The sequence below is a fragment of the Pocillopora damicornis genome, chromosome 14 (genome assembly GCF_964200805.1).
Source record: "Pocillopora damicornis chromosome 14, jaPocDami1.2, whole genome shotgun sequence".
In the NCBI taxonomy this organism is placed as follows: Eukaryota; Metazoa; Cnidaria; class Anthozoa; order Scleractinia; family Pocilloporidae; genus Pocillopora; species Pocillopora damicornis.
In genome coordinates, this window is record NC_142683.1 from 15,110,247 (window position 1) to 15,222,083 (window position 111,837).

A 111,837-nucleotide genomic window follows, 5' to 3' on the forward strand; every position below is an offset into this window, starting at 1 on the left:
TTTAAATACGCTTAAAATTAATATTCAGAGGTATCGATCAGTCTTGCACGTGGAAAGAGCTTACGAACTGCAAGAACATTCAGCTTCGTTTGCGTTATTCCAGGGCCTGAAAACACTTTACTTAAACGTCATTTCCTTCAGATATTGTTTATTCTGTCAAGGCAGGCGTATGTTTCTCCGAGGTTGCTGAATTGAGAGATATTTGTGAGCTCCGCGTTGAGGATTTATAAATGTCACTTTAGGACTGATTTTCTCAAGGTAAATAAACCACGTTTAAAGACATTTTTCACAGAAATGAAGTGTTCGGAGTTTTGTGCTAGTGCACTTAAAACTTAGATGAGTTTGATGCTGAAAAAAAAAATGAAATGTAACGAACAGCGCAACATGAGACAAATCACTAAGAATGACCGCCATGACAGTCCTTCAATCACGTGACGAGGAATTTGTGCTTTATTGACAACATGTAAATCTCTTATTTCTGTACCAATTTATTCATTTATTTACTCATTTTAATATCTGTCCTCTGTTTTATACTGTATGAAGTCGTTTGTTTGTCGAAGGTAAGACACTGGTATCAAAGGAGTACCTTGTCATTGTTCGTATTATAATCACCATCCTTCTATCTCGCAAAATTACCATAGCAACAGTTTAATAAGTGAATTCAGACCCATGGAAAAGTTAAAATGTACTCTCTGTTCGCGTTCATTTGTTTGCAAAATCAAATTGTCTGTAACATTTTTCAATTAAGGAAATTGACATTGTTTTGTTAAATGCGGGGGCTTACATTAATTTTTCGATCGGAATATTGATCTTGCCATTTTAGAAAGTGAAGAACCAACATAAACAAAGGTTGAGGGGCGCGGCCACGACTTTGAAGGAGGGGCCACAATGTGTCACACCCAGGCTACGGTACCTACCCGACTGTGATGTCGACATCCACGTTGTGTTTGACTAAAAGTTACGTTTCATAAGATGAGCAGTGAGTGAGTAACACATACTGTGTAGATTTTCCAGATTCACTCTTTTTAACCGCTTGAATTCTAAGGCTCTCATGTTCCCCAGGTGACTGTAAAAAAAAGCGTCCCTTCAAAAAGAGGTGAGGGGCATTTGAACACACCAAGATCACCCCCGAGCTACATTCCTCTTGTTGACATTTATCCCAAGATTACCCCGAGCCACGCCCCTGTCGTTGGCATGTATTGTTTCGTTTAATAAATAGGCGTTGCCTCGTGTTGACAGATTTATTCGATGACAAGAATCGTGATTGACATTAATTCAATAGATTGATTTAAAAGCGTTAGATTATTATGTTTTAAGTCAGTTTTCCAGCAGAATCGAAGTGAGAAAGAAGTTATTTTGCTATCGTTTTTCTGTCTCTAAATCCGCTTACCTGGAGAATCTGCTAACCCGTAAAGTGAGACTGTTGTAACGACCCGCCACAGAAGTAAGTTTATATTGAAGTTTTTTAATTTAGTTACAAGATAAAGACTTGATTTGCGTTTGTTCTAATTGCGAATTATATATGTATTTCTTTTAGATCGAATAATTATTAAAGCTTGGCTTAATATTATACGGTTTGTGGTGATCATTTGATCTAACCAGTTCCGAGTAAGGAAACATGTATCCCAAGGACACCCCAAGCCACGCTCCTGTTTGTGCCTTGTATTCCGTGAGCCTTCTGAATTACGTCTCTGATGATTGCGTTTGTTTACATTGAATTTCTCTTTTATTTCACATTCCAGAAAGCGTCAGGCAAAGAATGTCTCGAGATCAAGAAATTCAACGAGGGAAAAGACGGATAGCCTCTCAGGAGGTTAGTTATATATCTTTTTTTTTTCAGAAACGAATTAAGTAATTATTTGCGTTTAGAAATCTGGTCTACACTAGATGCTTATACCTGCATTTGAAGAATGTCTGCAATTAAGACCAGACCAGAGTCGACAATGAAGGAAAAAAGCAAGCAAATGAAATTTTCTTTTTAAAAAATTGACACCAATTTCTCTCAATGTTTTAATCTTTCAATCCTTCTCAAACTAAGGTGTTTTTCAACAGTTTCGAGCCCTGTCGTTTTGATTAGTTACTTAGTGTCTGTTAATGTAAACCGCTTTAGTTATTTTTTACGTAGTGCGTGAATCCATCTGCCTATCTAGGTTACCAAAGCAACGATTTAGCCCATCAAGTACTCATCCCATTTCAACATTAAGTGCTAACAGCTCTTACAAAATAATTACAAGTCTTTAATCAATAGATTTCCTTTCTGCCCAGGGAATAACTTAAGACTGACTTATCACTACAACTTATATTCACATTGTTAATCCAAGCTATTATCTGATGACATGGTAGTATTCGTATCAAAAATATTGTCGTAGATAATCGAAAGAGTTTAGGCGTTCATTCGATGGCAAATTTCTGCAATGAGCTCATAGAAGCTTAGCAATAGTAGAAACTTTGGACAGAATTGTCAAACCTGTCCCAACTACTTAGGCTATAATAAATATCCGACGATTCTTATCTATAAATTAGAAATCGTCCCCTTAACTTACTAACAAACTATAAGATTCATTGCTGCGTGTCGTAACTCTTGAGGCTGAACTGAATTCCTTAAAAGCCAGATTTTTTCTTGTCTGATATTTCGGTTTTATTTCATTCACAAAAACGGCTTAGTTTTGGAGCGATGTAGCCCATAAGACTAAAAGCAAACAGTTAAAAGAATACCTCAAAAATAGATTTTCAAATGATTTTTTTAACAAAAATTCATTCCTGAACCTCTTTAATATTGGATTGTCTGGTGGTTTTGTTTTGGAGCCTATTTGCTAAATATTGTAGCTCTTAAGTCTGAGAAAGTAGATATTTCTCTTAAGCTGACTTTTGTTGAAAATCTCGACACTTTTATATTTATTGAAGAAAGAACAGGGAACTTTCTCTACCTTTTGAGAATGAAAACTTTTTTTTAAGCCTGTTTGCGAAATATCGTTGCTCTTAGAACTAAGACCAACTTTTTTAAGAGAATTATCGAAAATACGTAAAAACTGTTTTTCTCGAAACATCCTTGAACTTTTTCTTAGATACCAAATAGACTTTTTTTCAATATTAAATAAAGAACAAGGAACCTACTTTACCTCTGGGAATTAATGAAAAGTTAAATCACATGTCACATGTATCATCATTACTTCTTTTTCTGAGGACAATTTGGTTGAGAATTCATTTGAATTCCGCATGAATTTTTTCAATTTTATCAAACAATTCCTTTTACTCCAAAATTTGATAGTTCGAAAATTTTTTCACGAAAGTCGTTTTTGAGATTTTTATAGAGATTTATGGTCTGGTTTCATTTTCCTTTCATTTGATATATAAAAGAAAAGAAATTTAAAGCGATGTAACCCTCGAAACCGAACGTAACTAACTGAATGAACGACTCAAAAAAAGATTTTCAAGAGTTTTATACTGTGCCAGTTTTTTATGGAGCCTATATCGTAGATCGTAGAGCGTAGACCAACCCTTGAGAGAATTATCGAAAAATTGATAGCTGTTTTCCTTCAAATATTTTGGATTTTATCAAATTCTAAAGATTGTTTTTTAGAATTGAGTAAAGAACAAGGAGCCAACTCAGCCTCCATGAATGGAAATTGTTTTTTGGAGCCATTTGCTAACTATCGCAGCTCTTAAGACTAAGACTAGCTTTTGAAAAAAATTCTGTCGAAAGTCAAAAGCTATCCTCTGCAAAATTTTTGTTAAATCCTGGATGAATTTTTTTCTGTGCTTTTTTTATTTTACTTTTTGGATATACAAGTTAGGACGTTAAAGGAAATTGTCGAATACAATATGATTTTTTTGGTGTACTTTTTTTAACAAAGCACTGACGCTGTAAACAGCATTCAAGTACCTTAATCCATATTTAGGAAAGAAATGTTCCATCGTGTTCTCAAACACCTGCGAATTCTAATCTGTTCTTACAAAAAATGCCCATGATTCAAAGGTGTTTTAAAAAAAAATTTGTCAAAGTTACAGATCACTTGAGTAGATTTTCAGGACTGCTTATTATATTCGAGTTTTCCTGCAAAAACGTCTCAGCTGAAATCTTTTAACAGACATGCTCTTAAAATTTCGATAACGTTGTCATGGGAAAACAAAAACAAAAAAAGATAAAAACCGTAAAAGCCCGATAGAATCGAAATTTATAAGCATATCAAGCTATCTCTGACCACATGTCTGGCAGTAGAACAATTTTCACAGAATTTCCACCGAAAGATTCTCTCCAATTTAATGAGAGGATCAGATGTTGTTTGGAAATTTCAAGCAATTCCCAGCGATTCCAAAAATTAAAAATTAAGAAATTAAATGCTAAGGCCGTATGCCTACTCTTTAATATTAACTTGAAATCTATTTACATTTTCCTGTTAGGTGCATTTTAACTAAAGCTATTTTTCAGACATTTTTTCTAAAAATAGTTGTTTACCGAAAAACAGATTCGTTTCGACGCACAGGGACATAGAAATTGTTATTCAAATATTATCCATTGTTTTCACGCTACCACGCTATCTTTTGCAAGAACAATTGAACTCTGTGAATATTTTGTTTGTTTGCTTTTTTTTCTCGTCATAAATACAAAGACCGCGAATTTTTTTCCCTTCCCTGCAAACGATAAGAAATGCAATTTAAACTAGAAGAAATGTGATTTATACAGTTGCACGAACTCTGTTGTGATCTCAGAGGAATTGCCAGCGAGAATTGAGATTAATTGCATGTGGCTGCGTAGAAGCAAATCATAATTTGTTTCCTTAAAAACATAAATAGCTCGACCCTGAATACCGGGTTTACAAATTTAACTTACGTTCATTTCGACAGCAGAAACACATTTTATGAACTACGACACAATTTATCAGCGGTTGTAATGCATTAATCGGTAAATCCGGGTTGCGTTCATGTTCCTCAACACTTCAGGAATTGAATGTTGATTGAAACTCTTCCAACACTATCACGAATTTTATGGATCATGACAACATTTATTCGCGATTGTAATGAATTCATCGTAAATCCAGGTTTCGTTCATGTTCCTCTTTTTTGCAAGCAAACCGCACGCACAATCAAAATCCTTTCAAACAGTAATTTTCGAGGTGTATTGCATTTATTGATTCATCATTTATTTTCATCTCTTGAGAGATAAATGGTGGATATCTTTTTATATCTGTAATGCTCTAAACACGAATTAAATAGGAAAGCCCATGATCCAAGGGAACATTAGATTTTTCAGAGGTACAAAACAGATGCAGCACACATCCCACCAAGAATACAGCGATTCAGAGCTTGAATGAAGCAACCTTGTTTTGCAGTTTTGTTTAATTCTACCAAAAACCTATGTTAAGAGCTGTTTAACAGTAAAATTTCCCGCCAAAAATACGGGTGCTTATGACACGCATGCGCCGATTTTCTATACTTATTCTGTAAGTAACATCTGTTCAGATGAAGCGAATTTTCCCGCCAAAAGACTTGCTCAAAATACGCATACGCCGATTTTTTAAAAAATTTGTTTATTGATATCATCTACATTGTCAATAAAGGTAATGTTTTCTCCTTTATTGTCTTATCATATTTTTAAGTCAATTAAATTTTGTTTCAACTTGTAGTAAAATCTTTTATTTTCTCTCAATAAACCACAAATATTTGACTGATCAAATTATTTTATTTGTTGTTAGTTCTCTCTACTTGTAAGGTAATAAGATAAGTAATTATTAATTAAATCAATCAAAAGGCGCACAGGGAAAAATTTCGCGTTTTTACTAAGACTTTTGGCGGGAAAATTTGAGTGAATTTGCATAGAGTTCCCCTGGCAACTTTTAGCGTAAAAAATTTTAAGAGGTTTCCATAAAAATTTCTCGCCAAATATTATTGAACATCTTCTCATGCAACTGAAAAGGGAATGGAATCAAAAGTTTATTTCAGTCCTCGACGGCAATAAATTAACAATTTTCCGATGTCAAGTTTTTTAGGTAAAGTTTTTTTGCACAGGATGATGTTCAAGAGTGTTTAACCATGTAGGCATCCTGGCAAGTTCTAGATTCTTCAATCAGAATTTTTCCACCGAAATCTGTTTTTACTTTTATGTCCATTTAACGTTTTCAGGCTACAACTTGCCATGACCCATTCTCAGGATGAAGATCTTTAACGCAGTCAATTCCCGAATGTAACACAGGAAGATTGCAAAACAGAAAAAATATTCAAGATATTGACATGAATTGTAGAAGCAATTTGATGACTACCATGCAACAAAATTTTAGAGTTAACTCTGATTTTCATTTCCACATCTTCAGCGAACAAGTTCCCAATTTCCCATTGAATTTAATTTTTCCAGATTTTTTGTGAAAAAAATTAACGTTTCTGCATAAGTTGAGAGATCGGTCTTTTATTCAATGAAACTAAAAATAAATATATATAGAGAAAAATGAGTAACTTGAAGATTAATTCATCAGATTTTGAAAAAATTTTTTTCTCTATATTCCTGTGTGACATCGAATGACAGCACAAAAGATCTTCACTCTACAATAAGAGTTAATAAACTACACTATAGTTTAAAACAAAATGCCTGGTACAAAGAGTAAAATAATGATATTTCGTGTAGAGTCAGACCTATTTAAAAAATTTTCAAGGAAAACATGAAGGTTCAATTTGACGAGGAAGCGTTTCGCAAACCAGCAAAAAAAATAAACAATTTTGACTCTCTCATTCGCTGCACCCGCTCGTTCGCTGCACCCGCTCGTTCGCTGCACCCGCTCGTTGGCTATTTTGATGCTTCGCAACTCATATATAAAAATCGTTCTTGCGCTTTAACCATGGAATAATCTCTGTTTACTCAATAAAGTTTGAATTACCGAACTGTTATAGTTGGTTTTGAATGTTTTACAACACCAAAGTATTTCTACACAAACTCGTGCACACGGGGCAAGATTATTCCAAAAAGTCTGGGCCTTTTTCGTCACGATTAATAGGCGATGACGGTTAAGAGATAAAGCTGCAGCTAACGAATTTTCTGAACAGATCCAAATTTCGTGCGAACGTGGTGTCAAAATTTTAAAAGCAAAACACTCATTAAAGAATTAACCACCAAATGAATATACCTCTTTAGCTATGTGGTCACATCCGACATGGGTAAGAAACAGTAGCAGCCATAATTACTTTACTGCGAAGCAAGAAGATTTTTCCAAAATTGTTTCGTTCATATCTTCTATGATAATTCTCCAGATTCGGGTTTGTCTTCTCACAAATTCCCTGAGGATCCTAAGCTTCAGAAGTTAAGTATCCATGCTATGATTCTTCAACATTAGTAGCACAATACTGTGGTTTAAATTTACATGAGTAAATACTCAGTTCACTACCTTTGTAACGATATTTCCACTAACGCGAATGAGGAAACTTTTCACTTTTCAATAGAGTTTCGACCTAATCTAACATCACTAAATCACCAAAAATTTTTACGGGAGTGGTAATCTACTCCCGTTTCTGTTTCTTTCATAAATTTTGGTGATCTTTTGAGATCGTTTGTTCACAAGTTTGTTTTTCAATAAAAGCTTTCATTCGATTGGCCACTTAATTAACCTTACTTTGCCACCGATCACTTTTTTACCTTAATGTTTTAAGTGCTGATTTATCTTTGAATATGACAATTTTGGCAAGAAAAGAAAGGATATTTCTTCTGTAAGATGTCGTTAACTACACAAGCTTGAGCATCCATTTTGAATCACTCTTTACCTATTTTAAACCACGTGACCACATAGCTAAAAAGGTGTATTCATACGAAAGATCATAATTTATGCTTCTTCGTCCGGAATCAATTGTAGATGGTTTATGTAACAATACAGTGCAACTTGATCGGGTAAATAATTATTCGTGATCAGGCATTATAGTTTTAAAGATGTAGCTTTGAGAACATTGCAAACGTTTCAGGAACAAAAAAAAAAATCAGAAGATCAATTTTAAAAAAAAAACCAATAAACAAATAGAGAAAATTATATCTGATTTAACACAGTGGAAAATAGTATGAATGGTCTTGAAACGTCAAAGACAATGTTCTCTTGCAAATTGAAACCCACTAGTTGATGGGACAAAATGAAAAATACAAGTTTTAAGATGGCACTGTAGTTATTTTGTTTTCAACTTTTCACAGAAAAAAGGTGGAATGACAAGAAATGAAAAGCCTCTTCGTTGAACCAAATTAACTCATCAATTCAATTCCTGATGATGATGATGAGATATCAACAAATCACCTTGGTTTTCATCTGGTAATTGTTGCTTAAGGCTTTTATTTTTGTATCTAAAATTTATCTTTGAGTGAAAGCGTCGCTCGTGTTTCTGTCGTAGTGAAAATTCGTAAAAACTGGACCAGATATTCTTCCGTGATGTCAATGTACATGTAAGACTAAGAAATCTTTTGGTGTAAATGTCTTAATGACTCTCTTCAGAACCGTTGGTTTGTCAATGTCTAGTCACTCTGTTGTCCCAGTCATTAGCGTGGCTTGTTGGTCAACGGTATGTGTTTTGGTATGTATGCATGTATGTATGCATGTATGTATGTATGTATGTATGTATGCATGTACGTACGGTCAACGGTATGTATTTATAGTATGTATTTTGTTGTAAATCAGTTATGAGATAAATTCTTCTTTTTCTTGATTTGAATAGTTCAATTTCATCTAGTCTTTTTTTTAAAAAAGTTTTAAAGTTACAGTGCCATCCAAAACATGTATCATCTTCTTGCGACATCAACTTGGATTTTACTGTGATACTAACCGTTAAGCAAACAAAATACTAGCGAACAGTCCAAAAACATCAACAATTCAGTTAGTTTCAGCTTTTTTTCTGTTCATTTTTATAGCGATGTTTAGTTTCTATATCTGCCGCTGCAATATCAAAGATAAGGTACATCAAATGAGAGAGCTATCAGTGGGAATATGAGAAAAAAAACACATTATCGCTCAAGGTTTGCAGAACAATCCGTATCACTTTAAAATAACTCCAAAAAATGGTGGCTCAATAAATATTCACTCACCAATTGATTATTTTTAATTCGGAGCACATCTTTAATAACATCAGGCAATTGGTGTGTAGACGTTGAGTCTTCTCACAGAAATACAATAAATTATGGAGCCACCATTTTTGGCTACTGTTACTCAATAACTTCAAAGATCTTATCTTTGCAGTATCCTTTTTTTGTTTAGTGATTCCAATGTCTCCTCTTGGCCATATTCTTTCATACTTCCATTCGTCTGAGAGCAGCACTTCCTGAAAACAAATTATTGAATTGATTAGGGATTGTTTGTTACTCTAACTATACTGGAAGGTTGGATGACAATGCTTACGAACATATACAATCAAGAGAATTTTTAATGACAAAACGGGTATCATTTCTTTGCCCTAAAAAATTCAGTAAGAGGGGGATTTGTGAAATTAAGCCTTCAAAAATACACGTGGACGCGTTCAACTAAAGGTATCTTTTGCGGTCGACTTCCGAGATAATTTTGAATTTTACCCACAATTTATTACAATTATGCGTTCTGTGTCTGCTGAGGCTGACACCCTTGCTCAATCGAACAACGAGTTGAAGAGCTGCTTAACCAAAGAACTGACACGTGTTCAGCTAAGATTTTGCGACTTGTTCAGTTTTGTGAAGGATTTAAGAGTAACATTTTCTCAAGAATACGTACTCACCTTCTTCTAGAGAAACAAGGACAACTATCCGTTGTTTCTCTCTACACTTTTAGCGTCTTCCGTACAATTTACAATTTCATATTCAGCAAAGGAACTGCACGAATTCACTTGCCGGCGGACAGCGTAGTCTGCTGAAAATTCTACAATTTTAGATGAATATGGATTAACAGCTCGATCCAATAATTGGCTGATACGTCACATAGCTGGTGCGGAATTGATAACAAGTCTACTCGCTCATGATCAGTCAGATATGCACGAAACAAAAGGAAAAAAAATCACGTAATGAATTTGCACGTGAAAAGAGAAAAAAATCAACATAAATACATTGTTGACACCATTCTGTGAAAGGAAAGGATCTTGACGCTGAAAAATCCAAAAACTTCGCTGGTAGGCTTTGTAACTAAACGGTGTCTTTTCTTAAAAGAAAATCTAAAATCTGAAAAAAGGCCCAAAGCCTTACTTTCAACATCGCGTTAAAAAATAAATATTAAGGAAAATGAAAAAGACCTATTTTCTTACGGAGGAGTGATAGATATGAGGAACGCAATATTGGTGACGGAGCAAAGTTATTTCCCCTGAAAAGGGACATAACAAATTAGCAAGATCGGAACTCATTCCCAAGGTCTTCCTTGTTTTCAAAATGGCGGCGGGCCACCTCAAAGTCTTGTGAGGATTTGGAGAAGGAAGTATAACTCATAGCACACACCCGAGAATGTATACTGGCATCGGTAACAGGAAAACATGAAAAGGAACGTTTAAAATGATAAAAGGGAATCTTTCACATGTGTTCCTGTGCCCGTCCTCATAGCATAAACCCTAACCCTAACCCTAGGCTTTTTCTCGTGTTCCCCGTTCGTCCTTATACCCTTCTCCTTAATGCGTTTCGTCATGCACTAGTAATCGCATTTTCATAGGCGCTACCATGCTTTCCGCCAAAGCAGGTATTTATTTTACGAAACTCTTTCAAACTCATGATTTCCATTATTTTTCACACGTTTCTTTCTGGGACTTTCCTGTTTCTTGCTTAATGAAGCAACAGACTGTCACGCACTAACGTAGCCACTATCGTTTTCAAATGTTCACTAAAATACAACAAGCGGCGTGTTGATTTGTCGTTGCACTCGGGCGGCGATTATTTCACAGCGTTCAAAGACTAATATTTCGCCGTTTAGAACAGACTGATGGAAATGTAGAATTTCTCCATTAGCAAAGAAATTTTTATTAGAATGCAACCATTCAAATTTCCGTACGTGGGAATTGCTTTAGGAAAACAAACGTCACGACTCGTAGAAATAACAGCGTGATCTAGTCTCCTTCGTAGCACTTCTTAGACTCGTCACGCAACGCTCCTCCTTACTTTAAATTCCTTTCCCGTTGCGTCACGATTCTATATATTAAGGGAACATATAAGAATTAGCTAACAATTTCGCTGGAGACACGAAAACACAGAATATTATGCCATGTGCATTTCTAACCCGATAGATAGGGAATAAACTATTTACAATTCGTTGGAGCAATTTTCTCTGTCGTTCGTATAGAGAGGAAGTTATAGAATTCTTAATAGAGCATTTCGATTGAGTGTCTTGAAACCAATGCCAAAGTTATTACATCGACCAATCAGAGGTAAGAAAATTATCTCAAAGAACCGATAGAAATTCAAAGTAAAACCAAGCAAAAATGCAAAAGTCGCGGAAACACGTGAGGGTACAAGTTGCGATTGGGTTTAGAGTTGCATCTGATTGGTTCTGAAGGGAGTGAGAGTTTCCTGGACCAATCATAGAGCGTGGTGGAACAAATCGAAACAAATCTCCGATTGCTTTCGACACTCAATCGAAAATTGCGCCAAATGGGATAAGAGGCCGTCACTCCCACCAATCTATACACTCTCTGTTTTGCTGCTCTATCATCTATGTTATCACTGCAAAGGTGCTTGGTTAGAGAGAATATTCTTATCATCAATGAAAAGTTTCTGCCAAAAGAAACTCGTCATTTTGAATCTGAAAGTGGTCGTACCAAAGTCACGCAGAAGATCATTTATCATTTCAAAATACTCTGAGTGTTGTGCTCCCATAAACCGATGTACCTTATGAACTTGAGCAGTAAGTTCCAAAATGGTGGCGAACAAGTTCATCAGAGAGATGGCAAATAACACCAGCACGGAAAGCTTTAACAACACAAAGATATAACTGGGATGTTGACGCTTCAGAAAATTCAACTGCGTATAATTCAAGTATCCAACAAATAAAGTTCTTAGAATATAGTTAAAAGCCAAACCCATCAATATCATCCAGGAATTGATGGATTTGGCAGATATAGCGAGCTTGACGTATCTGGTCAAGGATACAAACAAAAGAATCATCAGAGTCCAATAAGGGAAGAAATTTCAGCTGATGTAGGATGGCTTTGTATCCAAGAAAATCTGGAACTTTCTGCAGTGCCAAGATGATGATGATTGTGAAAACAGAGAGTGTAGCAAGCCATGTTATCACCAGTTCTTCGGAATATGGAAACACTGCGCCTTTCTCACAAAAATAGACAGTGGAATTGTCTTTGAAACAATTTACACTGCGAATCATGTACAAATATGTGCCACCAACATTCCATAGTAACAGCAAGGCAAAGCCTATAGCCCACAGTTTGATGTATCTTTTCTTTTGTCTGTCTCCGTCTGGAAGAGGCAGGTAATAGCTTGAGCGGTGCAGGAGTGATGCATGCTCGTATATGTCCACACGGGTTGTCATCATAAAATCTTCCATAAATATTCGTTCAATCACTTCGTTGTTGAAACACAATACACTGAAATCTCTTTAAAAACTGTTGATCCTTTGATCAATACTGAGCGATAAAAAAGAATCAAAGCAGAACTTTTTAGATGTGCGTCGTAAGTCTCGCTTCATAGTAAATGGAAATGTTGTTTTGATGGGCGCGTATTATATTCAGCACACAATTATTAAGAAGCACTAAACAACAATAGTTCAATGCTGTGTACTTTAGGAATTTTTCATAACAGTAAGCCGTGAAGACTACAACACCATCGTACCGGATGTAAAAGTTATGAACTAAGAGGACTCTGAACTTTGAGAAAGCAAGGGTGCTGAAAGTTTATTGTCTAAGAGTTCTCTGTGTTAAACTTAGAAAAAAATAAAAAAGATCAGCTAATGCGAATTCCTACCTGGTCCGGTCAATAGGGCAGTCATAGCTGCCCAGTTATTTTGGTAAAAAAGAAAAAAACTATTCTTAATGTCTCAAACAAACTTATCATTTTTAAGGACGAAGACTGACGAGCAGCGAAACAACACAAGAAGCACAACGTGAGTTCTGTGCGGAAGCTAGAAGTGGTTTTAAATTTTTTAAATGCCGTTTCAGGGTAAACATTACAGAACTGATCACTCAAATCATATGATTGCTTTCTATATTTAGTCATTATTTTAGAGAGCAAAGCCAAGGTTATTTCGTCTTTATTAGGAACATTCAGCTGTCATTGCACTTGCAAGTGTGTTTCAGTAAATTCAAAAGGCTTCATTATAAAATCAAAAATTTTTTTTTTCTTACCTTGATATTACTCCAATGTTGTTTGTTTAAGCAAAAATCTTCAGATCTCTGCAGTTTTGGTGAAACTTTTGCAAGGGTCTGGTTAGGATGATGCTTATGACCACAAGTACTACGTTAGCAATGACCGAAAAATCAGAATGACCGGCACCAGTAGTCGTCCGTTGTACATTTGTGGCAGACACCAGTTATAGCCAAGATTTTTGTTAGAAAATGCGTTCCTGTTTCATGAATCTAATTTCAGTAGCTGACGCAGATATTGAAAAATGAGGAAGTTAAGGGACTAAAATAACGTCCACGTTAATCATCTGACAGCAGACTTGTAGTTCAGTGAGCTGAGCTAAAAGAAAATCAATTTTGATTTCAATGCGTTCATTCGCCGTTAAGCAAATTCATAAATCTATTCAGCTGGTGTCTACAAATCTTCATTTAAGGTTTAACAGTCAAACTGTCGAACTGAACTGTCAAGAAAGTGTTTAAACAGTTAGTGTTTTAAGTACGTGGTATCTCTGGTTTGTTGTGTTTCATTTCATCAAAAAAAATTAATGCAGAGTCTCAAGTTGACATTAGCTTTCTTATGCAAATATGATACCACTATTAGGATTGGAATCGTTTAAAATGAAGAAAAAAAGAAACAGTTTGCTGATCTTAGCTGAACGTCACGTTAAATGTGAAAGTAGGTTACTGGCAAATGTCGTACCAGTAGCACGAATTCCTTGGTATATAGGAAGGTCTTAAGTGCGGTTATTGTTCCGCGATTGTTCCACCTTTGTGATAGCATAGTTCTACTGAGGATGAGGATGGAGATTTACAACTGTGTAGTTGTGTCTTGTTGAAGTTACTGCTTAGTGTATTGATTTCTTTGTATGATTGGCAAAATGGGAGTAAAATTTATTATCTAAAGTAAACGTGAATCGAATTTACATTATTCAGAGTTAATAGTGATGTTCGTGAATGATTTTGTTTCAGAAATATTTCCCGCCTTTAAGAGTTTGAAACTTAAAGCCTCAATTAACTCGTCATCTCTGTGTCTTCACGTCAGATGAGTCATGACTTCGCTGGAAAATGCGGTGTTCTCTTTAAACGACGCAAAGGTTTTCATCGAGTATTCAATAAAACTTGGAGAAAGACACAAAGCATGGCCCGAGAGGCTGGAAAGCTTCGATGTATGTCTTCTGTTATGCCGATCAAGGTTACTTAGGGGTACATATTGTTGTATAGAGCCGTATTGTGATATAAACTGCAGTACCGAGAAGTATAATGCTATCTAGGGGTAGATATTGTTGTATAGCGCTGTATCTTGATGTAGGGCGCAGAAGAGGGAAGTACAGTGGTATCTAGGGGTACCTATTGATGTATAGCGCTGTATAGTGATGTAAATTGCAGAAGAGAGAAGTATAGGATATATGTTGTTTTATAGCGCTGTATTCCGTAAATTGCGGAAGAGGGAAGTAAAGTGCTATCTAGGGGTACATGTTGCTTTTTATGATCCATCAAATATTTTTGCCCGCGAGCAATTGGTGTAAACGCAGCAAGTAACTAAATATCCCACAGCTAATACTGGGTGATATCCGAGAATATAACGCAAGCGATATTCCCCAATTTGTAAACCTTACTTCCACCTCGATAAGTCTTCGTTTAAACTTTAATTCAATTCAGTGAGCTGTTCATAAAGATTTTTTCACGAGCGTTGCAAAATATTTGAAGGATAAAAATCACAATAGCCTCTATTTTGCACGAAAATATGTTCGGATATCTGTCCTTGGACATTGTCTGTCCCTCGAAGCTCACAGTTTTGGCATCTTGGAATAGATAATGTCCACGGACAAATATCCTCAATTATTTTCGCGCCAAATTGGAGCAATAGTTTATATAGCGCTGTATGGTGATATTAAATTCAGTAGAGGGAAGCACAGTTCTATTTAGGGGTTCATATTGTTGTGATGCGCTGCACAGTTACTGCATTTTACAGATTTACAGTGCTACTCAGGCGCATAATGTTGTATTGTGCTGTATTATGATAAAAGTTGCAGTAGAGGGATGTATATTTCTGTTTAAGGGAGGGGAGAAGGGCATATAGACGTACGTATTCGAGGAGTTTATTCTACAACGTAAGGAGACATGGAGTCGAATAACCGACGGAACGTGTTTGCTCATAATGAATCTCTCGGGCTGTTATCGACTACCTCTTAGGAAGCATTACAATAACTTAACCTTTCTTAATTATTGTTTAGTCAAAACTCTTTTTCAAGGTCCTCTCTGCGTCTACATCCAAGATGGCGGCTATCGACTCGGAGAAGTCTGTGGATTGGCCTGCTTCCATCTTGGATTCGCGATGTAGATGGACCCTGGGCGAGAGTTTGATCCATTCCCAATCAGATGATAGAAAGAAGCCTTAATTTAGACATTGAAGGACTCGTTTCCAACAAAATGCATCGATTATGTCGCAAAGACTTGGAGGGAGCTCTTTCGTTTTATAGCTGCTACTGTGATGAGAGGACTGAGGAGAGCAAATACTGGCAAGAGAGACTTAAAAGTGAGACCCCCTGTGGACTGGGAATGAGTCGAAAGGAAAACTGAGATTTTACCAGAAATGATGCTAAGAGGACACTATCCTAAAGTGAACAAAATAAGCATAATAACAACTACTCTGGGGAAGTAAAGAGGTATATGAGTTGTAAGAGACCTGACGTTGCGCGAGGATTGAGACGAATGAAAACTGAAACAGACAAGGAGATAGTCGCGTCTAATGAAGCGCGTAGAAGAATAAAGTTGAGGGCGATGAAAGAAGTGCGCGTAAAAATGGGAATAAAGGAAAAGTACGATGAAAAAAAGGGAAGGAACCAAAGGAAGGAGAAAAAAGAGATGCGCAAATGTGAAAAGGTGTAAAAACTTGTGTGAGGATAAAGGTAAAAAGGGCGCACACAGGTAACAGTATGAACACGTCCGTCGGCATTCAAAGTCGTGTGACAATATGGAGAACGGTAGACAGTAAAAGAGAAACAATCGAAGAGATGGCGAGCGTTTGTTAAGTGGGTGGGGGCTTGAAACATGGAATGTCAGTACACTGTCAGCTGCAAAGATTATCAACTTGACGAGTCAAAATAAGCATTGAAGTCCCCATAGGATCTGTTCTCTCTACATCTCACGTGAATCCCTAGAATATGGAGACAGACAATGAAAATCAACGCAGTTTTTGTATTTTAGACGCTGTATATCTCTCTCACACAAAAAAGTAAAAAAAAGTACAATACAAACTGCATTAAATTGTTCACGGCATTAAGTAAAGTACACGCTAAACAGAGACACTAAAATGAACCCATTTATTCCCAAGACTGATCATAACTTAAATTCTCCTCACAAAATCAATGCACCGACAAACATGGTGTCAATAAGAATTAGAGAAAATCTAAACTGGAGGATTATTTTTCACTAGAAACGTTATGTTTCATCGAATTCCCAGAATGAAGCGACAAAGAAACACATTCTTATCAGTTGGGAGAATTTTTCTTCAGAACTTGGGAGTTAATGAGTTAATGAATAAAAACTAAGGTAAATAGACAAATAGCGTCAACTTTAAATACAAATAGCATCAAAACAATTCACACGAAATACACCGACATTATAAAAAGCATATTTAGTTAAAACTGTCCCAGCTTGTTGTTAAAATCCTACGTTACATCATATTCAACCGTGTTCGAGGTTAACTATTACATTTTATACCAGCATATACCAATGGCAGTTATGAAAACCTGCCAAAAATTAAGATTGATTTTATAAAAATTTCTTTTAAAACAGCCGTGATACATTATACCTTAAACTTTTGACCACATAACGGGTTCTAATCACAAATCGTGCTCGGAATACCTAAGTATAAATTCTTAAATCTAAGAAAGATATCATCCGACATCTTCAAATTATACTAAGGTAAATTTAAAGCCATGAAAAAAATTTGAACTGGAAATTTTCAAAAAAATGCAAGTTTTATCCTGAAGCCGTCAACCTTTTCACTGCGGACTACATTTACATTTATTCAGAAACATTTTCACTTGAATAATTCCCATTGAGGACTACATGGCTTACTTCAACTGTTTCCCTAATTTATTAGCGTAAACATTTTTCTACTAGAAACAACAAATTCCATGTCACATACATTAAAAGTCACAGCTATGGAAACTTCAGTTAAAGTAAACTCTGCTTCGCTATTTCCTTGTTTAGATTACATGGACAATTTGTCTGTCATGGTTTTTTAAAACAAACAGATGAGTGTTTGATAAAACGGACTAAAATACATCAAACTCGTTTGATTGAAAGCAGGCCGTTGTAGTCAGCTCTTTGACTTGTTGTAAGCCTTTTTCCTGGGAAATTTCAATTTTCGTTTCTACATTTGTAAGAGTCATATTAGAAAAGTCAAGTGGGCGGAAAACAATTGTTGGCCGGGCCCACGGGACTAGAGGCTGGCCACACCCCTGAGAGTAGGTCTAATGTCTCTAACATATGGTCAGTAAATTCAACAACATCATCTCTGATGATTACTTCTTCAAATCAAGCTTAGAATGGCAATCTTGGCGCTGATGTAATTAGATTGCATTAAAATGAATTGAAAAAAAGTTGAAAATGATAATCAATTTTTTTGTAAAGATAATTGCAAATTGCAACAAAGTAATTTATGACGTAGAAAAACCATTAAGATCAATTCACATATGGCTGCGAATTTTGCGAATCACATTTTTGAAATTAAAATTTCGCCACCTTTTGCAAATGACAAACTGTTTCTTTGCTTATCAAAAGCTTAGAGTATCAACGTAATTAAAACCCGGTGGACAAGCTCCTGGTTGTGTACAAGAAAAAAACCTTTAAATTATTTTACACAACTGATTACAATAAAGGAATAGATCTGAGTGTCATTTTGGCGAAACGAAAACCTCGTAGTCGCCTTCAACAACTTCAGGCATTAACAACAGAAGCCTTGTTGCATCTTGTTCTCTTCGCAAGCATCTTAATTTGTAAAGGTAAAAAAATAGCAATTCCACTGAACAAAATATACTGAAATAGTCTGTTTTATTTCTTCACCAAAGTAAAGTCACACATCTCAAGTTCCATTTAACAAAAAAGTGAAAAGTAATGAAAAATAGCCAAAAAGCGCCAAAATAGAGAAGGATTTAAACCTTCCGAGTTCCTTCGTCGTTCATTTTGAGATGAAATAAAAAGTTTTCATTTATGTGATTTCATATTCAAATTTTCTCTTTCCTTTGCCATGAAGTCAAGAGTGACGTCATCTCCAATCAGCAAAAAGGGCGCCCAGTGTTTGATGTCGCAGAACTTGTCTGATTCTCTGAGGCTTTTCATGGCCAGGTTCAGTGACTCGCTTACTAGTTTACCTCCTGCAAGTTGTTGATAAAAGTATTTCATGAACTCAAGAGTAGCCTCGTCATCAATCGCCCACAGGGATACGACAACAGACCGAGCACCAGCCCCCATAAAAGCGCGCGCAATGCCAACCACACCTTCAGCCTTGATCTCGCCCCGGCCGCTGTGGCAGCAACTGAGCACAACAAGTTTGGCCCGAAGTTGAACATTCAGCACATCTCCAATTGTTAAAATGTAATCCTCCTCCGTTGGCACAGTAGATATTCGGTCTGGGTCAGGTGTAAGAGCAATTTCGCCAGTTTCCATACATCCGTGTGCCGCAAAGTGAACTAAGGAAACGGAACTGAGTCTTTTCAACACCTCACGTTTCGTGGCCTGACTGCCAGTGATTGGCGTGATATTCAGAATTTTTCCGATCATTTCTACTTCTTCTTTAGCACACGGAAGCTGCTCGAGGACTTTCTCTCCCTCGCTGTTAGTAACCTCGGATACCCACGGATCTCCCACAAGTAACGCATCACTGCTTTTGTGATAATCATCTGGGCAATCGGCAATGAGTCTAAGACTTGCTAACGATGGAGCGACTCGGATTGTGAACGATTCACACAGGTATTTAGAATTACCATCCTTCAATGCAGCGTAAGGAGCGATCCACAGGGGTCCATCAGGAATAATGAGTAGCTCATCCCCTTCAATCAAGTCAGCCACTGGCTTCATAACGATATCATACAAAGTGCTCAAGCATCCGTCTTGTTGGATGTGAGGTTGAGGGTTGGCTTCTTTGGTTTTCTCATCCACTTTTGAACGGCCCTCTCTCAAAGCATCTAAAGATCGATTCTCGCATCTCACATTAGAACGAACACCAAGTCGTCTATAGACACCGAGCATGAACGACTCAAAGGACTGGCTAACTCCACTATTCTCTGAAACAAAACCTTTGAGTTTACTTTGTCTTAACCGAACTTGTTTTCCTTCGGAAACAACCCAAAGATTGACGTTAGCTTCGTCCACTGCCTGAAAGACAGTGTTTGATGGAACGTTTTTTAAAACTGTGAAATCTTCATCTTCTCCCCTGTGGTGACTTGTTCCACCACAAAAACTGGATTCCGTGAGGTCGGTCAGAGCTTGAGCTCGTCCTTTCTCAGCAACAAATAAGGCTTCATCTACATTACCTTGTTCTACGAGAACTCTCCACAAACCCGTATACGCCATTTGATGCTGATTTCGAAAATTAACTTTCCACTCATCTTTAGATTTTAGAAGTACTCTCAAGGAATTGAATAAGTTTATGCTAGCTTGATAATGTTCAACGGCTTTTGGCAGTCCACCTTGCAACTCAAAAACGCATCCTAGTGAAGAGTAGGCCATTGCCTCCAAGGATTTGTCTCCTACTTCTTTAGCTATTTCAAGAGCTAGGTTCTGGTACTCTATGGCTTTTTTGAAATCACCCAGACTAATATAAGCATTGCCAAGATTGCCATAAGAGTTACCCTCCCCATTCTTGTCTCCTACTTCTTTAGCTATTTTAATATGCAGGTTGTAGTACTCTGTGGCTTTTTTGAAATCACCCAGACTGCGATAAGCATTGCCAAGATTGCCATAAGCACCACCCTCCCCATGCTTGTCTCCTACTTCTTTAGCTATTTTAAGATTTAGGTTGTAGTACTCTATGGCTTTTTTTAAATCACCCAGACTAAAATGAGCATTGCCAAGACTGCCATAAGCTTTACCCTCCCCATGCTTGTCTCCTACTTCTTTAGCTATTTTAAGATGTAGGTTGTGGTACTCTATGGCTTTTTTGAAATCACCCAGACTAAAATAAGCATTGCCAAGATTGCCATAAGCACCACCCTCCCCATGCTTGTCTCCTACTTCTTTAGCTATTTTAAGATGTAGGTTGTGGTACTCTGTGGCTTTTTTTAAATCACCCAGATGGCGATAAGCAATGCCAAGATTGCCATAAGCTTTACCCTTCCCATGCTTGTCTCCTACTTCTTTAGCTATTTTAAGATGTAGGTTGTGGTACTCTGTGGCTTTTTTTAAATCACCCAGATGGCGATAAGCAATGCCAAGATTGCCATAAGCACCACCCTCCCCATGCTTGTCTCCTACTTCTTTAGCTATTTGAAGGTATAGGTTCTGGTACTCTATGGCTTTTTTGAAATCACCGAGATGGCGATAAGCAATGCCAAGATTGCCATAAGCACCACCCTCCCCATGCTTGTCTCCTACTTCTTTAGCTATTTTAAGATCTAGGTTGTGGTACTCTATGGCTTTTTTGAAATCACCCAGACTAATATAAGCATTGCCAAGACTGCTATAACCTCTACCCTCTCCATGCTTGTCTCCTACTTCTTTAGCTATTTTAAGATGTAGGTTGTGGTACTCTATGGTTTTTTTGAAATCACCCAGACTAATAAAAGCATTGCCAAGACTACCATAAGCGTTACCCACCCCATGCTTGTCTCCTACTTCTTTAGCTATTTTAAGATGTAGGTTGTGGTACTCTATGGCTTTTTTGAAATCACCCAGACTGAAATAAGCATTGCCAAGACTGCTATAAGCTTGACCCTCCCCATGCTTGTCTCCTACTTCTTTAGCTTTTTTAAGATGTAGGTTGAGGTACTTTATGGCTTCTTCTCCCCGATTATAGAGATCTATGACTTTCTTGACATCACCTGAACTTGCACTACCATGGTCATGACTAATAGGATCTTTTTCCTCCATGGACTTATCTCCCACTTCACTGACAGACTGAAGTCTTAATGACCACAAGATCCTATTGTATTTGTCAATCTTTTTTATGTTAAGGGTAAAAAATGTGGAAAAAACAAAAAAGATTATGTTTCTGATCATATTGATATGTAATAGTCCATTTTTACATTTGCGTGCTTGGTTCCCAAGCCTCTGAACAAGAGGGATGATAAAGGGTGACCTTGTTATGATAAAAACATTGCTGCTTTTTAAATGCAAATACTTTGTTATTATCGTTTCTAGACAAATTTGGTCTGGAAATTAAAGGGTTATTTAAACTAATGTAACAGTTATTGGCATGGATAGTAGAACTAAGTCAAATTGGCTAAAAGGAGTAATTTCATTAATAAGTCATGAGGTAATAACTTCTCCTATATTTTTAATCACACACACTTAAAGTATATGAGCTGACAAGTTCCCATCATAATTAATACCCTTCTTTGTATTTTCTCCCTTGAAACATCAAATTGCGGAAACTTTTTTTTTATACCCACGGTTAAAAATGAACGATTCCTTCAAAGGATACAACTAGTCCCTTATCACACCAACTGATTGCTTCTTCAAATCTCTTCAATTCAAGACAAGCAGCGGCTCCTGTAGGCAACAATACAAAGAAGCATACTATTACTGTAGCTCAATTCTGAGAAAAGAACCTGAAACCATTGCAATCATTACAGACCAGAAGAAAAAAAAAAGACAAAACAAAACAAAACAAAACAAAGAAACTAAACGGAAAAGAATAAACAGGCCCTATTAGGTTTCAGTTAGATTTATTTAGCTTTACAGACAACTGAAACTTCTAAGAACACTTAAATTGGGATCAACAACTCCCACAAAAACACTAAGAGTTAGTTAAGTCCTGATGCTTCTTTTTAAAACAGCCAGATAGTGACTTAAGAGCGTGTCCACTAGAGCACCGGGCGGTCGTGCTACATGCCATCTCACCGATTTCAGTGAAACTTTGTCAGTTTAAAGGCTCTACCCCAAAACTAAAAAGAAAACAGACTGGTTTCTGTTTTGGTTTTTTCCGTGAGGAGATAGACCACCCCCCGGTTTTTCTTGGTTTTCACTAATGAAATTGCTTCAAATAGGTAAAATATATGAAGCTCTCACTGCGATGGTATTTAACTGATTACTTTGAGGATTTGCACACATATTTTTACATCCTTAGTTAATGGCCGCCGCGAGCATCAGTCAGTTTGATTGACGGCTTGTCAAGCTACAACACTAATCTTGATTACCCTTTATAACTTATCGTTTCATCTCTGAAAATCATCAAAAAAATCTTTGCGCACTACTGTATTTTTGTCTTGGATACCTTTTAAAATCTGCGATTGTGACAAGTTTCTCTCAACTACACCTGTCACGCACTTCTTGCTCTAGGCGGTCACTTGATAAAATAAACCTACATTTTTTAGTTCTTTATACAAGATGATTGATCAAGAAAGGTTAAAAATGTTAAAAACGTTCGAGATTTTTTGTAGGAATGAAAAATTTCACGTTTAGAGAGATGCATGTTGACGAAAAATCAATGGGAAAATGGTTGCGTTTCTTTCTTCAGTCGTTTATTACTTTGAAGATTTGCTAAAATCAGGACATAGGGCTCTTGTACAGTACAAAACATTCATTAGCCTATACTTTGATCGTCTATTATCATTATCGCACAGTTTACAATAAGGAAACTGTAACAGGAGAGGAGATTTTAAAGTCACATGTCGCCTGCTTGTTGACGTACAAGTTCCCGAGTGTAACAACTTCGGCTTTTCCATACCGCGCATGACGGGAAACTTTGCTCCCTTATTTGATAGGAAATATCAATAGCCCCATAAATTCATTAACTACGCCACGTTTCCAGAAAATAAGACTGGAAAATGTTTTTTCCACTTTCCACGATCAAGAAATTCCACGTATATAAACAGTATTTGTAGGGTTATTGCGTGACTTTTCATGAGAAGTAAAAATTGTTCATCTTTTTTTTTTCAAGAAGATACTTCTAGAAAGTTCTTAATCCTTCTGTTATCTTATTTTCCTGTTTTTTGACTGCAAATATCATTTGCATTTGCTATTATTTTCGCTGATTGTCATGGCCTTTCCTGCGTGCACGTGCGAGCTAGTTCATATACAGGACTCTTTCGAGTTTCTCTGGGTGGTGTCGGGCTTAGGTGTGTAGGTCTGGCTCGAAAGATATCTGCACGCTGCAACATGGGTTCCTATGTTTTCTCCTTTTTCTTCATTTGGATTTTCATTCTCTTGCTTGCATTATCACACATTTATGTTTTTTTATTCCCTCAGTGCGTTCCCTCAGATTTGGAAGTAGGCCATGAAAAGTCAATATTGACCAGAACTGATATCCTTTTCTATCACTATTTGTTTCAGAGAACCCCCGTCATTTGTGACTTTATTTCTCAAGAAAATGTGTTTTTAATTGCTATTTATTTCCATTAGAACATGAAACTAGGTCCTAATAAGTTTTTTTTGTTTCGTGACTCCCAAAAACTAGGTTTGCGACAACACCAATTAAGAAATCAAAGGCAATTACGCCTGAGAAATTCGCTTGTAGCCTTCTACCCGCAGAAGGCAACTCCATATAATGAAACGTTCTAAGACCTCTATAAACTAGAGACATTGCGTGATGTTGAGGGGTGAAATATTTACCCTAAATCTGTGACCCTCAAACGGATCACGTACTCGTACATGTAACGTCCGGAAAATGTCACGCATGTATAACACCGTAGGCGCACCTGGCCAATTCTATCCATTGGCTTCAATAGCAAAGAGTCAACTTATTTACTATTTGTATATGAGCAAGCTTATTTACCCTACTTGAAAAAATCCTTGATGAAGTCTACTATTGTCAGACGAAACGCGTGGGAGATAAATACAAGTTTTTACTTTCTCAGTTCGTGCAGTGATGCTCACTAGTTTGTTCCGTGAAAAACGCTTTTAATGTGAAGTCACGTCGACCTCGACAGATAAAATTAAGCTCACCCTGTCATAATCAATGGTTTGATACCGTAAGTACCAATTTAGGTACATCATTGGGCTTCGATCACAATGATAAAAAAATGTGCGTTTCCTCACGCTTGCCACGTTTATTCTTTGGAAAATTATTTTACTGGAGGGCGATGTCGCTTACCTTGGCGCGTCTTGACTCTGGCCGACGAAAATGATCGAGGTGAACTCCATGAAATTCTAGTCAAATGTTTTAAAAACTTTGTCTACCCTTGATTTGCACGCAGGAAAAAAAAGGCAAATTCCGAACAGTATTTCAAAACATTTTATTCATTACTCAATTTATGAACTGTTTTATAGGAGCCCGAGGAAAAAGCAAAATTGAAACAACCGGCGTATCGGTCAAATGAATTCCAATTTTTTCAACAAGGAGTTGGTAAGTTCATTTTTCCTAGTAAATTTAAGTGGGGGTCTTTTTTTGTGACAGCCGATCAAAGATAGACATCTCTGAAACGTCTCTGAAACTCTTTTTAAAAAGAGTTTACACTTCCAGTAATATTTTCCTCCTTCTCGCAACAGCGCAACAGACATTTTAATCCTATGTAGTGTAGTTGTATTAGTTGTATTACGTCTTCATAGTGATGCCATATAAGAAATCGAGTGTCTAAAAAGCCCTCAATTCAATCTAACACTCGAATTGATAAAGTCAAGATGGTGCATTTGTCTTGTTCCTTTGCAACTAACTGTAGAACCAAATGTTATTTTTCTCGCGCTGGACAGGGACGGCAACAGCTCATACTTCTAAATTCGTGGGTATACAGCTTAAAAAAAACATTTGAGAGACGTCGGTGTATCCCAAACATGCGTTTCGTCTGAGATGGAGCTTATTCTAGCGCGTATTGGCTTATTTGGAGATTACGAAGACCGCGCGATTTCACGATGTACCTCAAATATCGTGCACCACTTGGTGTGAGATTCAGACCTTCGGGTTCGTAAATGCCAGTATCCTCCTCATAAAAATCGGAGACATAAAGTGAGAGAGAGATGAATCTGCAGATGGCAGAAGAAATCAAAGCTGGTGGCGAGTCTTCCTGGTAGCGGCAAGGTGACTGTAAACCTAAATAGAACGCTTACTGTAGCTGCTATCTTAGAGTCGGCAATGAATAAGGAAGAAGGGCAAGAAGAGCGCTTATCTGAACATCAGTTTTCCTAACTGGTGATTTGTGACTGAGATGAACTTTATATCATATGATTGCTAGGGATACGCAGGTACTGTAGAGGAGCTCACATAGATAGAGGTGGGCGATCCCCCCTCTGACTGAAGAACTGCTACAAGTTTATAGCGCAGACCAACTGGCACGGTTTGAAGCACCTCAGGGTCTCACTCGGCTCATCACATTAGAAACCTCCAGGAAACTAATCTTAGAAGCGGGTGGTTATCAGCAACGTGCACAGATTTCTGAACGTGGGTCATCGCGAGAACTATACCCAATCCGTCATAGACGGAACAAGAAAGCGAGATATTCTTGCTAAAAGAAGGATGTATCAGGACATTCCAGTCATTGGCTGCCATCCAAATGTACCTTGACAAAGACAAACACAGTGAAGCCGACAAATAAATTCCGACTAGGATAAGATCAAGAGGAAATGGACTAAGACCGGCTTGCCATTCTATAGGGGATGGCTACGTTCAAGGTCGGACCTCAGGTAAAAATTCTGACGAACAATCTTTAACTAGCCAAGTGGACTTTGGATGGGCTCTTTGGAAAACACAAAAAACCGCCACCTTTTCTCAGAAAGCAGAGAATTATCTCCTAGACGTGTGCTGTACAAGGGAGGAAACTAGTAAGGCAACCGCCTTTAATGTGATTTCCCAAATATCGAGAGAGTTTAAGAGACGACACCAGTCAGAAATGTTGTCTAAGACTGACCGGTTGATACAGCAGCAAATCGCTCGATACTTTAGCCGGTTATCTGCCGTAACAAAAATTGGTTTATTGATGAGGTCCCCCTCTGTAAATATGAATGAGGACGGAGAGGCCGATGCCAATGATCTAGCTTCAGAATTCGAAACTGACCGAACAAGGCAGAAGATAAGGAGGGACCTTGCAAAATTTAGACAAAAACTGCAGGAGAGGGTACAGCTGCTATTAAGCTTAAAAAAAAAGACATTTGCATCTCACTTTTCTTTCACATTTATTGTTTTTGCTCACGAAAACAACTAATTGTGTCTTGGGATTTCATCAAGGGAGATTTGCAGGAAGCCTACTCGTCAAATTACTGCTGGCTCATTCTTATTTTAAAATTTTACAAGTCACGCAATTAAACCCGGCAACACTCGATGTAGAGAGATGTGGATTTATATGTAGTAATAGAATGCTTGAAAAAAATATGCAGATATTTTACAATCGAAGCAGGCAAATAATCATAGAGATCTGCAGATTATTCTGAAATTGTTATTTAGCAGACAGCATGAACAACGCGCTTGAATAATTCCTACGGAGAGTCTTCGGGTCACACAACAGATGTTAGCTTAGCGGAGTTCTGCATGGAAATGTTCGATGGCGGTAAGTGACAACGACAACACTATTTGAATTTTATTTTCGGGATAGAAGCACAGTTTTTAGTCCGATAGAACTATTGATATTTGCTCTCCAGCGAGAGCGCAGAATTTCTCGTCTGTAAAAGCCGAAGTTGTAGTACACTGGAACATGTATTAATATCAACCAACACGCAGCATGTGACTTTAAAATCTCTTAAAATGAGCAATGATGATGCTAAACAATCAAATTATAGACTAATGAATGTTTTGTGCCCTACAAAAGCCATATCTGCTGATTTTAGCAAATCTTCAAAGTAATAAACGACTGAAGAAAGAAACGCTACGATTTTCCCATTGATTTTTCGTCTACATGCATCTCTCTAAACGTGAAATTTTCCATTCCTACAAAAAATCTCGAACGTTTTTCACATTTTTTACCTTTCTTTAACAACTATCTTGTATAAAGAGCTAAAAAATGTCGGTTTATTTGGTCAAGTGATCGCCGAGAGCAAGAAGTGCGTGACAGGTGTAGTTAAGAGAAACTTGTCAGTCGCAGATTTTAAAAGGCATCCAAGACAAAAATACGGTAGTACCCAAAGATTTTTTGATGATTTTCAGAGATGAAATGATGGGTTATAAAGGGTAATTAAGATTAGTCTTGTAGCTTTCTGGCAACGGGAGATATTTGACCTCAAAGTTGTCAAATATTTGGATGAGTCGAAAAGTCTAAAAACACAGTCGTATATTTGCCTCTGTTGATTGACAAGCCGTCATTCAAACTGACTGATGCTCGCAGCAGACATTAACTAAGGATGTAAAAATATGTGTGCAAATCCTCAAAGTAATTAGTTAAATACCATCGTAGTAAGACCTTCATATATTTTACCTATTTGAAGCGATTTTCTTGGTGAAAACTAAGAAAAAAAAGGGGGGGTTGTCTATCTCCCCCCAGAAAAAAAACAAAACAGAAACCAGTTTGTCTTTTGAGTTTTAGGGTAGACCCTTTAAACTGGCAAAGTTTCATTGAAATCGGTGAGATGGCATGTAGCACGACTCTCCGGTGCTCTCGTGGACACGCTCTTAACATATCTGACACCTGTGACTCATTGAACTTAAGGAACTAAAATATTCATGCTGAAATTTTGCTTTGCATTCCGCATTGAGTTCTTCATCCCGTTCAAAATAATCTTCTCATCATGATTAATTGAAGTAATGGCGTAGCAGTCAAGAGCTGGATTCAAATGTACATCAGGGTCAGGTCTCGATCTCTTAATTAAAGTCAATTGAGACAAGATTGAACTCCATTTAACCTCATTTAACTTTAGAGTGTTGAGTTCTTTTTTCATTACTATTATTATAGCACAGCTAACATATCTAACCTCTCACAATTGCCTTAAGGAAAGTTGGATTTAACTCAATGGCTGCTTCTGCATCCCTTAGTGAATCCTGGTGATTTCCTGTTATTGAAATAAATATCTCTGATTAACCATACACGTTGCAAACCAACTACCATTACTATAATTTTGGGAAAAACTTGTGATGCTCGTTGATATTTGGGGTAAGAGGTTACTTCTTTGTATATTTGAGAGCCCAAGATAAGATGTAAATTTTTTCGGGCATGCATTCAAAATCATCACCTTTTTCAGAAAACTACTTCTGACAACTTAATAGCTTCAAAATAGTTAAAAAAAAATGCATATTAAAGCTCTCATCATCTTACCAAGTTTAGAATGTGCAATTGCCCTGTTGTTGTGCAGTTTGGCCTTCAGTTCTTTCTCGTTGCAGTTCATTTTAATTCCTTTGGTGTAAAAATGAATAGCATTGATGAAATCTCCTTTCTTGAAGGCCTCATTACCCTCATTCCTATAAACATCAGCTGTGGCTGCAAAGAAAAAATAAAATAATTCGAAAAAAAATTTAAAAATGGGTGTCAAAGTCTGTGGTCGTAGTTAATAATTATTCGTGTATAGTCAGAGCTGCCAAGATCTGGAGATTTAAAATCTGCAGATTTTCGATAGTTATGATGATACTAACAATGTAGGTGACAACATGGGTAAGAATAATGATGAGAATTATAAGCATCACTTAATTCGAGGCAAACCCCTGGAGATGAGAGATTTTGGAGATAGGTTTCCTAAAATTCCTATTCCCTGGGCAAAATTAATAAAATGTTCAAATGCCCCACACAATCTTATGTAAAAGGCGAAATAATTAGCAATTTCACTTTCAACTAATTGATCAAGCTTTAAAAACTAATTGAACAAGCTTTAAAACCTAGACCTTGAAGCCTTATTTCTTCTGAGCCATTTGTTAGTGAAAGTGCACTATCTGCCTTAAACACCTCCATATTCAATGATAATTAACACTTGTACTCTACTGGAAATTAGATGTGACAGTTTTTATTCAAATTCCCTAACGCCAGTCAGGCAGGGTTAAACCCCCTCCCCCCCCCCCCCCCACTCTCTTTGGCTTGGATGAAGAGCAAATGCCTGTGGGTTGCTCGAGGAGAAAGGAGGGAATGTTGAAGGTTTCAAAGTAATGTTTCATTAAAATAGAAAGATGATGGTGATGATGATGATGATGGTACCTATGATGCAAACTTACACAATGGATGTTATATGATGATCAAATAAAGTCTTAACTTATTATAACTTTGTGTTATTTCTTTGAACTGTTAGAAAAGAAAATAGCAAAAGTTTCTGTGTCATAGATCTTCTCAATGAACAGCATATTGTAATCATAGAAGAGAGTCATGACTGGCCAAATATCCTTTAAAGTGGTCATACAGTGTATGTATCCTTTTCCACATCTGCTTGCATTCTTGAAACTGATCGAATAGAAATTGCTCTAACAATAACTAAAGCCGAAGTTGATCCTAGCTCACCTCGTAAAGTGTCGTCGTCAAAATCTGGTGCATTTTCTTTGTCAGGTAAGTCTTCATTTTCACATGGAACTTTAATTGAACTTCTTCCTGTAGCCATAGCAACTGTAAGAAGACTGATGCTTCTTAAAAAGTTGTTCTTTTAGGTCATCCTGGCCTGAAAAAAAGGTAATTGAAAATGGTTGTAAACATCAGTTCAACATATTACCTAGTAGCAAAATAAATATTATTTCCCTTCTGAGAATGGGAGGGATACATAGACACAAAACCAGAAGCCAGTTAAGAGCTAATGTCAACATGCATCAGACAAACAGCGGCAAGTCGCCCAAATTCGTTTTCTCTCCTACTTTCATATTTTGTAGCCCAATATGTCCCGATAATTGTGGTGTAGGTTTTTTGTGAAAATATATTTTAGTTTTTGAGAAATGACTTTTTTTCGTTCCACCGCTCAAATATGCAAATTTTCACTCTGAATATTACCCGAGTTGTGTGACCTCATGTAACGAATTTACTGGACCTCCGGTATTTCTGTTGACACAATCCTTTGTCTTATCATCTAAACTTAATCCCCTGACATTATTGAGGCTGGCACAAAAATATTTATTTTTTGGTGAATATTTTTGTCCGACATACTTTTTCTATGTCGAAAAGTAGCATCAAAACAAAGACAGTTTTAACAATGACCAATAAGACAGAATCTACTGAGCTTCTAGCTTTTCAAATAAAAAAGGATGGTTATAAGGTTACTGTAAAAATTTTCTTGTGTAATTGTGTTGTTCGATCGTGAGACGAACTCAAAGTCCGGCAAAATTTATTTGCTAGCGACTATGAAATATACATGGTGTGACTATTTGTCGCCACCTTTTATTGGCATATGGAGGCATAAATCGCTACAATTTGAAAAAAAATCTAACTTAACACTCTTACCTAGTTTATTTATGATTTTATAAGACCAATAAGCTGTTTCGGTCATTATATTACGCTTGGGTATTACTTCTTGCCGGGAGCCCAGGTTTTACGTTGTGTTTTCCCCTATCCCAGCTATATCAGAAGTTAGTCACTCAATAATTGATACCAACAGAAATGAATATTTACCCTGTATGAAGATTTTTGTTTATGTTGAATTGACAATATTACAATATGTTACTTTTGTGGTCACTAATCGTTGTTTCAGTGGCAGCGTAACAGTTCAAAGCGGGTTGTTGCTTCAACGCTATTGAAATTTATAGTGTTCTGGCAGGAAAGCAAAGCATGATGCTCTGGGAATAAAAACTCCTAGGGGCCTTTTATATAATATCGGAATGAGTTTTGTTCAAGAATGAGTTTATCTCGGTTGCCACATGATACCAGAGTAAAATTATTCGAAACGAGTCATTTCTGAATGAGTTAACTGAGGTTTTCATTCCAGAAAGAAACACTTATTCTGGACGACCTTTTGTACCTGTATAATGTAAACGTGGTACGACACTCATATCTGTATGAATCCTCTGTGGGAGCGAGGAAAGCATAGAAAAGGGACGTAAATACTTGTTTTTACTACCTGTTTTTATAATCTAAATTATCTTGCATGTCAACGTGGCATGAAATTCATTTCATTCCGGAATGAAACCCATTTTGGAATAATGTAAAAAGGACCTTATTGACGGACCATTAGATTCTTGATGCGGGGTTGGGGGGGGGGGGGGGTCTTTTGCCAATTGCACGATTTGTTTTCTTCCATTAAGCCCGAGCTCGATTTTTTCGGGGTTATTGCCCAACACCCCAATACCCCCCCCCCCCCCCCGCATCAAAAATCTAATGGTCCGTCCCTAAGATGCTATCAGGTCCTACAACTTTTCCTGTGATGAAAGAATTTGGATATATATGTATTACTCGCGTTGTTGTTGTTGTTTTTTTTACATTACCGAGCGAATTTCAAGTGATACTGCGGAAGGGCCCTTTACCACTGTGTGCTTAATTACACGTCCCACCAGATGGCGGGAAGCTCACAAAGTGCTCAGACATTAGTATAGAAAACTCCGCCTCCGTCTGGATTTTTGAGAATTTTTTTGAAACTCCGCCTCTGTCTGGATTTTTGAAAATTTCAAGATTTACAAAAGACAGCCCTTATTGTCTGAGATAAATTGGGAAAAAATAATCATCTGTATGTTGCAAGTTCATATAATTTGTAACAGCAGCAATTGAAATTATTAAACCAGAGGCTGTAGTAGGTAGTTAGGTAAAGTCTGTATTTAAGAGTGGCCCATCCAGGCCCTGAGCTTATAATCCTGGATTCCTCACATCAAGCGATTAGGTATTACTACTCCTCCCTGGACATGATAACAGTACACCCCATGGTTACCCCCCCCCCCCCCGACTAATTTCTGGTACCCATTTATACTCCTGGGTGGAGAGGGGTACTGTGAGAGTAAATTATTTTGCACAAAAACAAAACACATGACCTAGCCAGGTTACAAATGCAGATCTCTTGACCCTGAATCCACCTCATTAATCATAAGGCCACCATGTCTCCACAAGAGGAGAGAGTTTATGCTGGATCCTTTCTCATAAGAAACAACTTTTACAAAACCAAAGTAAAATTCTCTTATTTGATTTTTAAATGGGGAAGCAAAAGAAAAAGAAATATACGTATCCCAAAAGTCTGCACAGCCCCTCCCCTACTGCTTCCTTCTACTTGCTTTTCTGATGGTAATTTCGTTTCTAAGTATTAATTCACTCTATTTAAGACGACAAGGTAGTTTTCCATTAGAAGAAATCCGAGATATCGATCATACTTGACCTCTCCAGGCCTTGGCCAAGAAACAATTATAAAGAAATGTGTGGGATGAAAAATAAATGTTCAAAATCTTCAAAGATCTTTCATTTTCTTGTCAAGATTTTTAGCGGTCTTTTATTTCCTTTCCAAGATCTTTCATTTTCTTGCCAAGATCTTTACGGATCTTCAAAATTTTCCTGCCAAGATCGTTCAGGATCTTGGCAGGAAAGTAAAAGATCCTTGAAGATCTTGGCAAGAAAATGAGAGATCTTCAAAGATCTTAACAAGAATTTGGAAGATCCTCAAAGAATTTTCAAAGATCTTTAAAGGATGTTTGAAGTTCTTGTCAAGATTTTTGGAGATCCGGACAAGATCTTCGAGGATCTTGACAGGAAAATTAAAGATCCTTAAAGATCTTGGCAAGAAAATGAAAGATCCTTGAAGATCTTGACAAGAACTTTGAAGATCCTTGAAGATCCTGGCAAGAGAATGAAATATCCCTGAAGATCTTAACAAGAATTTTGAAGATCTTTAAAGGTTCTCATAAAGATCTTGTAGGATCGTTAAAGATCCTTCAAAGGTTTTCACCAGGGATGTATCACAACAAGTCAAAAAATATAGAAAGCGCTCGCCGCATCGGCACTTTTTTTCGTTGTTTTGGTAGCCACTTTGGAAATTTAGCCAGGCATTTTAAGGTAGGTAATTTAAATGTGATATATTGTAGTGTACACGTAAATACGCTAGTCATAAAATCAGCAGTCCACTGTTTGCAACTCTGCAAAATTATCATGATAATATGCGAAACTTTGTTCGACCATTTCCGCTTGTCGACCAGTCTTTCCACTTGATACAATTTTACTCCGGGTTTATATTTCCTTTTGCTTTTATAAGCAATAATAATCTACACGATCTTTACTTCTTACCGATCGTGCCATGTTGTTTTTGCAACCACACCTTCGGGCATGCTCCGTAGAACTTTGAGTACACCACAGTCAGGGGGTATGTCACTAACGAAATGACTCGGATTAATTGTAATGCTTTCTTTCTTTCATATTGGACTATTTCCTTCTGTCATTTCAAAATAAACTAATAGATAAATAATCGCCACCCAGAATGCCTTCAATGAAAATCACCAACGGGTAGCACTCATGATTTTATGTAGAACAAACAAATGCAATTAGGCAGTCTCATTTCAAATTTTCGTTAAATTTCCGACTCGAGTTATGACGAACAAGAACGAGGAGCATGTGGTTCACTCGTTAATTTATGTAGGACAAAAAAAAGGGCAAAGACGATCAATTATTCCAAAATCTATGTGCGAGCTGGATTTCAGCTTTTTTTCATTTTCTACAGGTGTGCTGATAAATATTCAGTTACGCTGTGTTCTTAATATAACCTACATTTTTTCAAAAGAAGTCAAATGATGCGTTAAAGAATTCGTTTTTTGATTTGTCGCCTTAAATTTTTCTCTGACTGAAAATACCTTCCAAGTTTTGTATCATTTAATAAGCAAGGAGCGTTTTACATCTCCCCTCGAAACATGTGTTTGTGACAACTGCTTCCTCTTTCAATTTCTATAATGCGAACAGGATATAACACGTTGACGGTAGTTTATAATCAAAATGAAAAGGAAAAAGGCTTCACATTATCTCGTAACACTCAGTTGTCTCGGTTCTCACTAAATATTCTTCTAAGAAAATAGACTAAGCAGGGACACAACACTTTAGATCGATAAGATTTTCATAACTTGCTCTTGTCTGTGATCATATGGTCTAGTGTGTTTCCGGCTCACTTTGCTAAAAGACCTATATGAAACCAAGACCCCACGTCTCATACCGGATTGTCTATATTTTACAATGTAATAAGTTTTTCTTTGTTAATACAAACTGGCAATGTGACTGATGGAACACTGCGAGTGGGTGAGACAAAAATCCACTTGGTCTAATTAATTATTTCAGAGCTTACCTTAAAACGACGTTTCGTCAGCGATGGAGCGTGGAATTCGTCCTTAAGAACCTGTTAAATTTGTAAAATTTTGCAAGACCGCAGATATTTTGATGAGTTCTTCAGAAGGTGACTTATAACACGAACGGTGTCGAGAGGATGCTCTTTTCCTAGTGATCTCACGACGTAGGAATATTTGATTTTATTCCTCTGAAATTTAGCTCGTGATAACTTAGAAGCAACGCTTCGAGCTGGAGATGGCAAGCGTTAAAAATTTCTCACTGCCACCAAAGATGTTTACTTGACCGCTACAGGATGCAAATGACTCACTTTTTGTTTTACGACCATACTGATGTTTTTACCATTGCGTGACATTCTCAGGAAAACCAAAAGTTGATGATACATTGTGAACTTTCCCGAGGAAATGAGTCATGAATAGTGAATAATACCCGGGCGCGCGTAGATGCGAGTTTGGTTGGTGGAATACAATTCAAGCACGTAAAAAATGGACTAATGTTCATGTAGTGCAATGACTGGGTATGTTCTAACGGACTTCGGACGCTGTTTTAATGGTACGTGATGGGATGTGAGTTGTTAGGCATGTAACAAAAAAAGAGCATGACTTTCAGACGGACGAAAATATCGCGTTACTTCACCTTGAGAGAAAAAAAAACTTAACTTATCTGAACTCACACCACAGGCAGCCCAAGCTCCAGGTGTGAGATGATCATCTTGCGAAATAAAATTCAAGGTGATTTTTTCGGATTTTCTTCATCTGGCGGTGACATACCTGAGTATTTTTAGGAGCTGTGCCGTATTTTGACTTCCCCCACAGGCTCGTCAAATTCAAACAAGGAGTGAAAATACTAGGGAACACTACACACCAATGAATAGTCCACTAGGTTATTTATGATCCAACTGCTTTTTTTTTCGCCAAGTCTTTCTGCTCATTTCTCATAAGGCGTGAAAAGCAAAGTGGATAGAGAAGCGCAGCGTGCGCAGCCTACCGGTTAAACAGGTTTTTTTTACAGTACAAAATAACAAACTGTACACATGTGGTATATACATATATTCGCGTTATTTGAACTCTACCTTGTGCAGTTGGATTATTAAATCAAATTGTCTCGTTGTACCCCTCACCGATGCAGCACCACAGTTTCCTTAGAAACTAAACCCATTTATTCATACGTTGTTAATTACAATGCCTGCAGCTGGTGCGAGGCCAAAAGCAACCAAAATATACTTAATAGACTGCGCTTGGAGTAGATATCTCCAAAATACTTTGTATACACATACCTTAACATTACTAAAATACTTCTCGAGCGCTTCACATAACATTATTCTCTCACTTTCATACGATTTAATTAGCTATACTTTATGTAATTACTTTTATTATTTTTACATTTTTTCTCAGTATTTTTACATGTTTCCTTGTTACTCTAAACGCTTAACTTATGAGGTAAGTCTTAGAAACACAATCCACAAGCATTCCTCATGTTCGAAATGAGAGAAAACGAGTAGCTCCGAGGACGAGAGTGGGTACCCTGTGATTTTTCTTTCCTTCCAAAGTAATGCGGTTGCAAAGGATGTCCCTATCGTCGTTGAAAAGCCTTTCCCACAAGAAACTTATTCTCCAACTACGCTCCCTGACACAAATAAAACACAATTCGCTTTTCGGCAAAGAGAGAAATTTATTAAGAATACGAAAGAAAAGTAAACAACAGCCAATGATGTGCTGAGTAAACCTCTCTGCCGCCCTATGACATCACGTAAAATCACCGCGGGTGGGAGGGTAGGTGGGAAGAAAAACAAAACAGTACAATACAAAATATCTGGCGTTCGCTTGAGGTGAAAAATGACGTGAAATGAAACACAAAACTCCCGAAGCCTGATACTAGAGGGCGTGTGTTGCGTGTGAATTGGTTTAGGAAAACAAACGTCACGACTCACAGAAATAACAGCGTTGATCTTGTGTGCCCGAGTGATTAAGGCACTTGGTTCCAGGTTAAAGTCCTTTACCCTGCAACTTACTGGATTTGTTCTCGATTGCTCGAGCTCAACTCCTTGGCTGCACTTTGTCTATAGCCGATTGGTTTGCCTCCGGCCAATTGAGATTTTTAAACTCTACGTTTACCTGCATTGTTTATTGACAATTTGTGTCAGTGGACAAGAAGAGCCACCTCGTAGAATGTTTTACGGATCAGGTAAAATGGACCATGATATCCAAAGTGAAATAATTTCTAGAAACCTCTCCAGTTTTTGGAAGCTACATACTCACTCCCAGCATCTGAAAATGGATGTTCATAACTGGTGCCCTATATATATTTCCATGCTTTTTGATATCGAAAATTTGTTGTGATATCAAAGCTTCAATCCAGTTTAGTCACTTTTTGTCTTTCCATTGCCTGTCCTTCAAACTGTGTGATGAACTTGTGACCAAAAATTACTTAATGGTCACTGCTTGTGGTAAAAAATTTAATATCATCTCTTTTGTATCATTTACAGGTCGGATGAGCGAATCTTACTTTTGGCGAGGAATGTTTGTTAATTTATAGCCAAGTGGTTTTATGCTTCGTACGAAGCAGAACTTAGCACTCATATGTTTCTCTCATTTTCACATGTTCGCAAGCAAACTAAGCATTAACGACAAAACAGCTTGTTTGTAGACTTGGTTTTCTTGCGGGAGGACGCGCTGTTTTCGTCATTTCCTGAAAAGCTCCCGATCTTTCTCATTCTTCCATCCAGAATCCTTTATTTGCGAGAAGTCTGTGCTAAAATTTCGCGGTCAGTGGTCAGCGCATCGTGGTGGCCAAAGCAACCGACAGCCCTACACTGGTTTACCTGCGGAACGACGCACTACTTTATTTTTCCTGATAAGCTCCCGATCTTTCTCAGTCTCGTTTCTTGGACTTGTCCGTTGCTTTTGCAATCGCTTTGAGTAAATTAGAGCCTTAGACAGTCAATGGGCGAACGTTTATTAAAATCTATCAATATCCTCCTATACAGCAGTCTGCGCACTCGGTCAGTTTCCCGCGCTTTCCTAAACCAGTACAAAGGCGCCTGAAAACGAGGCAGAAGTTACGTTTACTTGCTAATCTGTTGATTGGTTTATTATCTCGTCTGTTACGTCATCATAACGCGCGAAAATTACAACCCATCTTTATAACTTTCCGTTGGTTGGAGTTAGGCGCTTTATAAGTCATTCGGAGGAAAATTCAAGAAAGTGATGGAAGCAATCAAAGAGATGAATTCTCTCAACGTGAGTACTATTCATTGTTAATATTTTTGTACTTGGGGTGGTTAAAATGAGCTCCTAGCCATATTTCGTCGAACAAATTCGGAAATTGTCGTGTGCCAGGCCTTTGGGCTCCTGCATACATAAAGTTGAGTTGTATTTAAATGAGAAGAAAAAGAAGAATTCATATGTGTTGGAGGAGAAAGCGAAGAGACAAAGCGTAGGAAGTGAAGGACCAGATGTAAAGGCTAGGAAATTTGACGCCAATAATAAATAACTGAATAATGGGAAAGGGTTAATTAAAAGTAATATTAAAGCAGAAATAATATATAATAATATATAATATATGCAATCAACATTTTGCACGGTGTTTGTAATGTTACTTTTGCATCACGCAAATGTTTTCACTACTGTTTTTCGATTGGACTCATATCCCCAAAACTCAAGTGAAAAGTGACACCGTTTGAAATGAACGCGGAGCATGGAAAAAAAAACGGAGTTGGGAACCAAAACAACTCCAAAGAGCGGATACCAAAGCAAGCGCAAGGAAATCCTATTCTTACTTATTGACAGCTACCGCCAACTAATAAACATAAAAGTCTGCTACATCAAGATGCGCAGGTCTTAGATAATCAAAATTCGTCTATTTTACGAATAAAGCGACAACACAACCATGACAACAACAACAACAACAGTCTTAGAGATCGACGGAATAGCACCGCTCCGGGTGGACTTGTTGGTAGTCCAAATTGGCGCATGGTAAGAAGAAATATGATCAGGTTTCGATCTTTCAGCGTGTCGTGTGGTTAAGAAAAATGAGAATTCGGAAAGATTTTGTCGCGGCAAGTGGATCTTTTCACGCGTGAAATGAGAATAAATGCGCGCGCTTCATTCATGAGCAGAGTTATCAAAAATCTCAGAGTGTAGCAGGTGGAAAGGATACCAGGTAAGTACAGACAGCGGGTAGGCCCAAAACGGAATATTTTCAAGCCAACATAGTACTATGGAAAACATTACAAGATGGAATTTCTGAAAAAGAAGGGTTTTTTTCCTATTCGTGCAATAGTACGGTATTTTTGAGCGCGCTTACAGGTTGGAGAAAGACTTATTTACTAGCGAGGTTTTGTTTATACTGAATTGCTAATCTTATTCGTTATTCTTTTTGTTTGAAATAACTTTTTCAATTTTTGGGGATGATCGCCACACTTTGCTTAAAAGGAATCTTCTAAAGAAAAGTGTCAGGGCACGGCGTGGACCCTGGTTACGAGTCAAAACACTGTCTTTACGGGGGAGGGGCAGGGAATAAATTTAAGGCTAAAACATGGCGAACTTTTCTAACGAGTCACAATCGATCGTCTGGCAGACGTTGTGAAAGGAGGGTATTGGAGAGTATTAGACAGAGTATCTCTGTCCAAAAACGTGAAGGAGAACTCTAACTGATCGATAGAGAGGAAAGCAATCTTCAGCTGCTCGTTCGTTTTCTTCAAACGCTCACTTTGGTATGGCGGCCGTTTCTTTGTCGATTGCTGGACACTCAATTTATATGGTGAGGGTCTCTTTATCGTAGAAATGCGACAATCTACCTTCTTTAACAAATGGCGCACTTTTTAGCTTATTTTCAACATTTCCCAATTGGAAACTAACTAACCTTGTCTAAAGTGCACTAGATTCTCCTTATCTTCAAACCCTGTTTATCAAATCTCTTTGAGTCTACTATGGATGAACCTATAAGGATTTACCAGCTTTTGGTTTACCAGTCTGTATATTGTGACAGAACTCTAAAGAATTAAGATTTAGTGTGTATATCATACATGAACTACTTGAACCTCTAAAGGAATCAAGACCAGGGTAATAGTTTCTACTTTACTTTTCTAAAGTGTCTTTTCTCCTTTTAAATACGTAAAAAACATGTAACTTTTTTCATTTTAAACTTGATGCATTAGCTGCCTTAAAGCTAGGAGCCTATTAAGTACCAGGTTCTTGAGTTTAAATATAGAATTATGTCTACACTGGCTGGCTTCAAATGGGGTTTCAAATAAGTGTAGTGCATGCTGTGCTTCAGGAACAATTTGTATCAAAAGAATCAATCATAACTTTTAAATACCTTTTTAAATTAATCATTGTCAGTAATATTATAACAGCAAATGGGAAGTTTATTTATACTTTTCTCTTTCACAGTTTTTCTGCTAGGAAATAATTATAATGATGTATTACTTTCAGAATGCTACTCCCAGTTCTAGAGAGTCAATAAAAATCAGTGAACAGCAGCTTGACCTTTACATTGGAAGCGTAATAGAAGCAGCCACATCAAGCCTGCGGGACGTTGTTGTAAGGGTATCAAGCAGGGTAAACAGTCAGAGAGAGATTTTGGTAATAGAAGTGCATCATCTTTAAATGTGTTTGGAATCTTGACATCATCCTATAGTGAAGTGACACCAAGTTAGAGTCTTACTGCAGTCTGTGAGCCTGAGGGAGGAACTCCAGTCCATGTCCCCAGTCAAGAAGGTAATTACTGCTGTTTTTTTCTATTGTAATAAGTTCAGCCATGGTTTCCATTAGCCTTTTGTATCCTCAATGGACTATTATCCCAATCTGTTCTTACTTAGGATAGTTAGCTTTTTGTCTTAATGCAGTCTTTGAGCCTGGAGGAGGGACTCCAATTCCAGCTGAGAAATACAAGGCCTCCCCAGCAATTGATGCCCCCAGTCAAGAAGGTAATTACTGCTGTTTAATGAGTATGTTCTATTGCAAGTAGTTCAGCCAAGGGCTGCGGTTAGCCTTTTGTATATTCCAGTTGGAATATTCTCTCAATCTGTTATTACTTAGGATAGTTAACTTTTGTAAAATTTGCCAGTGTTTTAACTCTTTAACTTAAATATCTGAAGGTTAATTCTCCCTATTAGCTGCTACACATTTCCTTGTAAATTAGTTATGAGTATTTGATTAGATCAAGGTAAAAAGTTCTACCAGATAAGTTTGAGAATTCTCACTACCTGTTTGCCAGATGATGTGTGAATATTACAGGAAGAAGGAACATGTTAAATAGGGTTAAGCTGAAGAAAGAGTCATTTGCAATTATTATGCATTTGTAGACTCAGTATAAACCTCGCCATGAGTGAAATATAGTTGATGTTTTATCATGGGGAATAATCAAGGAATTTTCTGTGAATGTTTACATATCTAATAAGCGTAAAAATAAACATTCAAATTGTCAACCATTTGACCTCTTCATATAGTGCTTGTTCAGGAAAGCTCTGACCCCCCTGTTGATCAACCTCCCCAGTCCCCATCATCACCTGAGCCCAGTGGAAAGAAGATTGGAAGTAGAAAGTTCAACTTGCATTTGGTATAAAAGAACCTTTGATTTATTTAATTTTGTATATTCATTCATTAAAATTTATTGATTTTATTTTTACCTTCATTTGCCAAATGATGATGTAGGAGTGTCCTTTGGCAAGTGGTGGCTGTTGATTTTCCTTGGGATAACCTAAATTATCAGTGGGCTCATTAACAGTCATCCTAGACTTATGAGAAGGAAAATGTTTACTATAGAATAAGTAATATAGACAGTTAACCTGTTTAAAAATCAAGACAGTGGACAGTGGTTAAGAAGTTCAATCAACATGGGCTGATCATTGATTAATGATTGAATGATTTTATTCTTGATTAGAAATCCTGATGGTTCAAATGGCCACGAAAGTCTTCAGCGGTTAGGCCAACAACAGAGGACATTGAGAAAGGTAAATTGTAATGTAACTATCTTTGTGGTGAAAAATTTAAGGCCGCAATAACATTCTATCATGCTCAGGGTTTTACTGACAGTAAGCTCTTGTATCTGATGAGTATTTTCCTATGAATGATAGATAAAATACCTAAAGGTGAAAGGTTTTTTTTATGTTAACCATTTTGTATTACATGAGATTTCAACTGCAAGGTGTGTGAAAAGTTGTGTGATTGTCTGGGTTAACTGAGATAATTAATGGATAATTAATTTAAGGATTTCCTCTGATGAATTAACTACAATTGAATTAAAAGGAAATGTCACTATTTAACCAAAATTTTTCAAACCATGCAGACTCACAGGTTGAAGTACATTGCATTGCTTTGGAGCAATCTCATCTTACTTGTGATGAATATGATGTCAGCTCTTTCTTCACAAAAAGTGGTGAGTGATTGAAATCCCAAGGGCTTGAGTGTTTGGTTCATGTAGTTTAAGAAAATAAGTCTTAAAAGTGGTATGATAATCTTTTCTGAAAGGAGTTTTCAATATTTCTTTATTCAGATCACTGTGATGAATCAGGCAATGATGTTTTCCTTTTGAACGGTGGGAAGGTACCTTTGGTATCAAAACTGTTCCGAAGGTCAAAATCAAAGATGCTTACTGACAATCTGCTCCCAAGTGAGAGTATTTCTTTAATTCTATGTTAATGACTAAACTATGTTAATGACTATGTTATCCAAAAGAAAACTTTCTAAGGTGGTAATTAGATGCACGCTCTGCTCAGGATATTTGGGATCCAGTTGAAAGTGCAGTGTAGGTACTCACATGATGGTTATATACAATTCAGTTATTCCCTTTTGTGCAAAATGCATTGAAATTGAGGTAAATTTTTTGTTTCCTGTAATCCAAGATTTTACATCTTGTATTACCAATCATTAACTACATGTGGGTTAATCATCTTTGTTTGATCTCTGAATTCAGAAATGTAGAAGTCAGTGACAAGATTTTTCCTGATGTACTCAGTACATCAAGAAAATCTTGTCACAGACAACTTCACAGTTGTTATTCATGTAAAGGAAGATGGTGCAAAGCTTTATTCATTATAACTATAATGTGGGTTAATCATCTTTGTTTGATCTCTGAATTCAGAATGTAGAAGAGTACATCAAGAAAACTCTTGTCACCGACAAATTCACAGTTGTTATTCATGGAGAGGATGATGGTGCAAACCTTTGTTTGATTCAATTGGCAAAGAAATTTTACAAACTATTAAAGAATAGGTAAGAGAAGTTTGTACTGATGGAAACATACCTACTTCAAATATTAGCAACCAAATCAACAAAGTCAGAAGTCAAATGATAAATTTGGTGAATTATACTGGTACTGGTAAAAAGCATCTTATGATGCTGATAACTATTGCACATCAGTGGATGTATTACAATTATTTTGCTGATAGAGTACACTAATATGGTTTTATCTGACAGATTTTAGTAAATAAATGATATAAATTAAACTGTAATGTCTCTTTCATTGCTTTTTTTCTGCAGGTTCTTTGAAGGATTTAACTTTTGCATCATTTTAAAGGCCAAATTCACCCTGAAAGCTGTTTTCAAGCTTGCCAAACCATTCATCCTGTGAGTAAAAGAAACAAATAGTTTATTTTATAACTGAAAAATATGATAGTGTTTGATTTTTTATATTCTTGTAAAATTAAAACCAAGTGGATTTAATAAACTGCACTTAGTTCGAGTTCATAGAGCTAAAGCCATTGGCATTAAAAAATGCAATCAGAAAAAAAGCAGAGACTGTTAGAAAGAGATTATCTGGTTTCATTAACTGAGTTGATAATGTAAATAGGTCTTGATCTGTAAAGAATTTCTAAAGCTGATGTTTCAAGTGTTGTAGTCCTTTGTAAGAGCAAAAGAAGGAGTCTATTAGAACTGAAAGATAAAGCATGACTGTGAACTGCCTATAGAAGGGTTAAATGAGATTGAACATGTTGTAATAAATTCATGTTATGCATGTGAATGGCTGACAAGCTCAAATTTCCATAGAGTGTATGCTAAGATTTTATGAATGTGAAAATGTTTTTGGTATTAGACAATTGAAGTTTGTGTTTTCAAGTAACAGCAAGATCAATTAAAAAGAAATTTTCATTGAAAAACATCTGTCAAAAATGGGAAGTTATTAAGTTTTACCATAATGCATGTCATTTGCTGACAGTGTTCATCTTTTTCTAGGAACAATGTGAAGTGAAAGATTTCTATGGTAAATGATGTTGGTGAACTTGTTTTGTTCCACAGTAAGTACTTCATGAAAAGCTGTATGAAGTATATGCTAGAAAAGAATATGAATGCCTTTGTTTAGCATTTTCAAATATTGGAATGGCATAGCAATGAAGGTAATAACTTTGATGTTGTGATGTACTGGATTGCATTACATTCCATGACATTTTAGTGGGTACAAATTATGACAAGTGTAATTGAAAGTTAAAGTGAAGAAGAAGTAAAAACAATTTTAGATTTAAAACTCCTTGAAAAGCTTATTGTTATTTTACTAGCATTTAATGTGTTAAATTATGAGTGTTTTTCAGTTGATTTCCTTAGTTTCTGTTTTGTTTTAGGTATTCTGGACACAATCCTGTATTATACATATAATGCAGAATTGTGTCCAGAATACCTAAAGCATGTTAGTTTCTACAGATACCATGTTGGGGTTACAGTACATAATGAATTGTCTACTTGGAAAAATTTGGTGCAATTTGTTCTACTGTATCTCTATCAATTCGTGTAACAGCTGATGTTGTCTTCCCCAGCCATCTTGTTTCCTCTTTGGTTTTTTCTTATTATCTCTTGTATTTGCCTTTCAAAGAATATATTTTGCTGATTATATTTAATGATAAAACTCTGTGACAGTCAAAGTCCATCAAATAATTTGACTTTAGGTATGTCTCTTGAACCCTTTCACTCCCAAGATCTCCTTAGTAATTCTCCTGACTGTCTTCCATACAATTCTTATAATGTTAGTTTGGAGAATATGGTATTGGATCAACTACAGAAGTAATTGCCAATTGATATTTCTCTTTATTCTCATCACTTGTCTGCCAGATATTGTATTGATATTGTAAGGAGAAATTCTGTCTTGGTCACTCATGGCAGTTAAAGGGGTTGAAAGGATGATTTTCTCTCTGTTTCCTTTCAGCTTCCAAAAGCAAATCTAAGAGAAAGTTGTCTACAACTCTGAAACCCTTCAGCATGATGAAGACAAAATCAGAATCCAATCTTGCCCAGCGATTCGACTTTGTGGCTGTGGATATTCCTCTGGATGGTGAGCCAGAGCAGGAGAAGGAGAAGGAAAATGAAACACAGACAACAGAGGATAAGAAAGATGAGCCAGTTAAGCAGGATGAAGCACCTCCTCATTCCGGTCAAAGAGGAAGGCGGCCAAGTGTTTTTGAAGAGGGTCTAAAAGAATTTTATGATTCAACCACGACTGGAGAGAAGGTTGAAGCTAAGGAATCAAAGGCTCCAGAGATCACTCTGGAGGATCTTGATGCTGTTTCAGGACAGACAACAGAGTAAGTACAAAGTAACCTTTTAAAACTCAAGATCTGATTGTTAATTCTCTCCTCCAGCTGCTACACATTTCCCTTTAAATTAGTTACAAGAATTTGGTTATAGATCAAGATACCAACTTCCACCTGATAGGTTTGAGGATTCTCATTACCTGTTTGCTAGACAACATCTTAATATTACAAGGAGAAGTTACATGTTAATCACTTTTGGTAGCTAAAGTGTTGTAAAGAAATGTTGTGTAAAGTTTCTGAAGGCGAGGTTTGCTGCCGAAAAGAAGACAATCCTGAGTGTCAGCTATTGGGGTTTGAAGAAATTGGCATTGGCTGGCTATTACAGTTTTTTATGAAACCCTGAAAAATACAAAAATAGTATTATCCGTAATGTTGTGTCCTAGGAAACTGACATCTTTAGCAGGGGACAGAATGAAGATTAGACCTAAGCATCACCACAGATCAACAGCAAATCCAGTGAAAAACCTACGGCAGAGAAATGATGTGCGAACAGAGACTGAGGTAAAGTACTGGCACATGTATCTGGCCTTGCTCACTTTTGAATTCTCTGTGGTTCAGTAGAACAACAGAGCACAAAATTAATAGTGGTCAATTGTCCACTGTATTATTTATCATTTATAAAAGTTTCAAAGAGTGATCTTTTTAAGAGTGCTGTCAGTGAATGTTGCTGAAGGCTTTTTATTATCTGTGTTTACCAATCAACTTGAAGCTTCAACATCCCCTCCCCCCTCTGGGAAATCCATGGGCATTTTCTGTTTTCCATGCCTGGGGGAAGGGAGTTGGGAAATTTGAACCTTGCCTGGCTGGGGTGAGGAATTTGAACTGAGAGTGTCAAGTTTTTTCAGCAGAATACTGGAGTTGTATCTTGAACTATCTTATGGTAAATAGTTTACTTTTGGGAGCAAATGCTCAGTAGAAACGGTCTACAAGATGTAGGTTGTAAAGTTTGGTCAATATGTAGAAAGTCACAGTGGCTAAAATTGGGGAGGGCATTTGAAGACAGCTTTTTCCCTGGCAAAGGTGGAGGGGGGGGGGGGGGCAGAATTTGAACAAACCAGTCCTCAAAAGTTCAAATGCCCAGGGGGCTGGTGGAGAGGGGGGGGGAATTGAAGCTTCGAATTGATCAACACATGAGAGAAGGTCATTTGATGATGATGATGATAATGATAATAATAATAATAATAATAATAGTTATAATAATCACAATTGTTATAGCACTTGGATAGAATCAGTTCTTTTGACTCTCAGGTTGAGCGACCGAGAATAGAAAAGAAACAGGTCACAAGTGAGCATCCTGTCATCAAGAGAAAGAAGAAGAAATACAAAGATCCTGACAACCTGTGTATGTCCTTTTTTCCTTCCAGCTGTCGAAGCACATTGCAAATTCCCACTTCTGTGTAGCATTTTAGGAAACTTGTCTGCCTTTTATCCTTGTGGATATTCATAGCATAGTAATGTGGAGAATCAATTTGTAAATTTTGTGGAAGTGGAATGGCCTTAGGAGTTTGGGGAAAACTGTATCATGGCACAGATGGCATGACCCGTTGTTGAATATGGCAGATTAATTTTGGAAGGCTTTGTTGGATATAAAGGCCATCTTTGGTGTCAAGTATTATGGTAGTGCTCACTTGTCATTCCATTTCATCTCATTCTATTTCATCTCATCCCATTTCATCTCATCCCATTTCATCTCAACCCATTTCATCTCATCCCATTTCATCTTATCTCATTTCATCTCATCCCATTTCATCTCAACCCATTTCATCTTATCTCATTTCATCTCAACCCATTTCATCTCATCCCATTTCATCTTATCTCATTTCATCTCATCCCATTTCATCTCAACCCATTTCATCTCGTCCCATTTCATCTCATACCATTTCATCTCATCTCATTTCATCTCAACCCATTTCATCTCGTCCCATTTCATCTCATCTCATTTCATCTCATCCCATTTCATCTCAACCCATTTCGTCTCATCCCATTTCATCTCATCCCATTTCATCTCATCCCATTTCATCTCATCCCGTTTCATCTTATCTCATTTCTTCTCTTCTATTTACATCTTATCTCATCTTTTCTCGTGTTATCTTTCTCTTCTCATCGTATCTCATCCCATTTCATCCCATTTTGTCTCGTCTCATTTCTTCTCATAGGTATCCGGTTAGATCGCGCCATGGTTAGATCGCTCCCAGTTAGATCGCTCCAACCAAAAGTTAGATCGCGCCACTCGAAAGTTAGATCGCTCCATCAAATAAGTTACTTTGCTAACAACATAAGGTACTTCGCACCATGTTATAATGTGAAGTATTACTTTCCAATGATCTTTAAAGTTTTATAGGTGATGATGTGTCTTGTGACGATTCGAGTACATCGTCCACACTTTTTCCTTCAGATTAGCCATCAAGCTACCGATGTATGATGTATATCGATGATGGAATAAAAGATCGTGGAATAGATTATAACTTTATAGACTGAAGTGTATTGAAAAAGATCATTCAAATACCAATACTCTCCAGTGTGGTCTTTTTTGCTTTTTGATGTAAGGAAACTGATATCTGCCATCTTTAATTAATAAATTCGATTACACTTCGTGATTCCCTTACATGAGGCTTTATTTGTTTTTTCTGCGTAGCTCGGATTTTTTTCAAGCGCGCGCCAGCGATTTTAATCGATTGTTAGGTAAGATATACTCGTCATTTAATGAATTATCAATTTAGATACCTTAGTTTTGCTACCTTAACCTTAGTTTTCGACATGGAGCGAAGTAAATTATGTAGGAGCGAAGCCACTTACTTGATGGAGCGATCTAACTTGCCAGTAGAGCGATCTAACCATGGTGCGATCTTACCGTAATTCATCACATCCTATCACTACACATAACTCTACTTTCACATTACATTAAAAAACCTTGCACCAACAGTACATGTATATGATGTTCTCTTGTCTACCTACAGGGAGGCGTCACACTCTCGACTTGGCGGCATCAGCATTAGCTGGTCTGGCCAGCACTGAAGATTTCACCAAAGTCAGATTGCGTAAAACTGCTGGGCCTGAAGAGAAGGAAAAGGATGAGTACAGAGGAATAAAACCTATTATGCTGATCCACATAAAAGGTAAATAAAAATCTATTGATTTGGAAAGTCGCAAGAGTTTTTAACCCTTTAATCCCTAAGAGGGATAAGGTTCTAATTTCCTCTTACAATATCACCCCAGAATAAAAGGTTTAAGTCACGAGAATAAAGGAATGATCAGTAAGCAACGAAGCTCTTGATGGTTTTACAAATTCTCCCTGTTAGAACCTAGGAAATGTATAGAGAACAGTATGGAGAATATGCATGGTGATGTTAGGGGTATAGAGGGTTAATTGTGAGGGACTATATGACAGGAGTTACATACATACATGTGGGAGAGACAGTGGCCTGATGGTCAGTGCACTGGACTCCGGGTCGAGAGGTCTGGGTTCAAGACTTGGCCAGGTTACTATGTTGTGTTCTTTGGCAAGACACTTTTACTCTTCCCATGTCTCGCTCCACCCAGGAAGGAGTTTAAATGGGTACTGAAGAATTGTCAGGGAAGCCTGATGAAATACTAGGGGGTAACGTTGTGATAGACTGGCATCCCATCCAGGGGGGAGTAGTTACACTCCTTGTCGCTTGATGCTTTATGGAAACTGGGAAAAGCTCCAGCTACGTGGGCCAGAAGACTGGAGTACAGACTTTATCTTTACCTTTACATACATATATTCATGTTAAGACCTTTGTGTTTTGTTTACAGGACGGCGTCATCTTCAAGTACGTCTCGTTGAGCCAAGTCTAAAGTCCTTAAATTCTGGAGACTGTTTTGCTCTTGTGACAGAAAAGGATCTGTTTTCCTGGATTGGAAGGGAATCCAATCCGTATGAAAAAGCCAAGGTTTGTAAATGCATGTACTTCTGTATGAATTGCTATGTGCCGTTTTTTCTATTTCTACCTTCACCCCTATATCTACCATTGCTGATACAACTAGTGTTACTGATGATACTGCCACCGATATTGCTGTTTCTGCTGCCTTGTTCTGCTAATGCTGTTTCTCTTGCAGCTAATACTGCTACTGATGGTAATTCTTCCTGTTTTTTTGTTCTTTTGCTTCTTCTGCTTCTTCATTGCTTTGGTTTTCTGATATTGCTTGTCTTGTTTCTTCTATTGCTTCTGCCACTACTACCACCTCTGTGTCTGCTTCTGCTTCTTCTGCTACTCCTGCTCAGTTTGTGCCACCACCCCTGATACTGTATTTGTAGATCTCATTTTGGATTGTAAGTCTTAAATAATAATTTTGACATTTCCGTAGGTGACAGAAATTGTCTCCAAGATTAAAACAAAGAATGAATTGAACTGTAAGGCGCGAGACATTGTCACCATTGAAGAAGGAGACATGGACTTCAACGCTGCCTTGGACAAGTTTGCAAACATTCTGAGTGGAGATCCTGGAAGTAATCCTGTTAAAGGTTGGCTAACATTTCTATCACCTTTAGCCCTTTACACTCGATCATCAGTATGTATTTTCTCTATACTGTTCTCTATGCATTTTCTAAGGTTCTAACAAGGAGATTTTGTTTAACAATCTAGACCTTCTTTAGTTGGTGATCATTTTCTTAATTCTTGTAACCTTACTGTGTGATTTAGGGCTGATATTGTAAGGAGAAATTAGACGCTAGTCACTCTAAGGGATGACTGGGTTAAAACTTGCTTACAAGTACCTCCTGACTGAAACAAGAGATCCTACAAAGTGCCATTTGTATGTTTAACCTTTTGACTCCTAAGAGTGACTATCACAGGATCACCCCTGGATCACATGTCGACATCACGAGAATAAAGGAAATGATCACCAACTTAAGAGGCTCTTGATTGTTAAACAAATTCTCCCTGTTAGCATCATAGGAAATGTATAGAGAACTTTTAAGAGAATATGCATACTGATGTTTGAGTGAAGCAGATTAATTGCCATGATACCAAATGTTTCAAGAATGATTACCTCAGCTTGAATTAAGAGTGGTGTCCAAACCAATCAGTGCCTTCTATGGAAAAACAGTCCCCTCTGGTTGACACGAAGTCATTTTCCCAGCTCTGTAATTTTCCTTTGCCAAGGGTTTTTTTTTTAATAATGCTGACAGAACCGAGTGGAGTTATCGCAATGAGAAGTTTCAACCTGTCGACCCCTCGGAGTGACTTGCTTCTTATTTCTCCTCTACAGTTTCACCCTTGCATCAAATGTAAAGGAAAATATCATAAATTTAGGAAGATTCTCATCGTCAAACAAATTTTCATGGTCACTGTTATAGGGAATGGAAAGTGAATCGTGTCGAGAAATCAATACCAATGATAGGGGTATAGGGTTTATCTCAAGTGAAATCTGTAATTTACAATATGAATTTTCTATGTGCTGAATCGAATGCAGAGGTTCACAGTCAGCACTATTATATTTTGTTTAGTCTACACTAAAATTCAGTTACCACTTATCCTCATATAGATGCTCAAAAAATGGCAAAAGATGAAGAATACGAGAAGGGTGTAGTTAAGGGCAACATGGTTTATAAAATTCATTGGACAGATCCTCCAACTCTGATGCCAGTAGAGACTATGTGTGGACGAATTCCTCAGGTCTCCATTTTTGACACTAAGGAGGTAATTACATTTTATTAGTAAAGCTTTCTGCTTTTTGCTGGTGACCAATTATTTGATCATCTGTGAATCGTGTTCACGTTGGAAATCTTGTTTCTGTGTTTTAAAACACTGAGTCGAGGGTGACAATCTCTAACGCAGCGGTCAAGCGTCCGCGCATGAGCGAACGTCGGAATGACCAGGTGCCAGTAGTTAGCGTGCATTGAGGCTGTCACAACCTAGATGTTACAAATAATAGCACAAGCCAGTTAGTCACGGTGTTTTGAAAGCGTATAACTTTTTCGGTAAAGCGCAAAGCAGAATAGTAAATCAACAGGATATCTGTACTTGAAAGAGCTTTGCGTTTGGAAAGTCATCAGTTTTCCTTTTCCCTGCTTTGTTTTCTTTGACAGATTTCAATGAAAATTTAAATTTTAATTCGTTTATTTTGCAAGAATGCGGTTGTTTCCTATGTTTTACTGTGAAATTTTGCACATTTAATTGGCGCACGGCCGGCCAGTGTTGTTTCCTTCGCGCAAGCCCGACCTTTGGTCGGTTTTTCTGCAGATTTAGCGTTTTGTTTTGAGTTTTATCAAAACAGTTATACGGTTTTTTAACACTGCGCCATACTCGATTGCGTGGTTGTGTACAACTCTTGTAAGGCAATTTGGCGCACCACTCACATGAAGCCTATACAACATTCACCCCTTCACAGACGTTCGACCGCTGTGTTGCCTAAATTGCACTCAGCCACACTTTTTCTCTCACAGTCATAGTCAACACATTTTGGTTTTATTCAGGTTTTCATATTTGACTTTGGTTCAGAACTGTACGTGTGGAATGGACAACAGTCGTTATCAGGTCAAAGAAAGTCGGCCTTCGCTCTGGCAAAACAACTATATGAAGAGCCTTTTAAACCGTATGGAAAAAATTATGATCCAATCTACCCGTATGGCAAACCCGAAAATTGCACCAAGGTAGACAATAAAGTTTCAACTGGCAGACCACCGTGGACGTTATTTGCAAGACTTCACGAAAAGGCTGAAATCTTGTTTCGTGAGAAGTTCCTTGACTGGCCTGATCCAACCAAGATTATTCGAATGAAGGGACATCCTAGTACGCTTGAACTAGCACCAACGGTACAGTGAATTTTGATTACTGCTTACCATTAGGAAACGGAAGTTCACTTCTGTTCTGGTTGGTTTGGTTATTGCTAACCCTTTAAACCTCAAGGGTGACTAGCATCTAATTTCTCCCCACAGTTTGCCTCCTGAATTGCACATTTAGGTCATGAGAATAAAGGAAATGGTCACCAGGGAAGGAACCTTTTGATTGGCAAACAAATTCTCTTTGTTAGCACCTTAGGAAATTTATCAAGAACAGTGTGGAGAATATGCATACTGATGTTGGATGTAAAGGGTTAAGAGAGAAAAAGGTCAAAGGGTCCTGTAGAGAGTTAAACTGAAGACGATGGTAAATTTTAAGCTTGGTCTTCAAAGCAGATTGTTGTTTAAAAGTGAATTGTTCGCGCAAAAATTCCTTTGTGTCCTCGTCTCGAGCGTTTAAAAACTCGACTCGTGCCTTGGGTTTTCGAGGATCGAGATCGAGTTTCGAGGGACTGTCAACTTACTTTTGAGCGGTACTTTAAATTTCAGTTTGTAAAACATGCACAACACGAAAGGCACGGAACAGTGTTGACAGTTTGAGAGTGAGCTTTGTTGTGAACAGTAATATCATGTTGGTTTTCTCCATGACTTTTAGCCTCCTCCTGTGGAACTGAAGCCCTGTGACCCCAAGAGCATGCTGAAAAGTCCACCGCCATTGCCAAGCCAGATGTTTGAAGGGACGAATGTTGGGCGTGGCAATGGGATTCCTACTGTGTGGGTGGGTGACGTTTACAAGGAGGGAAACCTTGTGACAACCGCCGGTCTAACAGTGTGGCATATTAACGAGTACAGACACTTTGAGGTACAGCCAGCGCAACATGGACATTTCCACTCAGGTAAACACATCAATGCTAATAGTGTTATTTATTCTTGTATGATTCTTGTTTAGAAAGTGGTTGGCGCACGGGGTAGGGAGGACTGAGTTCGAGCCATGCCGAATCTCTGTACCATTGTCTGAGGCAAAACACGTCAATAACTGAGTGCCTTTCTCCACGCTGGAGTTTAAACCTTCCGAGTGTTTGGCTTGTAATTTCTCCTTAGATTATCACTTTTAAATCAAATGTAAAGTTCATGAGAATAACAGAAATGATCACAAATTTAAGAAGCTCCTGATTGTCAAACAAATTCTTCTAGTGATTACCACAGAAGAAGTAAAGAGAACAGTGGGGAGAAAATGGATGCTAATTTAAGGATGGAAAAGGTTAAATGGGTTGCTTGTGAAATGTTAGGAAAACTCGACTTAATACCCTTGGGGGGGGGGGGGGGTTTCAATGGATTAGCTGAGAGCAGACCTCCATTCAATGCCTTTAGGACGTTACTTTAATGTAGTATTTTGATGTTGCAGGGGAAGGCTACGTGATCAGGTGGGCCTACTTTGTGCTCGCCGACAGAATAGTCAAAGATCGGAAGTCCCGTTGTCGTTCAACCGTTGCTGGGCGCGTCCGCTGCGCTTACTTTTTCTGGCAAGGAAATGACTGTTCTGTCAATGAGAAGGGTGCAGCTGCCATCATGGCTGTAGAACTTGATGAAGAAAAAGGACCGCAGGTAACGATATGAAATTTGTATTGAAAGCCTCATCCTGACGTAGTTTGTGTGTGCCGTCCCGTCTCTGTTTGCCTTCTTGCTTGCCTAGTTCTCTCGTCTTTTCGTCTGTCAGTCAGTATCTTCTTCTTTTGGCTGTTTTGTCTTTTTTTAAAATTTCTTTTGATTGGTTAGTTTTACCTCGATGTTATCTTTACAGGTAAGAGTGGTGCAAGGAAAGGAAACTCCAGTATTTCTAAATCTCTTCAAAGGGGGGATGATTATCCATACTGGCAGGTACACAGTTTGTGAACGTCTAATTTTGATCAGCCAGCAGAATTTGATTATCAGTAATATTTGATCTTGAGCCAAAATATGTTCGAGTGATTTCCTTCTCGGTGGAAAAAAAATCACTCTCGCAGTACAAATTGACAAGGAAACGCGAAAATTATCCGAGGTGGGATGATGAAGGGGGTATCTTAGGATGGATTAGCTGCCTGTCTTAAAGGAGTAGCAATAATTTTACTCACTTTATTCTGTGGGAACCGGGATATGCTTCAGCGGTTTGGGCTATAAAGCTCATGCGCAGAAGTCGTCTTTCAATAATGAATCTGTATTTCAGATGTTTCCTCAAAAATGTCCTTCACTGGTCAAATTTTCAGCAACCCGCTGTCCATTACACTAACACAATGCATGAATATTGGACGTCAATTTTATCATTGCGTTGCAATCAAACAGCAGAAATTCATGTTGGATGTTCTCAATCACGCTACCACGAACACAGCATTCGAGTGTGTTGATTCACTGGTAAACTTTATCATCAGGAGTCGAGATTATTCACGTATTCGTTGCATGTTTACATTATATATGTCCCATATATCATTTATCACGATTTAATTTGAATTGAATTGCAGTTAGGCTACTTGACTCGAGAACAGAAGCATCTCTCATTCTGTGTGAATAAAAGAGCCGATGAAAACTCGTGTTGAGACCAGCCTGCGAGCAAGCCTCATTCTTAGCGCTGCAGGACGCGCGTTTCTCCTCTGCGGAAAGAGCACAGACGAGTTGGGGAGAGGTTTGCGTGGCTCAAGGCGTTGTACTCTCGCGCAGGCGAGGAAGTGCTCGCGCTGAAGCCCCAATAACGAGGGCCTGTTGATATTGGTTTCGGTGCGCGAAAACGCGAGTGATCAAGTCGCGATTGGTTTTTTAATTTTTGCATCCAATCGGCTGAGAAAGTGGGTCGAGTTTTTTCGACCAATCAGAGAGCGAAGTATAGCAAACTGACAAGACAATTTCGGATTGCCTTCAAATGCTCACTTATAAATTGCTGTATCACGCTAGAACAAATCATTTTCTAAGCAGGCAGCCATACTAAACTTGCAATGGGAGATGCTTTTTTCTCAGGCCAAATAAATGTTTATCAATGATCGTGATAATGAACAGTTTAAAGGAACGATGTGTCTAACATTTTTTAGATAATCTACCGATCCAAAAAAACACACAGAGAAGAATGGTCTAAACTCTGAAAATGAAGATGGGAGAAAAGCTGAGCTACTTTTTGACAAATACTATTGTTTATGTGAAATTTCACTTCATTAATTCTTTTATTAACAGCTTACCCAAGGGCTGGTATGACATAGAGGCGTAAGTTTAGTTCTGATTTTCTAACAATAATATCCGCGTAAGGAATTATTTTAAACAATATCTTGGCAGGAAAACTTCCCCTACCTGAACCAACTTTAATTTCTTGGTTAGAGCAGTTTTTAATTGGGTGTAGTGAAACCAGAGCCAAAATAATCAAAGTGACCAATTGGAACAAAGGTTTACATTATCATTAACCAATGAGAGCTCTAAGTGAAAACTTGCCAACTGCTTGAAGCGCGGGAAAACGCGAACGGCCGGGTCGCGGTTGTTTTTTAGTTTGCATCTGATTGGTTGAGAGGATGGTGCAAATCAAGTCAAGGATGGCGCGAGCAAAGTTGAGCGAAACGAAAGCAATCACGGGTTACTTTTGACACCCAGTAGAAAATTGCTCTGCTTTAAATCAAACTTTTTTTTTGACGAGGGCGTTACTGACTAGCTTAAAACTCTAACTTGCCTTGAAAAGAAAGAACCAAGTCCTGAATTAACAGTTAAATCACGTAACAGTAAAAATGTAGTGTAATTTGGCGGGCGAGTGCACATTATTTTCTCGGCGAAAATTGTGACCGCCATCTTTGATTTTATTGGAAGCGGATGGCTGACGGAGAGAAAGAAATTTTTCCTAAGGGGTGAGCGACAGTAAAGAAACAAGGAGAGGGGTGGGGGTGGGAGAGTTTTTTCGCTTTTCCCCGCTCATCCCCCCCCCCCCCCACGCCGTGGACCATAACTCTAAATCAAACATGGCTGATTGAATAAACGATGGTTCGCTTCTTAGCGTTAATTCACCCTATTAAGACGCCTGCATTGCAAGCTCATGAAAATTTTAATGTTAAAGACCAAACCCATAAACTTCCTGATGAAACCACAATAATCGAAAATAATTATTTCAACAAGTATGCTTTGGAGCACAAAACATCACGGTAACCTATGAGAAGCATAATTGAAACGAAGTTAAAGAAAATAATTTTCATTTTTCCTGAAGTTAGTATTAAAATAATTCAAATTGTAAATGGAATTAACGTCTGAAAACTCATTTGTCAAATTTCATAATTACATGATTTCCTGTTCATGATTCCGCCTCACTGCCACTGCCACTGTCACCCGCACAGTATATGTCATTTTGTTTAACATTTCATGTCTTCTCAGTGGACACTGTGTGGTCACTTACATGAGGTTATTGGGGCCCTTAAGCACCACGACGACGACGCCGACGAATGATAGGCCTGTTGGTTGTCACACAACGCCCCTCTCCTCTGAGAGGGGGCGTTGCATGACACCCTAAAGAACAACTGCGAAGGAGATTAGTGATGGATTCAACGTGTTTTCAGTTTAAAACGCCGCGCGACCTCATCATCAGCATAACATGCGATGGTAGCCCTTGGTTTCAAAAAATTTTGAATAATTTGCCGTCGCGGATCCCGCCTCTAGACTTCGCTAATGTGATAATTTTACGCCGTTGTTTAGCAGAGGACGGCAAGCAAATGTACGAACTTTAAAACTTTCGTGCTGCACCATGTAAGTGTTCCAATGTTGTTTGGCCTCATTCTTGTTGCCGTCGCCATCGTGGTTTGCTTAATGTCCCAACTGTATAAGATAGACTCCTTTGGTAGGACGACAGACTGAACTTATAGGATGCGCAAGTAACGCACATACAGACCATCGTTCCGTACACTCAGTTATTGGGTCGTCACCTACCGCACATAGACGCCTTACGTAGACAAACAAGGGGTAGGGGTGGGGTGGGGTGGCTGACACTTGGAGAGGTGAAGGTGTTTCAAAGTAGACACCACCCTTAGTCAGGAGCATATCACGAGTGTGGTGGTTGGGCTCGTCTCTCTTGGTCCTTAGCTTATCTCTTGCGGGATGGCCGGTCGTTTGTGCTTATGTCAGAGGTGTTGAAGAGCAAGCACAAAGAACATTAACTGGCTCTCATAACTTGATACTTTCACTTGCTCAATAGGAAAAACATGGTAGACGAGAACACAGCGAAATTCACAGGTAGGCTTAACTCATTAACTTTGAGAGGAGATTTACTCGTTACGTCCTCTGCTCTCAGTGAACAGGTTATGAGAATAACCTTCGTCATGTTATCTTGATGTAAAACTAAATTTTCAATAATAACAATAATACTATAACTCACTTTCATTTGCTTTCGTTTTCTGCCAGATTCCTCTGAGACTCGTTTGTATGTGATTCGTAATGAAGAACCTGGAGAGGCCTACCTGAATCAAGTCAAAGCAAGGTAAAGGCTTACTGTGTTGTGATCATTTCACTGTTGTGTCACATTAGGCACAGTTTTAATCTCCTCACGCGATACGCTTGTCACGCGGAAAGTTTGTCTTTTCACGCGTCTTGAAATACTCTCTCTTGATATTTTGGAATGTTGTTTTCTCACATAAAATACAGCTTGTCACACCAAACACGCATTTCGCGCAACACGTTCTTCACGAAACGCGCTCGTTTTAGATACTCCCAGGTAATCATTTGATTAATATATCGCATGAACTACAGTTCTTGTCTCCTCACGCACCGCGCTTATCGCTCAAAACGGTCGTCACACAACACGTTGGTCACGTAACGCGCTCGTCTGGCTTGAATACCTTAGATGAGAGCTCTAAAGGAGACAAAGACGCAACTTTTATTTTTTTCATCTCATAGTTCATATTCGCTGCGATCAAGGACCAGTTTAGTTCTGGTGTCACGGCGTGAAGCTCACATCTACTTGTGGCATGGATGTAAATCCAGTGAAGATTCCCGCGCCACAGCCAAAGTAGCTGCCAAGAAAGTCCAGGAAAGGTAAAGCAGAAGTAAACAGATGCAAAACAGTTATGGCACAGGGAGTGTTGTGGGAGATTGGGCATTGGGTTTGCTTTACCAAGTTAAGGCAATTTTCAGTTGAGTCTCAAAAGTATTGTGGTGTTTTTCCTTCTGCGTTCTTTAAGTTTAAGTTCTTTTCTTGTTTGAGAAAACTCTCTCTATCCTTCAACCCCAAGAGAGGCAGAAATAATCCTACTTGCGACTTGGGTACTCTCGTTTTTCCTGGCTTCATGCAGTTGATGCGTTTTTTCTCGAGTTCCTATGGGCTCGTTTTGATATTTTCGTTCGTTATCATTGGCTGTTGTCACTACTGCGGTTTTGGTTGCCGTACAGTCGAATTTACACCACCACGCTCTTTAATTGGTCCGGCGAATCCGCGCCGCCCTCTCAACCAATCAGATGCAGACTTAAAAGCCATCTTGTCCGACTCACTCGCTTTTCCCGCCATTGAGTTGTACTCGATATGTGTTTTTAGTTACGCCTTTTTGATGATCCATTGCAGGAAGAGTGTTGATTGCAATATGGCTGGGATTACAGCCTTTTCTCTCAGTGAAATCGAGGAAGGAAGCGAAACAGAAGAGTTTTGGAAGGGGATTGGAGGAAAGAAGTACTACTGCAGTTTGGCGCATGGTAAGTCATTGACCTTGTTCACTCTTCGTGCTAGTTGGCGCAGATCGGGTAAATGATACATCAGCTCATATCAACGTGGAGTAGACATCTTTAGAAAAGGCTTCTCAGGAGCTTTCATGGACTAGAAGCATACAAGGGTTTTTCATCCGTAGCTTCCGCCTTAAGTTGGAAGATTTCATCCACAAACCTCAGCTAGAACAAACTTGTAAAGCAACGTCATCACACCACGTGAATACTGCTGAAAGGGTTTATTTTTTTTACTGTGGGACTGTTCTAGTTTTGTGGAGCCTTACGTTTGACGAACAGGAATAGAGTAAGGAAAGTTTTGACTCATCCTAGTCTTTTTAGGCTGCCATTTTGGGGTGTTTTGCGGAGGGTGGCGTTGTGTGACGTCTGAAAAAAATGAAGTAGGATGGATTTCCTCTTGATTCTTGCTCGACTACGGCGTATTGTTATGAGGATTTGTTTACGTGTTTATTTATGAAAGATTTTTTTTTGTCGTAGATCCATCCAAACACAACTACCAACCTCGACTTTTCGAACTAAGCAGTGCCACCGGAAAATTCACAGCGAGTGAAGTTTTGTGTCCCTCACGATCGGAACCAAAACTGTGCCCATTTCCATTCCTACAAGAAGACCTTTACACGGCCAAACAACCAGGTGCGCAAGCTAAGCATAGTTGTTACAAAACTGCACAGGGTAATCGCAATGTAAGGAGATTTGCGCGAGGAATAAGGAATGAATGGGAGAGTTTTCTAAGACACAGATTTTTTATTATTAATTCGAAGATTATTTGCAGGGTTGTTTATCGTAGACGGTTACTACGAAGTCTACGTTTGGGAGGGTTGGATGCGTGAGGATGACGATGATGTGCGAACAGGCTCCGGAAGACAGCGCTGGGACAGAGACAGAAAACTCGCTATGGAAACGGCGCTGAGTTATGCTAAAGGTGTGCGATTTGTTTTTTTCCCTCTCTCTCTCGCTGCAAGTGATATTTTTGTCTTTAGGTGTATCGTTGTGTTTCTCAAGTCTTAGTTGCCAAGTTAATTTCCAGTCATAATGAAATATGAGATATTAACTTTTCTATCTATCATTGATTCCTTTCAATGATTTATGGTATTAATTTTTATTTATTTATTTATTTATTTCGTATCCCCCAGAGGCTGGAAAGCGCGTCTCTCACCGTGTGTACGTGGTGTATGCCGGCATGGAACCGATGACGTTTAAAGTTCTTTTTCCTTACTGGAATGATACACCAGATGTCATCAAAATACAGAAACTGGTATGTACTATGTCGAAGCATGCAAGCAAGCAAGTTTTCCTTGGCAAGTTGGACTCCTTTTAGTAGAATTAAAAAGCCGCCCGTTGCTTCTTTTATCGTAATCAGTCATTCTTGTTGTCTCTTTTCTAGGACGGAAAGCAACCCAATACAAAACACTCTGCCAGCGACTTACTACAACAGTTTACAAAGTAAGTGACTATAGAATCATGTTTCCTGTCACACAGAGCTGTGTTCTTCTCCTTTAGCAGTTTTCATCAGTGCTTCTGGTATGAGAATTTCCAGACTGTGACAGAGGACGCACGCTTAAACATTGCAATTATGCAGAGTTTGCTTTGGTAAGCTCTGCGATTGGTCCAGACTAACGCACCATTCTCTTAACCAATCAGATACATACTAAATCGTTGTCGACGTGGTTGCCTGCATTTTCCCGCGTTTTAGACATTGTGCTTGTTTTAAATTTGGATGCCCATTGGCTCCACGTGTTTATTTTCGTTTATATGATTGGCTGATCTTGTTATTGTGTGTATGGTCTCTATCTTAACTACTCCTGAATTGCTTTCAAAGGGATTTTTACACTCTGGCTGAACTTCAGAAGATACCACCACCCCAAGGAGTCGATCCAGCGAAACTTGAAGTTTACTTAAGCGATAATGACTTTAAGGTGAGTTCAGAATGAATTTACTGAGAAAGTGCTCCAACTTACGTTTGTAAGCGAACTTCAACATGTCACTGTGTGTCGTGGTGTTCTATATTGATATGGCCACCTTTTAAGGTGAGAGATTGGTGCAACAATTAAGCATTTTCCTTTTCTTTTTCTAGGAGATTTTTAAGATGGAGAAAGAGGCATTCAGTAAGCTCCCAGGCTGGAAACAAATCAATCTAAAGAAAGCTGTTGGTCTGTTCTAGAGCAAAAAAAAACCTCGAAACTACATGGTGGTAACTCAGACTATTTATATCCTTGTCGACAGGTGCGAGAAGAAGGAAACAGTGGTTATTACCTATAAGATCTGATGCGCTAGATTGCCTCTGTCAACCTTTTATCTCCCAGAGTTGATTGAAGTGTCACCTCTCCTTGTGATTCCACCGTGTTATTTTGCAAACATGTTATGAGAGCATACAAGCTAATCAACTGGGGGGTTAAGTCTTGATACAACACGAAATTCTCCCGTTTATTTAACAAGGAAATATTTGGCAGTCTGTTGGGAGAATTGCAAATATGATTCTGGGAGTTAAAAGGTCAGGGATACCTAACTTTGAGATATAATGTGCCGGTAAGGAATGATAATAAGATTATTTTCTTACGCGTATTCCCGTAGCATTTAGTGTGCTGGGTGACACGAGGCAAGTTTAAAGGCAGATAGCTTTATGTGTAACCTAAAATGCTAAAAGATGTATGTTTTTTGTAATGATGAATTACCTTGTTAAGATAAAGCTATTGATATAATTTTTGATGCAATTTTCTTGGCGCAGCATCAGTAGGCTTAAAAATGAAATGTGATTTTTATTTAGTTCAAATTTTAGATGGTAATATGATAACTTAGGCGTTAGAATGTGTTTCACGTCAGTTTGGTTTCAATCAAATTGGCTCACCTTGAATTGAAAAGAGTTATTTCAATTTGAATTTCAAGAAATTGTTTTGAGTCAAATATTTTTATAGTCGAGAATTAGATTGCAAGTAATTTGCGGTACTTGATAATATTGATTTTAGAGGAAATATATTTTTGAAATTACGCAGTTGATTTTAGAGAAGTGTTCTTCGGAAAAGGTTTTAAAATTCACAGCCATTATTCTTTTTCAGATGGAAAATCTCGACAATGTTTTCTTTATACGTTCGTTTCTTCATATTTATTTCTTCGCATAATTTATTTCTGTTTCTCAAAGATTTCGTTAGAATTCTGCTGGGCGGATGTAATAGATTTTGCATTAATTGTTATCATATGTAAAGATTATGTTTGTTGCATATTTTTCATTTCAAAAAATACCATGACTAAACTTGAGTGTTAAATACAACGATTACAGTTCCTTTCGGCTAATGATTTCGTCAGATGACCTGGGATAAGTTGGAGCGCTTTTCGATTGAGTGTCTTGAAACGGAAACCAAAATAATTACACTGGCCAATCAGGAGAGGAAAATACCTTGAAGAACCAATGAGAACTCAAAGTAAAACCGAGAAAACTGTCTAAAGTGCGGGAAAAAGCGGGCGACCAAATTTTGATTGGTGTTTGTTTTGCATCGGATTGGTGAGAGGGTGGTACGATATTTTTTTGACCAATCACAAAGCAAATTAGAACAAGACCAAAGCAATCCTGGATTTGTTTTGACACGTACTATTGAATCGAAGATTGCGCTATTCGTAAACATCGGAAGAAGTCAGAGCTGGTAATATTTCTTAGGCAATGGACATATCTCGACCAAGGCAACGAGCAATTTTTTTTCCCATATTCCTTTTCATGTCGAAAGCACTGATTGCCAGGCTCGAACGAAGTTGGAATCATTTTGAGTTTCCTGCAATATGATTGGCTAAGTTTCTTAAGAGCAGTTTTGAATCGACTGTCGTAAAACCATAACCAGAATAATCACAACTGCCACAGCCAATCAAAACAAAGGTTTTGTGTCATCGTCAGCCATTTAGGACTCAAAGTAAAAACTGAAAAGCTACCAAAAGCGCGGGAAAACGACTAAGACACGTAGTGTTTCCTACAATTCTTGATGTTTTAATGGTTATAGCAAATTATTGTTAATCTCAGATTATTCAGTAAGCTTAATGTGTTATAAGAATTGAGCTAAATTGTTTTCGTCAAATTGAGCAGGAGAAGGTTGCATATACAGAGAAAATTATGAAAGCTGAAATGAGATTGAATTTATGTTCTATGTTAATCCTGATGTGATGTACATAGTAATAAGAAGCTTTGCGTCAGGTTTTTATGCAGTTAAAAAAATATTACTTGATTGAGTGTGTCCTGTGCTTCATGCGTTTACCTTGCATTTCGTTTGTTCATACGCTCTGTCTCCCATGCATTTGTTCATTTTGCTCGTTCGCTCTTCTATTTGTTCGTTCGCCCGATCTTTGTTCGTTCAATCATCAGTTTGCTTTCTCTTTGTTTATTCACTCGTTTGCTTTCTCTTTTTGTTGAGTCACTCGTTCCCTTTTTCTTTTTTTTTTCACCCACTCGTTTCCTCTCTCTTTCTCTTACCCATTCATTCCTTTTCTCTTTCACTCTCTTTGTTTCAGTCACCCGTTCGCTGTCTCCGTTCTTCACTCACTCGTTCGTTTTCTCCTGCATTCTTTGGTTCCCTCGCTCTTTTCTTCAAATTTTTGCAGTCAATATTTCACTGTATCTTTCATTCTTTTTTTAATTTTTTTTTTATTTCTTGTCACCCAAGGGTCGTTCCCTTTTCTCTTGGTTTGTTGACATGCCTTTTCGTTCGCCACTCCGTCGCTTTTTGGTTTCCTTACCCCCTCTCCCCCTTCCTTACCCCCTCCCCCTCAAGTTTTTTCTCTTCTTCTGTCCTTCTGTCCCCTCCTCTCTTCCTATTTGCTATTTTTTCGTGTTGAACTCGCAAAGGAACGTATCACATTTCAATCCTTCAAAAGGATGTTTTATTGAAAAAATTTTTTATAAAACTGTTTATTCGTCATACGTCGTCCATGGGACTGCTTTTCGTGTTCTTTTATCTCATCTTTACTGTAGGAGGAAAGAAACCTTGCATTGGTGATCATTTTTGTGTTGGATTTCCCACACTTAGTCAAGGCCCGCGAAATTTATTTCTTTATTTCTTTCTTTCTTTATTTATTTGTCCACGAGAGAGAAGTGCTTGTCACGTGGTTTCTATTTGCGTTCAGTGAGCCGTGAAGACTGGATTCCAGTCAGCGTCTTTTCATAAGGGAGCTTAAGCAACCACGACGACGACGCTGGGTACGACGCCAAGTAAAAAATGAATTTATATTTTATGAGCGAAATTCACAGTTGTCTAGATCTGTTCGGTTCGTTAATGGCTCTAAAATCGTGCTCGAGCTAAATGTGCAATGGCGGCGTGTAATTCCAAATGGAAATACGAAATATTAGCCGTCGTCGTCCACGTTCCGTACAGGACGCAGAATTTGGTCATTTCACGTTGTTTTTTTTGCAGAGGATGGCAAAGAAATGTACAAAGATTTATAACGCACGTGCATAGCCATTGTTCTGCTCATTAAACCTTTTGTTGGATGACGTTCTCGTTGCCGTCGTCGTCGTGGTTTGCTTAAGCTCCCTATAGTGTATTGTACGGCGGCCATTTCTCTTCTCAGTCGTTGGGTTTTGGAGAACTTATTCGGAATTTCATATTTGTTTCTTGGGGATTTTCGTTTCCAAGGTAAGGATAAGTCATTTCATATTTTCACGGGTTCTTTGCGTGCTTTAACTTTTTAATTTTGTTGTGGGAGCTTCACGATTAAGCTCTCACGAAAGGCGATTACGTTTGTACACCTGGTTTGTGTTCTTTCTTTCATAATCCGAGCCGTTTGTTTCGGTATTTCTTCAGGTGTCTATAACAGAAGATTTTTTCACGTAAGCCAACACGCTGAAACGCGGCTTGTGTTCAGTGCAGGTTGCACAGGAGCTTTCACGTTTTCACAAGCCAACATTTATCGGCTTGGACCTTCGGTGCGGGTTGTGCCAGATTGAAAGGAGTCATTGTACTCTCGCAAGCCAACATTTGTCGGCTTGAATGTATTTGTGCGGGTTGCGCTTCAAAGAGTCTCGGGGTGTCTCAAAGTGTCTCACGAGTGTCTCAAAATGTCTCACGAGTGTCTCAAAGTGTCACAAACTGAAAGAAACTATTGTTTGCGTTGAACTGTTAAGAGTGTTATCTATTTTAATAAACTGAGTTTCTAGTTGGATTGTTGTTGTTGCTCGCTCAAGCACACAAGTAAATATGGGGATCTCCATTGACCAATTCCGTTCAAGGATTGGATCTCATGAAGATTTACATCCTGATTTAAGTGAAAACTATGACCTCTCTGATGATCTCAACATTCCATCAACATCGCTGAATAATGAACCACTGATATTGAATGAATTACCTGATTTCGATTTTCGTCAAATGGTCCAGACATCCGATAAAGAGCAAAAAGAATTTTTTATCACATTTTACATCAGATTAAAACCTCAGAAACCCCCTTCTACTGCTTCCTCAGTGGAGGAGCTGGTGTTGGCAAATCGCATTTAACAAAAGATTTGTATCAGGCAGTGCTTTATGGCATAAACACTTTAAAATGTTTGAACTTAATGAAATCATGGGTCAAAGAGACAGCAAATTGTTTGTGGAATTACTTAATAGGTTGCGTAAAGGTAAACACACAGTAGCTGACATTGCAAAACTTAAAGAGAGCTATACAAGAAGACATCAACAACCCAATAGATGCACCTCACTTATTTATACAGAATGCTAAAGTAGATGAATTTAATCAAAAGGCCCATAATGCAGCCACAGGAAACAAATCCACAATAAATGCTCCAGATAGTGTTATTGGAGCTATCTCTCCAGAGCTAAGAAACAAAATACTAAGACAAATACCCAATGATCCAAGAAAAACAAAACAGTTAGCCTCAACCCTTTGTCTTGCTCAGGGTGAAAGAACACACCTTGTCATGAATGTACGAACCGAAGATGGCATGACAAATGGTGCTGGAAATATTGTTAAACTAGTTCAGTTACATCAACAAACCAAACCATCTGGTATTGTATGGGTACAATTTGACCACTCAGATGTAGGTCAGAAAGCAAGGAATGAAAAAAGACATTTGTATGTACAAGGAATTGAACACACATGGACCCCAGTAAACCCTGTGACTACACAGTTTGTGGTAGGTAGAAACAGAACAGCACAAGTTGTTAGAAAACAATTTCCACTGCATCCCGCAGCAGCAAAAACAATTCACAGGTCACAAGGTGATACTGACAGTGGAATTGTTGTGGATTTTAGTACCAGAAATACTATTCCACACATACATTATGTAGGACTCAGTAGAGTGACTGTTATAGAAGGCCTATATATTTCTGATTTGTGTGAAAGCAAGATTGCTGTTAATCCAGATGGAGAGATTAAGAACAACTGCAAAACTTAAGCTTTGCATCTCCCCTCTCCATGACATAACATTTTCCCTTCTTAAACTGTGTTATCTTAATGTAAGGTCTCTTCACAAACACATAGAAGATATACGTAAAGACTTAATTTATCTAAGTGCTGATATCAATATTTTCACAGAAACAAGATTTAATTCTCAAGATAATAATGACATGTATGACATTGCTGGTTATGTTCTCTTCCGTAATGACAACCTTAATTCCAGCAATGGATCAAGGTCTTATGGTGGTACAGCTGTGTACAGTAAAATCCCATACTTACCTGGATACCCCTATTGTCACAATATACATGGTGTTGAAATAACAGTAATTAAGTTAGCAAGTCTTTAGGATTGAATAATCATAGGGATATATCACTCCCCAAACGTGCCTGTAAGACAACTTTATGAAGCAATAACTGAGGTATTAAATAACATTTCACCAGACAACAATAACATTACTGGAGACTTTAATATAAATTGGCTTGTTGAAACAGACAGAAGACCTTTGTATAATTTACTAGTGAGGGATAACCATTACAGACAGTTCATATCAACTTATACAACTGACAACAACACAGTAATTGATCATATATATACAAATATATCTAACATTGATATACAAGCAGATGTTTTAGCAACATATTTCACAGATCATAAAGCTGTTTGGGCCTCATTTCACGGTGTCCTCTAACAAATTACTTTATCATGATGTACATTGTTTTTAAGTTAAGAAAGCAACAAAAGAAAGCAGTAAATAGTTATGAAAAGAGTTGTTTCCTTTTTTTCAGAGGAATTTGTAATAAGAAACTCGCAAAACTATTAATAAGGAAGTGCTGCTTATTCATTTGGTACCAGAACAGGCCTTTTAAAATTAAGTTTGAAGTCATCTTTCTAAGAGTTGTCCAGTTTAACAACCATTTACAAAAGACAAAAATAAACTACATAACACACAGTCTTGAAAGTTCAAGGCAGCTCCTTTAGCATCTTGGCTAATTTCTAACTGCAACCTTTATTGACAACCCTGCATTAAACAATTATTCCACAGTTAAGTCTGCAACCCCTCCTGAAATACTCCAGGATACCAAAAAAAACAACAACAAGCAAACAAACATATTAGTGAAGTGAACAAACAACCACATGCGTGACTTTCACGTAATCTAAAATTCGTGATTGCAGCATTCCCACGTGCGTAAAGTGCTTGTAACTTATGGGAAACACACGCATGTTACACCAAAAAAACCCGCGTGTAGCAGAAGAGGCCGATTACTCGCAATTTCTCGTAGTTTTGAATTTCCCTTTTGTTTTTCAGAACACCCATATACCTGTACTTTTTTACACCGATGCGATAGAAATTAATTGGAAAAGCATTCCTTGAAATAGGAAGTCGTCCTGTATTTTCAGCGAAAAAGATCTCAAGTGATCAAAACAACACCGGCCAGATTATAGTCACGTGCTCGGCAACGACTTCTTGAAAGCGATCATCTTTCATTCTTACCATCAAAACAGTCACGTTTGCATAGAAGAATAACAAAACGAAACGATTACAACGGAAAGACCCAAATTGGCGTAGAAAGAAATAATGCTGCAAATTACCATTTTTTTTATGTCATGGGTACATGTTTCCGTGGGAATTTCTGTGTCAACAGCTGGCTGTCACTCACAAAGTCTTCGTGATTCTCGCTGGTCCTCGTTATGTTTAGCGCATGGACGATTCGAAGACCCTTCAAATTTGGTTTTTAAGTTGATCATAGCACTAATCTGAAACATTTGAAGTCCATTTCAATATAGTAAATGTCGAAACAGGCGTGTAAAGACAATAAATATCGCAACGATCAGTGCAATCATAATAGCGCCAGGACTTTGGACTTACTTCTTCGGAAGGATAGATCTCGAGTTCGAAGCAGACTAATTACGACTAATTACGAAGAGTCCACGCTAATTTGAATATCGCAGAGCGCCCACAAGAACTTGTTTCTACTCTATCGTGTATCCACGAGTTAAACAGTAGTAGCAGAAATGTTTTCAATTTTTTTTCAATGACTGTTACGAAAATATTTACTGCTTCAAGTATTTCCAGTATTGCCGTATAAACAAATAAATAGCCTAAGCCACCAAGAGGTAATTTATTTGTTGAAGACGATTACCAAACGTTCAAAAACACGCCAAAAAGCTTCCAGGGAGGGAGGGAAAGGCATATTGCTTGATAAAAGTATAAGTTAATACCCCAGATCTCTCCTGTGAATCTCTATTTGTTCAAATAATTCCTGCACAAAAATTACTATTCAGGCTGTTGATTCCAGGCCTAATATCACCCCTGTAGTACAGTTGACTCACGGTGAGCGACAGGTTTGCTTCCGCTCAAAAACCCCTTGCAAACACTTTGTCAATGAAATCCCACACAAGTACGCATTGCGGACCTATTTTTACATTTGACTTAAAAGTTGACTCGCACAAACTACACACACTCCCACCCCCTGGCTCAATCGGTTTGCTTTTTCTCACCGATCAAGTGATCGAAATAAACCGGGACCCTGGGAACGTGATCGACTCATTTTTTTCTTGGGTGCAGTAATGACTGATCATTCTCGTCTTCAGGTCTTCAAATTTGTACTCTATGTTGTAAATGACGATGTCATTGACATAAAATAACTGAGTGACCGAGAATGAGTCGCACGAAACTACTCCACGTATAACACGAGACATGGACCGCTTTGTTCTCGTCCCCAGGTTTTCTTACGCTGTCACGGGCGCACACGTGACCGAAGGAAGCGATAACTCTGAGAGCCAGGATAAGCTGTACAGGAAAGCAAAATTTTTCCAAGAGAAGTGTGCCGATCTTGTGCATGCGCGTGAAAATTTTAAAGGCTACAAGAATTAGAATTTCTGAGGCAACTTAACCGCACATCGTTGTGTGTTAGTGTTTAGAAATTTCTCTACAGGGTTCACTTACCCTTGACGTCTAATGCATTAGTAGGGAAGTGTTTCCCTCAGGACATGTTAGAGATAATTTCGGCGTAAGGACGTAAGTCTTTTGGTTTGGAGCATCTGGCATCGGAATCGTAAATACATCCTTAGAGTTTTCTTTGGACACACTAAGGACGGAAAGGGAGGTAGTTAACTATGGGACTAGGCAAGAATTTGCATAGAGTTATACGAGTGCATTGGTACCGTCAAGAAAAAATGGGAAATTTACCAGGAAATTCTGAGAAAAACTCACGCCACCGCATCAACCTCGTTTTCAGGATCCCTCTCTGATCCTTGGAACGAGGCTGAACTGCAATTCCACTTAATCGTTGTATGGGTTCAATGCCAGGCTGCCGTGATTGTCACTTAGCCCTAATTACTCTGTGCCACAGAGGTATTGTTTTCTAGTCGTTTGGTCTTTTGGTTTTTATTTTCAAATGAACAAGCTTTTCCTCCGTGACAAATATCGCCAACACTTCGAGAGGCCCCGTACTGATAATTTTTCGATTTTCGGGGGCCGATTATTAGACATTTTGGCCTTAAGGTGGGCGCTTATTGTGGGGAGGGTGCTTATTCGCCGAATTACTTTATATTTTGTATAGCAACCCCACTTAGCCCAAATGGATAGCGATAAAAACTACTATCCTCGGGTTTGGATCTGGAAGAGGAAATTGTAAAAACTACCTTTGGTAGGGATTACTTGCCAACGCTGTACTTGAAAGATGAGCATCTTCAGCTGTCATGCCAAACTCCTTTTGAATCAGCGTGCGTTGTCTATGAAACCAAACACGTTTGTCACATAAAAGAAAAGTGTCTTGTTCCCAACAACCTCAAGCCGGAGACTGTCGAAAAAGTCTCGCGGTGTTTGCGGTAGTACTTCACCAAAGACTTGTCTGCTTTCATTCTCCTCAAGATATTTATAAAACACGTGAACTGAATTCCTCATAAACCAGATTTTTTTCTTTTCTAATATTTCGGTTTTATTTCATTCACAAAAACAGCTTAGTTTGGAGCGATGTAGCCCTTAGACTGAAAGCAACCAGTTAAAAGAATACCTCAAAAATAGATTTTCAAATGATTTTTTTAACAAAAATTCATTCCTGAACCTCTTTAATATTGGATTGTCTGGTGGTTTTGTTTTGGAGCCTATTTGCTAAATATTGTAGCTCTTAAGTCTGAGACCAACTTTTTAGAGAATTCTCTAAAAATATAAGTAGATATTTCTCTTGAGCTGACTTTTGTTGAAAATCTCGACACTTTTATATTTATTGAAGAAAGAACAGGGAACTTTCTCTACCTTTTGAGAATGAAAACTTTTTTTTAAGCCTGTTTGCGAAATATCGTTGCTCTTAGAACTAAGACCAACTTTTTTAAGAGAATTATCGAAAATACGTAAAAACTGTTTTTCTCGAAACATCCTTGAACTTTTTCTTAGATACCAAATAGAATTTTTTTCAATATTAAATAAAGAACAAGGAACCTACTTTACCTCTGGGAATTAATGTAAAGTTAAATCACATGTCACATGTATCATCATTACTTCTATTTCTGAGGACAATTTGGTTGAGAATTCATTTGAATTCCGAATGAATTTTTTCAATTTTATCAAACAATTCCTTTTACTCCAAAATTTGATAGTTCGAAAATTTTTTCACGACAGTCGTTTTTGAGATTTTTATAGAGATTTATGGTCTGGTTTCATTTTCCTTTCATTTGATATATAAAAGAAAAGAAATTTAAAGCGATGTAGCCCTCGAAACCGAACGTAACTAACTGAATGAACGACTCAAAAAAAGATTTTCAAGAGTTTTATACTGTGCCAGTTTTTTATGGAGCCTATATCGTAGCTCGAAGAGCGTAGACCAACCCTTGAGAGAATTATCGAAAAATTGATAGCTGTTTTCCTTCAAATATTTTGGATTTTATCAAATTCTAAAGATTGTTTTTTAGAATTGAGTAAAGAACGAGGAGCCAACTCAGCCTCCGTGAATGAAAATTGTTTTTTGGAGCCTTTTGCTAACTATCCCAGCCCTTAAGACTGAGACCAGCTTTCGAAAAAAATTCTGTCGAAAGTCAAAAGTTATCCTCTGCAAAATTTTTGTTAAATCCTGGATGAATTTTTTCTGTGCTTTTTTTATTTACTTTTCTTTGCTTTTTTATCATTCTGTAAAGGGATAGGCAAGATAAAAAAAATGAGTTCAAGGAAATTGTATGGATATACAAGTTAGGACGTTAGAGGAAATTGTTGAATACAATGATTTTTTTTGGTTGCACTTTTTTAACAAAGCACTAAAAATTTAAACAGCATCCAGTTACCTTAATCCATATTTAGGAAAGATATGTTCCATCGTGTTCCCAAACACCTGCGAATTCTAATCTGTTCTTACAAAAAATGCCCATGATTCAAAGGTGTTTTAAAAAAAATTTGTCAAAGTTACAGATCACTTGAGTAGATTTTCAGGACTGCTTATGATATTCGAGTTTTCCTGCAAAAACGTCTCAGCTGAAATCTTTTAAAAGACATGCTCTTAAAATTTCGATAACGTTGTCATGGGAAAACAAAAACAAAAAAAGATAAAAACCTTAAAAGCCCGATAGAATCGAAATTTATAAGCATATCAAGCTATCTCTGACTACATGTCTGGCAGCCAAACAATTTTCACAGAATTTCCACCGAAAGATTCTTTCCAATTTAATGAGAGGACAAGAAGTTGTTTGGAAATTTCAAGCAATTCCCAGCGATTCCAAAAATTAAAAATTAAGAAATTAAATGCTAAGGCCGTATGCCGGCTCTTTAATATGAAATTGAAATCTATTTACATTTTCCTGAGACAAGTTTACTGTAGTTAGGTACATTTTAACTAAAGCTATTTTTCAGACATTTTTTCTAAAAATAGTTGTTTACCGAAAAACAGATTCGTTTCGACGCACAGGGACATAGAAATTGTTATTCAAATATTATCCATTGTTTTCACGCTACTACGCTATCTTTTGCAAAAATGTAATTGAACTCTGTGAATATTTTGTTTGTTTGCTTTTTTTTCTCGTCAAAAATACAAAGACCGCGAATTTTTTTCCTTTCCCTGCAAACGATAAGAAATGCAATTTAAACCAGAAGAAATGTGATCTATAGAGTTGCACGAACTCTGTTGTGATCTCAGAGGAATTGTCAGCGAGAATTGAGATTAATTGTATGTGGCTGCGTAGAAGCAAATCATAATTTGTTTGCTTAAAAACCTAAATAACTCGACCCTGAATACCGGATTTACAAATTTAACTTACTTTTATTTCGACAGCAGCAACACATTTTATGAACTACGCCACAATTTATCAGCGGTTGTGATGAATTAATCGGTAAATCTGGGTTGCGTTCATTATCCTCGACACTTTAGGAATTGAATGTTGATTGAAACTCTTCCGACACTCTCACGAAGTTTATGGATCATGACAACATTTATTAGCGATTGTAATGAATTCATCGTAAATCCAGGTTTCGTTCATGTTCCTCAACACTTTAAGAATTGAAACTCGTCTAAAAAAATTATCAAGAACGTGTCTTTTTTGCAAGCAAACCGCACGCACAATCAAAAGCCTTTGAAACAGTAATTTTCGAGGTGTATTGCATTTATTGATTCATCGTTTATTTTCATCTCTTGCAGATCAAATGGTAGATATCTTTTTATATATGTAATGCTCTAAACACGAATTAAATAGGAAAGCCCATGATCAAAGGAAACATTAGATTTTTCAGAGGTACAAAACAGATGCTGCACATATCCCACCAAGAATACAGCGATTCAGAGCTTGAATGAAGCAACCTTGTTTTGCAGTTTTCTTTAATTCTACCAAAAACCTATGTTAAGGGCTGTTTAACAGTAAAATTTCCCGCCAAAAATACGGGTGCTTATAACACGCATGCGCCGATTTTCTATACTTATTCTGTAAGTAACATCTGTTCAGATGAGGTGAATTATTATTTTCCCGCCAAAAGACTTAGAAAAATACGGTGCTAAAAATACGCATGCGCTGATTTTAAAAAAAAAATTGTTTTGTTGATATTATCTACATTGTCAATAAAGTTAATATTTTCTCCTTTATTGTCTTTAAGTCAATTAAATGTTGTTTCAAACTGTAGTAAAATCTTTTATTTTCTCTCAATAAACCACAAATATTTGACTGATCAAATTATTTTATTGTTATTAGTTCTCTCTAATTGTAAGTTAATAAGATAAATAATTATTAATTAAATCAATCAAAAGGCGCACAGGGAAAAATTTCGCATTTTTACTAAGACTTTTGGCGGAAAAAATTTGTATGAATTTGCACAGAGTTTCCCCTGGCAACTTTTAGCGTAAAAAATTTTAAGAGCTTCCATAAAAATTTCTCGCCAAAAATTATTGAATATCTTCTCATGCAAAAAAAGGGAATGGAATCAAAAGTTCATTTCAATCCTCAACGGCAAAAAATTAACAATTTTCCGATGTCAGGTTTTTTTAGGTAAAGTTTTTTTGCACAGGATGATGTTCAAGAGTGTTTAACCATGTAGGCATCCTGGCAAGTTCTAGATTCTTCAATCAAAATTTTTCTACCGAAATCTGTTTTTACTTTTATGTCCATTTAACGTTTTCAGGCTACAACTTGCCATGACCCATTCTCAGGATGAAGATCTTTAACGCAGTCAATTCCCGAATGTAACACAGGAAGATTGCAAAACAGAAAAAATATTCAAGATATTGACATGAATTGTAGAAGTAATTTAATTTGATGACTAACATGCAACGAATCTTTAGAGTTAACTCTGATTTTCATTTCAACATCTTCAGCGAACAAGTTCCCAATTTTCCAGATTTTTTGTGAAAAAAATTAACGTTTCTGCATAAGTTGAGAGATCGGTCTTTATTCAATGAAACTAAAAATAAATATATATATAGAGAAAAATTAGTAACTTGAAGATTAATTCATCAGATTTTGAAAAAAATTTTTTCTCTATGTTCCTGTTACATCGGATGACAGCACAAAAGATATTCACTCTACAATAAAAGTTAATAAACTACACTACAGTTTAAAACAAAATGCCTGATACAAGGAGTAAAATAGTGATATGTCATGTAGACCTATTTAAAAGATTTTCAAGAAAAACATGAAGGTTCAATTTGACGAGGAAGCGTTTCGTAAACCAGCAAAAAAATAAACAATTTTGACTCTCTCATTCGCTATTTTGATGCTTCGCAACTCATGAATAAAAATCGTTCTTGCGCTTTAACCATGGAATAATCTCTGTTTACTCAATAAAGTTTGAATTACCGAACTGTTATAGTTGGTTTTGAATGTTTTACAACATCAAAGCATTTCTACACAAACTCATGCACACGGGACAACATTAGTCCAAAAATTCTGGGCCTTTTTCGTCACGATTAATAGGTGATGACGTTTAAGAGATAAAGCTGCAGCTAACGAATTTTCTGAAAAGATCCAAATTTCGTGCGAAAATGGTGTCAAAATTTTAAAAGCAAAACGCTCATTAAAGAATTTACCACCAAATGAATATACCTCTTTAGCTATGTGGTCACATCCGACATGGGTAAGAAACAGTAGCAGCCATAATTACTTTACTGCGAAGCAAGAAGATTTTTCCAAAATTGTTTCGTTCATATCTTCTATGATAATTCTCCAGATTCGGGTTTGTCTTCTCACAAATTCCCTGAGGATCCTAAGCTTCAGAAGTTAAGTATCCATGCTATGATTCTTCAACATTAGTAGCACAATACTGTACGTAGTTTAAATTTGCATGAGTAAATACTCAATTCACTACCTTTGTTACGATATTTCCACTGACGCGAATGGGGAAACTTCTCACTTTTCAATAGAGCTTCGACCTAACCTAACATCACTAAATCACCAAAAATTTCTACGGGAGTGGTAATCCACTCCCGTTTCTGTTTCTTTCATGAATTTTGGTGATCTTTTGAGATCGTTTGTTCACAAGTTTGTTTTTCAATAAAAGCTTTAATTCGATTGGCCACTTAATTAACCTTACTTTGCCACCGATTACTTTTATTACCTTAATGTTTTAAGTGCTGATTTATCTTTGAATATGACAATTTTGGCAAGAAAAGAAAGGATATTTCTTCTGTAAGATGTCGCTCACTACACAAGCTTGAGCATCCATTTTGAATCACTCTTTACCCATTTTAAACCACGTAACCACATAGCTAAAAAGGTGTATTCACCTGAAGGATCATAATTTATGCCTCTTCGTCCGGAATCGATTGTAGATGGTTTATGTAACAATACAGTGCAACTTGATCGGGTAATTAACTACTCGTGATCAGGCATTATAGTTTTAAGATGTGGCTTCGAGAACATTAGTGCAAACGTTTCAGAAACAAAAAAAAATCAGACGACCAATTTGAAAAAAAAAACCAATAAACAAATAGAGAAAATTATATCTAATTTAACACAGTGGAAAATAGTATGAATGGTCTTGAAACGTCAAAGTCAATGTTCTCTTGCAAATTGAAACCCGCTAATTGATGGGACAAAATGAAAAATACAAGTTTTAAGATGGCACTGTAGTTATTTTTTTTTAACTTTTCACAGAAAAAAGGTGGAATGACAACAAATGAAAAGCCTCTTAGTTGAACCAAATTAACTCATCAATTCAATTCCTGATGATGATGATGATGATGAGATATCAACAAATCACCTTGGTTTTCATCTGGTAATTGTCACTAAAGGCTTTTATTTTTGTGTCTAAAATTTGTCTTTGAGTGAAAGAGTCGCTCGTGTAGTGTTTCTGTCGCAGTGAAAACTCGTAAAAACTGGACCAGATAGTCTTCCGTGATGCAAATGTACATGTAAGACCGAAAATCTTTTGGTGTAAATGTCGTAATGAAAGAATCGTTGGTTTGTCAATGTCTTAAAGATATCGTTTGTATGTATAGGTTTCATTTTGTTTGCTTGGTCGGTTTTTCTTACATCCGTTGAAAGGAGTCTGTCCTAAGTTAGTACACCAGCTCTCTAGTCACTCTGTTCTCCCCGTCATTAGCGTGGCTTGTTGGTCAACGGTATGTATTTTATGGTAAATCAGTTATGAGATAAATTTTTCTCTTTCTTGAAATAGTTCAATTTCATTTAGTCTTTTCTTAAAAAAGTTTTAAAGTTAGTGCCATTCAAAACATGTATCACCTTCTTGCGACATCAACTTAGATTTTACTGTGATACTAACCGTCAAGCAAACAAAATATGAGCGGTCGGTCCAAAAACATTAACAATTCAGTGGGTCTCGGCTTTTTTTCTATTCATTTTTATAACAATGTTCAGTTTCTTTGTTTGCCGCTGCAATATCAAACATAGGGTACATCAAATGAGAGCTATCAGTGGAAATTTGAGGAAAAAAATCACACTATCGCTAAAGGTTTGCAGAACAATCCGTATCACTTTCAAAGAACTCCAAAAAAATGGTGGCTCAATTAACATTCACTCACCAATTGATTATTTTTAATTCGGAGCACATCTTTAATAACATCAGGCAATTGGTGTGTAGACGTTGAGTCTTCTCACAGAAATACAATAAATTATGGAGCCACCATTTTTGGCTACTGTTACTCAATAACTTCAAAGATCTTATCTTTGCAGTATCCTTTTTATGTTTAGTGATTCCAATGTCTCCTCTTGGCCATATTCTTTCATCCTTCCATTCGTCTGAGAGCAGCACTTCCTGAAAACAAATTATTGAATTGATTAGGGATTGTTTGTTACTCTAAATATACTGGAAGGTTGGATGACAATGCTTACGAACATATGCAATCAAGAGAATTTTTAATGACAAAACGGGTATCATTTCTTTGTCCTAAAAAATTCAGTAAGAGGGGGATTTGGGAAATTAAGCCTTCAAAAATACACGTGGACGCGTTCAACTTAAGGTATCTTTTGCGGTCGACTTCCGAAATAATTTTTAATTTTACCCACAATTTATTACAATTATGCGTTCTGTGTCTGCAGAGGCTGACACCCTTGCTCAATCTAACAACGAGTTGAAGAGCTGCTTAACCAAAGAACTGACACGTGTTCAGCTAAGATTTTGCGACTTGTTCAGTTTTGTGAAGGATTTTAGAGTAACATTTTCTCAAGAATACGTACTCACCTTCTTCTAGAGAAACAAGGACAACTATCCGTTGTTTCTCTCTACACTTTTAGCGTCTTCCGTACAATTTACAATTTCATATTCAGCAAAGGAACTGCACGAATTCACTTGTCGGCGGACAGCGTAGTCTGCTGAAAATTCTACAATTTTTAGATGAATATGGATTAACATAGCTGGTGCGGAATTGATAACAAGTCTACTCGCTCATGATCAGTCAGATATGCATGAAACAAAAGGAAAAAAAATCACGTAATGAATTTGCACGTGAAAAGAGAAAAAAATCAACAGAAATACATTGTTGACACCATTCTGTGAAAGGAAAGGATCTTGACGCTGAAAAATCCAAAAACTTCGCTGGTAGGCTTTGTAACTAAACGGTGTCTTTTCTTAAAAGAAAGTCTAAAATCTGAAAAAAGGCCCAAAGCCTTACTTTCAACATCGCGTTAAAAAATAAATATTAAGGAAAATGAAAAAGACCTATTTTCTTACGGAGGAGTGATAGATATGAGGAACGCAATATTGGTTACGGAGCAAAGTTATTTTCCCTGAAAACGGACATAACAAATTAGCAAGATCGAAACTCATTCCCAAGATCTTCCTGGTTTTCAAAATGGCGGCGGGCCACCTCAAAGTCTTGTGAGGATTTGGAGAAGGAAGTGTAACTCATAGCACACACCCGCGAATGTATACTGGCATCGGTAACAGGAAAACATGAAAAGGAACGTTTAAAATGATGAAAGGGAATCTTTCACATGTGTTCCTCTGCCCGTCCTCATAGGATAAACCCTAACCCTAACCCTAGGCTTTTTCTCGTGTTCCCCCTTCGTCCTTATACCCTTCTCCTTAATGCGTTTCGTCATGCACTAGTAATCGCATTTTCATAGGCGCTACCATGCTTTCCGCCAAAGCAGGTATTTATTTTACGAAACTCTTTCAAACTTATGATTTCCATTATTTTTCACACGTTTCTTTCTGGGACTTTACTGTTTCTTGCTTAATGAAGCACCAGACTGTCACGCACTAACGTAGCCACTATCGTTTTCAAATGTTCACTAAAATACAACAAGCGGCGTGTTGATTTGTCGTTGCACTCGGGCGGCGATTATTTCACAGCGTTCAAAGACTAATATTTCGCCGTTTAGAACAGACTGATGGAAATGTAGAATTTCTCCATTAGCAAAGAAATTTTTATTAGAATGCAACCATTCAAATATCCGTACGTGGGAATCGCTTTAGGAAAACAAACGTCACGACTCGTAGAAATAACAGCGTGATCTAGTCTCCTTCGTAGCACTTCTTAGACTCGTCACGCAACGCTCCTCCTTACTTTAAATTCCTTTCCCGTTGCGTCACGATTCTATATGTTAAGGGAACATATAAGAATTAACTAACAATTTCGCTGGAGACACGAAAACACAGAATATTATGCCATGTGCATTTCTAAGCCGATAGATGGGGAATAAACTATTTACAATTCGTTGGAGCAATTTTCTCTGTCGTTCGTATAGAGAGGAAGTTATAGAATTCTTAATAGAGCATTTCGATTGAGTGTCTTGAAACTAATGCCAAAGTTATTACATCGACCAATCAGAGGTAATAAAATTATCTCAAAGAACCGATAGAAATTCAAAGTAAAACCAAGCAAAACTGCAAAAGTCGCGGAAACACGTGAGGGTACGAGTTGTGATTGGGTTTAGAGTTGCATCTGATTGGTTCCGAAGGGAGCGAGAGTTTCCTGGACCAATCATAGAGCGTGGTGAAACAAATATCCGATTACTTTCGACACTCAATCGAAAATTGCACCAAATGGGATGAGAGGCCGTCACTCCCACCAATCTATACACTCTCTGTTTTACTGCTCTATCATCCATGTTATCACTGCAAAGGTGCTTGGTGAGAGAGAATATTCTTATCATCAATGAAAAGTTTCTGCCAAAAGAAACTCGTCATTTTGAATCTGAAAGTGGTTGTACCAAAGTCACGCAGAAGATCATTTATCATTTCAAAATGCACCGAGCGTTGTGCTCCCGTAGACCGATGCACCTTATGAACTTGAACAGTAAGTTCCAAAATGGTGGCGAGCAAGTTCATTAGAGAGATGGCAAATAACACCAGCACGGAAAGCTTTGACAACACAAAGATAAAATTGGGATATTGACGCTTCAGAAAATTCAACTGCGTATAATTCAAGTAGCCAACAAATAAAGTTCTTAGAATATAGTTAAAAGCCAAACCCATCAATATCATCCAGGAATTGATGGATTTGGCAGATATAGCGAGCTTGACGTAACTGGTCAAGGATACAAACAAAAGAATCACCAGAGTCCAATAAGAGGGAAGATATTTCAGCTGATGTAGGATGGCTTTGTATCCAAGAAAATCTGGAACTTTCTGTAGTGCCAAGATGATGATGATTGTGAAAACAGAGAGTGTAGCAAGCCATGTTATCACCAGTTCTTCGGAATATGGAAACACTGCGCCTTTCTCACAAAAATAGACAGTGGAATTGTCTTTGAAACAATTTACACTGCGAATCATGTACACACATGGGCCACCAACATTCCATAGTAACAGCAAGGTAAAGCCTACAGCCCACAGTTTGATGGATCTTTTGTTTTGCCTGTCTTCGTTTGGAAGAGGCAGGTAATAGCTTGAGCGGTGCAGGAGTGATGCATGCTCGTCTATGTCCACACGGGTTGTCATCATAAAATCTTCCATAAATATTCGTTCAATCACTTCGTTACTGAAATACAATACACTGATCTCTCCTTAAAAACTGGTGATCCTTTGATAAATACTGAGGGATGAAAAATAATCAAAGCAGAACTTTTTAGATGTACGTCATTAGTTTCGCTTCATAGTAAATGGAAATGTTGTTTTGATAGGCGCGTAATATATTCAGCACACAATTATTAAGAAGCACTTAACAACAATGATTCAATGCTGTGTAGTTTAGGAATTTTTCATAACAGTAAGCCGTGAAGACTACAACACCATCGTACTGAATGAAAAAGTTATGAAGTAAGAGGGCTCTGAACTTTGAGAGAGCTAAGGTGCTGAAAGTTTATTGTGTAAGAGTTCTCTGTGTTAAACTGAGAAAAAAAAAATAGAAAAAGATCAGCTGATGCGAATTCCTACCTGGTCCGGTAAATATGGTAGTCATAGCTGGGCCAGTTATTTTGATAAAAAAAACTAATCCTAATGTCCCAAACAGACTTATCATTTTAAAGGACTAAGACAGACGAGCAGCGAAACAACAGAAGAAGCACAACGTGAGTTCTGTGCGGAAGCTAAAAATGGTTTTCAATTTTTTAAACGCCGTTTCAGGGTAGACATTACAGAACTGATCACTCAAATCATATGATTGCTTTCTAAATATTTAGTCATTATTTTAGAGAGCAAAGCCAAGGTTATTTTGTCTTTATTAGGAACATTCAGCTGTCATTGCACTTACAAGTGTGTTTCAGAATATTCAAAAGGCTTCATTTAAATCAAAAATATATATTCTTCTTACCTTGATATTACTCCAATGTTGTTTTTTAAGCGAAAATCTTCAGGTCTCTGCAGTTTTGGTGAAACTTTTGCAGGGGTCTGCTTAGGATGATGCTTATGACCACAAGTACTAAGTTAGCAATGACCGAAAAATCAGAATGACCAGTAATCGTCCGTTGTACCTTTGCGGCTGACACCAGTTATTGCCAAGATTTTTGTCACAGAACGCGTTCCTGTTTCATGAATCTAATTTCAGTTGCTGACGCATATATTGAAAAATGAGGAAGTTCAGGGACTAAAATAGCGTCCACGTTAATCATCTGACAGCAGACTTGTAGTTCAGTGAGCTGAGCTTAAAGAAAATCAATTTTGATTTCAATGCGTTTATTCGCCCTTAAGCAAATTGACGATAGTGAAACATTACATGCATAACATATGAATAACATTACATGTACTACGTAAGGATTATCTAACAGTTACCATGTGTTTGCCTTAATTAAATAACTTTTAAAGTCTTTTCGAGTTCTAGAGCTATCATTAGCTCTTCGGATGAGATTAAACTGTTTTGTGAAGAATCCTTTGGCAGTGATATATATCCATTGATAAAGAAAATATGAAAAGGAGAGGCGAACATAAATTAATTTGACGTGAGCCACAAAAAAAGTTTAATGAAGACATACATCAGTTTCCGACTCCACAACTTCTAGAATGAATAAATTCGCCTGAATTCGTACGTTGAGGGATGTCGGAATAATTATAGAAATATAATTCTTCCGCACCAATATAATGATTCACATGTTTTCACCGGATGCCCCATGAGGACAGATCGAGCCAGCTTTAGTCTACGTTTTACATTTGCACGAAATTGTAATGAATAAATTATTAGAAAATTAGTGGTTTGAAGAAAGAAGGAAAGTTCACGAAATAAATTCTTTTAATTCACAAGTATGGCGTATAACTGCACATTGTCTATACTTATAGAACTTTAATTGTGCTTGAAAATTAGCGGTTTCCCATCAACATCGCTGATAGTTAGTCCAACGACATCTGCAAATTAATAAGAGTAACAATATTTCAAAATACCTCATCACTAAATGCCATTTACCAACACTGTAGAGAAAGGTTAGATGCCTAGAGGCCCAATCGCCGATGGAGACTGTTCGGCGACAGTTTTAGGCTTGAGACATGTCAGGGGAAGAACTCAGACGCGTAATTGGTACTACAAAGACACGATTACTATACTCAGAATGAAAATTTTTAGATGAAGTGTTAACTCGTCGCTAGTATGTTCTTGTCGGGCAAAATGCTACACAATTTTCCGATTTTCACTCACGCACGAAACACTTAATTTCGTATTAAGGCTTTTAGTGGAGACAGAGTAGATCTGCTCTTTCTCTACAAAATGGTAACTTTTTTTTATAAGCAGCAATTCGGAATTTTTCCCTTTTCAGTAAGTGTGAACAACGAGTCAAGATGTTGGTCGATATAGAAGCATATGTTTTGCACAGATGATGTCAGAGTTTTTAACCCATCATCCATCATCACAGCGTATGACAACTTCCTTAAGGGAAAGCAGCTGTATTCATAAATCTATTAAGGTAGTGTCTACACATCCCCATTAAGGTTTAAAAGTCAAACTGTAAATGCCATGGGTTATTTTGCGTCCCTTAATAACAAAATCGAAGTAGTAGTCTCAGTTGCTGCGGCAACATCGACTTTGAGAATCAGAGACATTCCGCTATCACATGAACAAAAATGCATTTGAAGAGAATTTTGGCAGCTCATTGAACCCATTAAGAGCGTCATAGGAAAGAAAGTGTTTAAACGGTAAGTGTTTTAAATACTCGCTATCTCTGGTTTGTTGTGTTTTATTTCCTAAAGAAAGAAATGAATGTAGAGTCTCAAGTTGACATTAGCTTTTTTATGAAAATATCATACCATTATTATTAATCGTTTAAAATGGAGAAAAAGAGGAAACAGTAAGCTGATCCTAACTGGATGTCATGCTACACGTGAAAGTTGCTTACTTACACATGTCCAATCCAGTGGTACAATTCCTTGGTTTAGTTGCATAACGCTCGCAAATTTAATGTCCAGTAGGTGATGACCATGGTATCGATAGAACACAGCGTTAGTGATAGACATCCCATTGAGTAAGCATTGAAAAACCTATTGTTATATAAATTGTTCAACTGAACTAGAGCAGTAAATGCAGCTATGTTCACCAGCCGAAATGCGTGCATCTTTCAAACTCAATTTCTTTGTTTTTCATAACGTTCACCAAAAAAAGATCTATATTTCAAGTGTGTTTTTTTTTCTTTTTCATGTCAATAGGTCACCATTGTGTCTTTGAAGCCCAAATTTTTTGCAGGAAAAATTCGTCCCCAGATGTAACATTTAAACATTTATATATATCATTTAAAAAATGAGAAGTAAAAAAGAGCATTTTCTGGGAAACTGAGAACAATTATTTACAAGTTTACAAAAAGGATCAGTAGCTGTTTATATTTGCTGACATTATTTTTACTGTCTAAATCACCTCTGAGCTGATCAGGTTCAAAATAATTTTCACATCTGTGAGAAGGAGGGTTAGTCATCATATAAATAGAAATGAGTTTTCCAAATGCAAAACATTCAAATATAACGCGTAAACTTTTGCAACTGCAACCGATGTTTATAAATTGTTAACGAGTATTGTTGCCTAAAGAATTTTCGGACTTATCATAACGTGTTTAATGTCCTTTAAAAGGTGCCACCTGTTGTTTCTCTATATCCTATTGCATAAAAAGTTAAGTTACGTCTTAACTAGAGCAGTACTTGAACAAGTCGCTAAAAACCGAGCTCCGGTTTAAGAGGAACCTAAAAATTCAAAACAATCAATAATTTAATAGACAGTGAAAACGTGTTATGGGGTCTTTTCGTGCGCAAACGCAAAAGCATCAGCGCTGCTGCGTGTTTTGCCTGTTTTCTTGCCAATCGGGTTATTATCTTACGGTAAACTGACTTTAAAATGCAAACGACTGCGCACTACTTTTGTGATAGCATAGTTCTATTGAAGATGAGGATGGAGATGCACAACAGTTTAGCTGTGTCTTGTTGTGGGTATTACTCAGTAACTTGATTTCTTTGTATAACTGGAAAAATGGAAGTAAAATTTATTATCTAAAGTAAACGTGAATCGCATTTCGATTATTCAGAATTGATAACGATGATCATGAATGATTTTGTTTCAGACTCTTTGAGTCCAACCCAAGAGTTCAAGACATATTTCCCACCTTTACGAGTTTGAAACTTGAAGCCGTAATCAACTCTCGATCTCTGTATCTTCACGTCAGACGAGTCATGACTGTGCTGGAAAATGCTGTGTTTTCTTTAAACGACGCAGAGGTTTTCATCGAGTATTTAATGAATTTGGGAGAAAGACATAAGGCATGGCCCGTGAGGCTGGAGCATTTCGACGTATGTATTCTATTATGCCGATCAAGGCTACTTAGGGGTACGTAATGTTGTACAGCGCTGTATTGTGATGTAAATTACAGTAGCAGGAAGTGTAGTGCAAACAAGGGGTACATATTTAACAATTGGTTCTCAAGAAGCTGGAGTTGCTCTCGGCTACGCCTCGAGCAACTCTTACGCATCTTTCGTGCTCTCCAAACTTCCCGCGTGCTTCATATCTCAATGAACGCACAGCTGACGTATGAACCAATTGTTTTATAACATTTTCAACCCGATGGAAAATTTTTTTTCTCGCGGGATTTGTTTGCCGACGTCCTGAGCGTGCACAATAGGAATATGAAGCACGCTCGCGCAATTATATTTAATAAGATAAATTTATTAGCTATGTTATAATATTGCTTATGATCCATCAAATAATTTTGCTCGCGCGCGATTGGTCTAAACGCAGTAAGTAACTAAATATCCCCTGGCTAAAACTAGGTGTATCCAAGTATATCACCTAAACGATATTCCCCAATTTGCACAAATTGCGTCCACCACGATAAGTCTTCATCTCAAAATTAATGCAATTCTGGGTAATTAGGTATTATTAACTGAATCGATAACGTAAATTGCCCACCGTAAAGAGTTTAAAAGCTCACGTTTCGAGCGTTTGCCCTTTGCAATCGCTCTGACGAAGGGCTCACGCTCGAAACGTCAGTTTTTAAACTCATTGCGGTGGCCAATTTACGTTATCAACTCAGTTGATAATACTAAATTACCATGTTATACTCTCCCACCGACGCAGCACCACAGTTTTTTTAGAAACTTAACCTTTTCTTAATTCAATTCATTAAGCTGTTCATTAACATTTTTCACGTGCGTCGCAAAATATTTGAAGAATAAAAAACGCAATAGCGTCTATTTTGCGCGAAAATATGTACGGATATTTGTCTTTGGATATTATCTGTTCCTCGAAGCTCACAGTTTCCGCATCATGGAACAGAAAATTCGAGAAAATGACCGCAGACAAATATCCGCAGTTATTTTGGCGCCAAATTGGAGCAATTGTTTATATAGCGCTGTATGGCGATTTAAAATTCAGTAGAGGGAAGCATAGTGCTATCTAGGGGTACATATTGTTCTGAAGCGTTGTCTAGTTAATGCATTTTACGGATTTACAGTGCTACTCAGGGGTATAATGTTGTATTGTGCTGTATGATGATAAAACTTGTAGTACAGGGATGTATAGGGACAGGGAAGAGGGGCATATAGGAGTGCGTATTCGAGGAGACATGGAGTTTAATAATCGAAGGAACGTGTTTGCTCATGATGAATCTCTTAAGTTGTCATCGACTATCTCTCTAAGCACTATTGTAACTTATCCTTTCTTAATTATTGTTTTGTCAAAACTCTTCCCCAGGGTCTTCTCTGCGTCGACATCCGAGATGGCGGCTACCGACTCAGTAGAGTCCGCCTGTGGATTGGCCTGCCGCCATCTTGGATTCGCAATGTAGGTGGACCCTGGGCGAGAGTTTGACCCATTCCCAGTCAGATGATAGAAGAGGCCTTAATTTGGACATTGAGGGACTCGTTTCCAACAAAATGCACCGATTATGTCGCCGAGACTTGGAGGGAGCTCTTCCGCTTTATAACTTCTATTAGGATGAGAGGACTGAGGAGAGCAAGCACTGGCACCCTGTGGACTAGGAATCAATCGAACGGAAAACTGAGATTTTACTAGAGGTGACTTTAAGAGGACACCATCCCAAAGTAGGCATAATACGCATGATAACAACTACTATGGGAGAGTAACGAGGTATATGAGTTGTAATAAGCCTGACGTTGTGCGAAGATTGAGACGAGTGTAAACTGAAACAGATAAGGAGATGGTCGCGTTCTATGAAGCGCGCAGAAGAACAAAGCTGAGGGCGATAAAAGAGGTGCGCGTAACGATGGGAATAAAGGAAAATTGCGATGAAAAAAAAAAAAAAGGAAGGAACCAGAGAAAGGAGAAAAAAAAGGGATGCGCAAATGTGAAAAGGTGTAAAAACTTGTGTGAGGAAAAAGATAAAAAAAAAGGCGCAGATATGTAACAGTATGAACACGTCCGTCGGCATTCAAAACTGTGTGGCAATACGGAGAACGATAGACAGTGAAAGAGACACAATCGAAGAGATGACGCGCTTTTGTTGAGTGGGCGGGAGTTTGAAACATGGAATGTTAGTACACTGTTAGCTGCACACATTACCAACTTGGTGCGCGGTTCAAAACAAGTATTGAAGTCCTCATAGGATCTGCTTTCTTTACATCTTACGTGCATCCTAAGAATATGGAGACAGACAATGTAAATCAACGCAGTTTTTGTATTTTATACACTGTATATTTCTCTTACACAAAGAAGTAAAAAAATAAGCACAATAGAAACTGCATTAAATCGTTCAAGGCATTAAGTAAAATACGCGCCAAACGGAGACGCTAAAATGAACCCATTTACTCCCAAGACTGATCATAATTTAAATTCTCCTCACGGTATTAATACGCCATCAAACAGGGACTCAATAACAATTAGAGAAAATCCAAACTGGAGGATAATCTTTTACTAGAAACATAATGTTACATCGAATTCTCGGAACAAGCAGCAGCAAAGAGAAACACATTCTTATCAGTTGGGAGAATTTTTCTTCAGAACTTGGGAGTTCATGAGTTAATTAATATAAACTAAGGTAAATGAACAATTATCTTCAACTTTAAAAAAAATAGCATCAAAACACTTTACACGAAATACACTGACATTATACAAACCATGTTTAGTTGAAACTGTCCCAGCATGTCTTTAAAATCCTAGTTACATTATATTCAACCACGCATATTATCAGACATCCTCAAATCATGCTGAGGTAAATTTAAAGCGATGAAAAAATTTCAAGAGGTGATTTTCAACAATTAGAAGTTTTATCCTGAAGCCCTGAATGTTTTCAACTACGCACTAGGTTTACATTAATTCATGAGCCTTTTCACCAAAATAATTCCCATTGAGGACTACATGGCTTACGTTAACTGCTTCTCTCATTTATGAGCGTAAATATTGTCGTACTAGAAACAACAAATTCCATGTCACATACAATAAAAGTCACACCTACGGAAACTTTAACTATAGTGAACTCTGCGTCCCTCTTTCCAAGTTTAGATTACATGGACAATTTTTAGCCTCTCTGTCGTCGTTCTTTAAAACGAACGGAGAAGTGTTTGGTAAAACGAACAAAAATTGGCCAAACTCGTTTGATTGAAAACAGGGTCGTAGCCAGCATTTTGACTAAATGTAAGCCTCTGCCCTCACAAATTTCAATTTTTGTTTCAACATTTGCAAGAGTCATATTATCTTTTAGTAAAAGTCAAGCGGGCAGAAAACAATTGTAGGCCGGGCCTACGGGACTAGAGGCTGGCTACACCCCTAAAAGTAGGTGTAATGTCTCTAACATATGGTTAGTAAATTTAATAACATCATCTCTGATGTTTACTTCTTCAAATTAAGCTTAGAATGGCAATCTTGGCACTGAAAGAACTAGATTTCATTGAAATGGATTGAGTTGAAAATGGTAATCAATTTTTTTTTGTAAAGACGAAGGAAAATTGTAACAAAGTAATTTATGATGTAGAAAACGGTCTAAGATCAATTCACGTATTCAATTCACATACATATTCAATCAAAGTTATGGAAATTAAAATTCGCCAACTTTTGCAAATGACGAATTGTTTCTTTGCTTATCAAAAGCTTAGAGCATAAAGGTAATTAAAATCCGGTGGAAAAGCCCCTGGTTGGTTAAAAGAAATAACCTTTAAATTATTTTCCATACAACTGATTGTAATACAGGAACAGAGCTGAGTGACATGTTGGTGGAAATGGAAACCTCGTTCATAACAGAGGCCTTGTTGCATTTCTTTCTCTTCGAAAGCATGTAAATTTGTTAAGGTAACAAAAAATGACAATTCCACTAATCAAAATATAACGAAATAGACTGGTTTATTTCTTCACCACAGTAAAGTTGCACATCTCAAGTTCCATTGAACAAAAAAATAAAAAGTAAAGAAAAATAGCCAAAAATTGTTTAAAATAGAGAAACATTTAAACCTTCCAAGTTCCTACTTCATTCTTTTGAGATGATAAAAAACATTTTCTCATTTATGTGATTTTCTATTCAAATTTTCTCTCTCCTTTGCCATCAGGTCAAACGTGAGGTCATCTCCAATCAGCAAAAAGGGCGCCCAGTATTTGATGTCGTGGAACTCATCTGATTCTCTGAGGCTTTTCATGGCCAGGTTCAGTGACTTGCTTGTAGGTTTACCTTCTGCAAGGTGTTGATAAAAGCATTTCATGAACTGGAGAGTAGCCCCGTCATTAATCGCCCACAGAGACACCACAACAGACCGAGCACCAGCCCCCATAAAAGCGCGCGCAATGCCAACCACGCCTTCAGCCTTGATCTCGCCCCGACCACTGTGGCAGCAACTGAGCACAACAAGTTTGGCGCGAAGTTGAACATTCAACACATCTCGAATCGTTAAAATGTAATCCTTCTTCTCCGTAGGCACAGTAGATATTCGGTCTTGGTCAGGTGTAAGAGCAATTTCGCCAGTTTCCATACATCCGTGTGCCGCAAAGTGAACTAAGGAAACGGAACTGAGTCTTTTCAACACCTCACGTTTCGTGGCCTGTCTGCCAGTGATTGGCGTGATATTCAGAATTTTTCCGATCATTTCTACTTCTTCTTTAGCACACGGAAGCTGCTCGAGGACTTTTTCTCCCTCGCTGTTAGTAACCTCGGATACCCACGGATCTCCTACAAGTAACGCATCACTGCTTTTGTGATAATCATCTGGGCAATCGGCAATGAGTCTAAGACTTGCTAACGATGGAGCGACTCGGATTGTGAACGATTCACACAGGTATTTAGAATTACCATCCTTCAATGCAGCGTAAGGAGCGATCCACAGGGGTCCATCAGGAATAATGAGTAGCTCATCCCCTTCAATCAAGTCAGCAACCGGCTTCATAACGATATCATACAAAGTGCTCAAGCATCCGTCTTGTTGGATGTGAGGTTGAGGGTTGGCTTCTTTGGTTTTCTCATCTACTTTTGAACGGCCCTCCCTCAAAGCATCTAAAGATCGATTCTCGCATCTCACATTAGAACGAACCCCAAGTTGTGTATAGACACCGAGCATGAACGACTCAAAGGACTGGCTAACTCCACTATTCTCTGAAACAAAACCTTTGAGTTTACTTTGTCTTAACCGAACTTGTTTTCCTTCGGAAACAACCCAAAGATTGACGTTAGCTTTGTCCACTGCCTGAAAGACATTGTTTGATAGAACGTTTTTTAAAACTGTGAAATCTTCATCTTCTCCCTTGTGGTGACTTTTTCCACCACAAAAACTGGATTCCATGAGGTCGGTCAGAGCTTGAGCTCGTCCTTTCTCAGCAACAAATAAGGCTTCATCTACATTACCTTGTTCTACGAGAACTCTCCACAAACCCGTATACGCCATTTGATGCTGATTTCGAAAATTAACTTTCCACTCATCTTTAGATTTTAGAAGTACTCTCAAGGAATTGAATAAGTTTATGCTAGCTTGATAATGTTCAACGGCTTTTGGCAGTCCACCTTGCAACTCAAAAACGCATCCTAGTGAAGAGTAGGCCATTGCCTCAAAGGATTTGTCTCCTACTTCTTTAGCTATTTTAAGAGCTAGGTTGTGGTACTCTATGGCTCTTTTGAAATCACCCAGAAGGTAATTAGCATTGCCAAGATTGCCATAAGCACGACCCTCCCCATGCCTGTCTCCTACTTCTTTAGCTATTTTAAGATCTAGGTTGTAGTACTCTATGGCTTTTTTGAAATCACCCAGACGGTAATTAGCATTGCCAAGACTTCCATAAGCACGACCCTCCCCATGCTTGTCTCCTACTTCTTTAGCTATTTTAAGATCTAGGTTGTAGTACTCTATGCCTTTTTTGAAATCACCCAGACTAATATAAGGATTGCCAAGATTGCCATAAGCACGACCCTCCCCATGCTCGTCTCCTACTTCTTTAGCTATTTTAAGATGTAGGTTGTAGTACTCTATGGCTTTTTTGAAATCACCCAGACTAATATAAGCATTGCCAAGATTGCCATAAGCACCACCCTCCCCATGCTTGTCTCCTACTTCTTTAGCCATTTTAAGATTTAGGTTGTAGTACTCTATGGCTTTTTTGAAATCACCCAGACTAATATAAGGATTGCCAAGATTGCCATAAGCGTTACCCTCCCCATGCTTGTCTCCTACTTCTTTAGCTATTTTAAGATCTAGGTTGTGGAACTCTATGGCTTTTTTGAAATCACCCAGACAGTGATAAGCATTGCCAAGACTTCCATAAGCACGACCCTCCCCATGCTTGTCTCCTACTTCTTTAGCTATTTTAAGATGTAGGTTGTGGTACTCTCTGGCTTTTTTGAAATCACCCAGACTGATATAAGCACTGCCAAGATTGCCATAAGTACCACCCTCCCCATGCTTGTCTCCTACTTCTTTAGCTATTTTAAGATGTAGGTTGTGGTACTCTATGGCTTTTTTGAAATCACCCAGACTAATGTAAGCATTGCCAAGATTGCCATAAGCGTTACCCTCCCCATGCTTGTCTCCTACTTCTTTAGCTATTTTAAGATGTAGGTTGTGGTACTCTATGGCTATTTTGAAATCACCCAGACCGTCATAAGCATTGCCAAGATTGCCATAAGCGTTACCCTCCCCATGCTTGTCTCCTACTTCTTTAGCTATTTTAAAATGTAGGTTGTGGTACTCTATGGCTTTTTTGAAATCACCCAGACTAATATAAGCATTGCCAAGATTGCCATAAGCGTTACCCTCCCCATGCTCGTCTCCTACTTCTTTAGCTATTTTAAGATATAGGTTGAGGTACTCTATGGCTTCTTCTCCCCGATTATAGAGATCTATGACTTTCTTGACATCACCTGAACTTGCACTACCATGGTCATGACTAATAGGATCTTTTTCCTCCATGGACTTGTCTCCCACTTCACTGACAGACTGAAGTCTTAATGACAACAAGATCCTATTGTTTTTGTCAATCTTTTTTATGTTAAGGGTAAAAAATGTGGAAAAAACAAAAAAGATTGTGTTTCTGATCATATTGAAATGTAATAGTCCATTTTAACATTTGTGTGCTTGGTTCCCAAGCCTCTGAACAAGAGGGATGATAAAGGGTGAACTTGTTATGATAAAAACATTGCTGCTTTTCAAATGCAAACTACTTTGTTATTATCGTTTCTAGACAAATTTGGTCTGGAAATTAAAGGGTTATTTAAACTAATGTAACAGTTATTGGCATTGATAGTAGAACTAAGTCAAATTGGCAAAAAGGAGTAATTTCATTAATAAGTCATGAGGTAATAACTTCTCCTATATTTTTAATCACACACACTGAAAGTATATGAGATGACAAGTTCCCATCATAATTAATACCCTTCTCTGTATTTTCTCCCTTGAAACATCAAATTGTGGAAATTTTTTTTTTATACCCACGGTTAAAAATGAACGATTCCTTCAAAGGATACAACTAGTCCCTTATCACACCAACTGATTGCTTCTTCAAATCTCTTCAATTCAACACAAGCAGTGGCTCCTGTAGGCAACAACACAAAGAATATCATTCTAATACTGTAGCTCAATTCTGAGAAAAGAACCTGAAACCATTAAAATCATTACAGACCTGAAGAAAAAAAAAAGACAAAACATAACAAAACAAAGAAACTAAACGGAAAAGAATAAACAGGCCCTATTAGGTTTCAGTTAGATTTATTTAGCTTTACAGACAACTGAAACTTCTAAGAACACTTAAATTGGGATCAACAACTCCTACAAAAACACTTAGAGTTAGGTAAGTCCTGATCCTTCTTTCTAAAACAGCTAGATAGTGACTTAAGAGCGTGTCCACGAGGGCACTGGGCGTTCGTGCTACATGCCATCTCACCGATTTCAATGAAACTTTGTCAGTTTAAAGGCTCTACCCCAAAACTAAAAAAAACAGACTGGTTTCTGTTTTGGTTTTTTCCGTGGGGAGATAGACCACCCCATGGTTTTTCTTGGTTTTCACTAATGAAATCGCTTCAAATAGGTAAAATATATGAAGCTCTCACTGCGATGGTATTTAACTGATTACTTTGAGGATTTGCATACATATTTTTACATCCTTAGTTAATGGCCGCCGCGAACATCAGTCAGTTTTATTGACGGCTTGTCAATCAACAGAGGCAAATATACGACTGTGTTTTTAGACTTTTCGATTCATTTAAATATTTTACAACTTTTAGGTCAAATATCTCCCGTTGCCAGAAAGCTACAACACTAATCTTAATTACCCTTTATAACCCATCATTTCATCTCTGAAAACCATCAAAAAAATCTTTGGGCACTACCGTATTTTCGTCTTGGATACCTTTTAAAATCTGCGATTGTGACACGTTTCTCTCAACTTCACCTGTCACGCACTTCTTGCTCTAGGCGGTCACTTGACAAAATAAAACTACATTTTTTAATTCTTTATACAAGATGATTGATCAAGAAAGGTGAAAAATGTTAAAAACGTTCGAGATTTTTTATAGGAATGGAAAATTTCACGTTTAGAGAGATGCATGTTGACGAAAAATCAATGGGAAAATCGTTGCGTTTCTTTCTTCAGTCGTTTATTACTTTCAAAATTTGCTGAAATCAGGACATAGGGCTCTTGTACAGAACAAAACATTCATTAGCCTATACTTTGATCGTCTATTATCATTATCGCACAGTTTACAATAAGGAAACTGTAACAAGAGAGGAGATTTTAAAGTCACATGTCGCCTGCTTGTTGACGTACAAGTTCCCCAGTGTAACAACTTCGGCTTTTCCATACCGCGAATGACGGGAAACTCTGCCCCCCTTATTTGATAGAAATAACAATAGCCCCATAAATTCATTAACTACGCCATGTTTCCAGAAAATAAGACTGGAAAATGTTTTTTCCACTTTCCACCATCAAGAAATTCCACGTATAGAAATAGTATTTGTAGGGTTACTGCGTGACTTTTCATGAGAAGTAAAATTTGTTCATCTTCTTTTTTCAAGAAGATACTTCTAAAAAGTTCTTAATCCTTCTGTTATCTTATTTTCCTGTTTTTTGACTGCAAATATCATTTGCATTTGCTATTATTTTCGCTGATTGTCATGGCCTTTCCTGCGTGCACGAGCGAGCTAGTTCATATACAGGACTCTTTCGAGTTTCTCTTGGTGGTGTCGGGCTTAGGTGTGTAGGTCTGGCTCGAAAGATATCTGCACGCTGCAACACGGGTTCCTATGTTTTCTCCTTTTTCTTCATTTGGATTTTCATTCTCTTGCTTGCATTATCACACATTTATGTTTTTTTATTCCCTCAGTGCGTTCCCTCAGATTTGGAAGTAGGCCGTGAAAAGTCAATACTGACCAGAACTGAAATCCTTTTCTATCACTATTTGTTTCAGAGAACCCCCGTCATTTGTGACTTTATTTCTCAAGAAAATGTGTTTTTATTTGCTGTTTATTTCCATTAGAACATGAAACTATGTCCTCATAAGTTTTGTTTGTCTCGTGACTCCCAAAAACTAGGTTTGCGACAACATCAATTAAGAAATCAAAGGCAATTACGCCTGAGAAATTCGCTTGTAGCCTTCTACCCGCAGAAGGCAACTCCATATAATGAAACATTCTAAGACCTCTATAAACCAGAGACATTGCGTGATGTTGAGGGGTGAAATATTTACGCTTAATCTGTGACCCTCAAACGGATCACGTACTCGTACATGTAACGTCCGGAAAATGTCACGCATGTATAACACCGTAGGCGCACCTGTCCAATTCTATCCATTGGCTTCAATAGCAAAGAGACAACTTATTTACTATTTGTATATGAGCAAGCTTATTTACCCTACTTGAAAAAATCCTTGATGAAGTCTACTATTATCAGACGAAACGCGTGGAAGATAAATACAAGTTTTTACTTTCTCAGTTCGTGCAGTGATGCTCACTAGTTTATTCCGTCAAAAATGCTTTTAATGTGAAGTCACGTCGACCTCGACAGAAAAACTAAGCTCACCCTGTCATAATCAATGGTTTGATACCGTAAGTACCAATTTAGGTACATCATTGGGCTTTGATCACAATGATGAAAAAAATGTGCGTTTCCTCACGCTCGCCACGTTTATTCTTTGAAAAATTGTTTTACTGGAGGGCGATGTCGCTTAGCTTGGCGCGTCTTGACTCTGGCCGACGAAAATTATCGAGGTGAACTCCATGAAATTCTAGTCAAATGTTTTAAAAACTTTGTCTACCCTTGATTTGCACGCAGAAAAAAGAGGCAAATCCCGAACGGTATTTCAAAACACTTTATTCATTAGTCAATTTATGAACTGTTTCACAGCAGCCCGAGGAAAAAGAAAAATTGAAACAACCGGCGTATCGGTCGAATTAATTCCAATTTTTTCAACAAGGAGTCGGTAAGTTCATTTTTCCAAGTAAATTTAAGTGGGGGTCATTTTTTTGTGACAGCCGATCAAAGATAGACATCTCTGAAACGTCTCTGAAACTCTTTTTAAAAAGATTTTACACTTCCGGTAATATTTTCCTCCTCGCAACAGCGCAACAGACATTGTTAATCCTATGTAGTGTAGGAATATCAGTTGTATTACGTCTTCATAGTGATGCCATATATATAAGAAATCGAGTGTCTAAAAGCCCTCAATTCAACCTAACACTAGAATTGATAAAGTCAAGATGGTGCAGTTGTCTTGTTCATTTGCAACTAACTGTAGAACCAAATGTTATTTTTCTCGCGCTGGCCAGGGACGGCAACAGCTCATACCTCTAAATTCGTGGGTATACAGCTTTAAAAAAACATTTGAGAGACGTCGATGTATCCCAAAAATGCGTTTCGTCCGAGATGAAGCTTATTCTAGCGCGTATTGGCTTATTTGGAGATTACGATTTCACGATGTACCTCAAATATCGTGCACAACTAGGTGTGAGATTCAGACCTTCGGGTTCGTAAATGCCAGTATCCTCCTCATAAAAATCGGAGACAGAAAGTGAGAGAGAGGTGAATCTGCAGATGGCAGAAGAAATCAAAGCTGGTGGCGAGTCTTCCTGGTGGGAAAGTGACTGTAAACCTAAATAGAACGCGTACTGTAGCTGCTATCTTAGAGTCGGCAATGAATAAGGAAGAAAGGGCAAGAAGAGCGCTTATCTGAACATCAGTTTTCCTTACTGGTGACTTGTGACTGAGATCAACTTTATATCATATGATTGCTAGGGATACGCAGTTACTGTAGAGGCGCTCACATAGATAGAGGTGGGCGATCCTCCCTCTGACTTAAGAACTGCGACAAGTTTATAGCGCAGACCAACTGGCACAGTTTGAAGCACCTCAGGGTCCCACTAGGCTCATTACATTAGAAACCCTTAGCAAACTAATCTTAGAAGCGGGTGGTTATCAGCAACGTGCACAGATTTCTAAACGCGGGTCATCGCGAGAACTATACCCAATCCGTCATAGACGAAACAAGAAAGCGAGATATTCTTGCTAAAAGAAGGATGTACCAAGACGTTTCAGTCATTGGCTGCCATCCAAATGTACCCTGACAAAGACAAACACAGTGAAGGTGACAACAAAATTCCGCCTAGGATAAGATCAAGAAGAAATGTACCAAGACCGGCTTGCCATTCTATAGGGGATGGCTACGTTCAAGGTCGGACCTCAGGTAAAATTTTGACGAACAATCCCTTACTAGCCAAGTGGACTTTGGATGGGCTCTTTGGAAAACACAAAAAACAGCCACCTTTTCTCAGAAAGTAGAGAATTATCTCCTAGACGTGCGCTGGACAAGGGAGGAAACTAGTAAGGCAACCGCCTCTAATGTGACTTCCCAAATATCGAGTTTAAGAGACAACACCAGCCAGAAATGTTGTCTAAGACTGACCGGTTGATACAGCAGTAAATCGCTCGATACTTCAGCCGGTTATCTGCCGTAACAAAAATTGGTTTATTGATGAGGTCCCCCTCTGTAAATGTGAATGAGGACGGAGAGGCCGATGCCAATGATCTAGCTTCAGAATTCGAAACTGACCGCACAAGGCAGAAGATTAGGAGTGGCCTTGCAAAATTTAGACGAAGACTGCAGGAGAGGGTACAGCTGCTATTAAGCTAAAAAAAAGACATTTGCATCTCACTTTTCTCTCATATTTGTTGTCTTTGCTCACGAAACCAACTGGCTATGTCTTGGGATTTCATCAAGGGAAATTTGCAGGAAGCCTACTCGTCAAATTACTGCTGGCTCATTCTTATTTAAAAATTTTACAAGTCACGCAATTAAACGGCGGCAACACTCGATCTAGAGAGATGTAGATTTATATGTAGTAATAGAATGCTTGAAAAAAAATATGTAGATATTTTACGATCGAAGCAGGCAAATAATCATAGAGATCTGCAGATTATTCTGAAATTGTTATCTAGCAGACAGCATGAACAACGCGCTTGAATAATTCCTACGGAGAGTCTTCGGGTCACACAACAGATGTTAACTTAGCGGAGTTCGGCATGGAAATGTTCGATGGCGGTAAGTGGCAACGACAACACTATTTTAATTTTATTTTCGGGATAGAAGCACAGTTTTTAGTCCGATAGAACTATTGACGTTTGCTCTCGAGCGAGAGCGCAGAATTTCTCGTCTGTAAAAGCCGAAGTTGTAGCACTCAGGAACGTGTAGTAATATCGACCAACACGCAGTATGTGACTTTGAAATTTCCTACAATGAGCAATGATGATGATAAATAATCAAATTATAGACTAATGAATGTTTTGTGCCGTACAAAAGCCATATCTGCTGATTTAAGCAAATCTTCAAAGTAATTAACGACTGAAGAAAGAAACGCTTCGATTTTCCCATTGATTTTTCGTCTACATGCATCTGCATACGGTGCTCTCGTGGACACGCTCTTAACATATCTGACACCTGTGACGCATTGAACGTAAGGAACTAAAATATTCATGCTTCATCCCGTTCAAAATAATCTTCTCATCATGATTAATGGAAAGTAATGGCGTAATAGTCAAGAGCTGGATTCAAATGTACATTAGGGTGGTCTCGACCTCTTAATTAAAGTCAATTGAGACAAGATTGAACTCCATTTAACCTCATTTAACCTTAGAGTGTTGAGTTCTTTTTATTATTATTATTATTATTATTATTATTATTATTATTATAGTACAGCTAACATATCTAACCTCTCACAATTGCCTTAAGGAAAGTTGGATTTAACTCAATGGCTGCTTCTGCATCCCTTAGTGAATCCTGTTGATTTCCTGTTATTGAAATAAATATCTCTGATTAGCCATACATGTTGCAAACCAACTACCATTACTATAATGTTGGGAAAAACTGGTGATGCTCATTGATATCTGGGGTAAGAGGTTACTTCTTTGTATATTTAAGAGGCCAAGATAAGATGTAAATTTTTCCGGGCATGCATTCAAAATTATCACCTTTTTCAGAAAACTACTACTGACGACTCAATAGCTTCAAAATATATAAAAAAAATGCATATTAAAGCTCTCATCATCTTACCAAGTTTAGAATGTGCAATAGCCCTGTTGTTGTGCAGTTTGGCCTTCAGTTCTTTGTCATTGCAGTTGATTTTAATTCCTTTGGTGTAAAAATGAATAGCATTGATGAAATCTCCTTCCTTGAAGGCCTCATTACCCTCATTCCTATAAACATCAGCTGTGGCTGCAAAGAAAAAATAAAATAATTCGAAAAAATGGGTGTCAAAGTCTGTGGTCATAGTTAATATTTATTAGTGTATAATCAGAGCTGCCAAGATCTGGAGATTTCAAATCTGCAGATTTTCAATAGTTATGATGATGATAACAATGTAGGTGACAACATGGGTAAGAATAATGATGAGAATTAAGCATCACTCAGCTTGAGGCAAACCCCTGGAGATGAGAGATTTTGGAGATAGGTTTCCTAAAATTTCTATTCCCTGAGCAAAATTAATAAAATGTTAAAATGCCCCACACAATCTTATGTAAAAGGCGAAATAATTAGCAATTTCACTTTCCACTAGTTGATCAATCTTTAAAAACTAATTGACCAAGCTTTAAAACCTAGACCTTGAAGCCTTATTTCTTCTGAGACATTTGTTAGTGAAAGTGCACTATCTGCCTTAAACACCTCCATATTAAATGATAATTAACACTTGTACTCTACTGGAAATTAGATGTGAATTTTTATTCAAATTCCCTAACGCCAGTCAGGCAGGGTTAAACCCCCCCCCCCCACCCTCTTCGGCTTGGATGAAGATCAAATGCCTGTGGGTTGCTCGAGGAGAAAGGAGGGAATGTTGAAGGTTTCAAAGTGATTATGTTTCATTAAAATAGAAAGATGATGGTGATGATGATGATGGTACCTATGATGCAAACTTACAATGGATTTTATATCATGATCAAATAAAGTCTTAACTTATTATAACTTTGTGTTATTACTTTGAACTGTTAGAAAAGAAAATAGCAAAAGTTTCTGTGTCGTAGATCTTCTCAATGAACAGCATATTGTAATCATAGAAGAGAGTCATGACTGGTCAGGTATCCTTTAAAGTGGTCATACACTGTATATATCCTTTTCCACATCTGCTTGCATTCCTGAAACTGATCGAATAGAAATTGTTCTAACAATAACTGAAGCCGAAGTTGAACCTAGCTCACCTCGTAAAGTGTCCTCGTCAAAATCTGGTGCATTTTCTTTGTCAGGTAAGTCTTCATTTTCACATGGAACTTTAATTGAACTTCTTCCTGTAGCCATAGCAACTGTAAGAAGACTGACGCTTCTTAAAAAGTTGTTCTTTTAAGTCATCCTGCCTGAAAAAAAGGTGATTGAAAATGGTTGTAAACATCAGCTCAACATATTACCCAGTTGCAAAATAAATATCTTTTCCCTCCTGAGAATGGGAGGGATACATAGACACAAAACCAGAAGCAAGTTAAGAGCTAATGTCAACATGCATCAGACAAACAGCGGCAAGTCGCCCAAATTCGTTTTCTCTCCTACTTTCATATTTTGTAGCCCAATATGTCCCGATAATTGTGGTGTAGGTTTTTTGTGAAAATATATTTTAGTTTTTGAGAAATGATTTTTTTCATTCGACCGCTCAAATATGCAAATTTTCGCTCTGAATAGTATCCGAGTTGTGTGACCTCATGTAACGAATTTACTCGACCTCCGGTATTTCTCTAGGCATAATCCTTTGTTTTATCATCTAAACTTAATCCCCTGACATTATTGAGGCTGGCAAAAAAATATCTATTTTTTGGTGAATATTTTTGTCCGACATACTTTTTCTATGTCGAAAAGTAGCATCAAAACAAAGACAGTTTTAACAATGAGCGATATGACAGAATCTACTGAGCTTCTAGCTTTTAAAAGACAAAAGGATGGTTATAAAGTTATTGTAATATAACACTCTTACCTAGTTTATTTATGATTTTATAAGACCAATAAGCTGTTTTGGTCATTATATTACGCTTGGGTATTCCTTTTTGCCGAGAGCCCAGGTTTTACGTTGTGTTTTCCCCTATTCCAGTTTTATCAGAAGCTAGTCACGCAATAATTGACACCAACACAAATGAATATTTACCCTAAGTGAAGATTTTTGTTTATGTTGAATTGACAATATTACAACATGTTACTCTTGTGGTCACTAATCGTTGTTTCAGTGGCAGCGTAGCAGTTCAAAGCGGGTTGTTGCTTCAACGCTATTGAAATTTATAGTGTTCTGGTAGGAAAGCATAGCATGATGCGCTGGGAATAAAAACTCTTAGGCCTAGTTCAAACGTCGATCTTTACATGTACCGAACCTAATTGCAATTTGGGTCGACTCGAATAATTAAGAGCGACAGTTGATTCAAACGTCGATCCGAATTTAGTCGATCCTAATTGCAAAACTGAACATAACTCCATTGTAGTCAGCGGTTAATGCCTACCAAAATGGCGGAAAAAAATGCGGGAAGCACAACTTGTGGAAATGAAGAGCTTGTTTTTCTTGCAAATGCGATTAAGGAGGGTAGAAAAAGGCGACTCAAGATGCAGTTAGCATTAAACAACCTTGCTGCCAGGAGAAGACGAGTTTTGAATTTGGCTTGCCTTCTATTATTGCTTATTTCCCAAAGGAACATCACAGTTCCTCGTCCAGTTCGTTCGTGTCGTCGACTGAAAAGAAATTCTGACTGGTGGGAAAATGAGACAAGAGGAGCACGAGCCTTCCTCCTTTCCAGTCATATTGTTTGAATGGTTCGAAGGCTTTCGCGCATGGCACGTAAGCGAACTTTCTTGAATCGTGGGTAAAACATAATTATTTTAACGTATGTATAATGTATACATTAAGTTCGGTACATGTAAAGTACGACGTATGAATCAATGCCGATCTTTTACCGTTCTATCCGACTAGCCGAGTCGGATAGAACGGCACTGTCGATCCGAATACAAATCTGCCGATCCTAATTGATTCAAACGTCGATCTTTTCATGTACTTAATAGAAACGTTAGGTTCGGTACATGTAAAGATCGACGTTTGAACTAGGCCTTAGGGGCCTTTTACATGATATCGGAATGAGTTTTGTTCAAGAATGAGTTTATCTCGGTTGCCACATGATACCAGAATAAAACTATTCGAAACGAGTCATTTCTGAAGGAGTTTATTGAGGTTTTCATTCCGGAACGAAACACTTATTCTGGACGACCTTTTGTACCTGTGTAAAGTAAACGCGGTACGACACTCATATCTGTATGAATCCTCTTTAGGAGCGAGGGAAGCATAGAAAAGGGACGTAAATACTTGTTTTTACTACTTGTTTTTATAATCTAAATTATCTTGCATGTAAACGCGGCATGAAATTCATTTCATTTTAGAATAATGTAAAAGGTACCTTATTGACGGACCATTAGATTTTTGATGCGGGGGGGGGGGGGGGGGGGTCTTTCGCCAATTGCACGATTTGTTTTCTTCCATTGAGCCCGTGCTCGATTTTTTCGGGGGTTATTGCCCAACATCCCAACAACCCCATTTTTTCCAGTGGGGTTGGATATTGCGGATGGAATACGTGATTAAATGCAAATTGTTTACAAGGAAATGACACGTGATGGAGTGAAGTCTAATTTGGCAGAACTTTGAAGATCCTTGAAGATCCTGGCGAGAAAATGAAAGATCCTTGAAGATCTTAGCAAGAAAATGAAAGATCCTTGAAGATCTTAAGAAGAATTTTGAAGGTCTTTAAAGGTTCTCATTAAGATCTTGTAGGTACGTTAAAGATCCTTCAAAGATTTTCACCAGGGATGGCACAACAAGGCGAAAAATATTGAAAACGCTCACCGCATCGGCACTTTTTTTTCGTTGTTTTGGTAGCCACTTTGGAAATTTAGCAAGGTATTTTATGGTAAGTAATTCAAATGTGATTTATTATAGTGTACACGCAAATACGCTCGTCATAAAATCAGCTGTCCATTGTTTGCAACTCTGCACAATTATCAAGATAATATGCGAAACTTTGTTCGACGATTTCCGCTTGCTGACAAGTCTTTCCACTTGATACAATTTTACCCCGGGTTTATATTTCCTGTTGTCTTTAGAAGCGCGATCTTTACTTCTTACCGATCGCGCCATGTTGTTTTTGAAACCAAACACCTTCGGGCATGCTCCGTAGAACTTTGAGTACACCACAGTCAGGAGGTATGGCACTAACGTAATGACTCGGATTAATAGTAATGTTTTCTTTCTTTCATATTGGACTATTTCCTTCTGTCATTTCAAACTAAACTAATAGATGAATATCCGCCACCCAAAATGCCTTCAATGAAAAACTCGAACGGGTAGCACGTGATGTACTCATGATTTTATGTGGAACAAACGCAATTAGGTAATCTTATTTCAAATTTTCGTAAAATTTTCGACTTGAGTTATGACGAACAAGAACGAGGAGCATGTGGTTCACTCGTTAATTTATGTAGGACAAAAGAAAGGGCAAAGAAGACGATCATTTATTCCAAAATCTATATGCGAGTTGGATTTAGGCTTATTTTCATTTTCCACAGGTGTGCTGATAAATATTCAGTTACGCTGTGTTCTTAATATAACCTACATTTGTTCAAAAGAAGTCAAATGATGCGTTAAAGAATTCGTTTTTTGATTTGTCGCCTTAAATTTTTCTCTGACTGAAAATACCTGCCAAGTTTTTTATCATTTAATAAGCAAGGAGCGTTTTACATCTTCCCCTCGAAACGTGTTTATGACAACTGCTTCCTCTTTCAATTTCTATAATGCGAACAGGATGTAACACGTAGACGGTAGTTTATAATCAAAATAAAAAGGAAGAAGGCTTCAGATTATCTCGTAACACTCAGTTTTTTCGGTTCTCACTAAATATTCTTCTAAAAAAAAAGACTAAGCAGGAACGCAGCACTTTAGATCGATAACATTTTCATAACTTGCTCTTGTCTGCGATCACATGGCCTGGTGTGTTGTTGCCGGCTCACTTTGCTGAAAGACCTATATGAAACCAAGACCCCACGCCTCATACCGGATTATCTATATTTACAATGTAAAAAGTTTTTCTTTGTTAATACAAACTGGCAATGTTACTGATAGAACACTGCGAGTGGGTGAGACAAAAATCCACTTAGTTTAATTAATTATTTCAGAGCTTACCTTAAAACGACGTTTCGTCAACGACGGAGCGTGGAATTCGTCCTTAAGAACCTGATAAATTTGTAAAATTTTGCAAGACCGAAGATATTTTGATGAGTTCTTCAGAAGGTGACTGATAACAAGAACGGTGTCGAGAGGGTACTCTTTTCCTAGTACTCGACCGCGACAGGATGCAAATGACTCACTTTTTGTTTCACGACCATACTGATGTTTTTACCATTGCGTGACATTCTCAGGAAAACCAAAAGTTGATGATACATTGTTAACTTTCCCGAGGAAATGAGTCATGAATAGTGAATAATACCCGGGCGCGCGTAAATGTGAATTTGGTTGGTGGAATACAATTCAAGCACGTAAAAAATTGACTAATGTTCGTGTAGTGCAATGATTGGGTATGTTCTAACGGACTTCGGACGCTGTTTTAATGGTACGTGATGGGATGTGAGTTGTTAGGCATGTAACAAAAAAAGAGCATGACTTTCAGACGGACGAAAATATCGCGTTACTTCACCTTGAGAGAAAAAAAAACTTAACTTATCTGAACTCACACCACAGGCAGCCCAAGCTCCAGGTGTGAGATGATCATCCTGCGAAATAAGATTCAAGGTGATTTTTTCGGATTTTCTTTATCTGGCGGTGACATACCTGAGTATTTTTATGAGTTGTGTCGTATTTTGACTTCCCCCACAGGCTCGTCGAATTCAAACAAGGAGTGAAAATACTAGGGAATACTACACACCAATGAATAGTCTACTAGGTTATTTATGATTCAACTGCTTTTTTTTCCGCCAAGTCTTTCTGCTCATTTCTCATAAGGCGGGAAAAGCAAAGTGGATAGAGAAGCGCAGCGTGCGCAGCCGACTGGTTAAACAGGTTTTTTTACAGTACAAAATAACCAACTGTACACATGTGGTATATACATATATTCGCGTTATTTGAACTCTACCTTGTGTAGTTGGATTATAAAACCAAATTATCTCCTTGTACCCCTCACCGACGCAGCAGCACAGTTTCCTTAGAAGCTAAACCCATTTATTCATATGTTGTTAATTACAATGCCTGCAGCTGGTGCGAGGCCAAAACAAACAAAATATACTTAATAGACTGCGCTTGGAGTAGAAATCTCCCAAAAACTTAGCATTCTTCGTATACACATACTTTAACATTACTAAAATACTTCTCGAGCGCTTCACATAACATTATTCTCTCAGACGGTTAAGAATATATGAAAGTCATACATTATTCTCTCACTTTCATACGATCTGGTTAGCTATACTTTATTTTTATTATTTTTACATTTTTTTTTATTATTTTACGTTTTTCCAGTCTATCGGGTTCATGTTCCATACAAAGCCGTTTTCTTCTTGATTTGTGTTCTTTGTTGAAAGAAATTTGATCATATGAATTAACGTTTAGGTGTTTGACGAAAATGAAATACCGTATGCATAAATCAATTGATTGAACAGCTCGTTAAAGGAAATGTGTAGCAGCGAGAGAGGAGAATTAACAATCAGATCTTGGGAGTTAAGGGGTTTGAGTCTTTTGGAGTGATAGAATTATCATTAGCTCTTCGGATTAGATAGAGCTACTCTACTAGATTAAAAGATAGATTGGTAAAGAATCCTTTGAGGGTGGTATATATGCGTTGATAACGAAAATCTGGAAAGGAGATAATTAATATGACATGAGCCCCAAAAGATGTTTAGCGAAGACGTACATGAATCAACAAAAAGGTCTTCCTCGGCGTTACTTCCTAGTTCCCAGAAAAGAGTATGCGTAGCCTCCATGCTAAAGTTTTAAACTGCTTTCCCCTATGAAGGAGACTGTCAGCGTAGCTGAGTTCAATGAACAATAGCTTTGTAAAATTAGTTTAAAACATTTGCGCTCGTTTTCTACTCACTTGGAATTAGAAATGTGAATTCGAACTTTCTGCGTCCCTAGAGATAGATTGTGAACGCAGTCTCGTCTGGCTACCACGATCGCAAAACACCTTAGCGATCTTGCGTTTACCAATTTGTTCACCTTGCCTGGAAATGGTTTCTTGTTGCTGTTCACCTTCCTCGAGTATATCATCAACGACACCACTGTCTTTTACCGCACCTACAAGAGCGGGCATCTGCACTTGTCCTGTTTGCAGTTGATTATCAAGGACATTCGTCTCCACCATACCAGTCACTTCCGCCTGTAGGTCACTGAGGGGGAAGAGCAGGGCCAGGAAGCAGGAGAGGGACCACTGTGGATTTTGTAGCCATTCCTTGAAGTATCCGTACAAATGCAGGACATACTGAACTAAAAATTAAGATGTATGGGAATGATTTTGAATTCAGAAAACTATTGCTAATTTTTTGAAAAAATATTTTCAACCTGGCAACAATAGAAGAATATCTTCCATAAAGTAATGACATAAGCACAAACAGATAACTTTTGCCACCTCAAGTCATAGTGACTCAGAATAGCTACGATCTCATCTTACTTTATTATTTTACTATTATTTCTTAATCCCGACCGACAAACCAAGAACACGACACAATGACCTGGCCAGGTTTCGAACCTAGACCTCTTGACCCGTAGTCAAGCACACTAACCACTACGCCATCGCGTCTCCCTCATAGCGCTAAAAGAACGTGATTAATTTGGTATTTTTGTTGATAGCCAACAGGATCGGATAAGAGGAAGACACGTAACATGTAAATCGCTTTTTAAGAATCTGTTAGCTTGGTCAGTCGCTAATAAGTCCATGAAAGGCAGATGACGAATTAAGTTTTAAAAGCATATGGAAGGAGATAAAACATCACTTGTTTGACTGTGGTGAAACCTGAAGAAAAATAAGTCCTTACCGGATACACCCATGTGTTCAATATGATTTCCTTTCTTCGCGGCGAATTACATCCGTTCGTTTTCTCTCTGGCTGTAGCTGGATGCAGTTTAATTAAGACCATGCAAAAGACCAGGGTGTTAATACAGAGTCAACAGACTGATCTTTTTATTTTTGAGAGAACGTGAGAAAATCCAGGTATTCATGCCAAGTCTAGACGTGAAAAAATAAACAAAAAGAGTTAAATTTCCTGTCAGTTACTAGCTATATTTTCCCTTCGTCTACAGTAAGACAGCAAGTATTCAAATGAGCCAAAAAAGTTGAATTGTTACTCTAGCAGTAATGAATATTTCAGCTACTATAACTTCTCTGTCTATATACCTTAGTGTACCTCATTGTATCAGGAGCCCATTCCTGATTATATTCAATGCGATTTGTGTCTTATTTCTTTATCCGACGGTGTTCAATTCTCCCTTTTTTACACAGTAAATGAAAAGTAAACAATTTCTATCAGCCAGCAATTAACAAGGCGTTCCTAACCTTGAGTTCACTTAATTACGTTGTCCTCAACTCAATTGTGACATGGCGACAAAATTGACTCTCTCTTCAGCATTACTCTTTTCATAGAGGAGGGAGGGGAGGGGGGGGGGGGACTTCAGAAAACATCCCAGCTAGGAGTCGATCAGATTTAAAATCTCAAATCGATTTGCTTTCCCTCGTAAAATAGAGAGGCGATCAAAAACATGAATAAGACCCAATTCCTTTGTAATTTGTGTTTGATCTGACTCCCCTCCCCTTGTACACTCTAATTGACCAAATCATTTTTTATCCCTCAGAACTAACCTTACACCTAATACTTATATTAAGAATGAAATTTCCTCTACAGAACAGTCGAATTTAAGGTATCTTTTCGCTTCCGAAAGCTTAAACATTCGGAACTGCTTTGAAATAAGCTGAAGACTGTGGACTGCTAAACCTACGGGGAGACTATGTCATTATTAATCAGCTAAATTTTTTCAAATTAGCGGAATTCATCACTTGCGGCCTCGTCTCACACTGAGAAATAGTATTAGAAATAACCCGCCGTTAAGAACTGGAAACTCAGCATAATTTCCTGTCTCGTTGGTATATATATATTTGTAAAGCATATAAACCATCCTTTATATACTTTACAAATTTGCATTATAGGCGTGGCGGTAAGTTAAACTTTTTTGTTCAATTGAGGACACGAGTTCATTACGTTTATTGAGTGGTGAGAATTCAGGTCGGCAGATGATAAGTAATTTTTCTTTGAGGCAGAGGTTGAACCTCTACCTCAAAGAAAAATTATTTGCTGACCTAAATTATGACCTCAAAGAATTTGTAATTTATATCCAAATGTCGCAGCTTTCGATAATTTTAGATGTAAAAGCTATTTAAACTTTTCGGTTTGATATATTTAATTAAGAATTAATATACTTCAGAATTATCAAAAAATTCTCAAATGACATTGATGTTCAATGTTGCTATTAAGAAAATTCGTTAGGTACATTAAAGGCTGTTATCACCGGATGTCGTTGACAACAGCAATGGAACGTAGAGTAAACATTTGGGTCTGAGTTCCTTTCATAGCCCTTTAACAGTCCTTTTATTATATTTGAGTGCACTAGAGACGTCAGCAGAAAATAATGGAACAGGATTATTTATAGTTTCGAGTTACGCATCGCATTCGTTTCGAAAAACATCCGTCCTCCAGGTTTCCCCGCCGAGGTCGCCGGTGAATAAAATTAATGTATTGGCAGGGGCCCATTACCCGGAGCCTCCATACCAATTGTACTCTTGAGTCAACCCTGTCATGTATCTCTTTATTTTTAGAACTGAGATACGTGTGTGTGTGTCTTGTTGTGGATATTGCTAAGTCTCTTGATTTCTTTGTATAACTGGCAAAATGAGAGTAAAATAAGCCATGTAGTTCTCAATGAGAATTATTTTGGTGAAAAGGTTCGTGAATAATTGTAAATCTACTCCGTAGTTGAAAAGTTTCAGGGCCTCAGGATAAAACTTTTAATTTTTGAAAATTTCCTGTTCAAATTGTTTTCATTCACAATTTGAAGATGTCTGATAATATCAGTCTTAGATTTAAGAATTTATACTTAGATATTTAGAGTACGCTTTGTAATTAAAACCCGTTATGTGGTCAAAAGTTTAAGATATACTGTATAAAAGCTTTTTAAGGAGAGAGTTTTGTAAAATCAATCTTAATTTAGCAGATTTTCGTTACTTCCATAGGTATATACTGGTATATAATGTATTAGTTAACCTTGCACATGTCTGAGTACAATGTAGCGTAGGATTTTAAAAGCAAGCTGGAACAGTTTTAACAAAATATGCTTTGCAATATGTCAATATATTTCGTGCGAAGTATTTTGATGCTATTTGTGTGAAGTATTGTATCATTTTTGAAGGTAGTTGTTCATTCAGCTTAGTTTAATTAACTCATGAACTCCCAAGTTCTGAGGAAAATTCTCTCAACTGATAAGAATGTTTCTTTGTTGCTTCATTCCGAGAATTCGATGTAACATTACGTTTCTAGCAAAAAGTTATCCTCCAGTTTAGATCTTCTCTAAATCGTATGGACACCATGTTTGTCGGTGTATTAATTTTGTGAGGAGAATTTAAATTATAATCAGTCTTGGGAGTAAATGGATTCATTTTAGTGTCTCAGTTGAGCGCGTATTTTACTTAAAGCCTTGGACAATTTAATGCAGTTTGTTTTGTAGTTTATTTTTTCTATTCTTTGTGTAAGAGAAATATACAGTGTATAAAATACAAAAACTGCGTTGATTTTCATCGTTTGTCTAAGGATTCGCGTGAGATGCAGTCCTATGTGGACTTCAATGCTTGTTTTGACTCGCGCGCGCTAAGTTGATAATCTGTGTAGCTGACAGGGTACAAACATTCCATGTTTCAAGCCCCCACCCACTTAACAAACGCGCGTCGTCTCTTTGATTATTTTCTTCTACTGTCTATCGTCCTCCATATTCTCACGCGGTTTTGAACGCCGACGGACGTGTTCATGCTATACATGTGCGCGCCTTTTTCACCTTTTTCCTCGCACAAGTTTTTAAACATTTTCATATTTTCGCATCTGTTTTCTCCTTCCCTTGGTTCCTTCCCTTTTTTAATCGCAATTTTCCTTTATTCCCATCTTTACGCGCACATCTTTCACCGCACTCAACTTTATTCTTCTGCGCGCTTCATTAGAAGCGACTATCTCCTTGTCTGTTTCAGTTTTCACTCGTCTCAATCCTCGCACAACGTTAGGCTTCTTATAACTCGCATACCTCCTTACTCCCCTATAGTAGTTGTTATCATGCTTATTTTGTCCACTTTGGAATGGTGTCCTCTTTAAGTCATCTCCAGTAAAATCCCAGTTTTCCCCTCAACTCATTCCCAGGCCACATGGTCTCTCAGTTTTAAGTCTCACGTGCCAGTGTTTGCTCTCCTCAGTCCTCTCATCATAGTAGCAGTTATAAAGCGGAACAGCTCCCTCCAAGTCTCGGCGACATAATCGGTGCATTTTGTTGGAAACAAGTCCTTCAACGTCCAAATTAAGGCTTCTCCTATCATCTGATTGGGAATGGGTCAAACTCTCGCCCAGGGCGCAAAGGGCTAACGCTCGAAACGTGAGCTTTCAGCTTACGTAATCAACTCAGATGATAATACTAACTTATCCTGAATTTAATTAAGTTTGAAACGAAGACTTATCGTGGTGGACGTAAGATTTGCAAATTTGGGAATATCGCTTGGGTTATATTCTCGGATATCACCTAGTTTTAGGTGGGGGATATTTAGTCACTTGCGTGAGTTTAGACCAATCGTGCGCGAGCAAAAAAAAATTGATGGATCATAAACAGCGATATGTACTCTTAGATAGCTCTATACTTCCCTCTTCTGAAGTTTACATTATTATACAGCGCTATACAACAATATGTACCCGTAAGTAGCCTTGATCGGCATAATAGAATACATACATCGAAATGTTCCAGCCTCACGGGCCATGTTTTATGTCTCTCTCCAAGGTTCCTCAAATACTTGATGAAAACCTCTGCGTCGTATAAAGAAAACACAGCATTTTCCAATGCATTCATGACTCGTCTGACGTGAAGATACAGAGATCGAGAGTTGATTACGGCTTCAAGTTTCTAACTCGTTAAGGCGGGAAACAGACTATTTGAGTCCAACCCAAAAATTCAAGACATGTTCCCGCCTTTAATTAAGAGTTTGAAACTTGAAGCCGTAATCAACTCTCGATCTCTGTATCTTCACGTCAGATGAGTCATAACCGCACTAGAAAATACTGTATTTTCTTTAAACAACGGCGAGGTTTTCATCGAGCATTTAATGAACCTTGGAGAAAGACATAAAACATGGCCCGTGAGGCTGGAACATTTCGATGTATGTATTCTATTATGCCGACTAAGGCTACTTAGGGGTACATATATTTGTATAGCACCAAGTATTTTTTTCGCACGCGATTGGTCTAAACGCAGCAAGTGACTGAATATCTCTCTGTAAAAACTGGGTGATATCCGAGAATATCACCCAAGCGATATTCCCCAATTCGCAAACCTTACGCCCACTGTGAAAAGTGTTCGTTTTAAACTTAATTCAATTCAGTAAGCTGTTCATAAACATTTTTTGCTCGAGCGTTGCAAAATAATTGAAGGATAATCCACACAACAGCTTCTATTTTTCGCGAAAATATGTACAATATATAATATGATATTTGTCATTGGACATTATCTGTTCCTTGAAACTCACAGTTTTTGCATCTTGGAACAGATAATGTCGGCGGACATATATCCGCACTTATTTTCGCGCCAAATTGGGCCAATAGTAAAAATTCAGTTAAGGGAAACATTGTGCTAATCTATGGGTACACATTGTTTTCAAGCGCTGTAGAGTTGTATAAACTGCAGTTTACGGATGCACAATGTATTGAGGAATGTTTAGTATGGTATGGTGCTGTATGTAGATTTTAGCTGCAGTTTACGGATTAACAGAGCTACCCAGGGGTATATTGTTGTATTGTGCTGTATAATGATAAAAGTTGCAGTAGAGGTATTTATAGTGCTATTGAAGGGAGGGGAGAGAGGGGCATATAGACGTGCGTATTCGAGGAGTTTATTCTAACGATAAGGAGACATGGAGTCGAATAATCGACGGAACGTGTTTGCTCATAATGAATCTCTCAAGTTGACATTGACTACCTCTTAGGAAGTATTATAGTAACTTATCCTTTCTTTTAAAATTATCGTTCTGTCAAAACTTTTTTCCAGGGTCCTCTCTGCGTCTACATCCAAGAAGGCGGCTATCGACTCTGTGGAGTCTGTGGATTGATCTGCCGCCATCTTGGATTCGCCATGTAGGTGGACCCTAGGCGAGAGTTTGACCCACTCTCAATCAGATGATAGAAGCTTTAATTTGGACATTGAAGAAATCGTTGAGGGACCTCTTTCGTTTCATTACTGCTACTGTGATGAGAGGACTGAAGAGAGCAAATACTAACACGTGAGACTTAAAAGTGAGAGACCCTATGGACTGGGAATCAGTCGAAAGGAAAACTGAGATTTTACTAGAGATGACGTTAAGAGGACACCATCCTGAAGTGGACAAAATAAGCATGATAACAACTACTCTGGGAGAGTAACGAGGTATATGAGTTGAAAGAAGCCTGACGTTGCGCGAGGATTGAAACGAATGAAAACTGAAACAGACAAGGAGATAGTTGCGTCTTATGAAGTTAACAGAAGAATAAAATTGAGGGCGATGAAAGAGGTGCGCGTAAAGATGGGAATAAAGGAAAAGTACGATGTAAAAAAAGGGAAGGAACCAAAGGAAGGAGAAAAAAGGATGCACAAATGCGTTAAGTTGTAAAAAATTGTGTGAGGAAAAAAGGTAAAAAAGGCGCACACAGTATTAACACGTCCGTCGGTGTTCAAAACCGTGCGGAAATATGGAGAGCGATAGACAGAGGAAGAGACACAATCGAAAAGACGACGAGCGTTTGTTAAGTGGGTGGAGGCTTGAAACATGGAACGTTAGGACACTGTCAGTTGCACAGATTATCAACTTGGCGCGCACGAGATGAGATCTGTTCTCTCTGCATCTCACGTGAATCCCTAGAATAAGGAGACGGACGATGAAACTCAACTCCGCTTTTGAATTTTATACACTGTATATTTCTCCTACACAAAGAAGTAAAAAAAAATAAGTGCAGTAGCAACTGCATAAAATTGTCGAAGGCTTTAAGTAAAATACGCGTTAAACGGAGACACTTAAATGAACCCATTTACTCCCAAGACTGATCATAGTTAAATTCTCCTCTC

The 111,837-nt window shown here is 37.7% G+C and overlaps 2 protein-coding genes, 2 long non-coding RNA genes and 2 pseudogenes across 6 annotated transcripts; 4 read left to right on the plus strand and 2 right to left on the minus strand.

Annotated features, from left to right (window-relative positions):
• Nucleotides 1–11,614: 11,614 nt before the first annotated feature.
• LOC149034652 (uncharacterized) lies at nt 11,615–12,467 on the minus strand (annotated as a pseudogene).
• Nucleotides 12,468–38,969: 26,502 nt separating this feature from the next.
• LOC149034653 (uncharacterized) lies at nt 38,970–42,679 on the plus strand. Of its 3 annotated transcripts, none has more exons than XR_016183096.1 (7): nt 38,970–39,227; nt 39,902–40,186; nt 40,315–40,395; nt 40,918–41,027; nt 41,352–41,421; nt 41,757–41,846; nt 41,964–42,679. It is a non-coding gene; the product is annotated as an uncharacterized LOC149034653 (long non-coding RNA). The 3 variants fall into 3 exon arrangements; XR_016183097.1 differs by having other exon boundaries at nt 38,994–39,180; XR_016183098.1 differs by lacking the exons at nt 41,757–41,846; nt 41,964–42,679 and having other exon boundaries at nt 38,983–39,180; nt 41,352–41,433.
• A 275-nt stretch (nt 42,680–42,954) lies between these two features.
• LOC149034654 (supervillin-like) lies at nt 42,955–61,411 on the plus strand. Its single transcript, XM_089194362.1, has 23 exons — nt 42,955–43,036; nt 43,643–43,704; nt 44,604–44,979; nt 45,372–45,489; nt 46,237–46,330; nt 47,946–48,104; nt 48,766–48,902; nt 49,318–49,474; nt 50,497–50,651; nt 51,428–51,766; nt 52,389–52,629; nt 53,139–53,338; nt 53,535–53,611; nt 56,916–56,953; nt 57,122–57,197; nt 57,614–57,751; nt 58,275–58,402; nt 58,907–59,062; nt 59,202–59,351; nt 59,563–59,684; nt 59,814–59,872; nt 60,249–60,345; nt 60,504–61,411. Exons 2-23 carry the CDS (start codon nt 43,668–43,670, stop codon nt 60,588–60,590), a joined length of 3,141 nt encoding a protein of 1,046 aa, XP_089050488.1. The 5' UTR covers nt 42,955–43,036; nt 43,643–43,667; the 3' UTR covers nt 60,591–61,411.
• Nucleotides 61,412–63,928: 2,517 nt separating this feature from the next.
• Nucleotides 63,929–64,561, plus strand: LOC149034655 (uncharacterized). The gene is made up of 2 exons (XR_016183101.1): nt 63,929–64,038; nt 64,207–64,561. It is a non-coding gene; the product is annotated as an uncharacterized LOC149034655 (long non-coding RNA).
• Nucleotides 64,562–78,441: 13,880 nt separating this feature from the next.
• Nucleotides 78,442–79,632, minus strand: LOC149034656 (uncharacterized). Its single transcript, XM_089193760.1, has one exon. It carries the CDS (start codon nt 79,618–79,620, stop codon nt 78,778–78,780), a length of 843 nt encoding a protein of 280 aa, XP_089049886.1. The 5' UTR covers nt 79,621–79,632; the 3' UTR covers nt 78,442–78,777.
• Nucleotides 79,633–82,042: 2,410 nt separating this feature from the next.
• On the plus strand, nt 82,043–85,573 carry LOC149034657 (neuroglobin-like; annotated as a pseudogene).
• The last annotated feature ends 26,264 nt before the right edge of the window (nt 85,574–111,837 follow it).

Coding starts and splice junctions, on each gene's coding strand:
- LOC149034654 (XM_089194362.1), top strand. CDS start 43,668: ATGGTAAATGATGTTGGTGAACTTGTTTTGTTCCACA. Junction 45,490..46,236: donor ATGTGCGAACAGAGACTGAG/GTAAAGTACTGG, acceptor TTTGACTCTCAG/GTTGAGCGACCGAGAATAGA. Junction 59,873..60,248: donor TTACTACAACAGTTTACAAA/GTAAGTGACTAT, acceptor TTGCTTTCAAAG/GGATTTTTACACTCTGGCTG.
- LOC149034656 (XM_089193760.1), bottom strand. CDS start 79,620: ATGGAAGATTTTATGATGACAACCCGTGTGGACATAGACGAGCATGCA.